General features: G+C 43.3%; 4 protein-coding genes across 6 annotated transcripts; 2 read left to right on the top strand and 2 right to left on the bottom strand.

The window, feature by feature from the left end:
• Positions 1-9,417: 9,417 nt before the first annotated feature.
• Positions 9,418-18,036, top strand: SGK1 (serum/glucocorticoid regulated kinase 1). Of its 3 annotated transcripts, XR_010605896.1 has the most exons (13): positions 9,418-9,864; positions 12,562-12,637; positions 13,075-13,150; positions 13,601-13,705; positions 14,127-14,210; positions 14,314-14,445; positions 14,730-14,842; positions 15,047-15,170; positions 15,506-15,601; positions 15,715-15,870; positions 15,977-16,066; positions 16,604-16,685; positions 16,789-16,877. XR_010605896.1 is itself a non-coding variant. In XM_065630509.1 (12 exons), exons 1-12 carry the CDS (start codon positions 9,633-9,635, stop codon positions 16,954-16,956), a joined length of 1,452 nt encoding a protein of 483 aa, XP_065486581.1. In that variant the 5' UTR covers positions 9,429-9,632; the 3' UTR covers positions 16,957-18,036. The 3 variants fall into 3 exon arrangements, 2 of the variants coding, with proteins under 2 accessions (XP_065486581.1, XP_065486582.1); XM_065630509.1 differs by lacking the exon at positions 16,604-16,685 and having other exon boundaries at positions 9,429-9,864; positions 16,789-18,036; XM_065630510.1 differs by lacking the exons at positions 9,418-9,864; positions 16,604-16,685 and adding an exon at positions 10,594-12,455 and having other exon boundaries at positions 16,789-18,036.
• A 27,040-nt stretch (positions 18,037-45,076) lies between these two features.
• On the top strand, positions 45,077-77,501 carry SLC2A12 (solute carrier family 2 member 12). The gene is made up of 5 exons (XM_065632773.1): positions 45,077-45,382; positions 52,998-54,320; positions 72,455-72,577; positions 74,726-74,858; positions 76,895-77,501. Exons 1-5 carry the CDS (start codon positions 45,250-45,252, stop codon positions 76,989-76,991), a joined length of 1,809 nt encoding a protein of 602 aa, XP_065488845.1. The 5' UTR covers positions 45,077-45,249; the 3' UTR covers positions 76,992-77,501.
• Positions 77,502-83,204: 5,703 nt separating this feature from the next.
• Positions 83,205-98,050, bottom strand: TBPL1 (TATA-box binding protein like 1). Its single transcript, XM_065631785.1, has 7 exons — positions 97,861-98,050; positions 90,735-90,921; positions 90,152-90,234; positions 89,190-89,253; positions 87,482-87,585; positions 87,285-87,379; positions 83,205-84,408 (listed from the first exon to the last, which is right to left on the bottom strand). The coding sequence occupies exons 2-7, from the start codon at positions 90,867-90,869 to the stop codon at positions 84,338-84,340; spliced, it is 552 nt and encodes a 183-aa protein (XP_065487857.1). The 5' UTR covers positions 90,870-90,921; positions 97,861-98,050; the 3' UTR covers positions 83,205-84,337.
• Positions 98,051-108,712: 10,662 nt separating this feature from the next.
• Positions 108,713-110,871, bottom strand: TCF21 (transcription factor 21). Its single transcript, XM_065632522.1, has 2 exons — positions 110,422-110,871; positions 108,713-108,802 (listed from the first exon to the last, which is right to left on the bottom strand). The coding sequence occupies exons 1-2, from the start codon at positions 110,869-110,871 to the stop codon at positions 108,713-108,715; spliced, it is 540 nt and encodes a 179-aa protein (XP_065488594.1).
• Positions 110,872-143,646: the final 32,775 nt, after the last annotated feature.

Raw genomic sequence — 143,646 nt, 5'->3', positions numbered from 1 at the left:
TTGCAAGTCACAAGCCCTACCAAATGTTTATTCTATTTCAGGCTCATCATATGACAATGACCCAAGTCATCCAACTTCCCCATCTCTTCATTCTTTAAAATGTCACTGTTAATATTTGCCTGTGTGAGGGCTTAAAGATCTATGGATAAAAACACGCATAAGTGAAAATCATTGCTAAGTGAAAATCATGACTAATACCCTAGTAACACAATTCCCTACAACTGTAGAGAAGTCCTCAGTGTTATGCTGTGTGAGTGACTAAAGCCCTCATTGGTAGCTATATTGTGCATACTGTTTCTGTATTTAAACTCTATATTTGCCCTCAGTGATTCATCTGTCTGCACAAGTGGTACAACACTAAAGACCAAAAGTCTCGTTTTCAATCCTCTCACTCACTGGACAGTACTTTGCTTAACCTGTCTATGTTCCACTTGGAACTTTATTTGTATTTCTAAAGAGCTCCACTGTCAACAAAATACGAACTGCTTACTAATGTTTCCTATATTGCAGCAGACTGAGACATGTTTGCAACATGCCAGAGTTCCAGGAGTTAATTTTTCTGATACTTTATAAAAAATATATAGAGATGATTGATTCTCCTCTATTCCCTCCTCCCCCCACCCCAAAAAAAGACTATTCTACAGCATTATTACCGAGCAGAATTGCAACCCTGGACTTCAGCAGGGCCGACTTTGGCCTTTTCAAACAGTTGCTGGAGGAAATCCCGTGGGCAAGGCTGCTTGAAGGTAAAGGGGCCCAAGATAGTTGGTTAACATTCAGGGACTGCTTCTACCAAGCTCAAGATCAGTGCATCCCGACGCGCAGGAAGTCAAGGAAGGGAGCCAGGAGACCTGCGTGGTTAAACAGGGAACTGCTGGGTAAACTCAAGTGGAAGAGGAGGGTTTACAAATCATGGAAGGAGGGGCTGGCCACTTGGGAAGAATATAAGGCTGTTGTCAGAGGATGTAGGGAGGCAACTAGGAAAGCTAAGGCCTCCTTAGAGTTAAACCTGGCGAGAGGGGTCAAGGACAACAGGAAGAGGTTCTTCAAATACATGGCAGATAAAACTAACACCAGAGGCAATGTAGGCCCACTGATGAACGGGGTGGGTGCCCTGGTGACAGAAGATACAGAGAAGGCAGAATTACTGAATGCCTTCTTTGTCTCTGTCTACTCTGCCGGAGGCTGTCCTGAGGAGCCCCGTACCCCTGAGGCCCCAGAGGAAGGCAGGGCAATGGAGGAGTCTGCCTCAGTTGATGAGGACTGGGTTAGGGAGCAATTAAGCAATCTGGACATCCATAAATCCATGGGTCCAGATGGGATGCACCCGCGGGTGCTGAGGGAGCTGGCTGAAGTCATTGCTGGACCGCTCTCCATCATCTTTGCCAAGTCTTGGGAAACGGGAGAGGTGCCTGAGGACTGGAGGAAAGCAAATGTCACTCCGGTCTTCAAAAAGGGCAAGAAGGAGGACCCGGGCAACTATAGACCGGTCAGCCTCACCTCCATCCCTGGGAAAGTGATGGAACACCTTATCCTTGGTGCCATCTTAAGACATATCAAGGATAAGAGGGTCATCAGGGACAGTCAACATGGCTTCACCAAGGGGAAGTCGTGTTTGACCAACCTCATAGCCTTTTATGAAGACGTAACAAGGTGGATTGACGATGGCAGAGCAGTGGATGTGGTCTACCTTGACTTCAGCAAAGCATTTGACACCGTCTCCCACAGCATCCTCACGGCAAAACTGAGGAAGTGTGGACTGGATGGTCGGGTAGTGACGTGGACTGCAAACTGGCTGAAGGAGAGAAGCCAGAGAGTTGTGATCAATGGGGCGGAGTCTGGTTGGAGGCCTGTATCTAGTGGAGTGCCTCAAGGGTCAGTTCTGGGACCAATACTGTTCAATATATTCATCAATGACTTGGATGAGGGAATTGAGTGTACTATCAGCAAGTTTGCTGATGACACCAAGCTGGGAGGAGTGGCTGACACGCCAGAAGGCTGTGCTGCCATCCAGCGAGATCTGGACAGGCTAGAGAGTTGGGCGGGGAAAAACTTAATGAAATATAACAAGGGGAAATGTAGAGTCTTGCATCTGGGCAGGAACAACCCCAGGTTCCAGTACAGGTTGGGGAATGACCTATTAGAGAGCAGTATAGGGGAAAGGGACCTGGGGGTCCTGGTGGACAGCAGGATGACCATGAGCCAGCACTGTGCCCTTGTGGCCAAGAAGGCCAATGGCATCCTGGGGTGTATTAGAAGGGGGGTGGTTAGTAGGTCCAGAGAGGTTCTCCTTCCCCTCTACTCTGCCCTGGTGAGACCTCATCTGGAATATTGTGTCCAGTTCTGGGCCCCTCAGTTCAAGAAGGACAGGGAACTGCTGGAGAGAGTCCAGCGCAGGGCCACAAAGATGATTAAGGGAGTGGAGCATCTCCCTTATGAGGAAAGGCTGAGGGAGCTGGGTCTCTTTAGCTTGGAGAAGAGGAGACTGAGGGGTGACCTCATTAATGTTTATAAATATATAAAGGGTGGGTGTCACGAGGATGGAGCTAGGCTCTTCTCAGTGACAACCAACAGTAAGACAAGGGGTAATGGGTTCAAGCTGGAACACAAGAGGTTCCACTTAAATGTGAGAAGAAACTTCTTCTCAGTGAGGGTGACAGAACACTGGAACAGGCTGCCCAGGGGGGTTGTGGATTCTCCTTCTCTGGAGACATTCAAAACCCGCCTGGATGCCTTCCTGTGTAACCTCACCTAAGTTTTCCTGCTCTGGCAGGGGGATTGGACTAGATGATCTTTTGAGGTCCCTTCCAATCCCTAACATTCTGTGATTCTGTGATTCTGTGATTATTAAGCCTGTCTTGTATGAAAGGTCAATGCATGACATTCAGCTAGACAGAGAGGTGTTGCGTTCATCTCACTGCAGGTATAGCGTCACACTTAGAATTATGTACCAGTCACACTTCATTTGCCAGTAATACAATATGCTAGACCTGCTCTTCCCCATTCCTGTATGCAAATATTTTCTGGGGAAAAAAAAAAAAAAGCACAGTGTTACAGGGTTCTGGTGGGAAGCATTACAGAAGTATCAGCAACTACCTGGAGTATGGTGCACTTCCAAATCTCTATCCTTTTTTTGTGAGGTTAAGATGACAGTGCAGCCAATGTGTGTAAGATCAGTGGTACTACACCGACTGACGAAGTGGGCTGGGACACACATCTGCCTCCAGGTTCAGCTGTGCCAGCTGGAGAGCCTGTGCCCAGGTGCTCCTCACCTGGCTGACTAATGCCAGCCAGTGGGAGCTCCCACCTGGAGATCTGCCAGCTGATCCAAGGGTTGGTAACACCCACCATGTGGGTGCTGATGAGCAGCTGCAGATGCACGGGGGTGAGGAAGCCCTTGCTGAAGGCTGGAAAGGTCATGTGCTCACAGCCTGTGGTCTATTGCATGATTATGTGTGGGTGGGTGCCTGTGCTTGTCAAAACCTCCTGATTCTTATCCTTGAATTGGATGAATATTTTGAGACAGTCAGCCTTGAGTTAAGAGGAAGAGACAAGAAACCTCAGAGGTAAAGTTGTTGGACTTGATATATATAGCAGCAAATGCAAGTCTATGTTATGCAGAGAGCCAGGCTAGGTGCTCTAGCAGCTCCTTTTAGTCCTGAAGTCTAGTAAACCTATGGTCAAAACATTTGAGCTTGGTTGCCTGAAGTTAAGGTCTTCTTTGTGGAATCATGTAAAGCACTTACAAAAAAGTAAAGGCGGTTTCTATCAAAGTAAATGAAACCCATATCAAAGGCTGCCAATTCACTTCAGGGCTTAAGGTGCTAAAAAAATTTGGACTAATTGGAATACTAGAAAGAGATTCACAGTGCAGTGAATGACCGAACAGGTTTGATAATAGCATCTGGAACTGAAAAAAAGAAATTCATGCTGCAGATGTTTGTGGCTTTTTCTTTGTCTGCCTGCGAAACAGCTGTGGGACTTTTTTTGTCTTACAGTAATATTCTTTGTGGTGATCATGTGCTGTGGGAAGAGCACTTTCCTGGCATTTCCAATATATTGGACAGCGGCAGGTGACACTACCAGTTGCTAGTTCAGTGTGGATGCAGTTATACTTCCTTCCCTTCCCCACAAATCCGGATTTAGGTTCTTTCTGGAATCACAAGAGAAACTTTTAGGTGTCAGTGTTTCCAACTCTCACATTTTTCACTGTGATTGGTGGCTCCTGCTGTGATGGGAACCAGGGCTGTAGCAATATCAGATAGTGAGGCAGGGTTCCACCAAGGTGCAGCAGATGCCTGCAGTGCCTGTTCTGGCCCTTGCCACTCTAAGTGATCTGTTTACAATGCATGTAATTACACGAATGAGTTTGGCAGATATGGCATATATATTACCATACAGTAAGCATAATCCAGTTATTAGAACTGGAGAAAGTTAACTTTGCATTTAATTTTTGGTTCTACCATAGATTTCTTTTAGATGAGACACATTTTCTACTCTGTGGTTTAATTCCCACTTTTTAAAAATAGACCTAAGACTTCCACATCTCTCTGAGATTATATCAGGCACGGCACTAGGCAAGATAATGTCAACTAATTTCAATAAAGCTGGTATGTCTTGTCTGTTCAGCACAATATAGAACTATGCAGGGCTACTAGCTTGAAGCCAAGATTCATTCTTGAAGAGCACTATGGAGCATTATACTAATGTTACAAGTCTTCTCCCAGGTCCATAGCTAGACTGGACTGAGCCAGCTCAGGAATCTCTACCTATCATGTATAGTATTTTAACTTGCCCTAAGATTTTATCTTTTTCTATAAATATACATATAAATCAGGAAAAAAATGACCAGCTCTCTCAGAGTATGTTGACAACATGATCCTTTAAAGTAATTCCACATCGTTTACACGTGAAGCTTCAGAAATAAAAAAAACCACCTGTGATCCAAAAAATGCCTCTACCTACCTGTGGGTTTCAGGCCCAGATTCCTTCAACTCAACGTTAGACACTGCCTGATTCAGGCCATAGGTGCACTGAGATGTCTCCGGGGTGCTTATTTGTCTCTTATGACCAAGGAGGGTACCTTTGGTGACTATATGCCTACCTCAAATGCCAAAACGTCAGAAGGGTAGATATGTTATGACTGAATATATAAACGCATATTTTTACTCCATTTTGGACCAGATACCTAGGGCAAAATTAGCACTTCTTCCCTCATCCTCTATCTTAAACTAATTAGTCTGCCCTTATAAATAGTGTAATAACCCCACTGAAAGCAATGGACCCAGATAAATAAGTGGCAAACATGTCCTAAATTAATAGATTACTAGAGACGAAACCCTACAGATAAAGTGTGGTTTAGTGTGTGTATTGTGCATCCTTCTGTCCAGGAAGCCACTTACACTTCCCAAAAGAAAATCTGCTAGAAATAATAATGAATATTAAAGCAGTCAACATAATGGCAAGAGACATGGTGGTATCACCAAGAGGAAAAGCATCAAGACCTGATAGTGTGAGGCTCCCTTTAGCGGGCCTCTGTTTTCATATCCAATTCATCTCCTAGGATCCAAGTTTCTGGTTTGAGTTAGCAGCCAGCTGAACCTCTCTCAAGCAAAAATTCTTCTCTTTGACTAATTTGCTCACTATTTACAGTATTTGGTGCCTTAACTCCAAGGTTGCTGGAGGGCTTACAGGCTTAAAGATATCTTTAAGATAATGAACTACAATGGTGATGGATAAGGGTTTTGTACACACATAAAAGGCACTGAGATATAATGTAGCAAACACTTCCTTGTGGAACACTAGATTAAGAGATAAGGGAATGACAGATGACCTGATAGTTAGGTTTGATCAGCTGTCATTTGTATTTTAGCAAATATGTTCAAGCGAGAAGTACAGGGAAACTTGTTCAGATTGTGTGCTTGATAGAAAATTCCTAAATCCATCTCTGTTATCATCCTTCAAAAGCTAAAGTTTTGGAAGGAAAATCTGAGTGCCAGACTTAGTAGACAGTGCATGCCTATGCTGTTCATTCTGGAGCATATACCAGCTCCTCACATTAGGCTGCCTTGTGATCAAAGGAGACCAGCAGACTGAATTCACAGCATCACTAAGAATCTTCATTTTTCTCACTAGCATTTTTTTAATCACTCTTCTATCTCTTTCTTATGTTTACACGTTCCTTTACCATACTAGCATTATTCATTTCTGATAAGACCAAACTCTATGCAATCACAGCACATTATTTTAAGTTCATAAGAACAACAGTGAATTCAAGTATCTGTCATCCAACCTGGTTTTATGAGGACTCTAAGCTAGAGAGTTGACACAACACAAGGACTTAACACTAATCGGGGGGGGGGGGCAGGAGCAGCACACTCAGAGAAGGGCATAGAAATGTGCTGCTCCTGCTGTCACCCCTTTCTGACTGCTATGGGCTGAAATACCTACGATATTTGCTTATAAAGTGACAACAACTCCATTAGACTCAAATCAGTGTGCTGGAATTAAAATGCGAGTTAGGGCCATTGTTTATCAGCTGTTTCAACTAGAGGTCAGTGCATTGAAAGGATGCTGTAATTTTCCACTGCTTTCTACAAGGACGGGAATTACTTTTTTCTCAGTGCAGCCCTGCATCACTCTGTGATCCTGTGAGCGTAATCCCTTGGCACTAAAGCCTCTTATTGACAATGCAGTAAACCGGCTCTGTAAGCATCAGAAAAGGGAAATAAAGATGTTCCAAATTTGCGTTTGGCAAAATATGACACTGAAATCAATTAGATGTTTCCAGATCAATAGGCTTCAGTCAATAAACCTCCTGTCGGAACAATGTCTAGCAGACCTGTTGACAGTATTCGAAAGCTCCTGATTTAAAATCTCTGTTGGGTTTGTTGTTAAAGCTGTTATTCTGTTCCTTATCTATTTGCTGCTACTTGTAGACATCATTTGTGGAGGCAGCCTGAAGGTCTTGACTGAAAGTTTCAGCTGTTGCACATAAAACTTAACTATAAGGTCAGAGACAAGAACTTGTTTGTTGGGGATTTACAGGAGGAAAATCAAAGCTTTTGAGATTTTGCTTCAGAAGACAGATGCTATTAGGAGTGCTACCTCCTTTTGCATTAGGAGGCTATGTCACTCCTGCAGTCCATCTTTGTTTAATTAACCCAAAGCCAAATACTGCTGAAAATATTTGCTGAATTTTGGGAAGCTTCCTTCCAGCCAAGTAATTCTAGAAACAGTTCAACCTGCTGCATCCTAGGGTTTTGATTCAGCAAGATAAGCAAGCGGGAATTCATTCATTCAGCATTGAATTCATTGCCAAATTGAAGTTCAGAAGCTATCCGAGAATCTAATTCCTGAAGGATGGAGGCACTGAATTATGTTCATAAATCTTCCTCTGCAGTGGAGAGTGAGGACCAGAACAGAACCTGAGGAAGAGAACTCACAAATTCCAGTTACCGTGTAGCCTGCTGAAGCCACTGACCTTCCTGTAGGGGAAGAGGGAGACATTTCTGTGTGCCTTGTAGACACTGTCAGGCAGGACTAACATCTGTCTGTCCATCACAGATGAAGAAACCCTCCAAACATGGAGATTTCTCTAACGAGCCAAATTTCCACAGTTCAGCTACTGTTGAAGGTGCTTTGAACTGCACTGGCCAACACACACCCACACTAGTGATGTGTGGGCCTGTCCAGTCTTTAAGATAAATTGAAACAGATCCCTCCTGGCTTTATGTTGGGCATGTCCCAATCTCTGCATCGGCAGGACCCTAGGGTTACTCATACCTACCTCGTATTGGCAAGTCATGCCTGCTCTATCCTTATGCCTACGTCACCCACGGTTCCAGCAGAGTCTGTGTCTTTCCACATCTCTCACAGCCCAGCAGCAGGGCCCTGTTTTGGATGTTGGTATGGTGAAGAGCTTGATGAACATCTGTTTACCTAGCAATACTTTTATGTGGAATACTGTATTTGGCAAAGTCAAATGCATAACTTTAGGCTACGAATCAAATGAGTTCTCTTTCATTTTGCCAGAAATCAGAAGTTCTTGGGGGGTTGTGAGTTAGTTAAACTCTGTGACTATAAAAAACAGCATCATGCCACTCAGAAGTGCAATATAAGACTATCGGAATGAAGGTATGAGCCCAAGGTCCACGTAGGTCAGTCTGGGTTACCAGTACCAGCTAACAATGCACTGTGGAGGAAGATAGCAAGAGCAGCAACTATTCAGTGATTTGCCCCCAAAACTGCCCTGGCTTCCAGGAATTTGTTGTCCAGGAACATTCCAGGTCAGACATGCCGCCACCTTTGTAGTCAATTTTTTTTCTCCATTTATCCAGTCATTTTTGAACCCATTTACACTTTTGGTATGCACACATCCTGGAGCACGGAGTTCTTCAACTTTTAAGAGTCCTTGTATGGAGTCTCCCTTTCCTTTTTATTTTCAATGACCACCTTCTACTTCATTTTTATTCATTTTGCTTTGAAAAAATATTAATTTAGAAGTTCAGGACAATATGTCAAAATTTTCGCCTGAGGGAAAAAAGTAATGAGTGTGAAATAGCACTGTAACTTTTTGATTCTTCTGCTGTATTTAGTTGTTAACTGTACACTCCTAACACACTGGTTGTACAAATTCTTGGTGCAAGCTCTTGCAATTTATCGAGATTTTGACAATGTCTGACACTCTTCTAGAAGACTTGGCTTTTGAATAAGGGGACCTTTGGGTACCTTTTCCTCACTCGTGTTCTCTCACCCGTTTCAACTGTTAAGGTGTTTGCTGCTGTTGCTGTAGAGAAAAGTTTTAAAACGCAGCCTTAGGACACTCAGCCTTTTAAGCCAAACCCCAGGCTTACGACAACCCAGTTCATGACTTTAAAACGCCGCGTGAATTATAAATAAAAACAATAATTCATTCCTTGGTTTGGGAGGAATTCCTCCCTTCCACACTAAAATCCTCCGTGCTGCGAACCTCCCGCCGCCGGGCCGCAGGAGGAACGGCACCGCCAGCACGGGGTGGGAGGGTGCGGGCCCTGCCGGCTGCGGGAGCCGGCAGGTGGGTACCGGACACAGGGACGGACGTAGGGACGGAGGGACAGCGGCTTCCCGCGGCCGGGCGCGGCCAGGAGTGCGCGGCGCCGCGCCGGGCCGGGCCGTGGCGGGTGGGGGGCGCCGCCGGGGCGCTGCCGGCGGAAGGCGCTGGGTGCCAGGTCGGAGCGGGGCGCCGGTCCCGCCCCGGCGCTATCCGGCCTGCGGGGAAGCCCGGCCGGCAGCCGCAGCCCTGCGCCCCCCGCGGGCAGCAGCAGCCCCCCGCCCCGCCTCTGCCTGTCCTGGCGCGGAGCCTCTTTTGGGGGAGGGGGAGTCGCAGGACCCGCGCCGTGGGTGCGCGGCCGCTCGCACCGCGCCGGGGCGGGGGGAGCGTGGGCAGAGCCTCCTTCCACGGGGTCAGCCGCTGCCGGCAGGTCAATTTCGGCCGGGGTGCCCCCCCCGCCCCGCTTCCCCCGCCGCTGCCCTTGCGTGTTTGTGTGTGTGTGTGTGCGCGTGTGCGCGCTGATTACAGTAATTTTGAGGGTGATGTTGCAACGGGGCAGAGTGTGCGGGGCGGCCCGTGCTGAACTTTATAACGCTCCTGCATGTCAACCGCCCTCGGTATTGCGTCCGTAAACGGGTCAGCGGGAGCGGCGGCCGGCCTCGCCGCCCTCGCCGCCTCCCTCCTGCCTCCGGGCCGTCCGGCCAGGAAGGGGAGTTATTTGGGATTACGGCGGCCGCCGGTAGTCCCGTCACAGCCTCCGCGCTGCCGCGCCGCGCCCGGGGTCTCGGCAGAGAGCGAGATGAGGGGCAAAGAGGAGAAGTCGTCGCTGAAAGGTGGGTTTACCGCTCTGCCGGCGAGGCACCCTGCCCTGGCAGGAAAACTACTCCCCACGGGGGAAATTATCCCTCCAGCAGCGGGGCCACCGCGAAGCGGGGCACCGGAGGACATAGGAGGGTGCGTGCGAGGTACAACAGAGGCAGCGTTTGGCACAGAAAGGGTCCAGGTGACTTGGCAATAGCAGCGGAGCCCTTCCAAAGAGACCGGTGCAAAGCGGCGGCGAGCGCGGTGGTGTAACCGGCCGGAGCGGGGGCAGCGGCGGGCGACTGTGGGGCCGCGCTCGGGCTGCGCCGTGGGCTCCTGCGGGCAGCGTGGGGGGCCGCGGCCGAGCGGGGAGGCGGGAAGTGGGTTGCAGCCCATGGGACGTTGTGCAGAAGAGGGGGGGAGGCTGTGCCGGAGCTCGCCCGGGGGCTGAGAGACGCTTGCCTCTGTGCACAGCTGGCGTGAGTGTGCCGGGGAGGCAGCGCCGGCGGCCCGGCTGCGGGGCGCCACGTCGTAAAGCCCGGAGGGAGATGCCAGGGGAGCAGAGAGCGAGGGACGGGAGCTCCAGTTACCCTCAAAACTTCGAGTCTCGAGTAGTTTTTAACAGTAACGCTCTAAAAGCAGTCCTGAGGGAGCAGAGGAAACTGGCTGCTTCTTTTTCAGTCTGTCAAGCTTGGGGTTGGTTTGTTTGGGGGGGGAGGGTGTCTTTTGATTTTTTTGGTTTGTTTTTTTTTGCGGGGCCTCTGCTTCAATTAATGACAGTGGCAGTTTTTGCAAGAGAGACAAGCAACAAGTCGGAAAAACTAGAACCCCGCCAGCTGCAGACAGCTTTTCCTTGCTTCTCCCGTCGCCCCTTCCTTCCCCGGCGCCGGCTCCCTTGCACTCCCCCGCACCGTGGCGGCGGGGCCGGGCAGGGCCCCCCTCCGCTCCGGGAAGGACACCGGCGGCTCGGTGTAGAGACCAGCGGAAGCAGCAAACGTCCCTCTTTACTCTCTCGCTCTAAGGCCTTTGCAGCACATGTTAAGACCTGTTGCCCACCTCGGAGGGGTTGTCTTTCTACTTCAGGTCATCCGTCTTGCTGCTCAGGGTGAGCTGCAGCCTTTGATGGCTGCTGTGCAGGGATGCTTGCCGTCACTCCCCCGGGGGCAGAAGATACAGGCAGCTGCCAAGGGATGCCGCCCAGCGGTCGGCTGTGCTGGCGGGGGAAGCAACAGCAGCGGGTGCAGCGAGGGAAAAAAAGGGCTCTGGGCGGGGGGAGGACGGGGGCACGTTGCAGCTGGAGCCGCTGGCCGCATCCCAGCGCCCTTCGCTCAGACAGCAAGGCGAAATACGCGCATGAATAACGCCCCGTCGGGTGGAAAGTTCCACCCGCCTGTAGCGCGCAGAAGCCCGACACCCCCTGGCCGCGCCTGCCCCCTGCGAGGGCTGCAAGCGGGGATGCGCCCCAGGGGGACAATTAGGGGGAGGCCGTAATACCCTGATAACCTTCGCCGGCCTTGCCCGCGCCCCCCCGGGCGAGGGTCCCCGGCAGCATCGTTTCACCTTGTGTGTCGTGTATGCATCAGCGCTCCTGATGTGCCCCTGGTGCTCCCGCAAGGAAGCGACTGAGCAATTAAGTCCCAGGTACACGATGTTCCCAAATGACCGTGTACAGTGGAAACAAAAACTGCGGAGCCTGGGCTGTTTTAATCTGGGTTGGGTTTTTTTCTTGTTTTTTTCTTTTTTTTTTTTCACTTGTCTAGCCTTCGGTCATCTTCCCACCTGTTCTAGAAGCAGATCTCTGCCGTCTCCTCCAAATTCAGAGGACTGAGAGATTTTTTCCCCTTGTTTCCCTTTTTGGAATTAAGAAAAGACGTTGTATATTTTTTTTTCCTTTCAGTAATGTCCCGGCCGGGATCAGGGCAGTGCACAGAAGGGACGTTTGTTTGTTTTATTGAAAACCGGGCAGGAAATCTTGTTCTCCTGAGTCACTGTGGCTCCTTCAAGGAAACGTCAGCGTCCCTTATCGCCGCTCAGCCGGGGCGGCGAGCCGGCGGCAGGACCCGAGAGCGGACGCGGGCTGCGGCGGCCGGGGACACACACACACACTTTAGGAAGTTGCTCGTCCAGGACAGAGCCAGATTGCAACTTTATATAACCAAAAAAAAAACCAACAAAAAAAAAGAAGGGTCGGGAAAAGAAGTGGGGGCAGAGATATGGGGTTAAGGGAGTTTGCTGTGGGAAAAAAAAAAAAGATTTGATGTATTTGCTCGTGGATGCTCTGCACAGTGGGGATGCGGTGAGGGTCTCTCCAGGGGGGTGCGCCTAGAGTGGGGCGGTGGCAAAGTCGGCGACCATCTCCCCCCCTGCTCCTCCCCCGACGTCGGGGGAGGGGGAAGGGGGGACGGCGACGATCGTCGCCGCCCCGCCCCGTTCCCGCCCATCACCGCTGCCACTTAAATGTCGTCGGGTACCTCGCCGAGCCAGTGCGGTGCTGAGAGCCGGTGGTAGTTGTACGCTCGTTATTTATCCTCCACTCGCTCGAAAATGACCGTGAAAGCAGCCGAGGCGTCTGGTCCTACCTTGACTTACTCGAAGATGAGGGGGATGGTGGCCATCCTCATCGGTGAGCGGCGGGGGGCTTCTCAAAGGATGGTCGGGGAGCTGTGATTTTTTTCCGCAGGATGGCTTAACGATTTTATTTCTCCTTTCCCTGCCCTTTTACTTCATAGCTTTCATGAAGCAGAGAAGAATGGGGCTAAACGACTTCATTCAGAAGATAGCCACCAACTCCTATGCATGCAAGCAGTAAGTATCAGAAATTTCGGCTGGATTTCAGTTACAAATGTGTAGCTATCGATTGCAAAATCTACTTTAAAAAATGTTTGTTTATTGTAATGCCTCTGGCATGACTGTTACGGAAGAGTTAATTGATCTTGAGGTATTACTCACTTGACAACAAATCTTAGTGGGCTGGGTTTGGGGAGAAATCAGTTGGATGGGGTTTCTAGAGCCCTGTCCCTGTTTTGAACTGTACTTACAGTATAATTACATTTCTTTGTATGATGGAATTTACTTTCTGTAGATTAATTTTACTCCTTAAGTCGAACAGATTGTTTCAGTTGCCTTCTGTAATAGCCCAAACCAAAACTTCTCTTTCACAATACATGCATGCCCTCTGGCGGAAAGATCTTATTGATGCTTTTGGTGAACTCTTCTAATTATGCATACTCTTACTCTTGCAGCCCTGAAGTTCAGTCTATCTTGAAAATCTCCCAGCCTCAAGAGCCTGAACTTATGAATGCTAATCCTTCTCCTCCGGTAAGTAGATTTTACTTAGTGAAGTATTTTTAGAACATCAAATCAGCTGGTAATAGAAATGTAACAAAATTAGCATCATGAGTGTTACTTTAATTCAGCTGATAGCACACTGGTGTGACTGGGAAAAAAGCTACCAAGTTAAACTGAAAATTTTTGCCAACATGGAAAAAAAAATTAAAATAAACTTTATTCATTGTTACTTCGTTATGGAATGTGGCTAAGACCTCAATGAGACCTTTTAAGTGAACTATGGCTGTTATACTCTTCTTAGGCAGTGCCTAGTAGTTGAAGATATCTGGCAGAGGTCAAGATTAAATTTTTAGTGATAAGAAGAGTGCTAATCTTCACTTTCAGTGTAATTTTATCTATATTTTTGAAAAAGAGGCATTGTTAATACTCTCCCTACCAAGCTATTTTTAATAAACGTGGCCTGTCTGTTTATTTTTCTAGCCCAGTCCTTCACAGCAAATCAATCTTGGTCCATCATCCAACCCACATGCCAAACCATCAGACTTCCATTTCTTAAAAGTGATTGGAAAAGGCAGTTTTGGGAAGGTAAGTCTAACTTCTTTTTGCTGTAATTTATTTACTCTTCTGCTCTTCTATGTAATGCCTGAGGGTCGGGTTTGTACTGGTTTTGGTAAATGGTGGTCACTTAAACCAAATATGAGCATGTTTTGCAGCCTGGTTCTCTGCGTATCTGCAGGGAGAGAGGGAGCAGGGTGAGGAGGCAGTGGTGTTGGGAAGAATTATACTTTGCTTTTGGAGAGGGAGGGAACTACACATAAAAACTTTGGGCTGGATTTAGCTGCCAGAGGGGTAATAATGTTAAGGCATTTCCAGCAAAGGGTTTGCGTGTTGAACCAGAGGGATGTAGCTGTGCTCAGCAGTTAACATAAAGGCTTGTTTCCAGTTGTGTTTACAAGCTGTTCTGTATTTCAGTATTGCTCAGTTCTGGAATTTTATCCTCTTTCAGGTTCTCCTTGCACGACATAAGGCAGAAGAGCAGTTCTATGCTGTTAAAGTCCTGCAGAAAAAAGCAATTCTGAAGAAGAAGGAGGTAAGCTGCTTCTTCATGATGCCATTGTGATGTACATCAAATATATTTTTACTGCTATTACTAAGCAAGTGTACTAAACATTGATAATTTCTTATGTTTTCAGGAGAAGCACATTATGTCAGAACGTAATGTCCTGCTGAAAAATGTGAAACACCCCTTCCTGGTTGGGCTGCACTTTTCCTTCCAAACTGCAGACAAATTGTATTTTGTCCTAGACTATATCAATGGTGGAGAGGTAAGCAGTAAGAAAATGAAATAGTATTTCCTATCATGTGCACAGTGGTAGGGTAGACTTTTTCACCCTTCCTTTTAGATAAAAAAGAGTTGCAAGGGGAAAAGTCGTGGGGGAAAAGTTGCTAGACTGAATGTTTCCAGCCTGCCAGGTTTTGAACTACCAAAGGATCATTAGGCCATTTCCTGCTATTGTTCTCCCTGGCTATATATGTTGAGGCTAATTAAGTGCATTGTTAACAGGCTTTGGCGCCGTTTAAACAACTTTGTTCTCTCTGTCTCCTGTAGTTGTTCTACCATCTCCAGAGGGAGCGTTGCTTCCTGGAGCCAAGAGCTCGATTTTACACTGCTGAAATCGCCAGTGCACTGGGCTACCTGCACTCCCTGAACATTGTTTATCGGTAAGCAACCTTGCTCAGCTTGTCAGACTGAAAAAAAAACATGTGCTTTGTTGAATAAACATTGACAAGTTGTTCTCAATATGAGTTCAGAATTGCTTTTAATATTTTTCGTGGCTTAATGAAGTTCTGTAAACAATTGCACTTGAAATAGTCTCACTGTAGGTCCTCTAACGAGCCCTTGTCTTCTTTCATCTCTTCCTACAGAGACTTGAAGCCAGAGAATATTCTGCTTGATTCACAGGGGCACATTGTCTTGACTGACTTTGGACTCTGCAAAGAAAACATAGAGCACAATGGCACGACCTCCACCTTCTGCGGCACACCGGAGGTACGGCCAGCCCTCAGCCCGCGGCATGCAGAGCGGCAGCAAGTGCTGTCCTTGTCAGTGAAAGCTGACATGTCCCATGTATATTTCTGGCTGGTTAGACAAGCAGGGGCTATTACGGGTCTTGTAATATCAGGCTGCCAGTGAAGACATGTAGAGCTTGTTGAGCAGGAGAGGACAGTTTTCAAGCTGTCTCCCTGTTTATAAAGAGCTTGTAGCCTTCCAGTAGTTTAGATATTGCTGGGATTCAGTAAGCTGCTTTCATTCAAAAATGAGGAGGCTCTCCTAATTATAAAGATCTCTTTGGTTAACGTGGCTCTCTTCCTTCTCTTACACAGTATCTTGCTCCTGAAGTTCTCCATAAGCAGCCCTATGACCGGACTGTGGACTGGTGGTGCCTTGGAGCAGTCCTGTATGAGATGCTTTATGGCCTGGTAAGCAATGAATCCTTCATGGCAGATCAAACTAGCTTACTTGTCCTTCTCCTTCAAGAAACCCCGTGCCCACCTATCAGCCTCGTTAACGTGGATCTCTCCCATTCCCACAGCCGCCCTTCTACAGCAGGAACACGGCAGAAATGTACGACAACATCTTGAACAAACCCTTGCAGCTGAAGCCAAATATTACCAACTCTGCTAGACATCTCCTGGAAGGCCTCTTGCAGAAGGACAGGACAAAGAGGCTTGGTGCCAAGGAGGACTTTGTAAGTTGAAACCAGCTGGTGCCTGTGGGCAGCACAGGAGGGTGACTAGGCCATACTGCTTGCATTAGCTTGGGTCTGAATTAATCTATTTTTCTCTCTGTAACAGATGGAGATTAAGAATCACATCTTCTTCTCCCCAATTAACTGGGATGATCTCATTAATAAGAAGATTACGCCCCCTTTTAACCCAAATGTGGTACGTATCACTTCTGATTATAGAATGTATGGAGAGTGTCTTTTTGCCCCTTGTCTTTGTGTTGTGCCCAGGAGCTGGGGGGAACTGACTGGATGGCTGTGTATGGGGAACACAGCTTTTTCCTTCCCCTGTGGCTGACCAAAGAAGATTAAAAATAAGCAGTAGCTGATGTAGCATATAAATTTAGCTGGGTTTTTTGGCCTATCACATGCTTCATTTGCATGGCTATTTTAAAGTAATCCCCAACATCCCCATTTTACCCAAGGGAAAGGTAAGGTGTAGAAAGCAAGTAGCTTCCTAAGGGCAGAGTGGCATTTGGCTTGTCAGATACTAATATCTAAAGAGGGAGATCTGGTTGTGGAGGTTGTTCTCTTTCACTTTCTGAGCATTTTATAAACTAAATTTAGTAACTAGCCCAGAGATCAAAGTCCTCCCCTACAAACTGCTGCATGGAAGAGTGACGTGTTTGCGTTTGACTTTTGTTGCATGAGCTTAGTTGGAGGATAGTGCATTAAAACTGAATCATCTTGTTTTTAGTGAGACAATATGCAGCAGGATACAAAAAAAAGACTAAAACTGTCAAAGGCTGTTAAAACAGTGGGCCCAAGGTGATAACACTGTGAGTCTCTGCACAAGGGTGTTTGTCTCCATTTTGACTTGAACTGTGCACTCACAAAACATTTGGGTCTAAATGTATCTTTCGTTTTCTGCCCTTTCCACAGAGTGGCCCCAGTGACCTGCGACACTTTGATCCGGAGTTTACAGATGAGCCAGTCCCCAACTCCATCGGCCAGTCCCCAGACAGCATCCTCATCACTGCCAGTGTCAAAGAAGCCGCTGAGGCTTTTTTGGGCTTCTCATATGCCCCACCTGTGGACTCTTTCTTGTGAACATTTTTCTTTCTTCCTTTTTTAATAATAATAACTATTATTTTTATTTTTGTTTGGCCTTCTGGTGGAACTGCCAGTTGACCAGTCATCTTGAAAGAGAATTTGCACATTTCCACCATGGCAGCTTTGCAGCCTTAATTTCAACTACACTGTTTGCTGGAAGCTTTTTTGAAGAGCACATCACTCTCTAAATGAGCTTTACAGGCTTTTCATTTCCATTCGTTCTTCCCCAAAAGTGGTGCTGTCTCCTTGGGAAAGAAAAACAAGAGTGACTGCTGCCATAGACTGCTACGGCAGATCGTAGGAGTGAGAACAAGCTGTTTTGAAATCGTGCTCCGAAAAGCCTTGCCTGAAGATCTATCTGAACGTGATAAGGATTTTATGAAATGTGCCTTTTTCTGATGAGATCTTGTGAGCTCCAAAGCTTTCCCTGTTGCAGAGTGTGTTTCTCAGTTCATTTATGTGGGTTTACTATGTGAACAAATGGTATGTGTGTGGTCTGCGTACTACAGATGGACTTAGTTTAAAGCATCAGTGTGACACTTGCAGGATACCACAATGTGGGGCATTGTTTCTTTCTTCCATATTTGGAAGATAAATTAAGTGTAATTTTGAAATTTCTTTTGTAAATCTATACAGTCAACTAAAATTATTGAAATGGGCTCACAATTACTTGTATCCAAATGCTTGAAGAAAGCATTGCTGCTATGAAAAAAGATTTCTATTTTTAGAAAGGGTTTTTATGGACCAAAATGCCCCAGCTGCAGTCGGTCAAAGCTGTTGGATTATTTTTTTTTCCTTTTTTTTTTCTTTTCTTTTTTTTTTTTTGTTTAAAAGATGTCATCTGTAAAATGGGCATTATTTATGGTTTTGGGGTTTAGGGGTTTTTCATTCCTGATTGTATGTATTGTAAATCTGTACATTCAATTATAACTCTAGATGTATATTTAAACTTACAGACTTACGTGTAATGTATACCATCATTGTAATGTAATATAATTAACATGGTTATATGTATCATATTTTTTTGTGACCAAACCCATTGGTTTGCAGTAAAATCCTGAAAAATACTTCCATAAACTCTTGTCATTTTTTATTTTAAAACAAAAGTTTTCTCTCTGTAAAATTTTAGCCAGCTTTTAAAAAAAATTAAGAACAAATCTGAGCTACCAGTCAGCTTAAGATATCCATGTGATTCTGCTAAGGTGTGTGATGGTTATTCCATCAAACTGCACTCGTTCAAGTATTTTCATGGATACACCTTGGCAAAATACTTGGTCTTCCAGTTGTGGGTATTTAGTGGGTGTGTATCAATGTGGATGCTCTTTTGTGGTATAAATGTTCACACTTCTCAAAACAGGTTTCTTCACCTGTATCAAAGTCAAGGTACTACTCTGGTGTGAACAAAGCATAACTACACTTGAAGAATTAAGTCCTTAGGTCTGTTGTATAACAAAGCCTTGAGCTGTTTTAGCACTATGCTGCAAATGTATGCTAAAAGCAGGTTGTTCTAAGGCTGATGAAAACTCCGTACCCAGGAGTCCAACCTGGAGCATTGAACATCACTGCTCTGACATGAGGCAGTGTAACACACCCTGAGTTTACCAGTGTGCCAAAATCTGTATTGGTGAGGATTTCAACAATTGTTCATATGCTTACCTGGATGGGCTAACACTGGCTATTCATCTAAAACTGAGCTGTTCAATACAGGTTTTTATTGCTGAGTACTACTGGGTGGCCTGCAAGAGGGACTTTCAGCCAAGAACTAAGATAACCACTTTTGGGGTGATCACATTCAATTTCTTCTGCACAGTGATGGATGGCTTCCTTCCTTCAACGAGGGACTGAGCATCTGCACCTCATTTACAGCTCCCATTATCCACTGGTTACTGCAGTTGGTGGTCTTAGCAATTTGGAGAATCAAAAGTAGCAGTTGCTGAGAAAAACCTGGACAGAGTCAAGTGTTGCTTGGGCCACTGCGGTAACAGCAGTGTAAGCAAAGTTCTCATAGAGGTGATATTTCTGTTCCATTATATTTCTGAGATAAAAGCCTGCAGTAATTTTCCATCCTTTATTATCCACTAGATGTAGGAACAAAAAAAAATATATGGCTTCAGCTGTGTCTGGGAGACCACACTCAGAGCTGAAAATGCTAATTTATAGCAGTAAAGAAACCTCTCTCAGATCATGTTAGTATGTGAAAGAGATGCAGCTGCCCCACCCCCTCAAACTCCAACAATCCCAAATCCATGTGTTTAATAAGTGCCTGCAACATCTTTTATGTTGATGACTTGTAGGCTAGAGATGTTAAAATATATAGTGCTAATTTGCTCCTGTACAAAATGAAACTGTGCATGCTAAGTGACGAGGTTTTGCGATATGCATTATCTTTGCCTCGCATTTCCCAAGCATTTAGCAAGGTGCTATGTGCAGATACGCGAGCAGAGAACTGCAGCCCTAGGGTAACAAAACATTAAATACTATCTATCATTTTAAAGAAAAAAACCACTGGAGTCATTAATAATGAAGTAGTATGGAGCTTCAGCAACTCAGAGGTGAACCTTGGGTGCCTTTCATCTTTGCCAAGATGAAGGGTATTATTTTAATGGGCTACTTTTAAAAAACAATGTTGGGTTGTAATTTTAACTGTTCTACTGTGCGTAGGCTCATTATGCAGCTGCTGCTTTGTGCAAAAGACTGCAACTGCTAGCAATGAATATTCAACACATGCTGCCTCAATTATTTAGTGTATAAAAGGTGAAAAATTTGTCCAGGTTTTTAATCTCCCTGAATTTGCTGTATTACAGTCATGCCTGAAAGGAAGGAGTCTATGGCAGTCAGCTGTTTTGGGGGTTGTTTTATTTGTTGTGTTGTTTGTTTTACAGAATACCCTGTCTGCAAGGTCTATATTCCCTTTAGACAAAAGTCTCTGGACTGAGAAGCAAAGGGCTGCGACTCCTAAAATCCTAGTTGACAGGTGTTATATGTTATTTTGACCAAGAGCTGAATCTATGGTTTAATTTCACCCATTTGTAAAATGGAAATAATCATCCAGATTTTCTGCTGGTGGCAGTGTTGTAACTGCCACCAGCTTGGGTAGCTGTAGTTAACAGAACAGTCAACCCAACGAACCTCACAACACCCCTTATGTTGTATTTTGTATGGTGAGCATGCCTGGGCTCACATACGGTCCTTGGGTGGAGTGTATTGGTGATACACACACAAACACTTAAATACGTTAAGTTCAGACATTCTACGTGGTTTAGTTTACTTATCTCTGTGTACCATAAGCCATGAAGTGTTTCATGAGCCTTACAAAGATAAGTGAAGCTTAGTGACAGTATTTTTCCTGTCCTTCGTCTATACTCAACAGGCAGTCACTTCTAGAGGGCAGTATGGATTTTAAACAAGTTAAGCAGGAGATGCTCATTTCTCTCCTGAAGCATTCTAAAAAAAGTAGTCTATGCCCATCTTCTGTACACTTCTTATAAAGAGCCTGTAGAAATTAATGAAGAAAACCAGGACTACTGTACAGTCGCGCACCTCCAGTGAAACATTTCTACAGAGAGCCTAAAAAAATGAGAGACACTGCTCAGAAAAGAGCTTTGCATAGCGGTCCTAACTGGGCATCTTACCTGGGGTACCTAAAGGTAGGCGAGATGAATCTTGGCCCATCTGTACTCTTCTAAGCAGTGAAATAAAATATTCCACAGCATTACTCTCCTATTTAACTGCAGTACCAGCTCTATAGGTGTTTATGTGGTACTACGTGGCTATAGTTACTCCAGTAGAGCTAGCAAGATGGGTTATAGCAAAGCTGGTTTCTGATGCTCCCCACATTTACAGTTTCAGCTATCAAGACCAACATGTAAAGATCAGGATAAAATTTTCCGTGCTGGCTGGAACTGTCTATGGAAAGTTTCTGCAAAAAAGCTTCCAAAACTGCTTTCCAAAAAGAGAGGGTTGGGGAAAAAAAAAAAAAAAAAGAAAAAAAAGAAGAAAAAAAGTCTTCTATATGAAAAAGAAAACTTTAAACAGTTAATACAGACACATACTGAATTTATGTTTTGAATCAGAGACATTTTGGCCAACAGATTAGTTTAGTGTCACGTAGGGCTCTGAATGAAAATTCTGTTCTTTGAGAGACTGAAATTCAGTAGTTTGTGTCTTTCCTGTACAGATACGGGCACTACAGTAACAGTATATAATCACGACACTTTTCTGTTGGGTCACCTGCAGTTGTGTGAAGTGAGTTTTATAACTTTGGATGTTTGCAAGCCCTGGAGAGAAGCAGAGGTCTTGTTTACTCAGGAGTTTTCTCCTGCTGCATCGGTTAGAGTAAAAGAAAAGAGGGGTAAAAAAAAAAAAAAAAATGCGGAGACCTCTGTGCGTGGCGACGGGGCAGGTAAAGCACGGAGCGCCTCGGCAGTGAGGTGCCTTCTGCTCCGCTGCCAAAGGGCCTTTGCCCCGATGTCAAAGTGCTGGGAGAAGGGGGTCAACAACACCCCGGCGCGCTCGGTCTCTGCTCCCTGTGCGTGGTACCGCTGACCCAGCGCAGCAGCGGCAGCAGCGGCCGTGCCAGGGCCCGCCCGCACCCGCGCAGGACCCGCCTGGAGCTGCTCCACTCGCCGTGCCTCTGCTTGCCCGCGGGCGATCCCCGAAGGACAGGTGCCCGCAGCCGAAGCTCTGCCTCCCGGAGCTCTGCCTCCCTCCGGCCGCCCAGCTCCCAGCTCGACGGCCGCCCGGACCGGGAGCTCTGCCGGCCTGGAGCGCGGGCGACACCCGGCGGCCACCTCGGCCGCTGCCGGGGCGAGGGGCACAGCGGAGCGGCCGTGGGTGCTCAGAAGTAGCGGGGCGTGGGAGCTCACGCATCTGGAAAATGATGTCCTTCTGCATCTGGATCAGCAACGGGTTTAAGCTGCTGTTAAGTGAGCGGTAGGAATGATCTGATAGCTCCAGTTCATCTTCCATAGAGGCGACTCCTCCCAGGGATGGACGTGTTTTCTTGCCTGAAGCTGTTGGAGCCCTGAATCGGCCTAGACAAACCCTTCCTTCCATCGGTCTCCTCTGTTAACATCCCTCTCTGGATGCACTTGCCTTTGAGATGCATCCTGCTAATATGAGAGTTTCCTCAGACTATTGTTTTGGTGCATAGACTGTCAGATGCTGCAATCTACACTGCCTCCCTCTGTCTCCTCCAGCAGGCAGGGACAGGCAGCACCAGGCAAGAACATTGCACCATGTCCGTGGGCTCCCTCAGTAGTTCCTTACTGGGGAAGATTGAACTCCTTAGGAAATGGACAACAGCCTTGTCTTGTTTATTCAGTAAAGTTCTGTTCACTGAATCATCTCTCTCCACCATGCAGGAAGATGTGAGGAACTTGGTACTGTGTGAGTGGTCTCTCATACCTCGATGAGGTAGAAGATATCCCACAGTTCAGTCCATCTTTTATGAATGTAATATATGGAGCATACAAATAAGTGGTTTATAGGATAAGGCCTAAGCCATCTTAGACTTTATCCTTCTTTCTCAGTACTTGTAAACATCCTTCCTTCTGCACTTTAGAGTCTATACTTATGGCTGTTCTCTAGTGGTTTGTTATCGACATCTTTACTTTTGAAAACTATTGAAATCTATCTTTACTTTCGTAAAGATATAATCTTCATTACAGTGTGCTGGAGAGTAGAGTACAGGTCTAGTACAGAATCCTGTATGGCTTCATAAACATATTGTAAGTCAGTCAGTTACCATTTTTGTTTTTCCCAGGGAAATCAACTTGTTAGTTCAGGTACACGCTACTCTGAAGATATCTGTGCAGCTAATGTCTCACCAAGTACAATGTATATGTCATATCTCTATATGGCAGGCAGTTTCCTGCTGAGAACTGTGCTGTATCAGTTCATTTATATATACTAAAAATAGCCTTTGTGTGAATCTGAACAGAAATAATATATACCATACAACTGCAGTTAATGACTGACTGTGATGAGGTACACTGAAATAAGAAATAGAGATGGTATGTGGCTGTAAAGGGACCTAGCTTTTTTGAAGGAACAAAACAACCCATATACTTGTTTTAAGTGGTGACCATGCAACAAGCTATGGGACATGCTTTACTGACTAATGGTAAAGAGGGTCTCAGATACGACACGTTTCCAGATTTGGGTCTGAAGTGTCTCCGTGCTCCAGGATCATCTGGCTTCTGGTTCGGGATCACATGCATAGCCCAGAAACAGAGGTTGACAGTGTGGGTACGTGCAATTCCAGACATCAGGTTGGTTATAAGTTTATAATTTACCAATGTGTTTTAAATGATGAATTTGCAGACTTGGACTAAACCTTGTAAGAACCATTACTGCTTAATAAGAGATTATCCAAGTACTATTTTATTCAACCCTGAATATGGAATATCATCTCACTGAGATACGTTCAGCCACAGTTCAGGTCTATGGCTAAGTCAATTAAATCATATCTCTTTATCAGTATGGGTCAGGCCTGAACCAGCCACCTAGTCTCCCTTTACGGTGACGTTACAATTTACAGAGAAAAACAGGTACCGAGGGAGAGCAATTGATCTCACTTGTCTTAAACAGAGATGGTGGGCCCTCTGGAGGGGATGGCTTCTTTCCATTGCCTATAAAAGGAGTTTTCACGGACTGGTAAACGCACTCAGTTAAAACAGATTCACATGCACACCCCTGCCTCCAGGCTGTCACTCAGCATGTGCATATTTTGCTCAATGCCAATGTGTATTTAGCAGATCACATCATAGGCACATGGGATTGATATCAAAAGATGTAGAACTAACTGGAAATCATGCAGCTCACGGGGGAGTTGAAGTATTTTACCTTTGCAAATGCTGATAAGCCCTGCAAGCAATTAAAAAAAAATGGAGAGAAAAACCATATTTGTTTAACACATGACCGCAAGCCAGGAGAAGGCTTATCAGATGTGATGATTAACATACTTCCAAAGCATGGATTTTTAAATTATGGTTTACAGATGACTAGTAATATACTGCTCCTTGTTTTGTGGTGACAAAAAAAGAAATATTTCAGCAACTGAGAACAAGGAGGGGAGAAGAGCAAGCAGTGTATGAAATGAAAAGTGCTGGAGAACAAGAAATATGAAAAGAAAAAAAAAGGTTTTTTAGATTTATTTCTAAAGCACCTATCACTTTGGCTATCTGCCCTGAAATACACACGATATATTAACAGTTATTAACATGACATGGCATCTCTTGGCATGTTGCCGCCATGCAAAATATTGTGACAGGTAATGGCAGAGAGTTGGAAATAGATAACATCCTGTGACACTCCATTAGAAAATAATTTGCAGAAGAGTAGTTTTTGTGTGAAATGGTGCCAAAATCTACAGAGAGTTACACTAAATCATGTAAACCTGTAAACCATTTCTTCATGCAACATGAGAGCATCATTAGCAGAGTCACTCAGCTAGCATGAATCAAACCAGACATTTGATGAGGGCCTATTACCATCCGGGCCAAAAATAATTCACCAACTGTGCATGCTAAAATACCATGGTTAGTCATTCTGAGCCAGATTATAGTGTCTTCCAACAACATATTCACTTCGTTTCTCCCTGTGAGTACCTGCTTTACCACAGCATGTGCTATAGCTCTTGCTGATGCATTCAAATGAACATTTTTTCATGTGATCTACTGTTTTCCTTCACTCCACTCCAACTATGTAACTTCTCTTGCAACGGACAGGCCAGACATACAATGTCTGTTGGTTTCCATGTCACCTTGATTGGAGCAGCCTGGCAAGAAAGAGTGGTGGCAGGGCTTGCAGGCTCCCTTGCCTTAACAAGCCATTGCCCACCAGCTGAGGTACCCTGTGTCCTTGCTGGAAGCTGCAAAATAAAATTTACAGGATTAAGCTACCTAAGGCCTGTTCTACTCTGCAGATGGATCCAGCCAATAATGACGATGCGTATTCCCAGGCTGCTGAGTCAAAATAGCAGTTCATTTCACCAAAAGAGAGGGTCCCATAACCCACCCTCCCTTCTGTCCTGCCTGGAGTTGCCACAGAATAAGGGTCCAGCACAGAGGTGGGGAAGGGAAGTTGTCGAGGTGGGGCAGGACTGACCATTTTGGCAAAAGTGAGACTTTATTTTGTCTCAGCACTCTCACGGACATGTCAGAGCTACTGAGGGTCACTCAGCTGGGCTGTGGAAAATCAATCCCTTTCAGCTGTGTAATTGCAGCTGGAGCTTAGGTGGTGACTCGAGGCTGCAGATGGGTTGTTAGCTGTGGGCACCTTCATCGTTGTTTTGCCTGTGTATAACCCCACATACCAGGGCCCAGGGCTATGGAGTACAAAAGCAATGTTCCAGCACACACTTCCAATGTGCATGAACTGTGCAGAATTTTTAAAGAGTTCCTGTGTTTGGCCTGTAGTGTTCACCTGAAGGCTCTGAGAGAAGCAGTGTTGTCTTCCAGATAAGCATAAATTTATTCCAGGTAATCTTCTCTTCAATATGTTCACGCATCTGTGTTTTTCTTCTTCCTGTATGTAGTCAGATCCTCAGTCACTTCAGAAATCCAGGAATGCTCAGCTTATTTGTCTGAATGCAGTTCATGCATTTTAACTTGATAAATTTCACAAATATAATTTACTAAAATTATTTTGGAATGATCATTGATTGTGAAGTACAAAGAAACAGATTGAGCTTGATTCTCACCTCACTTCCAGTTTGAATCTGGCACAGCAAGGTTGATTCTACTGAAATTAGTCTGAGATTCTGCTGTGCAATTAAAAAAATAATCCTAGAATTGTTTTAAAATTACAAGCAGATTTTTATAGAAAGAATAATTTTTGACAATATATCCTTACATTTTTCTGCTAGGGTCAGTTTTATACGACAGGTGATAGTTCTAAATGAGACGAACACCAAATAGCTACAAACTATGAGGAATTGCAAACAGGTTATTTGCATCTATGCCCTGGCATTTTATGTGTGCATATGAACCAAGCAGTGGATATTTTTCCCACATGTGGCTGAGTATATGGTCTCTATTCAGTGCTTCCATTTCAGCTATGCTCATCTGTTGCAGCAAATGCACCTTTGTATTATCATGTCACCTTGTAAATCCTCTTCAAGTAAAAAAATAAAAGCACTGCATGGGTCCTGGAATTTCCTGTTTTAAAGAGACCATTTAAAAATATAGATCAATATCCTTCCCTGGATGAGAATTCAAGAACACAGTTTTCGGTGCTCTTATACTCCTGGCATGGTGCTTATTGCTGATGGATGACACTTAGGTATGCTGTATTAGTCATACAGGCACATGCAGTACCCAAACCCATTACACACGGATATAAAATACAGATTTTTTTCTGTTTAAAATCCAGCAGCTGTGTAACCTTATATTAAAAATAGGATCTATTGTACCTCTTATCCATCACTGAGTAGCAAATTGTAATTGCAATTTGGTTTCACAAAGATGACAGCTGAAATCCCATCACCCCCATTGGCCTGTGACCATCTCTATTTGTCTGCCCATCTTCACACCCCTGTCTGTGTGTTCCCGTCAGATCCAAACACGAGTATTTTTTCTGTGACTGGGAAATCTTGCATCTTCTCTTTTCCAGCCATAAATGATGCTTTAGTTTCCTATATAAGGCACTGAAGTGCACCTTTGACAGCTTTCTTTCAGAGTCTTTTGATTCAGGTACAAATCTGATCATGGCATAGCAAGTCCAAAAAAGTTTGACCCAAATTTTTTAAAAATTGTTGACAGCAACTCTAGTAATACACTATCTGTTCTAAAAAGTAGGGACTTGCACATCTCCACAGTCATATCAACTTTCCCTGCATCAATCGTCCACTTCTTATTTACAGGAAAGCTTTCATCCAATGTGAGATGTTTGAATTCATAGGCTCACAAGATACTCAATGCAGGACCATTAGGTTCCACATTAGTTTTGGAGGCTCTAAGTCCAAGCAGAAATTTATTCTTATTTGAAAGGCTGCAAATGTTGTCTCAGTTCTTTTTAAACTGGCTAGTTTTCAAAAAGAGTAAAATTTAAAATAGTTTTTTTTTAAAACTGGGGGAAAATCTTCTGTTATTTATGTGAACATCAATTACAGTAAGGCCAAAGAGTCATATGGGTCTCCACGGTTACAACCAAAAGCAAAATTTGGCCGCCATGGCTATTACTACTAAAGAGGTGAGTCCTGCTAAAGAACTGAATAGCCTGACAGTAATCTGTTTCCACACTGCTATGCATATTCTTTTTAGCTCTAAGTACAATGCTTTCCATTACCCTTCCTAAATTTAGATTGTCTGTCTTTACAAGTTTAGATTGTCCTCTTACGTCCAGCATAAATCGGGAGTCTTTTACAGCAGCCCTAAATAAGGTGAGGCACTAATGCCAAATTACTTGCTGGCTAAGGATGAAAATACACTGATTACACCATCAGGATATAAAGAGAATGATAAGAAGCTTGTAAGTTCAAATGTGGTATTTCCAGGAAGCTTAGTTCTCTATAAATGTGCCTTTTTTTTAATTTATTATTGAAAACCGCACTCTGAAAATGCAGCAGGAAAAGTGCCATCACTAAATGAAGAGTCAATTCAGAAGCCAGCTAATTACATCCAATGCAAAACCTGCTCTCTTTCCTTCCTTTGAATATAGTGTCAGCTTGCCAATATATTCCAGAGCTAGGATTATAGATCTTTCATGCTACAAATTCTTCACAAAAAAACCATTTTAATTCCATTTTTTTTAAATATTCTGTACTGGTTTTCCCAAAATCAGCTGATTAATGATGTCTCCTTAATGACTTGAACGAGTTAGTTCACACTCCAAAAATAACAAAAGAGAATTTGTAAATGCACAAACCCAAACACTAATAGCAGGTGTATCTTGAAATTAGCAAAGGTATACCCTGATATTTTCTCACTATGTATACTATGTCTGTCTTCAGCCTTTTTACCTCAACAGCATCAAGAGCACAGTAGGATAGATTTTTCTACCCTCCAGGTAAGTGATAAGAATCTCTTCCCATTTGGGCTAATCCAAAACCACATGACAACAGTACCAGTTTGTCATGCTTACCAGTTTAGAAGGAAGCATGGTATTGCATCTCAGAAATAAGAAATACTGTTTCCTATACCATAGCTGGAACCTACCACTGGGACGGTGCACACCCTGCAACCAGAGTGCACCTGCGTGGATGCAAAGGCATCCCTGAACTTGATTTAAGGTACCTGTAGGCTGCTCTCCTGAAGGAGCCGCTGTGATCATCCCCAGCCATGTGCAGGGTGCTGCTAGCAGGGAGGTTGGCTGGTCAAATACATGTTGTGCTTCTTAGCTGGGTTTGACGATTTGCACTCAATTCTGCTGCAGGAACATAGTTTGCTTGATCGATCTTTATCCTGGTTAATTCTGACAACAACAGCAAACAAGACATGACAGCTGGGCTTTCAGTCTAGGCTCAGCAGACCCACAGGGGACATACAGTGCTCACTTCAGCAGTGAGCCAGTGCAGAAACCACACATCCGATGTTCTTCACTACAACTTGTATTCAAGCTCATCAGATTAAGTTTCAACAAAGCGCATTTCCTTGTCCTGTCATCCTATCTTCTGGTGGCAACAGGCTTTCCACCTTTCCCGATATGCAAGAGAAAAGTGTCAGGTCAGATGCGACAGATCATGTCTTGACTGTCAGATCCTGATGTGGGAGGACAGCAGTGATGCTTGGCTATGGCCACGGACTCTCTCTTATCCAAGATCTCTTCTATCTCTCTCCTCCTTGGTGACCCAGAATTACTGTATCAAGAGGATGGTGAATGATCAATCCCTGTTCACCCTTTCCATGCAACATGTGATTTATAAGACAGTGAGCTAGAGGAGAGCAAAACCAATTACCAAGCAGGTGAACATCCATGGTTTGGTGAAAGGCCAATTTTATTCCATCCCAGAGTCTTACTTAAGCTATGCACATTGTTTTTGATCCCGAACAAGACAGGGAAAGGGTGATATTGTAAGGATCAAGAACAGGAGGAGCACTGTGCTCTTACTACACTACACAGACTTCATTGCAGTGATAGTGCTGCTGAGAGGCACTAGCTGCCATGGATTAAAGGCAACTGATGCTTGTCAAGTGCAGCGATGAATAAAATTGCTCACATATACAGCAGCTTAGCTGTTCCTTCCAAAATCGTGGTGCATCAGCCATCCCAAACGTGAGTGGCCCAGCTAAGCAGGTGGGGGTTTTGCTGTCTCTGATACCTCTAAACCACTACTTGCTGCCAGAAACATCTAGAAGTTTTGCAGCCACCTTCTCTAGCTCTCTGCCATGCTCCCCTCACAGCTGGGCATTGCAAGGAGTGACATTTGTTGCACTTTGGCAAACACTCATATTTCCCAGTGGCAATATAGCTAACACAACAGTGCCCTATCATGAACTGCTCACTGCCTGACACCTCCTGTTCTCTCCCAGGCAGAAGCTGAATTGCTCTGTAGCAGACGGGGACTGTGGTGGCTCTGAGTTTCACGTAGGTGGATGGCCTCTTGTCTCCTGACCTTCAGTGGAGCACAGCCAAGGTGGTGCCCATAGAGGGGGTGAGGTTAGGAAGGTGGGTAGACTCAGAAGTGGACAGAAGAACAAGGAGATAACTGGAGTAAAGCTTTGCAAATACTTCAGGACAGAACATGGAAGAGGAAAATATCTGCAAAGGTGCATATGAACTCATTAAATGGTTTACATAAGCCATCGCTCGTGTAGTTGCACAAAGTTTGGCAGCTGCATTTGCCATTGATATCAGGTGATTCATGAGCAACGCATGACTTTCTGGGAAGAGACATTTTTCGTTTCCCATTCCCTGACCCTGACCTGGTCCATCAGCAAAGGTGAAGTTCCCGGTGATGTGCTAGGGGTTGTGCACCGCAGCTCCAGGCTGTTGTGTGCCCTTATCTCCTGGAGCAGCAGGATGTGTGATGGCCCTGCTCCCCTCTGGAAAAGCACACTGAGGCCTGCAATTGCATTATTCATGGAAAAATACAACCTTCCAGCAACTGAACCAAAATACATAGCTTGTGGCTCTGCTGTGTGACCTGATCCTTTCATAGGCTGAGGTGCCAATGCAAAGCCATGTTAAGGCCTCAGGATAATGGGTTAAGTAAGGTTTCAACCTGACACTGCTGCAAGGACATGGAGAGAGATAACTGCAGGGTGCAGCTCTGGGGGAAGAAAAGTGGGCTGCAACACTGCCGTGGGGAAATGACAGGGGAGCTGTGAGAAACTCCAGATCGCTGCAGCAGAAAGGCAGTTTTGGTGCTCCTTTAGGCATATTAGATGTGTCAGAGACATTGGGATGATCTAATAACTGCTGCTGCCACCCTGACTCTGATTATCTATCTGTTGCCTAGCATATCACAACAAATTGGATATTGGCCAGCTGAGATGCCACTCGCAATTGAGATGTGACAACCACTTGCTGAGCACAGCCTCCAAGCCCCACGGAAGGGGCAGGGTAACCAAGGACATGGTACCATAGCAAAAGCTGTGCCTGACCCCGTGTGTCCCTAATCAGCTGAGCTGTTGCTGTGACCACACACTAGATCCCCACATGGCTGCAATGAGGAGGCAGCAGAAGTGGCACAAGCAGCGTACTGCCAGCTGTTACAGACTTTGGAGCAGCCATAGGGCTAGTCCCAAGTCTAGGTTAATGTCTCTTGCCACAAAACATCCTCTCTGGTCCTCATTTACTGAGCTCATTTACAGGAAAGAAGGAGCACAGAATCTAATTTCAAATCCTTATTTTAATTTGCTCTCATATTTGTGAGTGAATACTTCACTTTTTAATTGTGGCCTAACCACTTCAAAATAATTGCTCAGTGTACTTATTTTGGCATGATCTAACTTTTCTAAGCTGTCCTTTATGGTGTGAAAACTCTAGCCCAGAATTAAAGTGATTTTTTTCAGAAAAATGCTCAGTTTCCAAAGCAGAAATCTATGTGAGAAGTTTCTCCAAAGTAGCTTGCTACAAAGAGTTATTCCAGAATGATTAGCGGGCCAGATTCATCACATAGTTAAGTCCCAAGTGAACTTCTTCGACTGAAATTATCCTGCTCTTTCCTGCAGTCTTCTTTGTAAAAATATCGTGCTGGTGACCTCTAGTGGCATAAAACCAGGCATATTTTATTCTTCTAAAATCGCTCAAAAAAATCCCCATTAAACCAGTGGATTTCTCTTCCCCAAACTGTATTAGTCTGAACTCCATAAAACAGGAGCTTATTTTGCTGGTCTGTGCTCAAGAAACCTGCTTCTGTGAGCTCATAGTTCCCATGTTGTTGGGAAGATTATAATATCATTATTAACATAAAAGGGCATGCGACATCAGTGCAGTGCATTTAATCGTGAAGTCCAAGCAATAGGGAAGAGCCTGTAATGGATAATTCCCTCCATGCCTCTTCTGAATCCCACCCTGGGTCTGCTGCTGTTCTTTCTGATCATCAGAGGGTGGAGAACATGAGGGCAGCTGATCTTTCAAAGGTAGATCCTCAATGGACACCCAGCAAGGGGCACTAGGTATTCATAAAGTTGCCCACTGCTCTGTGTTAAGTACCTTGTTTTGGAGTGCTTGTTGTCTTACTAAACTTCAACAGCTTTGGTGGCAATTAAGGCGAAACAGAAAAGCTGTCCTGAGGTGAATGTCAATAGCTCCGGCAAGTACCCACGCTGTAGCTGGTCACAGGCAGGGTTCCTGGTGACTAAATACATACAGACACAGTTAATATACTTAACTGAAAAGTTATGGACTGCTTTTTTCCTTCCATTCATAAACGTACGAGGCAATCTCAGTAGTTGCCCATGGCTAGAAAAAATGCTACTTGGCTGTAAATGTAAAACTGTGCCTTGCTTTTTTGAGGCACTTTCAGCACTAATTCCTGTCATATTTCCTTCTACCTGAGCATCCTGTCCCTGGGCTCTCTGGTTGCCTGCCCAGGCCATTTTCATGTTTTCTGGGCAAAGCAGCAGCCTGGTACAACACTCAACTTGTCCAGTTCCTGACCTCCCTTTGCTGTGGCTATGAAAACCTTGCTCCAGACACAGACACTGTGATCAGCAGGTGCACTGCATTTAAGATCTGCTTGCAGCAAAGCTCAGTGCAAAGTATTCTTTCCACATGCAATGCTAGGAGAAAAATCTGCTTTTGCCAGTGCTCAAAAATACATTTACTTTCAAAAACATTACTGTCATAATTACTCCCCCATTCTACCTCATACCAATCACTTGAAATTTAGGAAGGGTAACTTTTGTGCCAAGGATATATGCTTTCCTCTTCCTGCAAAAACCTGTTCAGGTTTGGTTAAATTAGGAGTCAGGACATATACAGGCATGCTAGAGCTCAAAAGCTGAAGTCCTTTAAGGTGCCATCCTTAGTGAGCAGGTCCTTTCTTCCACGTTCCTGGTGCCCAAGAGTCTGCACATTGACCTTCTCTCTCCTCAGGAGGAGTCACCCCCACCCAGTCACCCTAGGCAGCTCTGAATGGAATGGGGACCAAAAATGTGCCTTATTCTGGAGGCAGATGAAAGTCAAGCTCCAACCGCAGCCTGTGACATGGAGTCAGTATCTGGTGCTGGGGAAGTCACACCAGAATTGCCATGGTAGTTTCTTCATTTGTAGATGCCTTGTTTCTTAAATGCATGGAAAATAATTACAGTAGGAATGCTACTTTTATTAATTAAGAATTATTAACAAATAATGGTCAAGTTGGAAGAAAATCTGCTGTTGCTTTCGCAGTGGTCTGTCCTGGATCTGCTTCTTTTTTGTGCTTTCTGCTCCATCGCTAATGTCATTAGCAGATGTGTGTTTTAAATTTGTGTGGGAGACCACAAACAACACCCAGCTGGGAGGGGAGCTGCAGGCACACAGGAGGGCAGAAAACTAACAAATCACAGTAATGAGTTGAAAAAAATGTGGGAAACAATTCAGTTAGAAAGACCACAAATGTCTGCACTTAAGTAAGAGTAGTTGATTACAAAATTATGAAATGGGACCTGGTGGGATGGATAATAGCTCTGCAGAAAAGGAGCTGGGATCGTAGTGTACCCCAAGTTATTAATGAACAGGGACCAGCAGCAGATATTCGACATCTTCAAAGAGCAGAGGAATATGCACTTTTTCACATCACCTGTGGACAAAGTGAGAAAGCAAAGAAAGATAGACTAGCAGTGGCACAGACAGTTTAGTCTAAACACTGGTCTAACAATGAGCATAATTAGGCACTGGAGGAGAGTTGCCTCCAAAGACAGGGAAATCAAAGCTTTTAGGGATTTTTAAGAACAGGTTAGACAGGAACAAATTAGCAATAGGGATACCCAGGGAAGAGTGAGATGGCTGCCCATTTCTTAGGGGAGGAAAATGGACCAGATGGCCTACAAAGGATGCTGTCAGACTTGTTTTTTCTCCTTGCATGATCTGAGATCCTGAAGCTTTATTTTCAGCTGTGTTCAAGACTCACAAGTGTGAACAAATTAAATGGTATCTGCCTTTATATTATTAAGACTTGTTTAATGCTAGATGAGAAGAACAAATCCTAGGTTTCTCAGACTAGACATCCAAATTTAAGAGATGTTTTTTGACTTAAAATGGTACGTCCCAGTTCCCCAACCCCAAGAGATATCTACTCATCTTATTGGCATGTTGTGAAGACAGATTAATTCAGGCTTATGAAATTTTTAGGTATATTACAGTACCATCTAGCATTTTATAAGGATACTGTTAACCATATCTCTGTGACGGATTATCTCCATTTCCAAGGTTAGCACCATAGGCTGGAACAAACCAAACAAAATCAAAATACTGACTAGCGCTGTAGTTTATAAGGGCAGCAGAAATGGCTGTGGTTTTGCGGCCTGAGCTCTGACGTAACACAGACCGCCAAATTATTATTAACTAAACATTATCTGTTCCGTGTACTGAACAAGGCAAGGGCGTGTGAAAGAAGCTGTGTGCAATACAGACATTAAACAACGTATTGTGCATATAGAACTGAGTTACAGAGGCATGAATACTCTCTATTTCTGGGATTTCCAAGCTTCAAGGTAACTGCCTTTTGTAAGCGTTTCTAGGTGCCCTTGTGCATGAAATAAACCTGTGCAGTACTCAAACATGAAGAACACATAGGTAAAATTCATCAAGACAAACCTGTCTTATCATCAGGAGACTCAGCCTAAATAGGAGAAGATGTTTGCTTCCTTTCTCTGCTCAGTTAGGGAGACCAAAAGTAGGGGCACAACACAAGCTGCAGCTGAGACACATGTGAGCTTGCTCCCCACCCTCCTCTTTCCCAGAACAGTGCAGCCCAGGCAAGAGCCATGTCGACGGGGACTCAGGGTGGTCCCTGGCCCGTTGGGTGGCCCAGAGGTCTCTCATCTCTGAACTCATGGCAGCCGATAATGATCAAACCTCAGTTTGATCCTCCGGTCACTTGGAAACTAAGCCGGAGGGATAGAATGATGTGGGAATTCTCCAAAAGCAGCCATGCCAAATCTGAGAGTAAATCACTGCTGTACTGCTGCAATTGCAGCCTGTGGAGCTCCAGCAGACTGCAGAGCCCATGCGTTGGGTGCAAGACCATGCGTTGCACCTGGCCAGCTGCAGTTACCACGCAGAGCAATGCAGTGCTGTGTAGCTCCTCTACTTTGTCTCCAAGAAGCTCCCTCCGAATTCCACTGGCTCCATGCCACCTGTTATCTGGGAGGAAGCAGGATCTGACAAAGAAGAGGCTGAGACTGATAAAGAAGGTGGGTTTGCTCTTGCCTCAAGCTTCCAGTGCCTCCAGATCAGCAGGCAGATCAGCTCAGGGCAACCCCATTTCAGCTATGTCCCCCAGCCCTCACTGCTACACTGGCCACCAGCACAGGTGTCACTTGGCAGGGAGGATCTCAGATGAATGACGTGGTTTCAAGCTGTGCTCAGGCCCTCCCTTCTCACTGTCAAATCGAAAACTTTCATGGATGTGTTGCAAATACACTGCACGTCTGACCACTGTCCATGGGGTATTTGCCCCGTCTGTGTCAATGGTGCAAGGACTGGGCTGTTCCAACTATCCTGCAGTCATAATCCGGAAGGACTAAATCTCTTCTATCCAAAAAATTGCTTCTCTTCCTCATTTTAATGTCATGTGTGTTCAAGCTGAAAATGAATTGTTAAATACTTCATATGCCTTTTGGAAAATCAAAAGACTGGCTTAAAAAACATGGCTTTTAAAAACAAAAAATGCTGAGTTATTTACCTTCATATTCTCATTCTTGAGTTTTTATGCATGCAGCTCAACTAACTCATGCTTTCAAGTTTTTACAACTGAGAGGGTGAGTTGTGTAGACATGATAATCATAAGATTCAAGAATTAGGTGTTTTAACGTGTTGCCTCTGATTTCAATGGCATGTATCCAAGAGTCTGAGAGCTGGCCCAAGTGTATTCACTTTTAGAATTGGCAAGGGAGCCAAACCCTACAACAACAAACGTGGATATATATGTCTAAACATTTTGTTAGTCACAAAAATCTCTAAACTACAGAGAGAACTGTTACAAAGTCGGATGTCTTGCAGCGAACTGAGACTTTCTTCAGAAGGGAACAGAAGGTCTGAGTTTCCCACCTCACTGCTGTAGCTGCAGTGCCCCCCTGGGTGGGCTGAGGGAGGAGAGAAGACACAGTCCAGAGTAAGAATGCATGAGCGTGTATGTGGTGGGGAGTGTGAAGGCATGTTCATAGAGTACAGCTGAAATTTCAGAGCTGTCCATCAGCAGAGGGCAGACACCCACTGCAAAAAGCCAAGGTGCAAATCAGGAGAGTCACAGACAGGGAAGAAGAGACTTTTCTTCTAGTGGTGGAGTGCATATTGGTCACTACCTAGGAAAGGATAAGATTTGGAGAATGTTAGAGCATGAGGGAAATGTTCCAAGTTCCCTGTCCGGAGGGGGAAAAGTTGAAGGCAGTGCCAAAACTCCTCACCAGCTTCCCTGAAACTCAGTGAGAATGGTGTGTTCTCTCTGTGATGAGGCTGGAGAAGGAAAATGGGTCTTGCACTTTCCCATGTTTCTCATTACTTTTTGTGGTATGAAAAGAAACTTCAGCAGTCAGTAACTCCTGCCTATTGACTCCACACGTGCAAAAAGTTTTCTCGTGCGCTACGTCCATGGTAGGAAAGTCCTTACCAAGAGCTAAACTCCATGACAGCTAACTACAAAACTGTGCTTCATCCACACTTCTTTGACAAGACTAAAGCCACTACGTAGCAGCTAAAGTCACTTGGTTCGTTCCACCTGGAGAAGAGGAGACTGAGGGGAGACCTCATCACGGTCTGCAGCTTCCTCACAAGGGGAGGAGGAGGGGAAGGCGCTGATCTCTTCTCTCTGGTGACCAATGATATTACCTGAGGGAATGGCAGGAAGGTGTGCCAGAGGAGGTTTAGGTTGGACATTAGGAAAAGTTTCTTCACCCAGAGGGAGGTGGAGCACTGGAACAGGCTCCCCAGGGAGGTGTCACGGCCCCAAGCCTGACAGTGTTCAAGAAGAGACTGGACAACACCCTCAGACACAGGGTGTAAATTTTGGGGTTGTCCTGTGCAGGGACAGGAGCTGGACTCGATCATCCTTGTGGCTCCTCTCCAACTCAGGACATTTTATGATTCTACAATTTGCTGAAGTTCAAAGCTGTATTGGAAGGCTAAAGCGTTGTGTGCACCCTGCTTGCTGTGGACCCAAACTCATACCTCCCTTCCTCGAGGTCATTCCTGCTCAGAGGCAGTACGGTGGCTCTTCAGGATACTGTGCATCTTCCGCAGAGCCCATGCTGCACCACTGGTAGCCCCCTGGCTTTTGCCAATGCCTGTTTCACCCGTGTGAATTTAAATAACTAATGCTTTAGTGATTAGTCTGAAACAGAGAGGTTTAAGCCAAACTGAGCAGCATGGGGTCTGAATCTGAATGAGAAGGGAGGAGGGAGGGTGTCTGCTAGATGGAGTTGCTCATAGGCTGGCAGCCCATGCCATGGAGAAGCCAAATGAGCGCACCAGGACTTCTGTAATCTTCGGAGAGGTCCAAGGCCTGATGCTAACATCTCTTTTTCACAGGAGCAACTCAGCCAAGAGCTGTGCTGGGATGGCAGAGATCTCGATGATGGGCAGCGGCTGCCGTCTCGCAAGGCTGTGTCTGCCTGTGCCAGCAGTGGGGAGGAAGGCAGCATCAGCCCCCTGGCTGCAGTCCCCAGCAGCTGGGGGAAGTCCTTCCTAAAAATTACGCTAGTAAACCACACAGAAAGTTAAAGGAGAAGGTTTGCTTCCACCCTGGAGATCACTAAATCAGCTTTGCCAGAAGTAATACTTACCCTGAGCTTTTAAGCAAGCAAATGAAAATGCAAATGACTGAAGAGCAAATACCAGCCCCTGAACTTCTGCAGGCTGCAGCCAGCACCAAGCGCTTTCAGAGGGTGCGTGTCAAGGACCCACTCTGAGGCCACTGCCCCACCAAAGGTTTCCTCTCTGAGGAGGTCCCAGGGGCACACACCCAAAATGTCCATGTCAGATAACAAAGCAGCCACTACCCACACAGGCATCGCCTGCCTTCGGGAGCTACAACACATGGTGCAAGGGGCCAGAGAGCTCGTAGCCAAATGGCCTTCACTCCTCCCTGATAGGGACCAGGAGAAAACTTTCAGCGGGAAGTAAACAAACAGTTTGATCCCCAGCCTCTGCCAGCAAAGTGCCTTCCTGCCCTGTGGGGCTGGCACGGTGGGGAAAGGAAACCTCACTGGCACCTGCCTGACAAAAAAAGTCAGTGTATTATTTCCCCTGCCTGTATTCCAAAATATGGGATTTTGCTGAGTACAGAGGCAGGGAAGGATTCTGGGCCAGAATACCCCTGCTTCTTCCAAACAGCCTCTCCTGTGTTGTCCTGGGCGATATCAGACTTGTCACTTCACCTGCTGAGCTTTCAGTGCCTCCTGCTGTGAAGGCGAATGATGGTCTCAAACCAAATTTCCCCTGGACACCTCCAGACGTATACTTGTCTATTGAAGACCATCTTCACTACCTGTTAACAAACGCAGGTGAGGAGCATTCTGGGAAACAGATGACTTAAAGCTTTCATCACATCGCAGGATTGTACGCTACTTATTTCTTCACGCCCACTGGGTGAACATGAAACGACCTGCGCAAGGGAGGCTGGTTTCATTTCCTGCTTGCCTGCCACAATTTGAAAATTTTGATGGACTTTGGAAAGCTTTATCCAGACATTTGGTATTAATGAATGTCTGTGAAACTCCTTTCAGTGCCAGCTGTGGTCAAAAACCAGCAGGAAGTCAAAACACAGCACTATTGACATTTAGTGGTTTACTTTTGCAAGAACAAGATTTTCAGGAGAATACAAAACGCTTTCTCGGTGGAAATAATTAAAATCATGAAAATGACTGCATTTCCTGTGTGACTGACATGTTCCATACAGGAGAAAATGTTTCCCAGCAACCCAAAAAAATACATTTCAGTGGCTCACATTTTTCTTAGCAACCTACGTCCCTTTTCTTAACGGGAACATGCAAAGGGAATTTCAGCTTACACATTTTTAACAATTCATCACATGAGGAAAGAGCAAAACCCTTCTTCCACTGCACAGTGATCTAAAAGGCTTCCATTTTTGGCACTTTGTTTGGAGATTCCTAAAAACTACCTGAATTCAGGCAGTAGGTGACATTAGTAACCGGCTGCTCCAGGCCCAGCCCTTGCCCTGGGACTGGGCACCACCAGGTCCTGCCCCACATAGGTGGCAGCACACTTATTATGGTGGAAACAAAGCAAGTAATCAGGGCCACACACTCACTGCTCCCCTGCACTGTGTTTCTGAGATGCTTCCTCTGAGTTCGGGCTTGAGTTCAGCCCCTGCCAGTGAAGTAGCTGGTTGAAATGCCTCTGGTCACACAAAGCAGTGTCCTGAATACTAACGGAGACATTTGAAATGTAGCCCTGGTACACCTCTTCTTGTTTCATGCTGGGTTTTCTCCACTGATTCCAGAAAGTTATATGAAAAGCAGGTAAGAATGAGATCAAGCCCATAAAAATTTCAGCCCCAATAGAGAAATTGTTTTGCCACTTCCCACGAGATAGTTAAATGGACAAAATTTGTACAGCTTTTTTACTAAACTTTCTGACATCCATTTATCACCACCTCCCAATTTTATTTCAGATGTACAACTTTCTTTCAAATGCATGGGGCTGCTGTTTCTATGATTTGTTAAAAAAAAAAAAGGTACGTGTGAGATATCTGAAGCAAAGAGGAAAGAACAGTGTGTGATGGCAAACCAAAGATACGTTATTCAGTAACTACTACAAGTGGCCCTTCAGATCACCCAGAAGCTAGAAAATTTTCATTTTTATTTGATGGAATGGCTACACAAAAGCAAAATCTGAAGTAAAATTCAGTTTTTATTGCATTTTCTGAATAAATTATTTTTGTGTTGTACTTTCCAACCTCCCATTCTTCATTTCAGATTGATTTTAAGTTTTTGCTAAAACATAACTCTTAAAGTTGCTGATCCTGTCCACCTTGTGCTTTTAAAAAGTACTTTTAAAGAAGATGCAAACAGAAGAGCAGCAGGAATAAATAGTTGTGCAGTGTGTCAGTAGGTGTTTCTCAGGCCCTAGAGGGAGTGGTGAACTGCAATGAGCTCTGGACTGTATCTATTATTCATTCTATCAAAAGAGGTGAAGAATTTTTCCAAAAGACTTTTAAAAAGTCAGATAAAAATGCATTAGTGTAAATCAGTGCCTCTCAAAGCAATAAGAATAAAACACAAAGAGAATGACTTAGTAAGTAAACCAGGGGACTCAGAATGAAGAAACTTGTGTTCTCATTTTTTCCTACATAACAGGAGGCTACATTATTTATTTATTTACTCAGTGTTATCCATTTATTGCTGTATTTAGAGTTTATTTCTTTTCAAAATGACACAAATGGCATAGCTTAAATATTGAATTTATGAGATTTATCTTACATCTATAGAAAGCAACTTTACAAAGCTGAGTCCTGAATGGCAATTCACTTGCTGCACAACAGTAATAACAATTATCTTCTCATTATTTGCAGTTCCCCATGGATGGATCATTTCACTTTCTTGAGATAGTTCTGTCTTTTTCATCTAGTTTTCATTGCTCTTTGACTGGAATTTTGGCACATTTCCCCCGCCTTGTGTGTGGGTGTCAATGTGTCAACACTAATGGGAAAGGCTACTCATGCTTTTTTAGATTAGTACTTTTTTTTTTTTTTCTGGAATAAACAGTACATTTCCATTGTGGTTTTTGCTCCGTTTCTTTTGTCTCCACGTCTCTTTCCTTCTCCCTTCCTCCCAGCCTCCCTCACGTTGTCCCATGCTAGCTATTTTATGAACTTCTGCAAATGGTGAACTGTTAGTTCTGAGAGCAAACCTCAGCGATCACAGACGCAGGAAACAGAACTTCAGCTGCTATGTCAATAAAATAATCTCTGTAGTTTTTATGCAAAGCTTTATTTCCATATTTTAGAATAAATTCATTGGGAGAGTTCTGCTATCTTTTTTTTTTTTCTGAGAGTCATAAAATCTACAAGGAAATAAGACAACTTTCTTTACTCCAACACTGATAAATATGGCCTAAGAAAACTGATTCAGAAAGCCCTTCAGCTCTTGATTTGTTCCTATTGAGTTAATGCTGACTTCCCTGTCTCTTCACAGTCCCAAATTTGAGTTATTAGATTGCTGGAAAAGCAGACAAATACAAATCATTACCAGAGAATTTAGAAGAAATGCCCACCCCAGCCTCACAGATTTTTCAGGCAGATTATTCAGCAGTTTAATGTAAATATCTCATCTTCTTTTTCCAGCCTAATCATGCATCTAATTATAAAATGTTTGGTCAGTTTTTGAAAGCAAGGAACTGAGAAAACATCAGAAAAGATGATTTCTTGCCAATTGGACTTGGACAAAACAGACAGGAGAATCTCATGACTATTACACTCTCCTGCTTTTGGCTTTTTTGTCTTTTCCGCCCTTCTTTCTGCAGCCCATGGTCGTCTGTCCAGCCTCAAAGGGCGCAGTTGTGGAGCTGGGGCTTGTGCTCTTCAGAACATCAGTGGGTTGTTTGCCTGGTGTTTGGGATATTTTGCTTTCTGGACCATGTCTCCCCACTCCCTGGTTTCAGCAGTACTCCCTTCCCAGGCAGCAGCCAGAAGGGCAGAGCGGGTACAATCCCTTCCCACCTTGCAAACCCTCCGGCAGTCACCCTGCCCCTGCTCTGACTGACACCTCTCGCTCTCGGGCACACAGCACGAGCCAAGCGGTTGTCCTAGCAGCGAACATGGGCAAGGCAGGGACAGGAAAAGAATAGAGAACTGAAAAGCACCAAAGCACACACCCTTTTTTTCCCTCCTTATCCCGTTTGTGTCCGTGGTGCTGGAGTTTTGTTTGTTTGCTTGCCTGTTTATTTCTGCTGGGAAATGGAGGGGGCACAGGGCTGTGGGACCAGGACTCTGTGGCCGCCAGCAAGTGTTTCACACCACTGTGTTTCACGAAATCACTTGATGACCGCCTTGGCTGCAGAACCAGCACAGGCTGCTTTCCCTCCCTCTGTTTGTTTTCATTGGCTGGAACCGGCCTTTTTTTCCAGTCTCTTCCTTTTCTGGGATGCCAGTTAACGCCAGTTAACACCAATAACATCAATGCCGCAGCTTTTCGGCCACAATTGTGAAAAGAGATTCTTGCACCCGCGGAGCTGTGGCTTTTCACTATCAGCTGGCTACTGACGATGACGGTAAAACTTCCCTCAAATTAATACCATGCCAAGCAGCATATCTCAGGATAAAATATTTCACATGCCTACTTATGGGGAAATTTTTCCCGCAGAACTTATGTAGAGAAATATTTATCACCCTGATATGTTGCTTTTGGCATGGGGTATAACTTAGGGAGCAGGTTGAAGGCCGAGGATCTCCCTAGTACCTTTGCAGCACCCACAGCTCAACATGGCAAGGGTGCACTGTCCTGTGGGCAGCCCAGATGTAAATCCCCAGAATAACAGTGTCTTCCTTCACTTTTATCTGGCCATTGTGGCTTGTGCTGTGTACTGGTTGCTTTACCATCAGTGAAAGCTAGGTACCTCCTGAGGTTACCACAGGGGGCAAAGTTAACCCACTGCTGCGTTGCAGCTGGCATAGATACTGTGAAATGAAGGCACAACTAGGGAGGAAAAAATGGGTTATTTTGCCTTTATTTTCAGGAGAGGATTAGTCTGCTGGATTTCTGAGTAAACAAGCAGGTAAACATTTAAAAATCAATCTAGGCTCTGGCTTCTTGGGGGAATGCAGGTAGCACTGAACTCCAGGTTTAAACACAGTTAAAAGAAATCCCACTGTCTAAAATATGCTTTGTTCCCCTATGAAAAAAAATGAAATTAACAGTTGTGTTTTCTTAATATTCATTACTTAAGATCTGTTTGTCACAAGATTTGGGAACTCAACAAAAGCAGCCTTTTGTTTTTATTAGTTACTCAACAGCCTTTTATTTTTATTAGTTACTCCTGTGGGTAGTATGCTTCTTGTTCAGGCGAAACTGCAGTTCCTGACGAGCTTTTAAATTCTCGCAAGGTATGTAGGTGCCACCAGCTATACATAATCAGTATATTTAGTTGGAGAACTATATGGCGGGGCGGGGGGGGGGTGGGGAGGGGCAGTTGAACAGAAAGGACTTCAGTTGCGTTAAATCTCTTCCATCAAAATTAGTATTACCCTCTAGGTGATAAGTCTGATTCAGTTCACAGCTGAAGAAGGACACTCTACAAGTGTGACTGGAGTGGAGACACCTGCCCAGGCTGTCTTTATAGAGAATTGGAGAATCAGTTTTGGGTGGAACTGGGGTAATGAGGGGACAAAGAATGCCTGTAAAAGTGCTTCACAAATGCAAGGAGGAGTGATAGATACTACCACTCCCACCAATGCTCTGCTGCAAGCTTGTCTTGATAATTTCACACAGCAGTCCCTATTCCAGCAAAGCAGCCACCTGTCAGTTGGATGGCAAAAGCTAATAGTAAAATTCAGCACTCAATTCTTGCATATCCGATTACCTAAGGATGGGACAGATTTTCTAAGTGAAATCTTCTGTAACTCCACGTGTACAAACTTAACAGCTGAGAATATCTGAAGAATCCTGGTGCAAAGAGTGCATGGGATGGGGAAGTCCATCATCAGCTCAGGCTGTTCAGGACGCCTCACTTCCCACTGGGCATTCCCCCTTAAAAACATCCCCCCCGTTCTGCCAGACCTCGCCAAGATCCTGAAGAGCCTCTCAGCAGTTCTCTGTGAAGCTGAACCTGCCATTCAAGTGAAGACTGAACTGAACTCTCTTTTTTTTTCTCAGCTCCTCAGCAGGCAGTGGGGTCACTGCCTGGGGGTCAGCCCTCACCAGGCAGCAGCTCTGGGCAGGAGGAGTGAACTCCAGAGCATCCTGGGCCTCTTGGCAGTTCTCTGGCTTCTCCAGGACCATCACATATGAAGGCATTTGAGAGGTGGGATCCAGTGTGTAGCTGTGGAGTTAGCTGGGTTTCCAGAGGATGAGCGCTTGAGCAGAGCTGTGGTTACACGAGGTGTGGGTTGTTAGACAAGGTTGGTTACAAACCACATTATAACAGAGGAATCTTGTCACATTGAGTTTAATCTTTGAAAAGATTTCCTCTCATTCCCCAACCTAAACAGCCTCTGATTTTTCCTGAAAACTTCAGAATAATATCTTTAAAAGTTGACAGGAATTTGCATGTAGCCCAAGAGGAAACAACACCCCTCTGGTTGTGGCAAGAAATTGTTAACAGCGCTGATAGCATCCTGTACTGCCTGACAGGTGGACATTTTACACAGAAAATATGTTACACATGAGAGCTGAGCTAGGCCGACTCATTCAAGTGTACACCAAAGGCACTACCAAAACCAAACTCCCCACTGGAACTGGTGCCCTCCTGGCATCCCTGGCACTCCAGCTTCTGAAGATGACAGTGACACAGCTGTCAGACAGGGCAGTCATGCTGTCTTTTGTCAGATTTTCTTGTTAAGTAAAGACCAAAAAAGGCTGCATCATGCCTACATGACTTAAGGAAAAAATGTTTAGGAATTCTCCTTCCTGGAAACATTGCAAAAGCTACCAACTTCCCACCTCTGCCTTCCCTCCCATGCTATCTGCAGGCATTAGTGCGTTAAAACAAAGACAACCAAGACAAAACAGCAAGCAATGAAAGAGAGAAAGAGCACAAACAAGAAGCCTGCAGCACTGCCAAATTATACAACAGCAATTCCCACTGGGGATAGCTTGGACAACTTGCCTCACTGAGGCCAGTGGGTACGCTGGGAGAACCCGGAGGCTCCCACACCAGGACCAGGATCAGGACCAGGACGAGGACCAGGACCAGGATGGGGCAGGCGGGCCCCGTAGGCAACTCGCCTGCACCTGCTGTAGCCTTCCCTGCTGCTGCAGTCCAGCCCCTGGCTACTACTTCCACCAAAGCTAGTAGGGATGGAGTGACTCCTAGCTCTCAAAATCAAGCCTTTGACTGCATATAACTGACACAGTCTCAGTTTCCCCACAAATAATTCCCACAGGAGAGACGGTGGCTTCCCTTTCATCTGCTTGTAAAATAGTATGTGCATCTATACTGTGAAAAATCCGGACTCCTACTGTCGCAGACTGCAAAGGGGGCATAGCTTTTTTCCTCTCTGCTCTTTCTCACCACAGCTTTTTAATAATTTACAAGAATGAAGTGATGCCATGTGTGTGTAATCAGTGCCTAACTTTAGCTGGCACAACAAACGCTTCAAATTCTCCTCTTCTGAGTGCCTTCTCTGTCAAAAAACCTGTGCGTATGAACACCAGAGAGAAGAGAGAATGCGGGCGAGAGAGAGACCTTTTAAGCTATTGAGTAAGGAATGTGCATCGGGCTGTGCGTGGAGGTCTGATGTCTGCAACTATTTGTTAAAAGGCAAAAGCAATACTTCCGACAGACGGCCCTCCCCTCGCCTGCAATAGGCTCCCAAGAATAGCAACAGCCTGTGTCACTGCAAAGGGCAAAGCCTTCTGAAATAGCAACAAAGTTCTTCACAAACCACTTTGTGGTTTGCATTTGATTTCAGCCAGCTTCAGCAACTTGTTGCCATGAGAAAAATAACCCGCGCTTTCCTCGCTGGCTGGGGAAGGACCGCTGCCCGGTGAAGGGCTCCTGCCCCAAGGTGCAAAGAGAGTGGCAATGGCACCTGGGCAGAGCGCAGAGGACCTCGGCCAGCAGAGCCGGACGATGAGAGCAGGGGAGGATGAGGAGAGCAGCCGGGGCAGCCACCGCAGCAGCCGCCGCCACCTCCACCAGCTCCCGGCTGCAGCAGGTAAAGCGGCAGGAGCTGAATGCTGCTGTTGGGGAGCAGCAGTGTGTCCCCGCAGCTCGCGCTTGGGGCTGGGGGAGAACAGCCCCGCAAAGCCCTGGGTCTTTGGCAGTGTGCTGTCTCGATTTCGAAAAGTACAAGAGGGGAAAATGTGAGTAGGGAAGGGGAATGCCGGCTTGAATTTTGAATGAAGGTTTATGCAGTACTTTTCCCAAAAGGCCTCGGTCCTACCATTTGTGCGTGTGTTGCCCGCTGTGTAAATCCCTTTCCTTTTTGAAGATCAGTCACCTGAAAAATCAGAGAACCCGCAGCTCTGTAAGATAACAACAGTGCTCGGTCCGTGCGTGTTCAGGAGCAGTTCAGCCCTTTTTACTGAGGTGGAGGAAGGCCAGGCAAGCGTTGCACCCACTCATGCAGGGGGAAAGTATGGGGGGACACAGGGACTCCCTTCTGTCTTTTCTTCCCTGGCACTCCAGGAAGAAGCAGGTTTCCTGTGCTGGCACCCTGAAAAATCAACTGTGTAATTTCTTATGCAAAGATATTTGAATGCTGAAGCTGAATTTTATAGCTTCATCACCTTTGCTGTCCTACCCAGTTTTTCTAAGTTGCGGTATAGTTTTGCATCTTGATTCTCTTCCACTGATGATCAGATCAAGGGGAAAATGACCCATGGCTGTGACATTTCTCACCCACAAGACAGCTTTACCCAAGCAGGAAAGCATGATCAGAAGCCTGAAATGACTATATGTCCTGAGCAGGTTTTGTGCACTTATAAATGAATGAACTGACTAACCCATGTATGTTCAGATACCACAGGCACACATACATGCTTTGTTGGAATGTAATAGCGATCAGTCCAGCAACATCTACTGATACCTGGAAGCAGAGGAAACAGAGGTTAATCACAAACAGAAAGCCAGTTGGTGTGCAGACATATTTAACATTACCTTAGGATATGGGGGAAGCAATGCAGATGGTTATAGGATAGCATTTTTAAAGGGAAGCACAGTAGTTACAATAAACAGCAAAGTTACTGCAGCACAAGGGCTATGGTTAGAAGAGTACATGCAAATTATATACTAGGCCTTACCCTCAGAAATTAAAGCAGTAATCTGAAGAATTTATAATTGCCTAGCCAGGAATTAAAAGAACTTGTTGATTCTTACTGAAAAGTAACAAAACAAAACCAAAATCCCGTTTAAACTAATGAAGGACCAGGCTGCCTGTTGACATAATGAAAATACATGGCAGGACACTTAGAGATGGAGAGATAGCCAGGGTGGGTCTGTCCAGGATCTGCATTCACTGTCTCTCCATCAGTGCCAAGGGGATTTTGTTCATAAAATCTGAATATTATTCACACAATACATTCATCAGGCTTAAGCTGTACAAAGTATCCAGTGCTTCCCATCATCGCAGGAATTTAGATGTGTTAAAATGTGTGATACAATAGCTTCCTTCTGCCTTCCTTTTTAGTTCAATTTTAAAAATATTTATTTTGGTTTTCTCCTTAACATTTGAGTGGGAGGAGTCACATTTGTCAAATAATCATGATCCCACATGGCCCTGGCACTATTTTTGGGTAAATTCAACATTTTATAAGATTTTCCAGCTCTGCTTGCAACACAACTTCGTCCCACAGCCACCATTTGTTTCATCCCTCAGGGTCTTGTTGGGTAGCTGCTTTAGATCCCATGTCAGACTTGTAAATGGACAGATAGATAGATGTGTCCTAGCTTATAGGAGAAATGCACCTATTGAGCAGCTACTGGATCTAAAGATCATGATGGCATGAAAAGGGGATAATAACTTTTTACGAGAAGCAAACCCATGATTTAATTATGCAGCAATTTTCAACAAGTGTAATTAAATATTTATCCTACAAAACTATGTGATCCACACACTATACACTTCAGCAAAATGCTCCTCTGAAGACAATTTGAGGAATTTAAAATGCTATTTCCCTGTAAAGACAAACTTCTTGTATGTCAGGAGCACTTGGAGAAGAAATATTTTGTTAAAGATAGCTTAAAATTTTCAGATACAGATGCTGTAGTTTTAAGATTTATCATGGATAAAAGTAGATGCCTTGTTCTATTGAAAAAGGGAGATTCCATGTTGTAGATTCATATCTACGCAATTCACTCAACTCATTGTGATTTTCTAACCCGCACTTATTAACCAAGGGTTGACAGGGCCTGGTTTCACCTTCCAAATGTCTAAATAGATCGAAGAATCCCCAAGGATTTAAATAATGTATATTTGACTTTCCAGGTAAACCATTTCCTTCCCTTCCAAACTGAGACATTTCTCACCTCAAATTAAATCCAAGTCAACAGAAGAAAGCACCATGGTGGAAGAGACTATTGTGTCCCCTCCTATTAAAATAGATGTAGTCGCACAGGTCACATAAAGGAGTAATCTCCCTCCCCATTCCATCCCACTAGTTTTCTGTATGCACACTGCATGTTCTCTTAGGAGAAAGGAAAGAAAAACTACGTCACAGAAATCTCAGTGTCTGGACTAATGCGGAGCGTGGTTCTGCCAAGGTGAGCTGGAAGGGGATCATGGGCACCTCTCCCACAGCTCTCTTGCACATGAAGTGAGGGAAGAGAGGTGTTTCCCAGCTCTGACTGCTTGCAGATCTTCCCTGGCACAGACTATTTGTCTGTAATGCCAATGAAACACATGCACGGTCCTTTGGAAGGACTGTATTTTCTCAAATGTGTGCTTGAAAATAAGTGAAGGGGCACACCCCTACTAACTTGGCCCCATCCAGTCTCATCAGCAGGACACTGTGCTATACAGCAACTGCACTTGGTCTCCTTTTCAGGACCAAAGCATAAACATTTCCAGCAAATGTTCTTAAAGATAAGTTTGTTTGCCAAGTAGTGCTGCTTTTGACTTGACTAACAGTTGTGAGAAACCATTTTGTTTACATTGGAAAACTAGAGAATAGAGTTTCCAATCACTTGTTGCATACCAGCCACATATTCGTTAACCATGGTGTTTGTCGCAGGCAGAAGGAGAAATTTCTCTGGAAGCCATCATGAAGTTATTTTATTGCCCTAGGCTGGACACTGCCATGTATTTTGCAGGCATGTCATAAAAATAAGAGGAATATACACTTTGAGAAGCCTTTTTTTTTTTAATTAAAAAAAAAAGAGGAATGCCTAAGAACTGCCAGCAACATCATTAAAAGTGACACTTAAAAGGTCTGCGAGCAGAACTACTGCAACATGGTCTATCTGGAAATGTTAAAGCAAAACATATGCTGAAGTCAGAAGGAATTTTGTCTGGAGAAAGACCATGAAGGAAAACCAAGTAGAGATTTCAGGGTTTAACTCAGCAGGCAGTTCTGAGCAGACAAGTCTTAGGTACCCCAGTTACAACAAAACCTCATAGTGATATAGGGATGTTGCTCAGAAGAATAGTGCCTGTTAGGGACAAGAAATACCGAGTTAACTGCTGAGTTTGCTGTCGCTAATGCAGAAAGATGATGTATCTCCCTCTGCCTCACATCAGAATCTGCTTTTTGGTCAGGGATCTCCTTTAGTTACAGCCCACTGCTATTTCTGTAAGACTGTGGGCACCTATCACTTGACACACGAACAAGGATACCAGTTGACCCAGTAAAAACAAACCAAAGAAACACTGAGACATCAGTCAAGCCACTGTACTTGGAGGTGCAAGAAATATATGGTCTTGAGTGCTTCCTTAGCAACTTTGCAGGTGTTCAAACTCCACGCTCAGCTTGTACAGCCTCTTGGATTAAAACTAAATAATCACCCCCATTGCTCTGATCTATGGACCACAGGCTGAGGAGAGCAAGAAGAGTGCTGATGACAGGCTGCTACAAGGTATTTGACTTGGCACTGTCATTTTAAATCAGAAACCGGGACAAAACTGACAGTCACACGTTTAGAGAACGAAAAGCTGTGTAGGACACAGATCTTAAATTATCAGTTGGACATACTGCCCACACCACTGTGTTTCTGCTGGAGAGTCTTAAACTCAAGTTTTTGTCCCTCTGTCACTTAACATTTTTTCTCAACTGCCTGGAAGAAGACAATAATGGATTATTTGCAAGTGGTAAAGGTGACAGGTGATTAATAAATGGGATATGTCACTGGCTGAATGCAATTCGGATGGCTTGGCCTGCTGACTGGGAGTGAATGTGCTGTCTGATGTTCCCCTCAGCTAACTTTAGACATCTGCATCTGAGCAAGCCACACAGATTCCTTTTATAGGCAATGGAGAGAAACAGGCATCTGACCTACTTCAGACATCCAAAAGTGCCTATTTTTTTGCAAGTGGTTAAAGAAGAAATTTAGAGATGCTATAGATCTGTCACAGTTAGGTAAGTTGATCTCATCCTATGTGTTTTAATAAATCCCGACACAAATTGATTTGAATTCCTGGCTAGGATGCAAGAAGGCAGGCCATATTTAAAGGAAAGGCAGTGCCTTGGAAAAAACCCAGTCAGAAAAGAAGTTGGCTGTCCTGGAGAAAAAACAGTAGAAGATGAGCTCTTGTACACTGCAGTGACAATTCCTCGATGAGTAGAGAGGCAAATGTTCACCAGAAGCAGGACAATTATGTCAGGTTCCTATCGGCACTGTGCAACCACTGCAGAAGTGCTGGGTCTAGCTCACAATTTATTGAAGAAATTGATAATCTGGAAAGAGTTCAGAGAACAGGGCTTTGAATACTTAAAGGACTGGTAAACTTGTAAAGCCTCACAGGCTAAGTAGTTTATCAAGGAGCGGTCTGTGGGATGACTCGATGACAGGTTATAATTTTGTACTTAGTGAACACAGCTGAGTGCAGGCAAATGGAGAATGGGATCTGGCAGCTGGAAGCCAAAGTTGCAGAAATTAAGTCTAGAAATAATTTACAAATAATTTACAGTGAAAGCAATTAATCATTGGGACAATTTATGATTAAAGTCATTAGCTTTCAACAACTAGCAATTTTAAAATCAAAGCTGAATGTTTTAAACGGCCTAGTTAAAGTAAAATGTCATTTAAACATGTCTGAAGGGTTACGTTGTGCTGCTCATGACAGTCAGACTGGATGCCCACAATGGTCTCTTTTGGCTTCATAATGTATAAATTAAAGAAAAAGATTAGGTTAAATCTACATAGCCCAATGACATAAAATACTGAGATATCCAAGAAAGCATGAATATCAGCACTAAGCAGTAGTTTGGGAAGAGCACTGTGATCAAATTAGCAGTATAGCTTCTAATACCCAAGCCCATTCATTCAGCACAACACTGTTGTTATCAGCCCTGATTTCCAGCCAGGTTTCATTGGCAGGGTATATTTTCCAGATCTAGTAATAATGAGGAAGCAGGCAAGTTGAAAGTATAAAGGAGAGGGAGAAATCAAGTTTTGCAATGATAAACTTAAGTTGCATGCATGCATTGGAGGATGGAGTATGTAGCACAAAGCAGCTTCACTGGAGGGAGTAGTACCTCCAACAAAGTGCTGTTCAGTGTGGGAAGGAAGTACAGCAGGACCTTGCTCTAACCCATGCACTAACCTCTGTCTAAAATAAGTGCAATGATCTTGGATACTGAAGCCATAAAGGAAGAAAAAGCTTTATGCGCGATACAGACATGGATAATAACAATATATAAAAAAAAAATTGTTCCATCACCGGAGCATTTTGGAAATTTTTTTCTGACATTTTCTTCAAGCTGTCCCACCTCCATCACAATAAACCTACCATCCACCCCCACCTTCTGAAAGACTTCTCACTATACTCCCATATCCCCCATGCCCTTATGGCCCATCATAACCAAATCATGTGTTTTTCGCCCGTCTCTGGTTTGCCAGCCCCCTGAGCCCAGCGGCAGAGGGGGCTGAGGCACATGTGGTGCACTCAGTCGCTTGGGGCTGTTTCCACTTGCCTTCTGCTTGGCTCAAAGGGAGCGAACCCAGAGCCAGATAGGGGAGCTAACAGATGATACTTACCTTAAGAGACTTAATGGGCTTATACATCTCCCCTGACCCTGGAGGCACAGCTTATATTCACACAGCTATACTGTGCTTGCTACCCTCCAAAATAATCCGTCCTGCTGCGTAGTGGCTGCAGGCTGTGATGTTGGGTTCGCACCGTGAGCCGAGCTGCCTCCAGGAACTGTTAGGACAGCGTGAGGTGGCGTGGGGCACAACCATGCCAGGGACATGCCAGCCATTTCGCAGGATACATGGTCTCATGCCAAGGTCCGGGCCTGGGCTCTGGCGCTGTTTATTTTCAGCCACTGCTAAGGTGGCTCTCTTCGTCTCTTTTCACCATTTGCTCTAGAAATGTAATACTCTCTGTCAAATGGGACTGGTCCTCACCAATGTGCTCAAAAATTATTGGCAAGGAACTCCAGGCAGTCAGCATGATCAAAGAGCCTTAACACCCTAGAAAAATAAACTGAAAATGAACAAAGTCTATGTATCATTTTCAATTAGACCATATACCACTTCCCAGCCAAGCTGGATAGTGCTTGTTCCAGGAGAATTAACTGAAATATGGACTCTGTTATGCTGCAAAAGCTACTTCTCCTCAGACACGTCCTATCTCTCCAACTAACCGGAAAATCAGAAGTCAATTTACTCTTTTCCTAGTTGTGTGGCAGCCAACATCATGATGAGAGGAAAATCATGCTGGGAGAAAGAACAAGACCAACAATAACAAACTGATATATTCCTTAAGGTTTAGGGTGCAAAAGGCTTCACAGTTAGTAAAATACGATCAGTTAAATCTATCTTGTAACAATAAACAATGAGTCGCAGTTGTATAAAATGAGTTTGTTTTAAAGTGGATGTTCAAAGGCCTATAATCTCCATTTAGTTTATGTTTTCACCATCTGGTTTTTATTCCTGACATTGTGGCTGTCATAAACTATGCAAAATATTTGATCCTGATATTCTGAAGTATCTGAGATTAGTGATGAGCAAAGCTCAGAAAGTTCATGAATTGTATCTCAAAGATTGGTTTATTTGAATATCCCAGCTATCTGGATCAGCCTGGTGCTCAGTGGATAAGTTTCCATTCAGCAAAATAAAAACACTGGTACCAGCAGCCTTCATGGCATCCCCAGATGAAGCAAAGGAATCAGTAAGTGGCGAGGGAAAACTTAACTTGTTACTTATTCAAGTCAAGGTTGAAGCAATTTGGCTGGGAAATTACTGCTTTTCTTGCCCATGTTGGGTGGACAATAATTCCTCAATTATATACAGGAAAAACACTGAGAACCTCTCAAGGCAAAAATTGCTTTCTTACTAGAAGGTCGTATTGTCAGTGTTGCCTTTTGCAATGATATTATGAAACCGAATGTTTAATTCTTTAGAGCCTGATCAAAACCTCATTGAATTCTGATTGGGAAGATAAGGAACTGAAAAGCATTAAAATTAAGGAAGCTTTTATATAATTTTTTTTCTTTTCAAAAATGACCTTTTATGTCACTACTGCTGCTGGGTTTGTATGCACCTAACTGCTTTCCCTGAAAGTTACAAAAATATTTGGGCGGCTGGTATATCAAATAAAGTTGTTATCAGTATTGAGAATGTTGCAGAAGTCACACTTTCAAGTTTTTGTGTTTTTTCTATTTTTTCAGGCTGTGGAACATTTACTTTTCTATCTTCTGCTGTTGCTGCTGTAAGTGGACTTCTGATGGGTTACGAGTTGGGCCTTATCTCTGGAGCTCTTCTTCAGATGAGCAGCATATTAGCACTCTCTTGCAAAGAGCAGGAAATCATTGTAAGTTCCCTGCTCTTTGGGGCTTTATTTGCATCCCTTACTGGTGGATTCCTGATAGACCGATTTGGAAGGAGACTTGCTATTATTATTGCATCTTCTTTACTTGTGTTGGGGAGTCTGATTTTACTGCCCTATGAATCATATGGGCTACTTATTGTGGGACGGATTGCCATAGGTATTTCCATATCGTTATCATCAATTGCAACGTGTGTGTATATTGCTGAGATCGCCCCACAGCACAGAAGAGGCCTCCTCGTATCATTAAATGAACTCATGATTGTGATAGGCATTCTCTTTGCCTATATTTCAAATTATGCATTTGCCAGCGTATCTCATGGCTGGAAGTACATGTTTGGCCTCGTGATTCCATTGGGTGCCTTGCAAGCTATTGCCATGTATTTCCTTCCACCAAGTCCTCGGTTTCTTGTCATGAAAAATAATGATGAAGCTGCAAGAAAAGTACTGGAGAGGCTACGGGAAACATCAGATGCTACTAAAGAACTTACTGTGATCAAGTCTTCCCTGAAAGATGAACATCAGTATAGTTTCTTGGACCTGTTTAGTTCAAAAAACAACATGAGGGCCCGAATGTTGGTAGGACTCACTCTAGTCTTTTTTGTGCAAACAACTGGGCAACCCAACATTTTATTTTACGCATCAACTGTTTTGAAGTCAGTTGGGTTCCAGAGCAATGAAGCTGCCAGCTTGGCTTCTACTGGAGTTGGAGTGGTTAAAGTGGTCAGCACAGTCCCAGCCACAGTTTTTGTGGATCAAGTTGGAAGTAAAACTTTTCTGTGCATTGGCTCTTCTGTTATGGCAGTATCGTTGGTCACTATGGGCTTAGTGAACCGTAACATACATGTGAATTTCACCAATGTCTGTAGAAGCCAATCACCAGAGGATTTAATTCTCCAAAGACCAGGAAACCTCACTGGTGTCACCAATGGGAGTCTCAAGGACCTCTTTGCTAGCATGGCTTTGCCTGAAAGACTGTCATTTGACATGCAGAGAAGCCCAGATGTTGCCAGGACAGGAGAACTGAACAGGACTGCCTTGGCAGGACGCAAAAGCACAACAGGGTCTCACATGGAAAGTGGGGAGGTTCCCGTTGTCCTGAAATGGCTCTCGCTGGCCAGCCTGCTTGTTTATGTTGCTGCATTTTCCATAGGCCTTGGACCGAGTAAGTATTTAATTTTTCTAACTCTTTGCAATGATTTACTTATGGGTGGATTAAGTGCTGGGATGACATGCCCAGCTTGGCAGCAGGCAGTTCCCAAGCTGGGCAAAGCAGTGTTTTCTGATAATACGTGCTGGTATTGTCACAGACTGTTCTGGTAGGCCTGGGGCGTACTTCCTAGCAGTAGGTCCTTCCCTTTGAGGTCAATGGCCTAATCTCGCTTCAGTTCAGTGAAATCATCTGGTGTGAGCTTTGTACAGCAAAAATATGTGCCCCCTGGCTATCTTTCCTCTTCCTTGTCTATTGTGTCCTTACATTGGGAATGTTAAGATGAGGCATTTGCTGCTGCTAACTCATAAACCCAAGATAATGATGAGCTCTAGACCTCTGTACAGCATGGCTCAGTCAAATCCATGAAAAGCCAACATGCCTGAGACCAGCTGAGAATCTGGCCCCTTGACTATACAACAGTCTTCAGATATAGGAAAGTAATTCAATACACAAAAGAAATTCAAGGCATTGTGGTTCATTAGCAAACCGTAGTATCGTCACCACTACCTGTGCTGAACAGCACAAGGGGAAGAACACAAAGGTGCGTCCCTGTACAACTGACGTGCTGCTGCAGCTGCTGCCACACCTGTAGGGTTCCCACTCTCTCCAGAGAACGGCTGCCATTCCCAGGAACTAGCAATTAAATGTCTTCATTGTTTTTTGTTTTGTTTCAATAGCACTTGCTTATTATTGTTCTTTGAAGGTGTTGATTTTTTAAGCCATACTGCAAAACCACATGTCTGTTATTTATTAACAGACTTTAAGTGCTTTCGTGCCCTGGCTCAAACTTGCCTTGCAAACACCCTGTACTCTTGCTGCACTATTATGATAAAAAGCTTGCCATGAGAGTACAACCCAACAATTGCACTAACAGCAACTTCCCTGCAGTATTTGTTTATTTTAAATATTACTCACTGGGAGAGCAGCGTGAGATAAGCATTCATTGCCAGGGCAGCAAGCTTGACCATGTTGTTGAAGCATTATTCCCTCCCTTGCAGGAGGGCGTTGGATTCTGCTTTCAGTGACATAGGTTCATAACCAGGAGTGCAGCCTTGGAAAGAAAATGTTACTTGAGCTCTTACTTGTGTGTTTCAAACACACATTTAATAACCCTCAAGGCAGGGGCACATGTTCAGGCTTGGCCTCCTGTTGAAAGCTGCTTTCCTGTTGACGTGGCAATAAGTGGGTTCCTGATCGTTTGAGTTGGCCTGATGTGATGTTAATGATAACGACATCTACTTTGTTGAAGGCTACAGAAACTGAGGTGTGTTTTGCAGGCTAATCTGAGAAGTCTTTGAGGCTCGTGTTTGTTTTCTGACCTCTTTCTTGGCTAAGAGCATAAATGCTCTTCAACAGCAACTGGGAAAGGACACTGTCTCAGCTCCAGCATGTTAAAATCATGTATGATAAAGCCATGGTGAGGCAATTTACACTGAGAGATGCATTTGTGTAGCAAGTGAACGCCAGGTCCAGGAGAGATACAGGTATTTCAAAATGCAGGTGAGTGCTTTCAAGACATTTCCAGGCCTTTAAAAACACAATGTTCAGTTAAAATTGACAATTTATAGAAAATGCAAGGGTCAGAAAATCAGGAGATTGTTGGAATCTGCGAAAGATCTATTGTGGTTAAATAGTCATGTGTTGGGATGCAAAGTTGTGATTTGTGGCTGCAGTGGCCAGGCAATGCCCGGGAGCCTGGGACAGCAGCACTGTAGCCCCCGCACCACCATATTTTCAATGCAAATTCTCATACTCCATGCAATGTCTGCCCATCCTGCTGGTTAAGGTGAAAGCTGTGCTGGTGATGTGTCTGTAACAAATCAAATCAGCCTCTTTTGGACAAAGAGCAGAAAGAATCTTGCTCTTTTCCCATTACATCATGAGGCCATTTCTGGAACAAATTGACTCACTTTATTATGAGTCCATGCTGCATTATGTTCTGTGGGAATAAAGGAGAGTCTATGTAGCACCATTGGGAAATGGCATACTCTTTATAGGGCAGATCATGCAACGAGAGCTCTATTCTCTCTTTTTTTTTTTTTTTAATTACTTTGCCCTTTTTCTTCCCTTCCTTTTTTGGGATTCTGGTCAAAGGGTTAGTTACAGTCCACATTTGCACAACAAACATTTATGAATGTTGTGTTTGTCCATGATTCCTCTTTTGTCTCCAAAATACATGAAGTAGATGGATTTTTTAATGAACTAAATATATGCTAAATATATTTATTGCCATTTTTCAAAGCATCCAGGCAGCACAGTGATGAACACTCAGAAATAGACAGTGAGAGATAAAAGCCATTTTTGCATTATAAAAGAATTCACAGACTAGCAAGAATCTGTTTAGTCACTTTTTGATTCTGGGGTGCTCTGTATTTATATCGTCAACACCCAGGCAAGATAAAAGGGTTATTTCTGCTGCTCAGTTTTCGATTAATTATGTTTGATGAACTGCTATTCAACTGCTTGTTCACACTCAATTTCACACAACTATGAGGACATTTTGTAGGTGCAACAAATCAGTGTTGCATCACATCACAGAACAGCATGTCGTCTCTCCAAGGGTGTTTGTAGAGGCATTTCAAGGCAGTTGTTAGCTAAGGGGACTTACTTGACACCCATCTTTGTCTTGAGTTACCCTTGTCTGTATATCAGAAAGGTCAAATGAGTATGAACCGTTCTCACCAGAGAAAGATGCCTGCAGAGCCCATGAGAAACCTCACCCTGGCTGTGGAGGAGGGGACACAAGAAATCTGAGCCTCGCAGAAATGCTGCTATGCCTTGCCCAGAGAACAGTGAGTGCCAGCTAATGAGATGAGTACAGTGTGGAGGTAGATAACCAATTCATCACCCAAGCTAGAAGTTCCATGCGACCCTGGAAATTAATTTAACACAAAAGACACACTGAGAAATTCTAGTCAGGGCCACGACCAAGCATGACCATTTACTAAATGACACAGAGTTAACTAAAATAGTTGCAGAGCATCTCATTTGCCAGATGCATTGTTCAAACCACTTGAGGTGCAAAAAAAGTGTTGTCCTTTCTTATAAAGAGGTGTCACCTCGTTCACTCATCACTGTTGTGTGGTACAACATGTTGCAATGCATGAACCATAAAATCCAAGCTCCTGGAGTATCAGATGCAATAAGGCTGCAAATGTGGGACTCTTGGGGCTGGATGGAGCACGTGCAAGAGAGTTCTTTTGCTTAACAACTGTAGGGCAGGTCTAGCCTTTCTGAAACAGAGTGAGTGCCCAGAGGCCTGCTGCTTTCCTCATGGACCCGACAAACAAAATTCAGACTCAGATGTCAGATGGCACCCATTACCAAAGATCTGCTTCTCTGCCCCAATCATCTCCTTTTGCATCATTTAGGGTCAAAGACTAAATAGGAACAACTTTCTTCCATATTTTCCTGTATATCCCCTGAGTGAGGAGGTTTCACTGAATGATCTCACTGCTAAGTAAATGAGAGACAGTAGCACCACACATATTAATACAGGGATGCAGTGTGGTCTCCTTATTGAACAAAAATCAGACGGGCTCCAACATGTCCGAGGCTGAGAAGCACGTAGTGTAGACTCAGTCCGGACCCAACAGGGCATCTGTTTTCCAAGTATGAATTTGTTCTGGCAAATAAAAAGTAAGTTTACAGTACCTCTTTACACATAGTGCAGTTTAAGGAGATCAATGCCCACCACAGGGATTTTTTGTTGTGGAGGGGCAACATCTTTATTGAGAGGGGGATGTTGAGTGCATGCATTTGGACTGCATGTATGGCATTGGTGCTGTGCACAAAAGAGCCTTTGTCCTCTGTTGGTCCTTAAAACAGGTTTCTGATCAGCTGCAAAGGTGTTTAGGCAGTTGGCCGATGAACTTTGGGATAATCTGCTGGTGCAAATCACATCAGCCCACTGACATCACGGCAGTTCATGCTGAAGCTATGGATCAAAATTAACAAAAGCACCTGCAAGTGGGACTGAGGGCAGTTTCATGTTGTGAATCATGCTCAAAACCATTTAGATACCTAAAATCCAAAGGTATTTATTTCTCTGCCAATCCACAACTGAAGATATTCTATTACTGCATATCCCAGAGCAGTCACCAGCTTCTGTGGCTCTCCAGAGCCAAGGGCCAAATTACCACAGCTCATCTCTTGGAGGCCATCACAGGCTCCTCTTCCAGGGGATTTCTCAGAGCTGCAGGGATGCCCTGGCCCTGAGTGCTTGGAGCCCACTCAGCACACACACAGCTGTGGCCACAATGCACCTGTGGCAGATCAGTGTTTGGAGAAATGTCTTCTGCATCTCACGTCTCGGCACAAGAATGCCACATATACCCATCCAGATAGATATAAAATCTAAGACATGTTTTTTACATTTTTGTGTTTGACCAATAAATGCATAACAGGTTCATGGAGGAGGAATTTAGAACTTACTGCAAGTGCTGCTTTTCCACATAGCTGTTACAGTCCCATCAAAGCTCCCATTAGTAGGTCCTCATAGGACTGGAAGTACAGTGGTATTGACTAAAACCTGTTAAACAGTGGAATTAAATACCCATGGGAAGCCTTCTTAGGCTGGGATATTATGCTCTCTGTTGCCAGCTGCTAGCCTTAGCCATCAAGTGAATATTTCCGATTGGAAAACTGGGGAAAAAAATTGCATGTTCATCATTCCATTCACACCAGTGTTGTCTTTTAACTTCTGAAGTGGGAGCATTACCCACCAAATGGGGGACCAGCCGGCTGTGAGAGCACCTCGCCAGTGCCTGGGGCACACATGGAGGAGTTGTGAGCTGTAAGGTCCAGACCTGCAGTGAACGCAAGCATGTGTGAGGGTCGGGTCTGAGGGGAGGGCGAGCAATCCTTGCAGGCTACATAGGACTGCCACATTAGTGCCAGAGCCAGCAGGGCACAGGGCCCATGAAATGAGGGGCAGTTTTGGGGTCAGCGGTTCCCCCTAGGGTGTCTCCCTGGTGGACTCTCAGCTGCTGACTCACAGTCACCTCGGGCTGAAGCTCCTCCTGCATTTGGGGAGTCCTGACATCTCCCTGCTCCCTGTGTGCAGGTGCAGAGGCATCTCTGGTTGAATCTGGCAGGCAGATTCCAAGCTGTTAGGGCAGGCACAAGAGATGGACAGACAAATCCCCATCTGTATCCACACAGGTTAACAAACCAGCAGCTTGTGGTCACCACAGTCACCTTCTTTACTGGGAAACCTGCCGTCAAAGATGAGGCTCAGAAGGGAAATGGTTGCTCTCCTCAGTTACCTCATGCTAAAGACTTTTTTTCTTCTTACAAGGTCTCCACCTTCCTGGATGCTTGGGCCTCAGATCTGAGCATCCATAAGATTCTAGGGCAGGGAAGGGTGGCAGGCAATCCAACCCAAACCACCAAGTGGCTAGCTTCACACTGATGAAATTTCTCCCACATGAGGGACCTGGGATTGTGGCTTTGTGTCCCCCAGCCTGGGTCTCCCTGAGAAGGGACTGTGACCATGTGTCACGGTCCATTCGGTGATGGACTCGTGATGGTTCATTTACCTTGATCTCGAGGCGCAAAATTAAGGCAAACAAAATGCCAAGGGGTTATAATTCAATCAAGCAGTGTTGCTTTATTAATTTGCCCGTAAAGCGGCACGCGATAGAGAGTAGAGGAAAAGGGAAAGGTAAAAAGAAAAGGGGGAAATGAGGCTGGGTTTACCACTGAACGAGCTCCAAAGGCGTGTCTCTGGTCTCGGGTCCCGTGACGAGAGTCCTGCCGGTCCTCCGTCGTGGTTCAGGATCCTCCGGTGGGAAGGTCTCCATGATGTCCCGTCAGGAGTTGTCTTTTATGCTTCTTCACCCCGCCTCACTCCCGTAGATCGAGGCCAATCTCCGCCTTTATTGCGCGATCCAGGCTTAACTGCGCAGGCCCAAAAAGTCCCCGCTTCACTTGCCAGGGCCCGTCTGCGCCTGCGTCGCCTCGGTTCAGGGGTCTCTTACCAGTCCCTTGGGTGACCTCAAGACCCTTGGCGAGCCTCTGCGCATGCTCTCCTTCGTTGGCCTTTGTTACAGGGAGGAGGTGGGGGGCAAGTCTAGCTCAAGCAACAGGTGAAAATCCAACTTCTGGACAGCAATTATTGTCCCCGGGTCGGAGAGGCCTTTGTAACACAGTTCCTCTCAGGTGGTGGGGAAAAGTTTGGCTCAGGCAGCAGGTAGAGTCCATACAGCACCTGTAGCCCCCAGGTCGGAGAGACCTGCACACACAATTCCTTGCTTCAGGCCTCTCTCCAAATCATTGTCCAATTCTTTCTCTCAGTCCATCTGTTCTCCAAGTCCCTGATGGCGATGTTCAGGCAGAAACTGTTCTTCGGACCGACTCTCACACCATGTTCTCCAGCAAGCCCTGCTGTGATGCACCATCTCACTGCCGTGGGAGCTCTCTGTGTGGGTCGACGGCCCTGTGAGGAACAAAACCCATGCAGGGAAGTCAGTGAAGGCAAGCCTCTAGTGAGGGCAAACCTTAGGAATATTTTTTTACTGATGAAAGACTACTTGGGGATGAGAGATGCTAGTTTAAACTTGAGATTCTAGTTTAAGCATGGGCAGATTTGCCATATCGAGTATATCAGGGTTAAATTTATATCAGCTTCAATGAACGCTTTAAAACTGAGCTAATTTATACCTAAAATGGAACAGATATTTCAACATGTTTGGAAATGTAACTGGTGTGGGAGCCAGATTCCTCAGATGATCAACGAAGGGAAATATTTTCCCCACTTAAGAGAGGCTTTCAGACCCCTGGTCTCTGATATCTCCTTTGGCACACCTCTCCTTTCCTCACCACCTATTGAGGGAGTTCAGGGTGATCAGGAAGCTGAATTAGACTGTGTGATAGTATTTCACACATAACATGCTTTAACTTCTGGTCAGCCCTGAAGTGGCCATGCAGTTGGACTAGATTATTATTGTAGGTCCCTTCCAACTCAACTATTCTATTATTCTATTCCCGTGTAAAAAACACATTTGTTTTGTCTACATTTTATTGTGAGTTGTTGAAGTCATTTAAATGCAGTTTTAAACCCATGTCAGGGACAGTGGGGAAGATGGAAGAAAGATCAGGCAAGAAGGATCAAGGAGGATGGAAGAAAGCTCAAGGGCTCACAAGAAAAGTGGCGTGAGGGAGAAAGTAAATCCCTCTCTAAGTCCATGACTCTCCTTCTTATGCAACCTTTTGTGGTCTGTTGTGGTCTTTCTTTATGTATTTAATTCAGTTAAGCAAGCCAAAACCCAGACCTGCAACATTGCCCTAAAGCCCAGTGAATTACCCTAGAGACAAATTTAGTCCTCTTGACTCTGCTCCTGTGATTCTTTGATTAACTAACTACCTGAGTTAAAGCATGATTCATTAGCACAGTTATATGCAGAACCTTTTCTGTTCTTTGTTCCTGCATTTTGAAATATTGTAAGCTGTATGGCCTTGCACTAGCTTGGAAAACACTGGTAAAAGATATGAGTGTCTAGAATTCATGTCAATATCTTTTATGTTAGAGCAATATTTCAGGCTTTTACAAAACATGTGGTTATTATATTAATTTATAATGCACATAAATTTGTTTTTAACAGGCATCCATGCTCAGCATTGCCTTGCATGACGTTTGTTTGCAATGTGGTTTTTTGAGCTTCTACGTTTTGCAGAGCTGCTGAGGCCTGGCCTTAAATTTCACAGAAATGAACAGCATCAAATTTATATTGTGGTTTACTCTGGAAAAGGAGATAGTGGTAGGGATTAAATCAAGTGCTCAAAAATAAGCGAGTGCTTAAATGCTTTGTTGGATCTGAACCAGGATAATAAACCTTGGAAATGTGCATGTTTCACTGAGGATCAGTACATAAAGTCCTATTTTTCTTAATTTAAAAGTGATCTTGAATTCTTTATTTTATGACAAGATTCCTAGCACTGTTCATTTGTACTGAATCATCTTTTAATGCATGCATCCATGTGGTTTGAAAATGACACTCCTAGTATTTATCTAGTTCATTATTCCTGTTCTGTTCAAATGGTGCCTCATGAGGCCTTTCTTTTACACTATATCAGCTGTACACTACCAAACTGCAGTAGAAAGACAAGACATACCAAAATGAAAAATAAAGCAAGGATTGTGAATTGCTCGCTTTTCCTATTGCCTCGCCCCAGACAAGGTTTATCTGAAACCCCTTTTTAACATGTCAGCTAACCCAGGAATTGGTTTACCTTTTCACAGAATGTTTGGTGGTAGTGAAGTGCAAACCAATTTAGGATATTTTTGGATAGTTGGATTCTGATTTACAGAATTTCAAATTGCACGATGTGTTCTCAAAAATACCAGCCACACAGGTTAACATTATCTAACTTATCAAACCTAGAAGTTTGGAAGGCTTTTTTAGGTGTGAAAATGGTCACAATAAGGAAAAAATTGCTTTCACAGTAACAAGACATGGCAATGTCACTGGGAGGCTCTTCTTAAATATTTCAGGACTCCATTTTGCAAGAAGCAGAGTAGTCTTTTTCAATGCCAAGGCTGAACTTCAACTGTGTACTGATGTCCATAACTGAAATGTAGGACATCATTTTCACTGACTTCTGTGCTCCTCTTCATAACTTTACTTTCAAGTATATGAACGAGGGAAAGTCTTGACAGATCAGGCCATGGGCTTTGCCTTCTGAAAGATGGAGAGCTTGGTACTGTGAAAAGAGGGAGCCACAGCAGCATGCCCCAGCCAACGCTCCCGTCTCTCTGCAATGACAGTGGTTCAATCTGCTGCTACTGAACACAAAATTTGGCCCTCTGAGAACTACCTAGAAAAGGCAGGGGACTACTTGTGTTTTGGCATACTACGGTCCACTTAAACAGTGATTGGAGCCAATATTCTGATCTCGGTGCTCTGGATTATATAAATATCTCTCTAGTAATAGTTATATGTTAATAAACCTATTGATACAAAGGCACTGTTTAAGAGGAATGGCTCCTGTGCCTAAAATTAGGCATAGTTGTAAAGTTTGACTCAGATTAGTTAGTAGCTGCTGGCCAAAATGAAGCATTTTACCTCCAGACCCACTTTATAAAAAGTTCTAGAGAATGAGTCTTGCTGCAATTCTAACTAGAAATTTGGCCTAACAATCCCCTTTTGTTCTACAGGGACATTATATTCTGTAAAGTGGTGCACTGTCAAGTGAGTCTAGCATACCATCTCCTACAAGCTTTCATATGATAATCAAGGCTGCATATCATTAGCGAAATTTACCTTTCTTACTTTGTAGGTCAAGTGTTGCATTTAATCATTCAGTAAAAGTGGCCTTTGATAATCATATCAAAGACAATGAAAGATTTTGCATTCGTTTTCCTTGACCATGTTCTGGAGAGAAGATCATTGTGACACTGAAATCTGTGAAAAATTTATAGGGCATATGTCAAGCTTCATAAAATGCAGTTTCCCTTGGGAGAGAGACTTGGGAGGAATTTTTTAGGGGGAATCCAATCTTGGGCCAGATTTGTGCAAAAACTAGAACTGTCAGTAGGACTTCAAGTGCAAAGATCATATTTTATTTCATTTATAAAGATCACCAAACTAAAACATGTATTATAACATATGAGAAGATAATAGTGGTAGAAAGGTAAAAATGTCCAGTCACTGCTAAGGAAGGTGGAGACTGGCAGCCTAAATGCAGAGGGGATGGCCCGATGGTAAGTCAGTGCATGGAGTTTGGAGACTGTTCCTCCCCACAGCATCTGAGTTTCAATGTCATATTGAGCTCTGGGAGGAAAGCCAGTGAAACGGGACACAGGAGGGCCCCTAGCTTCTGATGCCTTTGAAAAACCACCCTAAGTCAGAAAACTGTTATGAACAAAGGAGAATTCTAAAAGACACATTGTGGTGGGTCGCCCAGAGCCTTCACACCTTCCTCCTTGCTGCTGCCCTCCAGCAGCAACCAAAGCAAAGCACGAGCAGCAACGGCCGGTGAGGGACTTGATCATTGCAGGCCTCTCACCAAATACATCACTGTTGTAACAGGTTGCTTATCCTTTCCACTGGGCATTTTCTGAAGCATATGCACAAACCTCTATTTTGCAAGAGCAAAGGCTTAAATTGCAAAGGCCCAGTGTCCCAACAGCACTTTTCTGTTGGGCGCCCCCTTAAGGACCAGTATTGGCCTTTAGATACTGGAAAAACAGGGTCATTTACCCCACCCAGCTGGGTAATTTCTCCTCTCTGTAGTTTTAAAAAGTGAAATATGTGATAATCTGAACTAATTCAAGCACAACTTCTTCATGAATTAGACCCTCTGGCTTCTGCAGTCATTCCTCTGCAAATGCCTCGGAGGATTATCCTGGATTCAATATTCTGAACAAATAAACAACTAAAAACAGGAATACACATTTCAGGTTTTAATTAAAAGGCTTTTTTTTTTGATGACAGTATTCTTATAATAAGCTTATTATAACAAGCACATTCTCCCTTGAAAGCTGGTTTTCTTCTTTTTTTTTTTTTCCTCTCTTTTTTTCTTTCTGTTTGCCCTGCAAGTTGTTCTGCCTTTATGGGACAGTATAAGTGTCTATATAGAAAAGGACAAGAGAGAAAGACAGTAGCTGTGAAATCCAGGTGCAAATAGAATTGTCATCTCATACATCATTTCAAATCAGCTTCTATTAGGGGACCTGAAAACAGGTACACACTATTACATACCTGCCTACAGTAAAATTACGATGCATCCGACTGATGTATTTGCAGCTGAGTACTGTTATTGCACAAGATGGGCCACAAATCACATTAACTAAGAAAATTCTACCACTCCCAGAACCTTATACATCTATCATTTCTTGCCCAGCAATTCTTCATATTGGAATCACTGCCTGTAAGAAAGCTCTTCTTGTTTGTGACTACTCTTTCAAGCTGAAAATGGATGGTAATTGAAGATCACTGAAATCAGGTTTAAGAATACATTGAACAACTTGCATGAAACATGAAAATCTATACCAGGCATTACATTTTTTTTTCAAGTTCATGGAAATGAAAATTACAACAGTAAAAAAAAAAAAGTTAAAATGCAGGCTCACAGTGGTGAGAAGGTTAGGGGAGGAAGGATGGCTGGGGAAAATCAGAGGTGAAGTATGTCTCGGAGCCCTACTTCTCAAGTGGCCCAGAAAACAGGGGAAGGAGCTCAAGTGTTGGTCTCAAAGTCTCTTCCCCCAAAATGCTCCTGTTGTTCTAACATAAACTGGAGGAGGTGCAAGTGAAGGGTGATTTCCATGGTACACTGCAAAGTTCCTTAAAAAAAGCACGTGAGTGTTCAGCCTATTACATAGTGATGCAAATAGTACAAACACCAGACAACAATTTTTATGTACTCTGATACAGCCTCAGAGATAAAAGGATTAAATCCCACTTGTCCTAACATATGTTATTTCAAGGAGTCAACCTAAAGAATTAACCATTAGAAACAGAAACACAGTGTAGCACAAGAAAAATAATTTAAGATTTGCCACACCACATCAGCTTTTTTTGGAACACCAATGGTACCAGGTAACTTTCAACCAGTAGTCATAAAGCTGCTCATAGAGAAGTGCCTTGGAAGTCATAGAAAAGTATATATTGCCACCTTCTGCAAAGATCAGGATGCAGCCAGAGACGTGAGATTAGCTGAGGCTTCTCCCGACTCCCCTATTGCTCAGCAATAGAGGAATTCCTCTCCTTTTAATGGGCACACACAGGGTTTGACTTGACCCTTGGCAGGATGGCACTCTGCTGGTAGTTTACACGCTCTCCAAAGCATTATAGCCGCTTGTTTGCTCCATATTTGCCTGTTATTCATTTTGAGCAGCCACTTCAGTCTCATATTATGGGCCAGAGCCAGAGACAAATGGCTTTCATTAAGCAGATTCATTGATTTTTAATGCCAGTCATGGTTTTCTGCTTTGGCCTCTTGCACAAAGGCATGGGCAGAGTTTCAGTCCACTTTTCTTGTATGCTACCTCTTTTTGGAAAAGGACAAACTCCCTCTCACCCTCTCTTCTTTCCAGTCTAAGCATCCCTCACTTTTGGCAGCGCCCCTAAACCCCCTTCACCAGAGGTACTGCAAAAACCTTTGCAGGGGCCGTATTTTTGTGGGTTTGTGGGTGCCAGGACAGTGGTGGTGCCGTACAGCAGCAAGTCCCCCCCGTCCCAAATCCCAGCTCTGCCACGGTGCCGTCTGCCCTCATAGGTACACACCTTATCGCCATGCACACCGCAAAGGTTTATGCCATCCCCTGCAACGTGCCATTTGAAATCAAGGCAAACCAGTGTTGAAGCTGGCCTTTTGCGAGGAGCAGTTAGCCATCTAGCTATTTGTGTTAATACCCAGCAGAGTCAGAAATAGGGTAAATGAAAAACCTGTGGGGTTTCATAAGCCTGGAAAAAAAATCTGGTCTGGGCAAAGCCAGCCATTAGCTGTGTCCTTTGTCTTCCTTCCTCTCATGGCAGCTTTGCAGCGGCTTGCTTGCATCCTTCCCCAGCAGTGACCATTTGTTACATGTTCTTAGATCGTCTGCCTGCATTGCCGGTGGGATAATCCCTTCCTTATCTTCCCTCAGACCTCTTGTTGCTAACAACCCAGTCCTCCATTTCAAAGTTTTACATACTTGTGCCTACTTCCCTCCTAAGCTGTAAGTCCACTTAATCTCTTTCCAGAGTTTATACCTCAGAAACTTGAATTCTTTCAAGTATTGCAACGGCCGCTTTCTAAATCATACCATAAAGAACTTGATCTCACACAATACATGTATAGGAAAGGAAAAAGTGCTAAGCAACAAATGAATACCAAGGGAATCCAATATTTCATTAATGAGAGCTGCTGAGCAGCTTCCAATTTGCTTCTGCCTCCTGGCAGGAATAAGGTCAAAACAAGGACATTTTTCATTCATGCACCTCACTTGAATGTCAAGTACCCTCAAGCTCACAGTATCTCTCAGATGTTCTCAGATGTTTCTGCTCCTCTGATGTAAGTCTGTTAATTTTTTAAAATATTTTTTTGTTTACTGCATAGCTGTAAAGTAAGTAAGTATGGAAGAAATCATGTGAGGGTTTGAGACATCTCTTTGCTTAGCGCCCAAATGTAAAGCTCATTAAGTTGGCTATGTTAGCTCAAACAAAAGGGCCACTCAATCAATCTGTTACCCTGCCTCCAACCGTAGCCAGTAGCAGATGCTGAAGGAAAATATGTAAGAAAAGGCACATGCGGCATGCACAGTGCGTCCTTCTGGCTATCAGTAATTTAGGGACTTCAAGAAAATTGTTGGGGATTTGTTTTCACTATTGTGAACTGTAGTCCTTGAAGGATTTTTCCACACATACAAAGTAATAATGTTTCAACACCCCACATTTAATAATTTTAACCCACTAATATTTTTCACACCCGAAGCATCCTGCGGAAGTGAGTCCATAGTTGAACTGTGTGCATTGTCATCAAAAGCACATCCTCCCACTCCCCCTAACTGCTGCCCCTGGTAACTTCGCTTGGATTCTCTTGGTTTGCCTCTTTAAAATTGTAATGAAAACCTCTCCCCTCTGTTCATCTTTGCTTCAACTTTCTTTCCCTCCACTGTACGTTATCTAAGCTGAAGAGTCCTCGTCTGTTTAATTGCTCTTTGCAGAGCCCATTACACACCTTTCTCCCTGGCTCATCTAGTTCTGAGCTGACCCAATCTGCATGCAACACAGCAAAGCCAGAGACACGACAGACACAGTAGCACATTCAGCATTCCCTTCCTGATAATTGCCAAGCCTCTGTTTGCATCCATGACCTCTGCCTCACAGGAGCTGATGCTGTCGCTGAACTACTGAGGCTTCAGCACTTCTGCCCTGAGCAGTCCTGGCATGCTGGTGTGGGTACTGGTTGCCGGTTTTCTCCCTGCATGTTACTTTGCATGTGTTGATAAAGAATTTCATGGGCCTTTTTTTCGAAGTACTCGATACTTTGAGATCCTTTTGCAATTCTTTATGATCCTTCTTCATTTTTATTACCCCAAATAATTTTGTACCATCAGTAAGTCTTGCACATGCTTTCACCTCCCTTTCTTGAGATATCTGGAAATACACTGAGCAGATCTAGTAATCTCCTTCCACTGTGAAAATTGGCCGTGTCCTTTGTTTCCTATTATAAACAGTGATTGATCCATATGAATACCTTCTTTTCTATCCCATGATACTTCACCAAATCTCTTTGAAACTGAAAAGCACACTGGCTCATTCATTTCAATATCCATGTTCCCTAACTCTTTCAGAGATGCATGGCTTTCCTCAGCAAAAACTAGACAACTCTTCCTCAAAACACTGCACATATCCTCCTTTCCTTCTTCCAGCTGAGATCATTTAGCTTTATCCTAGCTCCAGCCAGGAGCTCGGTACAGAAGTTTACCAGGGTGACCCCTTCCTGCATCTCAATGGAACAATTTCTTCAATGCTGGCATGTATCACCTCCTCTCTCCCTGGCCTCATATCCTCTCAGCCAGCTGCCTGGTGATGGTATTGCAAGTAACTTTTCAGAATTTATACTGTATTTTCTTTTTTGGACACAGCATACACCTTTACAGAAGGCATATTTCTATTTCTGAAAGCTTTTTTCATTCGGTTGTTTAACTATGCTGATCTATTTCTTTTTATCTTATTTGGTTGTGTGTTTCAAGCCTCTAATCAGGTCATTTAAACATTTTCCATAACAGCATTAAAGCATTTACCCTGATCATTTTAATTTCTTTATAGAAAGCAGGGTTATTCTAAAATTGTTCTCCTTTTGAAACAAAATGTGGTAGGGTACTGGATTTCCATTTCTACAAGAACATTGAATTTGAAATATTATAACCAATATGACAGAGCATCTTTGTGAGTTACATCTTGAACTACTCCTGCTCAGCACTTAAGCAAGATTTGCTTTTTTTCTCTCATTAAGTATCAGTTAAAGTGCTTAAAGAAACCACCTTCTATGGTATCTAAAATGTAGTCCCAGCACTGTGCACCATTATGCAACTTATTCAGCCTTAACGGAGCAGCTGAAATCTTGCATTATTATTCTGATTTCTGCCTTTACAGCGCCAGTGGCTTTGTTTAGAGGTGAATGTCACCATCCTGGTCGAGGGGTTGCTTGTGTACCTGAATCCTCTGCTCTTCCTCTTTGGGCAAGGAATGTCAGGGCATCGAGCTTCTGTGAATATTTAATGAAACGGTTAAACTTCCTGATCCAATGCAATATTTTCTTCTGCATTTGCAGTGGGTGTTCTTTTCTCTAGATTATACTATAATAAATGACCATTGAAGTGTACAATTTTTCTTAACTGCTGTCAACATACAACTCACTGCAGGTCAGCAAAGGTGAGTTATTAACTGCAGCCACTGCATGAACACATCCCCTAGTTGGTGAATCTAGTACAGAGACTCATGCTGAGCCCTTAGCCTCATCTCTTACCCACATCTGACCTGGAAAGCGCCAGCTCTTTTCCCATCTGTTCCACAAATATCAGCCAAGGGTGGCTGGAGCAGATGCTGAAACCCATTGAGTGTGTGCAATGTGGTTACTGACACGGCATCTTTTTGAAATAACGTTAGATTATGTAGTGGATGGAGATGTGGTGGGGTTATCTGGATCCTCTTTACAAGGATGGGCTGATTTTCCCTGTAAAATGTTGTTGGTTAGACTTCGCAGTGACTTTGGCAGCGACTTTGGCAGCATGCAGGTTAAATTTCTGCAGAGCTGCATGCACACAGCGCACAAGGTAGCAGCAGTCATTATGAATGGGAGCCTGAACCTAGTTACTGGCTCCCCAAGAGACAGCCATATCCCTGCCATACCTACAGCAGCTGCTGCTTTTTGGCAAAAGTGCAAATAGTAAAAGCAATCCCAGAGAGGTGCTAAAAGCAAAGAATCGATCGTTATCACTGCCTCAGCTTGGGGAAAGGAATAAATAAAATGTAATAAGTCTCAGATTTCTACAACTGCTCATTCTCCATTGGGAATAAGCCTCTCCACTCCTAACCAGCCAAGCAGCGGTCAGAGCCGTGCCAGAGGAAGTAGCTACCATTAGCAGACATGAAGAACAGATCTGGTGTATCGGTGGGATCCATCTGAACTAAATAACTCATTGAAATAGGAGTAGCTAGGCACTACTGCAGCTGATGCAGACGCCCAAGTCTTTTGGTTTTTTAACAGGCAAATAATACATTTCAAACCTCCAGACAACTCGTAGTTAGCCTGACAGGGCCAATCTGTCCTTGGAAAAATGCACGGTATCGCAGCAGCCACAGTGCCATACACTTCAGGTGTGGCACAAGCCGTCCCCTGGTGCCCGTCACACTGCTGAAGCTCATCTGGACTTGCTGCTTTGCGTTTCAGCCTGTCGTGACATGTTGTATTGGCTGTGACTAACAACACGTATTTCAACAGTCCTGGTGGTGAAGGGGGACAAATTACAATAAGGAGATCCCCATGCATTGCCAGGGCCTGGTTTTGCTGTGGTGCAGGGCTAGCTGGCCTGGCAGGGAAAAACACCTGCTTGAGAAGCCAGTTCTCTTCTTCACCACTCTGCCCCCTGCCATGTGTAGAGACCCTCCAGAAAATGCTCAGGGCATTTCTTCACAGCAACGTTTGCCTCATCGGCATAAAGTGTATTAAATGTTGCTGTGATCCAAGTCAGAAAAAGAAAGAAAAGCCTCTCTAGGGCTGCTGTCAGACACGGCGGCTGTATTATGGCCGTGTGTAACAGTGTGAGGCCATTGTGCAGTGTGGTCTTGACTCTCCAGAATAAAACCAGCACTTTGCCAGGTCTCTCCCACTGTGGGAGTGAAGCTTTTTATATTTTTTCCTTAATAAATAAATGAAATCTTGGCAAGCTCCAGAAAACATTATCAAACTCAAATCTGTGGTACAAAGAAATCTAGAGTTTGCTTTAATCTGCCCTGTTGACTCAATGGCCAGGGGTTATTTCTCCCCTTTCAGTTGGTCCTTCATAGTCTCCTTCATGTCTTTTTTTCTTTTCTACCTTTACCAGTACTGTCATGCAGGAATCCTGTAAGCATCCAAAGAGATATTCCAGCACGGTGCACATCCAGATGTACAGGAGACTATTTTTGAAATGCAACTTGAAGATTGTCCAGTGTCAGTATCCTGACGAATCTCCCATCTGTGATTATGCAGAAACAACATTGCACAGGAGCAATCTGTAATGGCCAGGTCTTAGGGTCTGAAGATACAGTTCATCCACATGTTTCTCTCTGTTCTTGTGTTGTGATCGTCTGCTAACCCACAACCTTTCCACGCAGCAACCTCTTGCTAATGCATCTCGCTTATGACCAAAAGGGGGGTGCTGTTTTTTATTATTTTTTCTTTTTTTTTAATAACCAGGAATGGTGCAGAAATGTAGTGTCTCTTTTTCTTGTCTTCCCTTGCTATCAAGGTGGTTACACAGCCAGGTCTTCATGACTGGATTTGTTTTTGTGGGCCAGCAACACCAGCATTTAGATCACCTGTGATGTGGTGTGATATGAAGGAGCCAAAAATCAGGCCCTCTCTCTTCATTTATGCCTCAGCAATCTCATTTATATGGAGCAGACAGCTGGAATAGCAAACTTGCTTCAGTATGGCAGGTTGACTTATGAGGTGGCATAAACACACAGTGCCGCTCCGAGGCTGGAGATTATTTTGGTTTGCTGCCCCACTTCCATTAGCATTACGTCACTGGAGAGTTATTTAGTCAGAGCTCCCTTTCCTACACAGATGTGCAGTCAGAGCTCAGGTTCCCAAGGTTTTCTGAGCTTCCCTGGTTCCGTGTGCGCTGGCACTGCCAGGCAGTGCTGGTGCCACCTGTGGCTCGGTCGCGGGATGCCAGGCACGAATGATGCCCCAGGGCAATGCTGACTGCGGCACGCTGATTGGAGAGCATGGGTGGTCCTCAAGGGCTTGGGCTCACCCTGACCCCGAAAACCACCTTATTCTTCCAGGCGGCCCCACCTGAACTCATGGACTACCTCAATTTTCAGCAAGGAAAGTCATCCTTTCAAAGACAACACGTCTTTTTTTTTTTTTTTCTTCTTCTGTTTCAGTGTCCTGGCTGGTCCTAAGTGAAATTTTCCCTGGTGGGATCAGAGGACGGGCCATGGCTTTGACATCTAGCATGAACTGGGGTATAAATCTCCTCATCTCCTTGACATTTTTGACTGTAACCGGTAAGATTTCTCTGTGTCCTTCCAAGCTGATATTCTCCTAGTGGGCATAACAAATCTTTCCTATACAAGTAACATTGATGAAATTGCAGCCATGATGCCCCAGGAGCCAATTTCAGATCTTTGTTTAGATGCCATTTGTTAGTGTAACTTCATTGTTTCCACCACATCTTTCTAAGTTTGTGCTAGTAATAATAGCCTCATGATGCTGGTTATCAGAGCACCTTGCACTGTGACTCCATAGGCTGTGAACCCCAATTCTTAAAACACCATTTCCTTAGTAGATTGAAAATACATAATACTTAGGATTTAGTCCTGCGTTTTCTGAAGTCAATGGCAGTTCTGCTCTAGATTAGACTGCAGCTTTACTGATCAAATATTTTTAAAGACAATCCTATTGAAATCATTCCTTTTCACAGGAATGTCCCGGCTTTGAGAGCTTTTCCTTACAGAAAGGTCTGTATAGTAACTTAGAATGTGATGATAAGCAAGGGAGTAGGTTAAATGATGATGTTAAAATTCATTGATTGGCAAATATTTTTTTCTATTTTATCGCATAAGAAGTTTTGCAAATTTTAGTTTTCAGTCTTATTCTGAGGAAAATATGTGTAGAAAATCAAAATATATAAGGGAACAGAAATTCCAGGTTTCCTTTACATCACTCTCCACTAGAGGCAGGCAATCAACCCAAAAAAGTTGAGGTGATTTTCATCCTGCTAGATGCTTTTTGAGACAGATTTGAAAATGAGTGTGTTCTGTGACTAAAATGGGGTTCAAAAGAGAGGAAACTCCCTGATTACTATCCTGATTAAAATTAGGAAAAATATGCCAGTTCAAACTCATTGTGTCCACATTAGCACTTTAGTTAAATCAAGGGTCCTCTTCAGAAGCAAATCACCCAGTTTCCCCCACTCCCTGACCTTTGGTTTGCATCACGGGGCAGTCCTGAACTGCACAACCTTTTGGAAAAATCAAATAAAACAAAGCAAAACAAAACAAAGCAAACAAAAACCAAATACAAAACCAAACAAACCACAAAAAACCCAAACAAACTAAACCAGAAAATGCATAGTGAATGCACTCCAGCTGCCAATACTTGCTCAGTCCTTGGTCCAAATGAGAGCTATTCCTAAGGAAATGTCCCCAAAACCAGATCTCGGGCCCTCAGCATCAGCTGTTTCACTCCTATTGTGCAGTTTTACTTGTTAATGCACATCTAGCTGTTATTCTGGTCTCAGTTTCAATGAGCCACAGTAACTCTATTGGCTTAGCTGGGTCTAATCTGGATTTATGGAAATGTAACTACCAGCAAATATGCGTTTCTAGTCTATGGCAGAAATGAAGAATTGGAAATTCTGTTTTCGAGTGAATACATGTGGAGGTCATGGTGGCCAGGAGCACCTGCACTTGGGTATCTGATACAGAAGGCACCGAGTGAATTAACAGCTTCAGCTACAATTTTTAGCTCATAACACAACTGACAAATGTTTCACCTGTCTGACTTAGTTTTAGCAGTGAAAAAGGCCAAGGGGCCTGCAGCAGCCTGTTGGGTTTGTACATGCTTTACCCTCCAATGGCTGCAGAATGCATTCCTCAGCCTGAGGACCTACCTGTCCCTGGACAGCAGGCTAAGAAAGCCACCAGCTCTTGGCTGGCCCCATCAGGAGTTCACTCTTTGATCCCTTTCTGGCCCAGGACTCAGGAGTTGCAGTGGAAATGCTGGGAACTGACAGACGGCGAGGATTAGCTGGAAACAATAGCAACGGTGTGAAATATGCTTGGTTTTGCTCCATGAAAGAATTTGCAATAAAGCCAGACACCAGTGGAGATTCGAGGCACTTGTAAGCCCAGTGACTTCGCACAAATCAGTAATAATGGCTGCTCACTGCTACCATCCCAAGTGACCGCAAACAAATCAATAGGTTTATGCTAAGCAGGTCAATATGGGTTCTTCCACTTTCTTTCATAAGGACTATTACAAAAAGCAAAACCACTCTTCTTTTGCATATTATATCCAGGCACAAGTAAGTGAGCCAAGAATAACTTCTTTCTAACTTCTCCTGTGCGTTTGGGGCTGTATCCTGTAGAAATATGGCAATGGAAAAATTTTTGTGACATTTGAAAATTTAAAAATGTTTTCTTCCTTTGTAGAGCTCATTGGCTTGGCCTGGGTCTGTTTCATTTACACAATAATGAGCCTAGCATCCCTGGCTTTTGTTATTGTGTTTATACCAGAGACGAAAGGATGCTCTTTGGAGCAAATATCCATGGAACTAGCTAAACAGTAAGTACTGAGCCTATGACTGCATCCCCTGCGTGCCAGAGGGACAAAGCCTTTCAATGCTGCATTCTAAAACAAAAAAGGAACCTGATTTTTTTTTTTTTTCTGGAGAAATCAGATTCTCTCAACGCTTGAGCTTGCACATGTTGATCTCGGTGGCCAAGTACACGTTTTGTTGGTGCAGAAGGACTGGCCCAAAAGTAGTGGTGTTTCCAGCATCTCTGTGAGGAATGAGATAGGATGAGAAGAAACATCCTCAAGTTGTGCCAAGGGAGGTTTCAATTGGATATTAGGAAAAAATTCTTCACGGAAAGGGTTGTCAGGCATTGGAACAGGCTGCCCAGGGAAGTAGTTGTGTCACCATCCCTGGGGGTGTTTAAAAGACGTGTAGATGAGGTTCTTAGGGACATTGTTTAGAGGTGGACTTGACAGTACTAGGTTAATGGTTGGACTTGATGATCTTAAAGGTCTTTTCCAATCAAAACAGTTCTATGATTCTATGAATGCATGCAGCCAGGCCTGGCTCCACAGCACGTTTGCTGACTGGCATTCTTGGAGAGGAGGTGGGCTGTGTTCTCACATTTAGGGCTGTTTGTCTTGGCTTGCATGCAAAAAAAGGGAAGGAGAGAGGCCCTATCTCAAATATCTCAAGTCTCCATGTGAGTTTTGATAGCTCTTCTAGATGGGCATTTTTTGTGCATTTACTGAGCCTTGTGGCTCTGTGGACTCCATAAGCTCATATACTCAAAAAAGGTTTTTCCAGCATGAGTTTTGTGTTCCCATCTCACCACATAAAAAGGGTAGAAGAGCAATGAGAGAGTGTTGGTGACATGAATGCCATGTGTCTTCTCCTTTAATATGAACCATTCCAACTGGTTTTGTGTCTTGACTGTCTTTTCTCATCCCTCAGAAGCAGAGTGGCCCTTGGAATGACATATGTTCAACAAAAGTAGCACATCAATTTGGAGAACAGAATTAAACAGTCTGCTGATACACATGCTGTGTACTCACGATCTCCAAATGCAAGTGTCATTGACCATATTAACTGGCAATTTTTATAATACTATCAATTTGCTACTGTCCCCCTTCTTTTCAGGAGTTTTTGGCCATAAAAGAGGTAAAAAACCTAAGCATCCCTGTTTTTTAAAATCCAGCACTCTCCTGATCTGTTCAAAGAGCTGCTCTACAGCAGCTACTTGATTTTTTCGGACTCAGAAGTTATCAGCGTAATCAATAAAAGGATAAAGAAACGATAGTGAAAACGGTATAGTGGACAATTCTTTTTGCAGGGCTGGTGGCTTGGGGTGAGAGTCAGGCATCACCACAGCTGGTGGCGTGTTGCTACAAGGGAGGTAGCATCCCCCAGTTGACCTGCATGCCCAGGCTTGCCAGGACGATGCAGACTCCTTCGCCCTCTCCCAGCTGCCAGCAGGCTGCCGCCTGTCGGTAGGACAAATGACACCCAGAGAAAAAGGCTTGAAGGCACACGTAGAAAGATTAAAACTGAAAATAAGACACATACTTTTTGACACCGGAAGCGACTAACGCCGTGAACAGCCTAGTGCGATGGGTCATCCTGCAGCTGGGTTTTTTAGATTACCAGATAATATTTTTTTTCCTAAAGGGTAACGCTGCGACTCAGCCAGGCTTGAAGGAGGTTGTTTACAGCCTAATTAAGAGCAATTATCCCAGTGCAGAAAGCCCGGCGCTAATGGCGCTGCCGGAGCCGGCGGGCTCTCCATCGCCGCGGTCACTGAGGAACTGGAGTCCCTGCTCCGGCCTGCGCTGCGCCCCCCCGTGCCCCCCTCCTCCCTCCTCTTGAACGAGCGGCACAAACCCCCGGCGCGGGGAGGATCGTGCGGCGGGGAAGCGCCGGGGCCGCCGGAGCATCCCCGGGGGTTCGGGGTTCGGCTACCGGGGGGCGGGGGGGCTGCACAGCCGTGCCCTTAGCGGCAGCCTGTGGAGCACGGGGAGCACTCTGCCAGCGGCATTCAATGGCAAACCTTTGTGGGCTTTTCGGTTTTGTTTTTCTTCTCCAGGAAATATGTGAAGAGCCCCTTGTGCTGGATGAGCCAGCACAGAGAGAAACTGGTGCCGGTGGAACTTGCCAAGAGAGGGAAAGAGCAGCTCTACTAGACCCGGGGCAACCAAAGCAGCCTTCACCAAAACACTGATTTTAAAAAAAAAAAAAAAAAAGAAGGTTCAGCGATGCTCACACTCTGGTGCAGCACATGGTATCTTTATTATACACAAGATATTCTATCTCTCATTTCTTTGTAGAGCTTCTTTCAGTGGCAGTTTGCAGCCAACATTAAAGATTGTTGTAGTTTATAACTTACTGGAAACCTTGGCTCCGTATGTTTCAAACCACCATTCCTCACCTCCCCTGAGGTTGCTCACCTCTTACATACAGGAGGTGAATGGAAATTGGAAGATTGTGCACAATTCTAGTTACCCATATTCAACAAGTTCAGCCTGGAAGAAGTGCAAAGAACAACTGGGGTGCCAAGGAGAAGGAAGAGTCTCACAGCAGGAACCCACCCAAGACAGGTCTGTTTAGCCTAGCAAAAAAGGGGCTGAAAAGTGTTAACGACTCACTGTCAGCATGTTAGGGAAGACAACACTACAGAGCAAAAATGGACAACTGTGGAGTGTAAAGGATGATGTTAGTGCAGAACAACTGGGTATGAACTGTTTACAAATTAATTTATGCTTCAGCTTAACAAGACTTGAAAAAGGATCTTGTTCATCAGAACTTCACTATTTACAACACAGAGCATGCTCAGCTTATAAGAGGAAGTTTACACACAATTTCCTGGCAGGGCTAGTGACCTGCACCTCAGAAAACACAGTAAAATTGTTTAATGGGGGGACATTTGCATAATCAATTACTCTAGACTGAGGATGGCCTTACAGAAGAGGAGACAGGATTTCTTTGGCTTCCCAGTCCCAGGAAATTTGGAAGCTGGAGGTACCAGAGTTGATGCCAAAATCATTTTATTTTGCAACACAGGGCACACTAGACTTTGACTTTTGGGTTCAGAAAGCAAGAATTGTGTGGTACCGGGCAGCGTGAAAGGAGTTCAGAAACTGTAATCACTGCCGATTATAAGTTATGTCAAATTCTTGGTTGTTGCTTAGCAAGTATATCCTGAAGTACTCAACAAGCCTCTACAAAGGGTTATCTATATAGCTCTTGTAAAAGAACGAAGGTCATTTTTTCTTAGAAGGTTAACAGATTTTGTTAGAATGATCAGTAGGTAAATATTTATTAGCAAGTAAATAAATAGTTCTTTGCTTAAAGAAAAATGCATGCTTTAAAAGCATGTTGGCTGTCTCAGCAGCCACACATCGGCATCTCTTCCAGCATTTAATTGAGGAAGCAAGAGTGACACTGTCAGCTGGCGTGGAGATACTACTTTGAACTAAGCACATGATCCCACTTCATTTGCTGTCTCATAGCACTAAAACCACCTGTGTCCTGCACTGAAGGAAGAGTAACTTACTGATCTAGGTAAAGTTTTACTTCCGACCAGCATGGATCAGTTCTGATCAGATTCTCTTATTCTTCTAGATAATGACATTGCAAATTTATAGGAGCATGTCTATTCAGACAGTGACCATGTGTTCAAAACCTGAAGAGAAACTATAAAGGCTAAGGACATGATTTGCTGGAAATTTAGCTACCTCAGAATGTGAACCTACTGACCAAATCTGTACCACAACTTTCCTGCGTTGTAAGCTTTAAGGGAACCAATATCAAAACTCTGTTGGACTTCTGGTACAAAGGTCAGGTAAGCAGTTATCACAATGCAGGATTCTTAACTATGCAGATCCCATGTCATCTAAAACAAGTGAAACTCTGAAGCACTGGGCCACTGGCTAGCTGGTCATCTTCTGGCTGCCTTATTTTTTCTGTCCTGATCCTACAGCCAGCAATCCTCACAATAACCTCATGGGTACTACGAGACCAGGCTGTTTTCAGGGATCCTTATGACAGTAGGCATAAGGGTCTGCGAGATGCAGTTTTTATCATAGACAATGTACCAAAGATTAAGCCAAATCTTCTCATCAGGGTCCACGTGAGCCCTTTTGACATAGTCTATAAGCAACAAGAGACCGAGCACGCCCAGAACACATGTACAGACAGTGGGGCTGTGCACCTGAGATGCAGGTGACTCAGACCAAAGGCCCCATCAGAAGCAGTAAGCTCTAAAGCCTTTTGCTCTTATTCCCTACAGGGAATCAGCAGGTTCCCATCCCAAGCTAGAATTCCACCCTGGATCTCAGGTGCTTTCACCTTTTTCACAGACATGGAAAACTTTTGTTTCTATTACTCTGAATTTTCCAATAAAAATTGAAAACCTGCTTAGAATTTTGTTTGAGATCTACAGTTCCAATATCGACCCCAAGAAGCTAGGAGAAGAGGTCCCTTTGCCCCTGCATGAGAAAGCCCGTAGCAGAGTCTCCTTGCGCTTCCCTGACCTCAGCAGTAACACTTCACTCTGTGCTGCAGCAGCAGGAATTGGCAAAGGTAAGAGTATTCCTGTAACTTCTACAAATAAGCAGAAAAAGGATGCCAAATGCATTAGAGCTCAGCCACATGAAAGTTTCATAGCAAAGTGAAACAGGGAAAGCTGGAGAGCATGTTTGGGTAAGTGGGAGAGAAACCATGGATGAGGAGAGCACTCAAATGCAAGTGGGGATGAAGTCAAGAGATTGACTCTGGGGGCAGGGGAAAGGGGGTGGTTGAAGTTTTTAAGAGTAGATGTTTCATGCATAGAAAGTTGAATATTTTACCTTGAATTTTCACACTTGGATGTGTGAGGAATTCAAGAAGCAGAACATGGCCAAAACCTACAAGATTTGGTGGATTTTTTTTTTTTTTTTTTTAATTTGGAATGCTCGGTTCAGTGTCTGATTTTTGCACTTACAGGATCAGCTTCCATTGCGATACACAGCATAAATTTAGTTAGTTTGTTTGGTTTTTTTACCATAATAGGCTCAAGCAAAGAATAGTTCTGAAAAATATCTGTGCTTTTTTGCTACAGAAAACACCACATTCTATCACTGAAATGGAAAGAATAAAATATAGGATACATGATTGGTGCCATGTGTTGCCTAATGAGCATGTGTCAAGCCTGGAAGTCTGGCAGGCATTTGTTGAAGAAAAGCAAAACATCTAGAAGAACTACTCAGCTGCCAGCAAAGGGCTGCAGGCGGGACCTACTATACTGTAAAGTGGTTTCTTTTGAAAAAAAAAAGTTTTTTCAACAGCGACATTTTCTTTTTATATAACCTACAAATTTCACTGTCAGTTCTGAGCACTTGTAAAATGATCTTGTCAAAAAATAGGGCCCAAACCCACCATTTTCTGGGTTTCGGCGCATTAGCACCTTCCTCAGTTTTTTAGCATTGATGTCTACTGAAACCTCTCCACCTGCTTCATGTTCAGGCTGGAGGACAGTTATCAGCATCATGTGTTCTACTAAATCGACTTCAGAAAAAGAAATATTAAGATGACTCAGGTTTGTCTTCCAAATATGCTGTTAGTTTCTCCACATCATTACACTAACAAGTGTCTCAGATTAAATCAAGTAATATAATGCATTTTTAGTAAGATTACATTGCAGGAAATTAATCCACTTCCTGATCTGTGACTTTACCAGGTAGTGGATTGCCTGCACTTCCAATAGCATCCCCATTTGCTCTGGTTGGTAGTTTTCTGACAGTTATCTCGCTATAGCAGACATTTGCACATGCAATCCAAGGCTATACTTAAAATTTCTATTACATCACGTTTAGTGAAAGGGGCTTCTGCAAAATCTTTCTTAGTGTCGCAGCTTCCTGAACCTCTGCTGTAATAAATTGCATGAGTGTTCTCACAAAAATAAAATCAGAAAAAACCCATAGAAATCGTCTCTCCACCTTACGGATTTTGGGTTCCTTGTGACCTCTTCTAAACTTTCCATGTGCATACCTATTTAGCACAGAAACAAATAAGTAAAAATACCATCTTTCTGAAAAAGGCAGAGCTCAAACACTGAGTTAACTGCAGAGACCGTAATAGCTTCAGGTACCTCAAAAGGTGATGATGCTGTAGTCAAGGGCTTTTAAAATCACTCCAGCTATAGTCTTAATTGTAGTCCTACAGACTTAACCCTGTGTAGCCCTATAAATGTAGCCCTATAAATGTAGCCCTAATTGGACTGGTCTTTTGTGACAAAGCCTGCACATCTGATGAGACAGAACTGGTAGTCACCACGTCATTGACTATGAAAATTCGAGCGAACAAAGGGACACATCTTACAAATCGCATCCCTGGATTTCTGCAGCAGCCCACAAAAAAGTCTGTCCCAGATCTAAAATTATTCAGTATCTTCATTAATTGACTGGATTACAGAACAGCATGTGCTGCTTAAATTTGCAAGCAATACTAAAGTGGGAGAGTCTGGGTTGGAATTCAGAGTTTCAAAAATCCATGAGAAGGGACCGAAAAAAGCAGGATACAATTCTGAAAGCGTAAGTGCAAATTTCTCTGATAACACCAATTACAAGTCAGAGAATGATAAAATGGAGCTAGAAACTGCAGGGAAACATCTAGTGGCTATGACAACTCAGAAGCTAGCAATGAGTCAGTTACCATTCTACTGAAAAAAGAAGCCTTTAGTAGGCTCTATAAATAGAACCAACCCTTCTCTCTCAGGAATATGAAATAAACTTTTTATGGTGCTGCGAGTGCCGCAGCAGAGCGCTGTGCAGTTTTGCATGGGATCCACCTGGAAAATCCAGGGACAGATGAACAGTGCTCTAAAAAACATGGCCATTGAGGAAGAGCTGATTGACTGACAGGTAAGTTTAATTTAAAGCACTACTCCTCACGCTGGAGGCAAAAACCAGCATGCTGGGGCACGCTGTCTGGCCTGGGGTCCACATGGTGACTGTGGGAGTGGATAGCGAGAGCCTGGGTGGACGCAGCACAACACGGCCAAGGAAGCAAAACTTAATTCGTGAAGATGGGGAAGGGTGTGCACAGATGCAGAAATCAACAGCAGCAAGGCTTACTCCAGACTGAGGTGGGGACCTACTGATTTAGAGCAGTGATGGGAAACAAAGTGATAGCCCCGAGTTTAAACACACGCTGCCAACTGCCCTCCATCATCAGAGGTTTTAAAGAGTATTTATCACAAAGTTTGAAGCTCCCTTGGAGCTAGAAGGACAGGTGGGCACTTATTTCAAGGGATCTTTTGTATGCTATTATTCTCTTTGTCAATACTACCCTGCAAGTTTAATAGTGTGCTTTTGGGTTCCCTTATGGATTGTTATGACAGCCTCAAACCTCTACCATGGATCTACATAGCACTTCAAAAGAAATGGTTCCCATTTTAATACATTACAGCTTATTATTACCTTTCATTTTTATTCTAACAAGCAGACTTCATGCTATGTGACAGTGCTACCAAAAAAGCAAAATATTCCTCTTCCTCTATAGATAAATTTAGGAGACACATATACTTGATAAAAGGCTCAGAATTTCACTGGTAGCACCCAAGTGCTATAATTTGATCCAAAAGAAGACAAGGCAAACCTGATCTAAGACAGCTCTTGTAGTTACATTGGCCAAATCCTCGTCCATCAGCTTAGGACCACACTTTGTTCCTGGAAAACCCCTTAAAATTTTGTTCATTGTTCTAATATCTTTTTTTTCATTTTTTTAAATTGTAATGATAATACACTAGTGCTCTCTAATGGTGATTTGACCGTTGCTCTCCATGATCTTTAACAAAATCCTCTAGTGTCAGGAGTGCTAAGATCCACATTATCTTCTATGCAAACTGGAAAGCTTGCATACAGCAAGCAGCCCTTGCCCTGCTCTTCATCATGAGTTCTGCAGCAGTTGAACTCAACTTAGTAATTTAATGGTTGCAAGTCCTCTCCTACCTAAAGGGCTTTTACGAATATGTAACTTGAGGCTTGTGGCAAACTGTTGCTTTCTTTTTGTTCAGAAGGATTTGGATGGGCATTTCACATACTGTTCCTTCCTTTCCATAATTTCTGCATGAAGTCACTACAGACAGCCCCAACTTCTACGCCATCCCGTGAGACAGATTAAATAGATGATGCTAGGCATTTGCTTCTTCAGGGTGTTCTTCCACCGTTCTTCCGTAGCTGTGACTTCTGGTACAGTCACAGCTCATAGTTTACTAGTTTTAGTACCTACCAAGACTGTATATTACCTGCAGTACACAATAGCAATGTTACATTTCTCTTCAGTGAGATAGGGAAAAAAGACATACATATATTTATACATATTTATTGTATCTTTTTAAAAGTAGCATTTGCAGTTACTTTTAAGCATTCACCTCTCTTCTGCTTCAAATGTGCACTTACTGAGAGAAACATCTACTGGCTTCCAAGTCCAAGATTAATACCAATAATAATACATGCCAGAATCAAGCTTCATTGCTTGTTGGCAGCTCCTGTCATGAAAATATTATACAGTGAGAAGAGGGTAGAAAAGGTCTGTGTTAATCATTCATCAATATGCTAGGGCTGGATTAGCATGACCACACTATCTTCTCAAGTTGAAGAGCAACATCACTTTCCTGAAAAACGAAGCACACATAGTAACTTTCTTCCTTCTGCATCCAGTAGGTGGGCAAGGCAGTTGGTTTTTCTACAGTAGTTTCTTTAGTTGATAAGATTTCCTCATCATCTGTAGGAAACACTTGCTGTAGACCTTTACATTTAGAAATGTCTTCTCTTCATGTAACAGCAAGAAAATACTTGAAATCTGGCACGTAGTTAAGAGAACTTGGAACAAACCAAATTTCATCCTCAGATAAACATACGTAACTACTATAGATTTCAGTCTAACCCACACACAAAGTTTTACACATACTACAAACAGAAACAGAAGGTATCAGCAAAAGACTATTCTTACATTGTTTCAAATTAATTTGCAACTATACAATTTTAACTGTATTAGAAAAAGGGAAAGGAATATAACAGAACAGGTATGAAGAGAAATATTTTCCAAATTTTTATTTGTGCACATTCATCAGGTGAAAAAGATAACTTTTACATCTTCTTTGGTGCCCAATATTCAGCATACAAAAATGTAAAAGACTATTCACAAATAAAACACAAGCTCAAACTAAAAAAAAAAAAAAGTTCTAAAGGTAGTGCACATCGTGACAGCTTTGCTTATGAATACACAGAAATTACTGCAAAAATAAATAGAATGTCTTTTTAAAAGCAGCAATTTCATATCTTGTAAACTTCCGTTTTTACAATACAGCACTGTTAAGAGTAAAATCCAAAAGAACTGGAGTTTATACTGTGGCCATGAGCAAGTAAAAGAGTCTGTATTCCTCTGCTATGGTTGGTCCAGTTTTTCTTTTTGCTTTTAGTCCAATGTGCAGCAGTCTTTAAAGGTGCTTGGTTAGGGAACCTAACCATCAAGTGGTGAATTATGAAATTTATTTCCTGCTTTCAAACACGAATGGGTAAATCTGTTCCACGGCACTGGCAACAGCCTTTACATTTGGCCCTGAGACATATTAAAAAAAAAAGCAGCAAGAAAAGAAAAACCACAGAATCAGAAATTAAAACAACAATAGTGTACTTAAAATAACCTTATTATTTTTAGCTACCACAACTTTATACTGTAGACAAAAAATAATTTCTGCCCCGTTTCTCCCAACTTAAGATGATGTTCCTCTGATCACTTTTACCTACAAGAAAAGACTCTAGCATGACATCTGTTCTACACTGGTCAATGGCTACACTACAAATAAATAATACTGCCATTTAATTTCATAACAACTTGTGTGCTTTCCCACTTACTGGCTTAAAAAGTCAGCCCAGAAAAGGCAGTAGAGGGAAAAGAAATATTTTTACTTATGCTAATCTTCTAGGAATCTGTATTACTCAAAGCTCAGCACTTTTATCCTTTCTTTTAAAAACCTACCAACACAAACTACTGCTAAATTTAACACAAGTATGTTTCAAGCAAGATTATTTTATATTTAAAAATTATAGACTTTCTAATCTGGATTTTGCTAATAGCTCCACTATTGACCTCAAGACAAACCCTGCAAACTAGGGAAGGGTTATTGTCTCAGGATGAAACACCTGAAGGTTATCTAACCTGATTTATGAGCACTTGGGAAAAGAAAAGGAAGAATGCACTAGTGATGCTTTCTAATGGTACTAGACCATTTTATGCAATGAACAATTAAAATTGAAAATAAGTGAGCAATAACATTCCAGAAGAGATTAATCCTGGATAGAAGTTTGGTGATGCAGATAAATGAAAACAGCAATTTCTCACAAGCTTTGATGCCAATGAACTCATTTTTTTTTACCTCACTTTAGACTTCTAAAATTTCTTCCGAGCATAGAGAACTGTTCAAAATGCTTTCCAAAAATCATAACTAACTTAAGGTATAAATTGCTTAAGTAGTTCGGGAAATATTGTTTTAATTTACACGCTCAGTTGGAAAAAAAATAGAATGGAATCTGATTCTTCCTGTATTTTCAAACTTGTCGAGTAAAGCACTCACCCAAAACAAGCCGGGTGAAACACACCTGCCTTTCGGGCAGATACTGCACCTTCCCTAAATTTGTCTGCTATTGTAGAAACGCAAGTTCTAGAGAAGGTCTTCAGAAAGCAAGAGTGTGAGTGGGCAAATAATTATTGTAGAAAAAAATGCTACTCCCTCTAGGGTTCAAGAGATGGAAAGACTGGATCATCACTGCAGGGAGTATAAGAGAAGCAAACAAAACACACTCCCAAAACAACCCCCTCATCACTCATTTTGGAGGAAATAAAAATCAATACTTCTTCCTATTATGTATCGGTTCTTTTTATTTTTCTCAGTGTAACTCTTAATCTTTTTATACTTGTCCCATTAAAAAAAAATTAAAAATCCCACCACTTTTTTTCCTAACATTTCTAATTCTGTATCTCAAATAAAATTATCTGAATTATTGGCATGACAAGTACTAGTACTACAGAAACATGAATGGTCTAAAGGAACCTCATCTGAATGCACTTGAGAGGGAGTAGAGTAAGGATGAAAAGTAATTTAAAACATTTTTAGAACAAGAAGCATAAGACTGTGGACCTTTTTTTTTCCCCTAAAAGAAAGACCTAGGCAAAACAGAAGCCTTCAAAACCAGAGGTCTGACATATTTCAAACTCAGTGTAACAAGTAAACCAGAAGGAAGTAAAACATTGATGTTTACCATATTTCCCTTCATATTTGAAAGGACTATTCTGAAAATATGAAAGTGATTTTGTCCCATATATGGAGTAATAAGAATCTTACAGAAAGGCTAAATCGCATTAGGAGGCTGAGGAGATGCACTGAGAACCTTTTATTACTGTAGTGATACTCAAGCTTCTTATTTATTTTAAACTTAGTTTCTAGTTTTGGCTAGACCAGTTGCTCTGCTTAGAACATATACTGCAATCTTGAAATACTTTTTAGCCCTATATTTTCACATTACCAAATCTGACGGAGTTCGTCTTCTTGAAAAAGCACTTCTCCTGATATCTTTTCAGAAATGTACCTCATAAAGCCTAGGTATTTGTTAAGGAATTAAGATGTGAAAATAAGAATCCCTACCCAACTTCTGATACCAGCAGCTTAGCTCTAACAACTGCAAGACAGAATTCCCACTAAAGTGATATTAAAGGGATGTTTTTTGCTTCTGTGCCATTTTAACAGGCATTCTGTAAAGAACCTGACTTCTTTTATCTGGAAACCTGTGGTGGACACCTGGCAAGCAAATATAACAACACATGGAAAATGAAAACTAGGAAGAGAGAGGAAAAAACATGGCATGGCATCTCCAAGACCCAGGACAACCATGTCTCTGATCACATGGGGATTACTGCTGCTTGTGATTCAGGGAGTGGTTTTCCCTTCAGTTGAGCTTTAACAGAAGACAGGACAAGTCTGAAGAACTGCAAATATTGGTCACCTTCAGTTATTACAAAATGCTATGCTATATGTTTCCACAAATCTCCAGTTTGGAAACATGTATTTACGAAAGGGATGTCAATGCTACATGCAGTGTAGTTGACAGCACTATGAAGATGAAGGAAAAAAAAAGGAAGGAAATTCAAATCTTTAAATAACCAATAAATACATGCATTCTCAAGTCCTATCTCACTTTTGTTTTCATAAAAAACAGACTATCTACAGTCAAAGTAATTTTTGAGCAAACCAGTAATAACACTTTCTCTACAACTCTTCTGGCACTTTCACTCAAAAACAAACTAGGTGTTAGCACTGGAAAATAAAATCCCTTCAACATATCTTTTGACTGTTTTAAACATTCTCCTTTCCTAAACCTACTGGTCCTAAAGTTAAATATTCCCAACAAGTTAAATATTTATTTTTGACATCAAAATACCTGTAACTGTGATACTGCCGGTGGAAAAAATCTGTAAGGTAGCTCTGAGAGTTTTTATTCTGTAACACACAGCAGGATGAAGTTCTGGTTCATAACTAGAAAACAAAATAAACGTTAAAAAAAATATAGACCTAGAACTGAAAAATAAAAGCTTAAGAAATATACCAAGACTATAATTCTTTAAAATCCTATCATACCTCGCGTGAGGTCTGTTATTCTTCGTAAATTCCGGCAATCTGATCTCAAAGGGCATGTTGCACACTGCTAAAACATTCACAACTTTAAAATCTGTGAAAATTACCTTTTCAAAAGAGAGGAAAAAAAGACATTAGAAATTCAGTGTACAGCAAGGCAGATGTATGGGTTGCAATACAGTTAGAATACTAATTAGAGTACTTTTATGAGATTACAAAAGTAAAACCTGGTGATTGATGCATTTCTAACAGGAATCTAAACAGTACTTAATGGACTTAAATCAGTTACTTCATCCTTCTATGGCACAGTAACTGTTGAACTACATACTTCACAGTTGTATTTTGTGATTTTAGCACAGTTTGAGACAAAGAAACTACTCATATTGCTGTACTAAACACCTCTAAATTGAAAATAAACTAAGTTAAATAGCTCATAGAACATCAAAATAAGCAGAGAAAAAGCTTAAATTTCATTGTTTCGAGAATCTTACGCAATTTAAAAACTTCTTTAATGCCTTGTTGCTATACACCATTTTTATTAAAGCTAAGAATAAGAAAAAAGGTGCAAATTGTTTTGTTTCAGATCTCCAGTGGCCAGTACAGCAGGCTGTTTTTCTACTGTTACTTTCTGAAACCCAGCTCAAACTACTGGCTTGCAGTTATTCTTTACCACTGCCATTTTAGATGACAATAAAATAGCCAACAGACAATGACCATTCCTCAGTCAAAACTTTTTAGAAGTATACTACCAGGTGAAGCAACTCATAAACTTATAAAAGGTCAACTATCAATTTAATCTTCAATATATTCAGCTTAAACTGCTCACTTCATTATAAAACCTGGTGCACTGTTTACCTCACTGATTTAATGTTCTACTCCAACTTTTAAGAGGCTGGGTCTAATGCATTGATTCCTGACAGTAAGAGTGTCTAACTTCTGCTTGGTCTGATGCAGCATTACCAGGACAGGCTGTCACCGCTACCTTCATATATTACAATCAAAGGGAGCTTCTCCTTGCCAGAGGACGGACAGTCACTGTGTCTATTTAACCGCCTGTCCGTAAACTGAAACTGTGGGTAAACAGCACAACTGACTACCAGGAAGTTTTAGAATACTAAAACATGTCGCTTTAAGTCATTCAAGTTGCCATGTTTTGACCTTTACTATGAAATGCAAGTGGTGTTTTTGACTGGTAATATTAAACCAGACCCAGAAAAAAAGAGGGGTTTCATGTCCTAAGTATTTTAATTGGCCTGGTGTTGCAAACTGACAGTGCAGAAGCACTTTTTTTCCTCACTTAAAGAGGATCAAATTTGCCCTTAACAAGATGCTATTCCATGAGAAATGAGGGAAAATTATGTTCAAATGACAGTTAGGTTTATACTCTTCAGCAGTTCTTCTAAATAAATCTTTCAAGATATTGTAAATTCTATCCAAGAAACATCTGTGGATGGTTCATTTATTAAACAAATTTTGTTGTTCATTAGCCAGTGAAGAAGTGCTACTCTAAGCTGCCAAACGAAACTCAAATCCACAAAATAGAACAGCTTATCTTTAACCAGCATCTGGAAAATGTATGCTGACACAAAAGGGGCATATGAGTGAAAACATGCTTACTGCTAAATTGTTATGCTCCCTCATTTTTGTTTCTTTGTAACAAATGGACTACCAGCATTTCTTGAGTCATACAAGTCCTTTTCATTAGAATTACCTGAAAACCTAGTTTCTGTAGACTACGAGCTAATCGTCTGGCACCAAATTTAGCTTCTTCTTCACTATAAAGAAGAAAGAAAAGAATCTAGCATTAACAGAAATAAAAGTATACATTTGTGTGCACACATAACACAATAGCTACTCAGACTACAAAATGAACTGTTAAATCATGTAACATGAACCACGATCACATGGATAGCCTTCATTTTATCCTACTGCACGTATTACATTTTAACTATCTAGATATTCAAATGAAGCTCTTCATTCCCTGTTTGAAGAATATTTTAACACTCGGCTCCAGCTGAAGTTGGAGACTTATGTTGATCATACATGATCCTAAATACTCTTACGAGACAATTATGATCACGGGTAGTCTGGAGTTAACATCCTGAACAATTATCTTCCATTTTCAGACAGAGATCATGTACAGAAAATATGCAAATTTACTACTGTACCTTATCCTTACTCCACAATGCAGACATATCTTAAAGGAATTCAGCTGTTAAGGGTTTAGTGAGTCTCAAATGTATATGAACTGAGAGTTTGCTTTTGCTTCCTTCCCATCCCTCAACACTGTATAACTTGATTACATTCAGGTGGGTGAAATAGTAAGATATATCCCTCAAAAAAGGCCGTCCCTACCCAAGCTTCAAGTTTTGGCTAAAATGAGAATTCTTAAAGAGTTCTCAAATGAAATCTCTAGGATTTTCTTCATAAAGTAGTTTTCCCTGCTGTTCTCCCAGAAGGCTGAACTGATGTTGCTTAAGATTTCAGCTCAGTCTGACGCAGACACTTCACATAGAAAACTTCCTCCCAAATACACGGCTTGGCAAGGATCTGCGTGTGATCCAGTGTGTGTGAATCTTAACAGTGGCAAGTATTGCCTCTTCCCATCTTCTTCATTTGTCTTTTAAAATATGCAAGAGTTCACAGCTAGAGGAAGAATCTTCAGGAACTCACCTTGTGGCTCCCGTGCAAATAACTTTTCCTGAGGACCAAATTGTGGCCGTAATCCTAGGTTTCCTAAGCTTCATTAATACTTTCTAAAAAGAAAAATAAAAGTGGAAGAACTGGAAATTAATTGTAGCTCAATTTCATACTGAGAAAAAATATCAATTGTTAGACAAATCAACTGTTACACTAACAATTCCTTTAGTTTTGATAGCCTTGAACTGTTCTTTCATCTCTTTAAGTAATTAAGAAAATTCAGCTCCTGAGAAGAGTAAAATAAATGTGGAATCTTAGCCAGTGATGCAGTGTTCACAAAACAGATTAAATGAAGGTATTTTCCTCTGAACAAAAAGCTGAAAGCTGTGAGAATTGTGCTATTTTTTTTTCTTATTACAATGACTTCCACATTGCTGACTCCCTATCAGTAGATATTTTATTGATCAAACCATCACTGTTATTACCTTGAGGTGTAAGAGGCCAAAAATACAACTTTTTTTTCCTCTATCCACTGTACAGAGATATCAGACAGAAGAATGTTTAGCTTAAGGAACGCTAGTTAAAACAGATAACTGAGGTATGTTGAATCTCTTACCCCAACATCACGCTTGTATATCACGTTTGCTCCCTCTAATGCGATCTTCCTCAAGTTTAAATGACATCTTGTTCTAAAAACACACACTACATTTGTGATTAAAATGTCCAATGCAACATCACTGTCCGCATCCATTGGGGTGATTTACAACTCAGTTTTCCCACCAGCTCACCATGAAGATCACATCCTGAGAAAGGAAAATGATAAAGTTAAACATACCAGTAGAAAATTACCTATTAATGCCATCGCATACATCCGTCCTTTAAATGAGACAAGAAGTGACTACACTCTGACTCAGTTAACTCTGTGTGGAGAGAGGGGTGTCTGCATCCAGTACACTAGAAAATAGGAGGTTACTTGTTTGAAGCCATGTTGCCAGACTTAACAGAAATAACGCGTATACACATACATAGTATTTAAACTTGCCAGTTAAATACGTTACAACTCTTACCAACTATATTCGGACACAGTACAGATTACTAAAACTTCTTCCATAGCTCCAGTAGATAATCTTTCTTCAGCTCATTTGAGGATGTCATTAGACACCTCAGGAAAATGCACTTCTCTGACTGCTGAAGTTTATAATTCTGAACAGCTTGACGTTTGTGTTGGAATAATGAGCCTGCTGAATAACTCTGAACTAACAAGGGTTACACAAACTGCAGCCTGTAGACAGCCTGCTACCACAGCTTTCCTGTCTTCATCCAGCACTCTTGGCCTATCCCTCCCAATATAATAGCATAATGTGAACTACACAAAGTGTCCTGGCGGCACCAACAGCCTGGGCTGAGCCACAGTGGCCTCTCACCCCACAGGAACTGCACAGAATGAACATATTATACATGCAGACCAAAATCGAGTGTTTCTGAGGAAAAGCATGAGTAACTGTGAAGGCACAGGACACCTGCCCAGTGCAGGCACAGCAAACCTAGCGCAGCCAGGAATTGCTCAGGCGGCCCGTGCTCGCTGGAGGTGACACTCCCAACACTCCCCTCAACTGGGGAGGAAGATCGCGAGATGGGGAGTTGGGCGCCCAGCCCCAGACTTCCCGACATCTCTAAGCACACCAAAGCCAAGACAGCAGACATCTCTGATAAATGTCAGGTGAAGTATTTGGGGAAGGGAGAGGAGAAAAGAGCAAGAACATTGGTATGCAGTGAAAAGGAATTATATCAAAATACTGTCGTTCATTAAGGCATTTTTCTTTGTGGAAGAACATAAAAACCTTAGTTTTACTCCAAGACAAGTAGCTTAAGTAGAGTATAGCCTAAGAGATAGAGACAATATTGTCTTGATCCATTAATCTAAAATTTTAGTAGTATTTCATCCAAAATGAACACAACAGAAAGCAAATTGCAAAATCGAAGAAAAATAGTCAGATATATTAAATACTCTACATGGTCATTGCCATAGAAGAAGCAGGAGACTATGCACCAAGAACAACATACATAACACACTGTAATGCATTTATATCACTTTAAATGTTTTGGTGTTATGTTCCGTATCAGAAATCTCCAAGATACAAAATTAATGTTATTATCAGTATTTTCATCTGATTATACCTTCCTAAACATCATGCCATAGTCTCTAACTGGGAACTTACTCAAGGTGTATCTTTGTCTAAAACTCACTGACAATACAGAAGTAATAAACTACAAGGCAAATGTGCATAATGTACTCAACTCCTGTGATGGTTGCTACTTTTACTGTGCAGCTTGTTCCCAGCTGAAATAATAATTCTGCAATTGTTGGCTTGTCCAATATAAGAAAATGCAAGATGGGTGATAACACAGAAAGAGAGATGGAGAAACAGCAAGAGAAAACCAGAAAAAACAAAGGCTATGTATGGGGGTGGGGGGGAAAGTAAGCACAGAAGAGAACAAATAGTAACTAATTAGTATTCCCGGATCCTTTTTTTTTTTTCTCCCCCTGAACTAAAAATTATATGAATTCTCAAAGTTAGAAATGACTTATCCCATCTGGTTTTGATGGGCTACTACAGATTGGCTTAGCAATTTATGGCACCAGACCCAAAGACAGCACATGTGCGGATTCTGAATGGCACGCAGGCAGGGCCAGCAGAGAGCAAGGAGCTGGAACCCATGGCATCTTCAGAGAGGCATTTGTTTTCCACCCTGGCTCCAACTCCTGGCTCTCTCCAAGTTCACTTACTGGAACCCAATAATGCCCGATGTATAAGAAAACAAGATATCCCCAATCAGCAGCGCCTCCCAATTATCAGCAAGTTTCTACTGGCAACCTCAGTCCCTACATTCTGAAAGTATAACACTGTCATGCGTAACACCCTTGAAAGGTTGCTAACCTCCAAGCAGACCACAACACTGTACAATAATGTCCCCATAAAACTCTGATGGCTTGTCTTAAACAGATGCAGGGAGAAAAGACACGTGCTCATTCAGGACAAAGGAAAAAGCGTTTGAAAGAGAGCAAAATTACAATTTAAAAGGAAAAGATCTATCATTAAAAGAGGATCTACAGGAAAAAAGAACATTAATATGCTGTGGAGCTGTCAGTAAGGATGTTTTGAGCAATTATGATGTATCATGGTTAGAAGTACAATCTACTTGCATAGATTTTAATGGCAGAAAAATTACACAACATTACAGTAATGTGCCCCCGTTTTCCTTAGCCATGTTCTGCAAGTTCAAGACAACAGATATTTAGGGAGGAGCTTTTTCATTTGAGCTGCAGATAACATTCTATAACATTCTAGACTATGGTTTGGGACATTGTGTTAAAAAGAGACATAATTTGTTATAGAAGCAGGGTCTGAATGCAGCATAAAAATACTGAAAACTGCCTTTGTTCTACTTTAATGTTACTTGATCTAACAGAAGCACTTCATTGTTAAACTTTTCACTCAAATATTGAACATTTCAAATACTAATTACTAAGTTTTTCTCATTTGTACTGATAAAACTCTTTATTGCCTGCTGCTAAATACTACCTGTGTTCTTTGAGAACCTGAATCTACGTGTCAACAATTTTGAATACACCCACTCCCATTTAGTTTACAAATACAATGTTAACCCCTTCCAAGGCATGGTTTAGAAATACTGAGTAAATCAAAATGTTTCTAGGCTTGGACACTTCAGTCCAAGCAGTGAGCGAGCATAACCTATTATGACCTCTGCCTTAAGAGTTCATTTTAATGTCTTACAGTACACTGACAACAAAGAAGAAAATGTAGAGAAAAGAAGTCCTGCTACCTTTCTTTGGGAAGTCTCAAATTGGAAATCACAGGAACCACGTGAACAAAAGGAAGCTAAATGTTTTATTAATAAAAAAACTAATAATACATGCAGTATATATGAAAAAAAAACCTGAAGAACATGTTTATAAAGCAGATGGGGAGGGAAGGTTGTTATTTATACATATCTCCAGTAGCAAGACTAGCTGGAACACAGGAGTCCTAAACAACATCCTGATACTCCTCTTTCACAGCTTTCTCTTGTCTTCCGTGCTACTGATACACCCTGTTGTATCCCTGCTGCATAGCCCTGACCACTTGTTTCCCAAAACCTGAATTTCTGCATTTTTGTCTCTTATCTGCGAAACGGAGAAAATAATACTCCCATGCTTTTCTAAAAGACATTTTAGATCAAGCAACAACCTTGTGTATACGCCTGTTACTATTCCGTATTTATGCAGTTACACTCGCAGAACAGAGGGACTGAGTAGAAACCAAACATCTGGTTCTTTATAGTTTTGGATTTGCAAATACCTAAGTCAATTTTATTAGGTCAAGAGAGGTTCTCCTTCCCCTCTACTCTGCCCTGGGGAGACCTCATCTGGAATATTGTGTCCAGTTCTGAGCCCCTCGGTTCAAGAAGGACAGGGAACTGCTGGAGAGAGTCCAGCGCAGGGCAACAAAGATGATTAAGGGAGCGGAGCATCTCCCTTATGAGGAAAGGCTGAGGGAGCTGGGTCTCTTTAGTTTGGAGTAGACTGAGGAGTGACCTCATTAATGGTTATAAATATGTAAAGGATCAGTGTCATGAGGATGGAGCCAGGCTCTTCTAGGTGACATCCAATGGTAAGACAAGGGGTAATGGGTTCAAGCTGGAACACAAGAGGTTCCACTTAAATTTGAGAAGAAACTTCTTCACAGTGAGGGTGACGGAACACTGGAACAGGCTTCCCAGGGAGGTTGTGGAGTCTCCTTCTCTGGAGACATTCAAAACCCGCCTGGACACATTCCTATGTAACCTCATCTAGGTGTTCCTGCTCCAGTGAGGGGATTGGACTAGATGATCTTTTGAGGTCCCTTCCAATCCCTAACATTCTGTAATTCTGTGATTCTGTGAGTCAGCTTAGGTTTTGTTGACAAATTTTGCCCAAAGATTCTCTCACCTGAACCTGAGAATTTTGGCAGCTCAAATCTCAGTTGTAAAATTACATTTTGCTAGTTAATGTTAATTTAATAGTAGGGTAAAATTGAGAATAAAATCATTTGTCTACATGTGCAGAATTTCTTTTAAATTGTGTACTTCATTCAGCTTTCTCCAGCACAAAAAACTAGCCAACTTTGATTTCAAGTTATCTTCTACCAGCATAACACAATCTACCCTGACAAAAGAAGAAAAGCTTAAATAAATCTCTGTATTAAAATTTCCTTAATAAGAGTTAGTTCTTTCTTTTTTTAACATAGATTTCAGGGATACCTCTGGAATATTAATCTAAGAAGGGGAAAAAAAAGAAAAAAGAAAAAAAAAGTAGGTAAAATATGATAATGAACATAAAAATAAGAACAAAACCAAAACCTAAGTCAAGGATATTTGACACTGTAAAGTAATGTATTCTACACTGCAACTAGAGAAACTTCCCAGAATAAGAAATACTTCAGAGTAAGGAACGAGCACTCACGTTCTTAAAAAAAGCATTACCCATACATCCCCAGTTAGGACCACAGCCATACTATTTTAGATACTACATAAACATATATGAAGACAAACACACAGCACTGAAATCGTACAACCCAAAAAAAGCCAGTGCTCTTTGTCTTCAAAAAGTTCCAAACCAAACCAACCACACCATCATCATCAAAGAGAGAGGAAAAGCACTTGGGATGGGGTATATAAACAAAGTATTATTTTAAGCTTTTGGCTACCTTTGATCTGAGAAACTCACAGCTATAAAGGTAGATGGGGGATATCTAACAATGGTTACGTTAATGTCAGAACAGTTTAATAAACACCTTTTTCACCAGCAGTGTAAGTATAAGCAACTTCTACTGGTTATTTTTAACCTTGCTCCAAAGCAGTCCACCAACTGACTGACTCCAAAGAGTTCCAACAGCCCAGCTGAAGGGAGAGCAGCCATCACTGCACCAGTAGGCATTCATCAGACCATTGTTTGAAAACCATTTCTGAAGAAGTTAACGGGAATTTCCATATGAGGTTTCCATATGAGAACAGAGAGAGTCAGTTGCATCCTTCCACTGAAGATGCATTTTTTAACATTTGTGTTCAGCCCCTCAGGAAACAGCTCCATATGAAACGCTGGAGGTGACAGACATCTGAAGTCTGCTTGAATTCTTAGATACTACACAGTCCCAGTGGTAGGTGGATGACTCCCCATAACTGAGAGCAACATAGCTACTACTGTCTGTCTAAAAAAAAAATCCTCCGACCCAAACAACTTTCTTAGTTATAGTCACAGATATAGAGGTGTGCTTTTATTTTCTGTTGTCTCCAGGGGCAAGTTGAATTGTCCCTAAAGCAAAAGGCCATGCTGAAGCTATTATTTCATCTTTCAAGCTTTGCACAGTCACGAATGACTATTTCCTACAGAACCGAAACAAATATATTTTGGAGAAGGAGAAAATTTCCAAATATGCATAAAAACAGCGTCAAAGTAGGGATTTCTCCAATTAGATCAATGAACAGAATTATGATACCAGCTATACCATAAGCAAGTAGGATACAAATGCCCAATCCTGCTGTGAAATCTCTTGGATAAGCCTACTGCATCCCCATGGACCTGGGGTTTTCCAACACAATTCCAGCTGGAGGAATAAAGTTAAACAGCTTACAGAACAAGACCAAGAGATATATTCTTACATAAGTAATAACAGCCCATTTTCCTCAAATCTTTCTCATCAAAAAGATCTGTTCACATTCAAAGCGAGAATCACTTGCATCCAATTTTGTGCCACCTTTCTGTTATAAGATCCAGCAACAGTTGAACGCCAGGCACTAGGAGCAATCCTTTAGATCTTTATGGTATGTGGAAAATTGTAAGTACGGTAAAAATCTAAACCAACAGGTTAGGTGGTCATTCCAACTTGATAAAACATCGTAAGGAAAATAAAGTGTTTTGCTATTACCAAATATTTTAACACGGGTGAGCCTCTCATCCTTCTCCTAGCCAAACATTTACCATTTGCGTGTCTCGCCTGAGGAAACAGCAGCACACCTCCTACCCACACCGCCGGGAACCTCACTTAAAGCCCTTCATCTACCTGCGTCACAACACTCAGGTTATCAGATCATATTTTTATTTTTTTCTTCCCCCCCGCCCCACTTCTGCCCCAGCCGAAAACTTCTCGGGCCAGCACAGCCTAAACAAAGCGCGGGCAGCAGGCGGCCCGGCCACGCCGGCCTCCGCCGCCCGGCAGCGCGGGGTTGTGCCTGCGCCTCGGTACCGAGCGTGCGGCCGCCGCGCTTACAAAGCCCCCGGCACCGGGCACGCTGTTTCGGGGACGCGGGGGCAGGCGGTGTCTCCTGGGGAAGCCTCGCCGGTTGCCAGGGAACGGACCGTTTCTCCCGGAGGCTGCTCTGCTCTGCCCCCCCGCCCGTCCCCGAAACGGCGGCCCCGGCCCCGCACCAACCGCCCCCCCACAACCCGCCCGGCCCAGGGGGGAACGGCACCGCGGCGGGGGGAGCCGGCAGGGCCGCGGTGAGGAGCGGGGGAGGCCCCGCGCCGCCTCCCCCACCTCAGCGGGAGGGGAAGGGGCAGCAGCGGGGGTGTCAGGCGGGGGCCCAACGGGCAGCAGGGCCGCGTCCCCCCGGGCAGGGGCTGCAGGTCCCGCCGGGCCGCGGCTCCCCGAGGCGGCGGCGAGGAGGAGGAGGAGCGTGGCCCGTCGGCGGGCGGCAGACGTTACCGTGCGGGCGGAGGGTCGGTGAGGCGGCGGTGGGGCCGGGGGGGGCGCGGTGCCGTTGCTAGGCGCCCCGCCGCTGGCGCCCGGCGGCGTTCCGGCTCCTGGGCCCACTCCCCGCGACAATAAACATCCCCCAGCGCCGCGGGCATAGACGCGGCGCTGGCTAGAGCGGCCGACGGAAGTCACGGCGGCGGGAGGGGAGGAAGGGGGGCCGCGCTAGCAGCGCACTTCCGCTTTCGTCTGCCGCCCCCCCGAGGCGCGGCGGCCCAGGGCGGCGGCACCGCCCGGGGCGGGGAAGGGAAGAAGGGAGGGCGGGCGGCTCCGGGCTGCCCCGCAGCGGCCTCAGCGGGCAGTGGCCGCGGCGGCGCTCGCTTCCCGGCGCTGGGGCCCCGCTAGCGGCTTCATCCTCAGCCGCGCCCAGGCGGCTCGTCGTGAAAGGCCGCGAACGGCGGCGTTCATTCCGAGCTCCCCGGGGAGCTGCCGGGGCCGCGCAGCGGGCGGGGAGTTTTTCTGGTGACTTTTTTCTGTGTGCAGCAGGAGGCCCGGCTGTGGGCCGCCCCGAAAGCCCCAGCCCGAGCGCCTATGGGCCGTAGGCCCGCGCTGCTGGGCTTCTAGGTGACTGTAGAGGTCTGGAGCCCAACCGCATGGTGCGGGGCGGCACCTTTGCCAGCAAACCGGCGGGAGCCCTGGTCCAGTTTGCAGATCTGATGGCCTGAACGCTCGCAGCACCTACCTGGGGTTTCTGCCAGGCTACTCGCCCTCAGACTTGCTACACACACCTGGATCGCTGGCTTGGCTGCTCAACATGTGCTGTGTGACCAAACCGAGCTGTCAGCAGTGCTCTTGGCACAACCCAGCCATCATCGTGTCTGGCAGCAACAAATGCTGCCACTATTGCTGTTCCATGCATGCATGCTGCGCTGCAGCAGGATTCTGACCACTGTCTCTTGTTTCACAAATGCTTTAGAGATTTTTTTTCCTTAAATCCACATTGGTACTGAGGGATAGTCCACAGCGGTACAGTCTGGTCCTAACCCTTGGCGTGGGAACAGACTACTGACTCCAAGTGAAACAAAGATCGAAGAAGGTGACTGAGAAGCCTCAAATATTCCAAAATCCCCTGAAGACTGTGTGGCCCTCAGCAATTTTTTTGGTGGTTTTAATGTTAAAAGGACTAAAGTAATACTGCAGCTTTGCACTCTTCCAACATGCAGCTTGTTTCGTCTTTGCAAAGTGGGCACGTGGCACATGCTTTGAGGAGAAATGGAAAGGGACATGAGGACGCAGCAGGGGTAGCTGGCATGGCAGTGGTTCCGTCTGTCCAGGACAGTCCACCAAATTCGGCACTGTTCCACCTATGCTGTCTGTAGGGAGCAGAGACTGATGAACTGCCTTTCAGCTATACTTAAGTTTTCTCTTGGAAGAGCTGTTTGTTGTGCTTCACTTGGAAACACAGGAACAAATGAGTGTGGCAGAACAGCCAATTAAGGACCCAGCGCCCAGACTGAAGAGTGAAATAAAGTTTTAAGATTGACTTGAGGTTTATAAAGACACATCAGTCTTTGTATGAAAAGTATATGTATGTATATTTATATGTGTGTAGTGCAGAGTATTCGCTGTATGGACAATTTCCTGAAACTGAGGCTCTTTAATTATGTACTTTCTGCATTCAAAGTGATAACAGAATAGCTTTAACTAGGATAGAGAGAACAATATGGAATTTAAATAGAGTTCTTCAGAGTTGGGAGGTTTGCTTCTGCTAGATTCAGTTTAACCCTTGAAATGTATATGCTAGGTTCACTTGTCAAGAACAATTGTTTCAGATTCTCTCTTCAAACCAGCTGCGAGTACATTAGTGACAGGATTGCTTGTTAACCCCGGTTTTGCCTCGCCGTTAGCCGGCTGGCTGCACAGCATATGCGGCAGCGCTGCCGCCGTGCGGCTTCTCACTGAAACTGATTCACCGCACCCAGGTGAGGATGCTCAAGCCGGAAAACAGCTTTTGGAAACGAGGACTCGGAGTTTAGAGCAACCATTAACACAGTTCAGTAACTGCGCGGGATCTCCAGAATTTTTATGGAGAGTCTTAAGACTGTTATAATTCTTCATGGACTTCAGCTTAAAGTCTCTGAGTCATTACAATTAACACAGCTAATGTGGAGTAATTTGTTCTAATGGCTTCTCCCTGACGATTCTTTTTAGTTCTGTGTGGCTGTATCACAACAGATGCTGATTTTTTTTCCTTTTTTTCCTTTTTTTTTTTTCTGAATAGCAGATTATGTAGGCAAGTTATGAAGAAAAGCTTTATAAACCCTGATTTTGCTTGAATTATGACCGAGCTTCTGTTTTTGTTTTTGGTGGGGTTTTTTTGTTGTTGTTTTGTTTTTGTTGGGTTTTTTTAGCATAAAGGTCTACATAAATTCAACACAAAATATCTTCTAGCAAATACACATCCATTGTTTATCTCTACATGCTTCCTCTTTTCAGGATACAACTTTTTCTAGCAGATGTTCCACAGAAATGCGCACTCATCCCTGGACATTAAGAAATATTTTTTTACTGATGAAGAGATAAACTCTTACCATGGCAAAGTTTTGGCTGCTCTGTCAGCCTGAGCTTTTCCCATTTAGACTAGGACATGTCCTGAAGATTGCGTCTTTAAACACGTATTTGCAAAATGTGCGAATGTGTGCAAGTAGTTCCAATGGCATGGAATTCAAATAAGGTGATTTGGCATCTACCTAATTTGACATGTAAGTTTATCAGTTGTGCCTGCAATTTTATTCCACACCAACATAGTTACAAAACTGCTTGTTCTGTTCATATGTTCTCCCCGTCCTGATCTCTATCCCTCCATGCAACTCTAACTTGGCTCCATGGCTTTCCCCACTGGGGTATCTGAGATGTGAAGGATTTCCCACCTGTGGGAACTGTGTCCTCATCAGTCCATTGCATGTTCTGACATCTGACAGACAGATGCTGTGCTGACTCAAGCAGGGAAGGCACAGGCACTGTCACTTCCTTACTAAGTGATTTCATTTTCCTTTGCCTTTTTTTTCTCAGTCTCTTGTTTTGGAAGTAAAGAGGAGATGGAGTTGCGGGGAGGCTGTTTTCTATGCTTGGACATTCTGCAGAGTAGAATCATGGGCTGCTTGGGACCATCAGTACTAGCGCAGTAAAAATGATAACCAAACTTTAGGACACTGCACATCTTCCATGAATTACAGCAGTGAGAGTGAACAAAGGTGCAATTTCATGATATTGTTACACAGATCTAACTGCAGGTTTATGTCAAAAAAATAACTCATCAAACTGAAGCAAATGCTTGGTTATCTGGATTTTTGCATCTTTGCAGGATCAGTTTTCAGTCAGATAAAAATCCAGTGCAAGTTAGACTGTGGGGAAGTGTAGAGAGGAGAGAAGAAAGACAGCCCCTTGAGACAGCCCACAGTGATGGCTAGATGAAGAGTTTTATGCAGCTGCCTCTTAAGTACTTTGGGCTCTGTGCAGAAGACTGTAGTGAAGTATCTGTGTTTGAAGAGGAGGTACCTAGGAGGAATTTTCCATAGAAGTGGCATTTTGTGGAATGGTCATCAGCTACATGCATGTGGTACTGCAGGTTAAGTATGAGACATCTCCCAGGCTTGCAGCCAGCAGGGAACAAATTTAACCCTGTGGCAGGAGATCAGTCAGGGAGGGAATCCTTCACTCCAGGGCTTAAGTTTGTCAGATGAAACTCCAATGTGCTTTCTCACACTTCTCTGATGATGCACAGTATGACAACTCATGCCAGCACTATTAAACTGTTGCCCCCCTCCTGTCAGTGGTACTTCAACCAGCTCCATAATATTCAACTATTCTGCTTAATTTTATAATGTGTATTAATTTTTATATTTGTGTTAATAAAAAACACAAACAAAACCAAAAACAAACAAACAAAAAACACAATCAACCAGCCAAAAAAAAACCAACAAAAAAACCCACCCAACTATTAACACGGAGCTGCTTGGCAATGGCAAGAAAGAGTTACTCAGAGGACATATGTAAAATTTTTGCGTCAGAGAACTCACAACTCAGGTAGAAAATGTATGCAGAGCTTAGTAGAGTTGAGCAACAAAGGAACAAGTGTTTTCAATGTTATAATTTAGGCTATAATGTTTAAATCTCATCTTAAGTTTGTTTTTCAACTTGGCCCCTTGCTTCTAGTGACCTCTAGTCTTAATGTATTAGTTATAAGATACAAATAGTAAAGAGGGTCCTCACGAAGAATTTTTGGCCCATAAAAGAAGATAGAAGGTTGATCTAGAAAACAAGTGAGAAAAGCACAGGGCTGGGATGAGACAAAGGTATCAAGTACCATTATCACTCTAGCTTCTAAGGCTGCAGCAAAACTGATAAATAACACAAGGCCAAGGCTTATTTTTTGGAGTGCTTAGTTGTTAGCAGGGTCTTTGTCAATCCTTTGGTCTGTCTGACTAACTTTATCTGACAAAGTGCCCAAGCACAGTTTGGGAATAATGTGTGCCAGGGGCTGTTCTCACCTTTTGATGAGAGTGGAATAAAACACAGGTATGTGTGGATGTGATTCCAGTTACAGCACTGGCTCTCAGAGCCACAGAGTGGTCCATAGCCTGTTTTATCTATACTAGCAAATATAGATATAAATATAGATACAGAAATACAGCCTGAGAGGATCCTTCCCCATGCCCTTCTCCTTCCTATTTTTATGCTGAATTCAAAGAACAAAGACCCCTGGAGATTTCAGTGTCCCTGGGAGAACAGCTTCTCAGTTTGTGCCCCAGAAGAGCTGGCGCCTTGAGCCCCTACCAGGCTGATGTGTAAACCTTCAGCCAGTCAGCTGTCAGCCCTGCTCCACTTTGTCTTCCCATCTGTAAATTGTAGTGACCTCTTATAGAAAAACATTTGTTCATGAGTCGAAGGCAAATGCTCAAAGGTAACTGCTGTCTTCTGTTTAATTTCTGCATTAAGTCTGAGGTGCTAGCCATATAGAAGTCCCTACATATGAACAAAATAATATATGTTATCAGTGGGGAAGAACTGTTCTCATTCTGGTGACCTCGGCCATCAGAAGTCACCACAAGCAGCAGGATACTGAAGCAAGAGGCCGTGCTGACACTCGGATTGCGTGTCGCACACGATGGTCTTTGCCTCGTCCCTGCTGGGGAAGGGAAGTGCTGCTGCAGCAGCCTGGGAAGCCGTCCAGCGAGACGGTTATCTGTGTGAGCGCATCCCTGGGAACCCTCGCTGCCTGTGCCCGCTCCTCCTCCACTGCTGCTGCCGCCCAGGGTTTCACAGATGTTCCTCCCAGAGAAGGCAGCTGCGGCTCCCAGCCTCCCGCTTTCCATCTCCCTGGTGGTCCGGCTCCACCCGGCTGTGATGGAGCTGCTGATAGTTCCTCCCTTCCCCAGTCCGTCCTTTCACAAGGACTGAGCAGTAGTAATCAGCGGAAAAGGGATTATTCTATGCCTTTTCCCCACTTCCACTCATCTGGCTCTGTACCTTTTTTCCCTAGCATTTCTGATCCCCGTTCTTAAACAGCGCGCAAACAACTGAGAGAAAACTTGAGTGTGTAGATAATCTGTATTTACAGTTGGATATGGCCTTACAGTTTACATAGCACACTGGGATGTAAATAAGGGTTGTTTTTTTCCTCCTTGCTTAAGGAAAATGGCCTCGTAGAATTTAAAGTAAAGTAAGAGTTTGCATTGGTTTGTATTCTTCTGCTTTTTTATGATCTTTTATTTTCCTTGCAAGGAGGTTTGGATCTCTCCACTCCCCATGCGAGGACGGTGTAGCTGTGTGCACGCATGCGCATCAGCTTGAAAACGCATTTCATCTGTTTACAAGTTTCAGTTTAAGGGCAAAACCCTAAGGCAAGAAAATGCGTCATCTCAAGACTGTTGTGACCCTAGGGTATGTCCACGCAGCAGTTGGGAAATGCGATGACTGCATGCCTGGGCCTACTCAAAGCTGTTTTTATTCAGCTAGCTCAGATACACCAGTGTCTGAAGTGAGCTGAAGAAAAATCAGTTACTTGTGGAACTTTGCTGGGTTTGGCATCTGCCGGCAGCAGTCCTTGCAAAGGTAACACGTTTTGGGGTTTTTTTCCATCCCTTCCAGAGCATAAGTTTTAGTTTAGACCTATGACATTTTCTCAGGGTTGCAGAAATTCACCAAGCCGTAATACACAAGTAGCTTTGCAGCACTAAGGACAAAAAAGCCATTATTACTGGTTGTGCCGCTTCCCATCCATAAAGCACTCTGGGCTGAAGAGCATGAAGCAGGCCACAGCTGAACAGCGAGCACAAAGTTGTGTTTATCCTGTGGGTCTGTGTTTGGCAGCACAGACTTAGTACAAGAATGGTCAGTGCTACATAGGCCAGCAATGAAAAGGGACAATTTGAATTATTTGCGGTTGGGGGAAATTCTGTACGGAGGTATTTCTGGGTGTGTATATACATGGAAATTACAGAATGCTTGTTTGCTGCCACAAACTTCAATTTCATGGAGACTGAATTTCATTTCAATGTCATCTAAATTTCTTCTGAAAACCTGTCCCTTTTGGCAGACTCTGAGTGATAATCTACATTCAGATATCTAGACAGAAACTAGAAATACCCTGCACTTTTATCAGATTATACTCTCCACTTGTACACCAGATATATGTGAGTTTTGTTCTCTTTTAGATGGCTTACTACCTGCAATTAGCTAATGTCTTTTGCATATATATATATGCACATATATATATATTTTTTTTTTTTTACTACAGAAAACAATGAATGACAGTGACAATGGGGTTTCAGAAAAGACTACCTTTTCAAAAGTATGTGTGATTCATTTACAGGGAAGCATGTGTTTCCAGGCAGACACAGCTGTGTGGTTACTGATATAAATGCTTCAAACAAACCCGTGCTTGTGATCCTGTCATTATATGCGGGATTCAAACCAGCTTCCTTACAGAAGAAACCACACAGATTTTCTACGTCTTTTAGTTGCTGAGGTGAGCTGGGAATTTCAACCTTCTACCTTGCAGACACTTCAAAGAACAAGCTATCCAGCATGTGTTCTCCTTGTGCACCTTGCAACCTGGGGGCTGCTGCCCCAGTCAGAGCCCAGGACACAGCAAGGCTTTGTGGAGGTGTTTGTAAAGTGGATTTCTTGCTATGCTGATGGTTTGGGTTGGCAGATTTCCATCCCAGCAAGAGGATAAGATAAGCCTAAAATGTATTTTCTGTAAGGTACGGAAAAATGCTTGCTCCTAAAGACCTTATGGACTGTGAAAGCTGCTGCTAAGCAGTATAACATGAGTACCAAGCCCAGGAGCCAGAACACTGCGTGCAGCTCTGCAAATAAGGGATTTTTCTAGTCTCCAGCTGAACTGAAAGATGGTTGTGAAGTAGTTGGGTGGAACTGTGTTTCCTTCAAAAAAAAAAGAAAAAGCATAATAGTATTAAAATCAGATGGGACTAAACTATTTTTAGAGACTTCTTATCTTAAAACATATAGGTTCATAAGCAGGTTTTCTGTGAACTTGTATCCTGTGATTGAAACAGCGTTTGAAGCTTCATCTACAGCTGGCACTCTACTCTGTATGCTCTGGTATCTGATAAGGGCTGAGTTAATGTTGAAACCTTTCCTTTAGCTGCAGAACTTAAAGATTTTTTCTTTTCTCTGAAAACAGTCAGCTGACTGTTTTCACCAAAAAAAAAATATAGCAATTCAGTTATCTTTGAGACCTCTGTCAAATTCAGTTGAAATCAGGCAATGAGTTCAAACATTATTAGGAGGGAATGTATACAGACACTCACGCAGCTGCATCTACATCCATGTAGATACAGAAAGATAAATCAAGTCAGCTTTGTTCCCACATGAAGAAGGGATCTAAGTATATTTAGGTAAATCTTAAAATGCATCGCTTTGTACAGAAAAGCAAGAAAGCAAACAAAATATTTTCTTTAAAATCATTGACATCAATATTTAAACTGGTTCCGTGTTTTCCCTTAACACATTAGCAAGTTCCTTTCAAAAGCATCAATTACTTCAGTCAGACTAAACATACATTTTCTGTTTGCAAATATTTTTATGTAAAATTATACGCAGCAGCAGGGAAGAATGTTTTTCACTCATTGTTCTCTCGACATACATGGTAGAATTCTTAATTCATCTAAGAAATTTGGGCCGTTGAAGCCAACTGCCAATGGTATCAGGGCTGTGCCCTTACACAAGAAGACAGTGGACCAAGGGTTCCCAGCCACATAAATACCTCTGGAAAATATGCTCGTTATCTTTAAAATGTAGATAAAGCCACAAATTATGTTACAGTCAGAGTAAAGCAATTATTAACCTTTCTGTATATTGCTGGTTGCATTTGTTTCTTGTTTGCTGCTTTTTGCCTTTTTGTTTGTTCCTGAACTGTTGCTCAGAGGCAAGGACTGAGGAAGGTGGAGGATGCTTGGGGAATATTTCAGTCCCCAAGTCGCTTGCAATCTAGACTGGTAGGTAAAGTGAACAGTAGCACCAGAACTAACAGTGCCTACAGCCTCTTCTTACCGTTCCGTTTACATCGCAGCTTTTGGCACATGGTTACGGCTGTGTTCCTCACATTTCACAGGGGCCTATCGCATTTCTCCCTTCTCTTTTTCCACACTGCATTTCAGGTGGCAAATGAAGAGTGAACATGGCTAGCTCAAAAGGGTTCAAAGGATGCTGATTGCAGTTAGTAAGTATTGCAAAGCAGGGTGGCAAAAAAAGCTGTGTGAAAATATTCAGAATTTAACTCTTAATTTTATGCACATCCCAGATGCCTATCCGTTTCTGCTTTCTAGAAGAAAAACAGCACCTTGCTGTGAGTCTTGAGCAGGCATTAACTAGTATGGATTTAAGTCAAGACTTTTAGTGGTTAAATTAAATGGTTCATTTGAATTCAAAGGGTAACTTGGGTATTTAAAGTGGTATTTGTACATTTGCTGTATCAGTCATTTGCACTTAGTTCAAGATTGGAGGGCTTTTTTCTGTCTCCGTTTAAGAGAACAGCAATTCCCACTGAATTTCCTAGTGTCTGGGGTGAAGAGATCAGCCCTCTCAACTGTATTTACCAGGGTTGCTCATCTCTTCTGTGAGAGCTCTGGCTGTTCAAGGTGATGTGTTTGGTAGTAAAGTCAGTCAAGCCTGAGCGTGCAACTGCATGTCTCGACTGGTGCAGTCACACTCATGACAGTGAAGTCGTGTATGGTTAGGGCAGGCGAGGAGGTCTGCTTTTAATTGTGCAGGATGGAGATAAAGCTGTGAAAAAGTGAAATTAAAGAGCTCTCCCCTTTTAAACCATTAGGACGATACAGCAGGCCCTGGCCCTTTCCATGACGAGCGCTGAGATGTTTGCACAGCCCTCGGCTCACAGCAAGCTGCTGTAATTAAACCTAGCCCACGCATGAACCCGCCTGGTGAATTTGGGTCGCCTGGAGGACGCGCCACCTCACCCAGTTATTTCGGGGGGAAAGGGGGGCATGAGGAGAGACATAATCCAGCCTGCGGGGGTGCCCGGGGGGAGGCAGCTCCTGGGACGGTCCGTGGCCCCCGCGCTGTCATCGCGCCCCGGTCCCCGCCGCCGCCCCCCGCCGCCCGGACGGGACAAGAGGGCTTGGCTGGGGGGTGGTCGCGATGCATCCCCGGCTCCGGGGTGGCCCTGCTGCCCCCGGACAGGGAGCTGCCCCACTCCTGCTTTCCCCCAGAAAATACTCAGGTATCAAACGGAACCGAGGGACGCTATTGAAAGAGCAAGTGAAGCGGAAATTTAAAGCCCCTCTGCTAATAATAACAGTATAAATAACCGAAGACGTCTTGTAAACAGTGCGGTCATAACCCTGAAACATTAAACAGCGCGGTGGGATCTGGTGCATCAGCTGCCGGCGGCCGCTGCCAGGGGAGCGTCCCGCACTCCTGTTTATCTCAGCCTCATCTCCCAACGACTCGCTGATCGATAGAGGGGAGATGTTTAACTTAAAAATTCCCAGCACCAAGTACCGGGGCCAGAGGGGGATCCTCCGTCCGACTGTACTTCATCCATAGATAACCGCTCTCGTCCCCGCCGAGCGGCGCGGAGCGGCGGGGGCGGCTCCCGCAGCGCCCGGGCGCCGGGCAGCGGGGCCGGGCCGGGCTCCCGCGGCGAGGACGAGCTGCGGGCCCTGCCACCCTCTTCCCCGGGGATTTGCTCCACATGGTTAGGTCCGGGGAAGCAGCTCTCCTGCGGCCCGGGGCGGAGAGGCGGGCTCCCCGCAGCGCGCTGGCGGAGCGCGGCCGCTTCGCGGAGCGCCGGAGGCGGGCGGAGGCGCGGTCCTTCCCCCCGCCGAGCCCGGGAGTCGGAAACGAACATTACACCGCTCTGTGATCAGTGGAAAGGAAGGTTTATTCACAGAAATAGAGCAGAACCTGCTTGAAGAAAATATATCTATATATCTTTAAGGTGAATTACTTCATAGAGATGACTGTCAAAGTCAGTTTTTCTAGGCATCTACATATTTCACAGGTCTCAGACAAAAGATACACACGTGGTAGGTTTTGTTTGATCTCTGTCTTTCCTCTAGTAGCTCTTGAACCAGCAAGGCTCTTGTTGCAGGACACTCGACTGTACACGCATTTAATAAAGTTAAATAGAGTCGGGATCTCTCGGGGTGGAGTCTTTGCTAGGGCTCATTTGGTCTCCTCTGCGCCCGGAGAGCGGCTCTGCCTGTCGCTCTGCCCGGGGCCCGGGGCAGCGGCGAGGCCGCGGCGTGTCCCTGCCCGCCTCGCCGCCCGCTCCCCGGCCGCGCCGGGACGCTGCTGGCCCGGCCGCCGGGGCTCAGGATGCCGTCGGGCCGCACAAACGGTTTGTGTTCACCACTTCTTTCAGGTCACTCTCGGGTTTGCCGGCTACCATAAAAGGCCAAGTCTGTAGCCAGGAAAAGACACGGGTGGGAAGGGGGTTACATACGGAAAAATACACATCGCAACGCTTATTCCGCCAGCGGGTCCAGCTCCGGAGCGCCCCGGGGGATCGAGCCCGCTATCTACCGCCTGAGGCCGCTTCTGGCAGCGCTCAGCGGGGCTCGGGCCGGGGCAGTCGCCGCTGGCTGCGGCGAGGACCCTTCTGCCTTTCGCCGGCCGCTGATCCCGCTTCTCCTCCCAGCCGCGGCGGGCTCCCCGCGGGCGTCCCCGGGGCGCCGGAGCCCGGCTGATCCGCCCCGGGAGGGAGGCAGCGGGGGAGGAGAGAGCTGCGGTAGCCCCGGCACATCCGCGTTCCCCCGGCACTAACACCGCGGGCACCCCGCCGCCGCGCCACCCCCGCGTTCGGCCGTGACCACCGTGGGGGCTCTTCCCCACGAGAGCAGCCCCACGTCCCGCCGCGGGCCCACCGCAGCCGCGCTGTCCTGGCGCAGGGGCCGCCCCGCAGCCCCCGGCCGCCCTCCCTGGCCTCCTTCGGCTCAGGGGGCAGGTTTTGGTGTTCCTCTGTGAGAGGGAAGGGAGTATATATCTGGATGGAGTGTTGGGTTTGTTTTACTTTATTTTTTCCCCATGTTGTTGGGCTGAGGATTTTGTTTGTACACAAAAAAACCCACCCAAAACCAAAAAGAAATGTCCCAGGCCCTTATCAGCTGACACAGCGGGTAATGTACTTTCGCGGGGAGTCCGGAGCTCAAAAGACAGCTGGATCCCAGCGAAACATCCCCAGATCCCCACTGCCATCCCTTTATCTGGCAGGGTCTGCACGTGTGGGCAACATAAAGGCTGTATGTCTAAAGAGCCCAGGAAGATCTTGCCCATCGCTGGTTTGCATCAGTTGCACATATTTTTAGAGCTGGAAACTGGATGTTTCTGGCAGCTGGGATTGTTGGGGAGACCCCGGGCTGCTGGGGAAAACTTTCTGTGGGTAGTGGGAGCAGAAGGAGGGACGTCGTGCAGCCCAGAGAGGCTTTGCGGAGTGTACCTGGGCCAGAATCCCCCTGGGCGATGGCAGTGATATTTATTTTTCCTTTGCTGGTTTACATGGATAGAAGAAATATCCTAGACCCAGCAAATCCAAGAGGCTGCGCACAGAGCCCCAAGAGTTCTGTCTTTAAAAAGCTAGGGCTTGAGGATGGCAGGAAATTAGTAGAGAGGAGGGATAAGGATAAATCCTGGGGTCCTTGAGTTGGGTTCTTCCTAAAACATGCCTTTCTCTACCCAAATTCCTATAACCACCCGCTTGCAAGTAGAAAGCTGCCATCAACCTGCTGAGGTTTCTCAGGCATTCCTGTGGCAATAAAGCCCATCCATGCCTATCTGTGGCCAGCGTGGCTCCTGCCTGTCCCCTGGAGGGGATTGCCAGGAGCAGCAGATGGGGCACAGGGCAGGAGAGCAGCTGGGAGTATGTCCCCTTGCATAGTACCCCTTGCCACCCCACTGGCATCAGACTCTCTGTGAGAAGCACAGCGGAGGTTTCTCCCCACACATGCCCCATCCCAGCTCCTCACCCGCCTTTCCCCATGCACACGCACATGAATTGCCTGGCCCTGGCAGGCTGTGACTTACCAGGTTGACTGGGTGGATGTAGCCGTTTTCATACTTGTCATTGGCCAGGATCTGCCTCAGGTGAGCGATGTAGCTGGAGGCCAACCTCAAGGTGTCCAGTTTGGAAAGCTTGGTGTCTGGGGGCACCCAGGGCAGTGTGGTCTTAAGCCTTGAGAAGGCTTTGCTAAGGACCCTCATCCTTGCCCTCTCCCTGGCGTTGGCAGCATTTCTCTGGACCTGCTTTCCCTCCTGGCTCACTCCATTTAAAGGGCTCTTCTTGGGGGGAGCTTTTTTCCTTTTTCCCGAGGCCCCTCTCCCCTTCTGAGGGGAGCCATTCTCGCCATTGGATCCCTCCTCGTTGCTCTCGTTGGATGCCCCAAACTCTTTGTTAGTATCCATTTTCAGGCCATCGCACTCCAGCATCTCCACCTCCTGCAGATCTTCCACATCACTGAGGGACCCAGTGGACATGGTCTGGAAGATGCCAAAGGACCAGTGGGAAGGGGGGAGGGGGGGGGAGGAAGGGCAGTTCTTCAAATCTACTTCAAGGCAGTGGAGGAGAGAAGGGGCGCCAGTATTTTCTTCCCCTTCCCTCCCCCCCCAGCACTAAGGCGATACCAGTCCAGAGAAGATCCCCGCCCTCCCGCCTCTCTACCCTGCTTTGCCTGTGTTTAAGGGAGGGAGTGAGAGTGTGTGAGAGAGGGAGAGAGAGAAAGAAAGCCGAGGAATTTAGTGAGGACACTAGTAATTTATCTGGGGGATAAGAGAGGCGGATCCAGCCCAGGGGAGGGGCCCTGCCCGCTGAGCACACCACATCCCCAATCACAGACCTTTGCACGGGACAGGGAATGAGGTATCCCGGCAAGCCTTTGCCGAGAGCTCGAAACTGGGATTCAGATCTTCACCACTGGAGCAAAGCAACTCACTCTCTCTCTCCCCCCGCTCTGTCTTTCTATCCTCCCCCTTCCTTCTCCTCCTCCTCTTCTCCTTCCCCACTTCCCTTTCCAGCCCAGGGTTGCTCTCCCCCTCCTTGCCTTCTAGATGACCCGGGCAGCTGGTGTCATGATTCTTGAAGAAAGCCAAAATGGGTCATGAGGAGAGCGAGCAGTAGATCCACCGGCCAAGCCTTCCAGGGAGCTTTGTAATGTGTCCCGTGAAAACGCTGTCCTGCAACCCAATCTGAGGGAGATTTGTGAATGATGATACTTGAGAACGCATCCTGTCCAGCTCCTAGTGTATTCCAGGAAGAGAGCGCTCCACCGCCCAGCCGGCAGCGTTGACATCGCCATCACAGCCCAGGGGCTGGAGGCAGGATGATCTGACTTCTTCCAGCCTTCCTGCGTGACCTCCAACAAGTCTCAGTCCCCTCTCGCTCTTTGAGTCCCCTCAGCTGTAAGCGTCCCGGAGCCTGCCCTGTCTGCAGGTGTGCCGGGTGGATGAGATCCCGGTGGTCCACGGAGCCCTGCCGAGCCAAGGGCGAGCCCCGCGCCACTGGGGCGGTTCAGTGTGGCTGTGGATGGGGTGGCAAGGGTGTGGGCTGAAACGAAGGAAAGGGGGGGTGGTTGTTGGGTGGTAGAGATGGCAGAGAAAAACTCCCTTTTCTCAGTGTGTTGTTGCCGAGCAGATGTCAGCGTTTTCATTTTGTTGTAGCCACGGAGTGCTTTGTCTGCCGATTCATGCTTGCTCAAGAGTCAGGGAATTTTGCCTGAATAAAGACGAGAGAGAAGGAGCGGTGGGGGTGAGGGCATTGGGCCGTACTCTGCAACCTCTGCAACCAAACATCCCCAATCGTTTTACCACTAGTGTGAATGAACGGGTTGCTGTGTAGTTTGAATGAGCAGATGTGCACTGCGGTTATGATCTTTATGCACGTATGTATTCTGGCTCTGCAGAGCAGGCTTTTAAAAGCAGTTAACTTTGGCCTAGCTCTTCTTCCTCTCTGTGTAAAATCTTCTCCTAAACCCACATGTAGAGCCCAAAGAGGCCAGTAAAAGCATTAGCTTGCTCCCCTACCTCTTTTCCTCCTCACACACTTCCCAAAACCTCACAGGTGCCCCAGCAGCGCTGGTTTTGAACACAGGGGGCTAAAGAACTGGGCACAATCTGCACATTGGACTTTTCTGGACACAGTATCTGATCTGATTGCAGGAGCAACTCCATTTATGCAGCTACTTACCTGAGTATTCACATAGGTCTGGACAAAAATGTACAGCCTGAGATGTCACCATGGCATGCGGTGGCTTTGGAGTTAATCCAAGGTCACTGGAGCCAAAGGAAAGTCTCTTACTGATATGAGTGAGCATCATATTGGGTTTTCTGCATACACTAAACAAAACCAACACAAACAAACAAGCAAAAATTGTGGAGGGCCAAACTAGTATGTCTGGCAAGCACTATGTACTCTCTGCAGATCAAAGTTTCAGCCAGAGGCAGAGGGTCATTTTTGATAAATAGCAAAGAAATCTTTCCTGTCTCTTGATCCATCTTGGTTCCTTGGCTCACGTAAGCCAGAAGAAAAAGGGCCGATCTCAGCTTTAAACCAGCTTTTTACTGTTCGGCTGGAAGATAACACCTTCCCACTCACAATAGGAGAAGTACATTAACATATCATATCTCCAAGCCTTGGGCCCTTGGGAATTCGCTAACTTCTAACGTCATGTTATGTTAACTGTGCCCTGTTTGTGTTTTCTCTGTGTATAAACTAAACAGATTGTCAGCATATCACTCCCAATTAATGCATTAGCTTTGCTTTTTTTTCTTTTTTTCTTTTCTTTCTAACATCCACATTGCAGATCCAAAATATTGCTAATCACCAGCCTGGAGATTTATGAGCCTGCTTATTTTCTAGGCCTAATTATTGTTTGTGCAGGTGGAGATTTAAATGGTCATATCCATTGCAGAGATTTATAGTCCAAGTGATTGATGTTAGAAACGAGCTAGAAGACTCTTACTGGAGCAAGGATGACAGAAAACCAAGTTGAAGTTGCTTGTGTCTCTAAGCATGAATGATCAGAGAGCACAAAATCCCATCAAAATTTCAGCATCAGAAGCTCCCAGAGTAAAAAACAACAACAAAAAAATATATACTCGCATCTTTTCTATCATGTTTTTTTAACTTTACTTCAGTAATTTCTGAACTTTTTTTGTAAAAAGCAGAAGGAATGATTTGGCTTTTTAAAAATGTCTTTAATATGCTGCTACATGTGCGTTCTGAAAATCAAGGTATGCTTAAATGTGTGTTGTGAGCCTTTAGACCTGCCACACATTTTTAGCTTTTACTGACTTACATACATTTTTGAGTCCTCAGAGCTAGTAAAATTGATCTAATATGGACCACACACTTTTGTGGAGACACAGGACACATTTTTGTATTCATTTTCTGGAGATTTTTGTGTGTGTGTAATATATACTCACACACATGTAGCAATATGTACCTTGAATCCTTTATACCTACAGGCTGTTACACATACTTTTAACAACATAATTGTCCCTTTTTCCTTCTCCAAAGCATGGCCAGCATGGGCAGACCTAAAAAACTGTATCCTCTCATCTCCAGGTAGCTCCCGGTTCCTTATTTGTTTATTACATGAGTTGAACCTCTCCTCTTCCAACCTTCTTGCTCCCTATGTCCCTCCTGGCAAGCCCAGGGTTTGTAGCCCTAATCTGCCTCCTGGTTTCAGTCCCTCTCTCCTCACCTGAATTGTCTTGCCCAGTCCTCCTGTCTCTCATTCAGAATTGCAGCCCTGCTTTGGGGTGGAGACCAACTGGGTGGATGGAGACCACCCCAGTCCTGTGGGAAGGGTAAAGCTGGGATGGTTGCAGCCACCACAGCGATGGTGTGGCCACTTACTTCTCCAGTTAAATGGCTGGGACCACGGAGCAGCCACCGGGTTAATAACTGGCTGGGAAAGACAGATGGAGCTAAAGTCCTTTTGGCCTTTTGAGTGAACTGACTTCTTCATTCATGTTTTAAAACCAAAGTTGAAATACTGGCATAGGGAACATCAGTACAAATCAGTGGATGACTTTCTCCATTGCTCTGGCTACACAAGAAAGTGCATATCTCTTTTACATCTGAGACCCACTACGGCAGAAGTCATTTAGGAGCTGCCAGAGGCACTAGGGGCAGAGATTTGGGATGCTTGGTCTGATGGGAGACATGTCACACATAGGCTTATGCTGGTCTATGGCAGGTTACACATTTCGACCTGGAAAAAAAGCTCCACTTTTTATGCCTCCAACCTTCCCTCCCCTGGGCTGGAATAACACAGTAATTTGAGAAAAGCTTTGGAACTTGAGGCCAAGGTTTCTGCTAGTGTATCATGGTTCTGTGTAGCACGGCTTTTTTTTTTTTTGATGTTTTCTGTCATTTATCAAGGCACCATATTTTCACTGTGTATTGAACGGTCACCCAAGAAAACCCTCACATCACCCACAGCTGAGGAAAATGGAATCAGTAGCTGTACTTAAAACTCCTCACCTAAGTACAATACAGGTATTTTCCTATATTTGGAAAATAACCAAATAAGTCACACACAGGCAGGAAGCTGGTCATGAATATTGTTCAGCCAGGTTTGAGAATAATCAGGAATAAAAGTACAACCAGATCAGTGGTTTTAAGTGGCAATTTAAAAGAAAAAAAAATATTCTAGTTGCCCTGAGATTTCTCCTGCTCACATTTGGTCTCACCTGGAAAATAATTAAAATGGTGGAAGGACTCCAGAAGCATACTTTTACATACCTTAGGTAAAATAATACTAATAATGTATTATTTTATACAAATAATACTACTAATAACTAATACTACTTATAACTAATGCTAATAATATTAATACTACTAATCATATAATAATCCTGTGATGTTTTGTGATTGGATTCTGTCTTGTCCATTGTAGCAGATGGATAGTGCTGGGGAAATGGATCAAAGTTATTTGTGACAGTGGGATAGGAAGGGCCAGGGCACTGAAACCCTACCACAGCTCCTTTCCGGTGCTGTGTGTCTGTTTCTGGTCACAGTTTTGGTTTGAAAGGTAAAAGACATTGTGATAAATAACATAAAGCAATACATAAAGAGAAAAAATAATGTCACTGCCAAGAGAGTAAAAAGGCTGTCCTGGAGAACTGGCCCAAGAGACACATATTTATGTGTGATACCAGCATCATTACCCCTCCCCAAGAAATCCCAATGTCTTGCTTCAAAGCCTCAAGAAGTCAGAGATTTCAAGAAACTGTTGTCTCAAATAGTTTATTGTGGGGAAAAAAGACAACAATATCTCCTTCTATTCTCATTTAGAAATGTCTGAAATATTTTCTGATACCTCGAATCGAAAAATTTCAGTCTTACAGATTACTGATTAGAAAATTTAACAGCAAATAAACTGCATTTTCAAGAAAATGTATGTAGAAAGTTATGCAGCAGCCGTAATTCCATTTCATGTGACTTTTTAAACCCTGAGATCTCACAAACCCACGAACACTGAAACTCCAGGAAACAAGAGTTCCAAGAAAATTGCTGTAGTAGATATTGAAAAAATATTTTATGAAACTCAAAATATTTAATTCCAGATTTTATATTTTAATCCTTTTTGCCACATGGAGGACAAAATCAGTGACACATATAAATAATGCTCTTGTCTACAGCAGGGAGTACCTGTACATGTAATAACTGGATGATTTCCTACCACCCTGACTTATGCCATCTGGTACATTTTCCTTTGAGTCGCTTCACAAAAATCAGCAGGCTGCTCACAGAGCAAAACAGACCATATGAACAAGAACTGCAATAGCTGCCTCTGTAGGAATGAAGTCATGATTAAATATCCTAACACCTAAGAGGGGTACTGTCAACAAGATCAGCATCCTAATCGTGAAGGATGCTTCAAGTCCTGGTGTGACTCACTTTGCCCTCACGTGCCAGGTCTCTGGTGAGGGTTTCTGGTGCTGCTGCTGTGTTGAGCAATGTCCTGCAGAGGACAGATCAGCTGGAAGCTGAGTGCACCAGAAGCAAGAAACACGTAAGCTGTAGAAGTTATCGAAGCAGAAACAAGACAGCTAATTCTCGACATGAGCAGTGAGCCCAAACTTTCAATTAAATTTTAACAGACATGCAAGTGAATCTCCTTTTGCTGCGTGCTTGTAGGAAGCAAACTTAAGTGGCTGAGTCATGTTTGTTTTATAATGCCCATTTATTCCTATACAAAAGGAGACTCACAGATAGTGAGGAGAGGTATCCTCTTCCATCTCTGCTGCAGGGGCTGTTACTGTTCACTGCTTCCAGGTTGCATCTCTGAAATATTACCAGATAGTTGACATTGTAAACTGCAGACTCTTTTATGCAGAGGTCAAAAGACAAATATGCAAAAAAGCCAATATATCTTATGCAAAATTATCACTGAAGGATTAAAGTGCAGACATAACTGTTTTATTTTGAATATCTCTTTCCGTGATGTTTCTTTGTTGGCTAATCCTTTCCATTTTTGTGGTTTTAAGACATGATTAAATTTGTTGATAAGAAATAAGATCTCTTTTGCCTTCCAGTAATTAGCACATTGGATAAAGTTTTGGAAAATAAAAGATTTTTGCTTCAGAGGGAAATTTGGAGAAGAGAACTTTTTGTAGGGGAGTGGCAGGAGGAATGTAAACTATTCTGGTGAGTTTTTATTACTTGTATGGTTTATGGCATAATATGCACACGTGTATTTTCTGAAATTCCTATTCACTTGAAGTGTGCACAGCTTCTGAAAGTTGGGTTCCCATAGCATCCATTATTAAATGTAGTAGGTCGTCCTATATCCTCTGTTTCCATCCAAGTGAAACATCCCATGCTGGGACCCAGACTCATTTTGGGCTGCTTTACACTGTTAGAAATCAAGTTGGCCACAATTTGTGCTGTTGAACTCCATTTGTCATGAGGACTTTGTATTTTACCAGCTCTGATAGCTGGCCACATTAAACCTTTAAATACACATGCCTGATTGTAGTGACATCCAAAGGAGCGACCATACATAGCTGGAAAAATATTTGGGCCAAAAATACTGATATAACAAAACAGCAAACTGGTAATATTCAGCTACTCACATGTACGATTGCACATAGGGATTCACCCAACACAGTAGTTGGCTGAAGACAGTATATGTTGTGGATGAATCTTAAATGGGAACATTAGCTGGCAAGAAAAAGGAGCAAGCAGATTACGCCTCCTACTCAAGTGACACAGAAAGACCACAGTCACCGCACATTTCTTCTGACTGACAGGCCTTATGTATGCCTCACAAACTGTGACTCTCAAAGCTCCTGGAACATCCCCAAAGTGGGGTCGTGGCACCTTGCCACAGTGCAGTCCTCTGGTTTTATGGTGCGTATCATAGTTCGTAATACATATAGAAAATGGTGTTGTTTTAGAAAGTGGTATTGCAAAAGCACATAATAAAAGTCTATTTAAGTAATTTGGAGGAAATAAATTAGCTATAAAAATGAACCAGAGGAAGAGCATATAAAGAAGACCATAAATGTGGGTTGCAGTGGCGTCCCATGAGGTTGAGAAGGGACCAAAGAACTGAAACTACAGAAGTTAGGGGAGAAAAAGCCCTGAGCATGGACTGTGAAGGCAGCCTTGCTCTCTTTCCCCTCCCTGTTCCTCTCTTTTCCTTTGCATATGCGGATCCAGGATGACGCTCAGACTGCCTAGTATTAGGTTTTAACTGGGGTTGTGACTAACTCAGAAGGCAAGCTGGTTAAAGGAGGAAAACAGAGACGAGCCATCAGACTTTCTGCTAGCCAGGACTAGTAGGACCTGCATGCTTGTGCCATATGGTGAGGGAAAATAGAAAACAGTGTCTATTAGCTGCTCTGAGTTCATCCAAAGCAGAAAGGCCAAGTTTTTAAAAACTCCTAGCAAGATAAGGTCTCTGTTCCAAGGGACCAACCATTTAAAGCAGCCTTTTTTTTTTTCAGAAAGAGTGGTATGAGACTCAGATATGTATCTGCTTATGTTTTAAGATCAGATGGGATGGTGGCCGAGGGTGGTGCGAAGCTAGATGTGTTATCCAAAACATCCTGATTTAAAACGGTAACAAACGATTTTGTGGCTAGCTAAAGGATTTTCATTTTCATGCCTTATTTCAATCTCTGTATCATTTCAGCTTGTTCTGCTCTGCACAGTAGATCCCTATTATCCAAATTTTGCACGTTACATGAAAATAAGGTAGGTCTTTCTTTGTCACATGGGCCATTTGGATGACACAACAAATTTCCCAGACACCACGTACCATGCCATTTACCATATATCAAAATGCGGTGTCAGAAATAGCTTGATCTGTACTCTTTAAGGACTGAACAAAGATGTACATGTGATCACTATGAGCTGTGTTGACTGAAATTTCCACTGAGTGGAAAAATTATGTAAATGTGTGACGTAGCCTCCACAAGTTTTCTCTCAACACTGGGGATGAGTTCCTCGCAGAGGCTTTCCACATACACGAAACCCTCACTGAGGAGCTGCTCAGCTAGTCTATTCAAGCACAGGGGCTTTAAGGGGAGTCAGGATGCAAACTTCCATAGGGTGCCAATACACACCAGATGTATGGGGCCAGCTTGGGCTTCGCAAGATGAGAGCCATGTTCTGTCCAGAAGAACAAGCAATTTCGGGTAAAGCCTCTGTGAACTTTCCAGTGCGGAACCCATAGCAATGCACTGCATCATCTCTCTTTTTCTCCTCCCTCCATGTTCTTGCTCACTGGAGTCTTTCACCTCTCCTTGGTGGCGTGTAGCCAGAGCCGTTTTTGGGATGCAAGCCTTGGATTGTTCCTGTTTTCTTAAGTGTTGGTGGAATTAGCCACATAACTAATGGATCAGTGATATGTGTAACATAGCCTTCCTTCTATAATTTATGGTACATATTAATGAAATTCAAATCAGGCTAATTTAAAAGAGTTAGACTCTTCTTCGATTAAGGTTCTAGCCAGAGACTCATGGTTTGTGGGTTCATTTTCTGCTATGTTATGGGCTTCCTAGGTGACCATAAAAGGAGGATCCTTTCTCCTCCAGTTTCTCAGTGGTAAAAAAGGGATGAGAACACTTCCCTGCCCTACAGAAACATTATGAGGGGCTTAGACACTGTGGTAATGGACACCGAGGGTAGCTAAGATAAATAACCTGATAGTTAGTTGCAAGAAAATGATTGATGCTAGAATACTACAAATATGTTGAAAGCCTAAAATATCTTTGTGATGTCTCCCCATTTCTTGAAATGCCAATTAACATTTTTCACTCAGATACCTGATGTTTACATTGGCACATTTTTATGCTCACAGGTCTTACAAAATGGATACTTGCCTGACTTTGATTTTAGATGAAAGCACTCGTCCCTCAACCTTGTAGTAATTCTGAAAGACAGAAAAGTTGCTTTTATAGGAAGAGAAACAATGAGTTTTGATGGTGTTAGTGATGAGCGACAAGCCAAAAGTTTAATAAACAGATCACGAGTACCATCCTTGGAAACACTATAGCACAAGTAGCAAATCACCATTGACTAAATTACTCTGAAGTCCCCAAGCTCTCTGTGAAGAAAAATAAAGTGTTACTTTGGTTTCCTGTAATCCTTCCTCAGTACAAACACAGGATTCCCTTAGGAGAGTTGAAATCCATTACTGGGCTTCTTTACGCCTTTTTGTAACTAATTGTCTGGTCCACGAAGGGTCTTCCTTGAATTCTGAGCAAATGCAGAGTCTCAGAGTGCAATGGGGCTGCAGAGAAGTCAGCCCATCTTCTTTCAGCTACACCTCACTGGTTTCTGAAGACTCCCCTGCTACTTACCTGTGCAGTAGCCTTGTGCAGGTTAATGTGCTCTGAAGCATCTTTTCCTACAAATGTGGGAAGCATCCAGACAGGTTCATCACCTAAAACAGAGTATAATACTCTGTACCACAAGCAGCACAAAGCTGGATTTGTTAGAAGGAGGAGTACAGATTAATTTGCTTCCCTGATAGCACAGCATACATTCAGCTCACCAGAGCAAGCCTAGCTGTTGCTTCTCACCCAAGTTACTGCTTTTTCCTATGGACATATAAATATATCTTGACTACTTTTGTTTCCCATCTTTGTATGCCACCCTTCTCCTTTTCAGTCTGCTTGTCTCACAGCAGATTTGTAATTTTTGCAGTTTGTTCCATCTGGGTTTTTTTCTCAGTGATTTAAATAGCTGATTTAATTCAAGCTGCTAAAGGAACTTCTCAAATAATATTCTCTGCTTTCCAAAGCTGAATGTTAAAGGGACATGTTTTTAAGTCCATAGGCTACATCTGAGCTGAGTTGGAGATCTTCGGTACACAAAAATCAATGCAAGTTTTTATGAACAGGTAAATGTATTTATGAGCACAATCGTAGAGGCAGGGTCAAAAAAGGAAGTACTTTGATACTAATCTTACTTTAACCTAAGTGGCATGTGATGATACAAGAGTTGAATATAGCAACTAGAACAATAGCCAAGTAATTTCCTTATTGATCTGTTCCTTTCAATTATGAAGCATTTTTATTACGGGAAAGTTGTAAAATACATATCTTTCTGCTTGAATTTTTTTGTTTTCTTTTGAAGAAATGGATGAGGAAAGCTAAACAGCCCCAGGATATACAACCCTAAACAAGGTGTTAGAGAGGGGGGAGGGTGGCTCAGTGATGAATGACCAGTCGTTCAATTGTTTTCTTTCTTGCAGAAATCAGAGACAGAGTACAGTTTATCTTACCCTGACTTTTAGCAAGACAGATTGCTAGGCAAAACCCCCGGGTTGAAGTCATCCAACCACCAAGTAGAGTAAAGAGACCATTGCTGTTACCTTTCCAGGACTCATCCCCTCCCCCAGTGCCTTTTAAAAGTCTATGGTGTTTCTTTCTGAGGTTGTAACATGAACTTTAGCTACTTTCACACCATTTTTATGCTGAACACAATCTGGAATGATTCATTCCAGGCCTGAATCCTCTGCTGGTAGGCAGGCTGAGACCAGCTTATCCCTGTGCATCCCTTGCAAAGGACCGTCACTGCTGCAGAATTTGCCCTCACACTGTGTTCAATCTCCCCATACTTTCTTTCAGCTGCCACTGAACTTGGTTTCCTCCAATTTGAATGTTTCAGTCTTGGGCTACCACACTGGCATCAAACAAACCTGTCTTTCACCACAGGGGTGTGAACAGGGAGGAGAACTGTGTGCCAGGAGGATAAAATCACTAAGTAATGGCAAGCTAATTTGAAGGCAAGCTGTCATTCCTCCAGGTTTTCACTGCACTTCTCTTTAGTTGTATTTTTCTTATCTCCTTGATTCCAGTCATTTGGAATGATACTTCTGGACGTGGCATCCTGAATTTATTCCTTCTGCATCTGAGAGGCAACACAGATCTTAATCATGCCCTGAAGATGCTTATTTCCCTGTGACAACTACAAATGGATCAGTAGCTTAAGTGAGCTCCGAAGAAACTGGGCCAAAGTGCACATTATTGAACAGTTTGATAAAATTCAAAGGAGCACAAAAGGCAGGACAGACAGAAAGAGTTAAAGGGAAAGATGGATGCAGTTGCAGTATCTATTACTTGCAAGTGACCATAATGTGTTTATACAGCTCTCAGCCAGGCTAGCAGATAATTAACGGGAAGAGCTGACGCTGGTCACTACACCACCTTATACACTATGGCATGGGGAAAGTCACACAAGTGGGATCGTAAGAAAACAGCAGCAGGTTTCCTCCTCCGCTTTTTGCCATGCTCAGTGTTTCTTTTCCAGTTAGAAGGATGCCTGACTAGTTTGTATTGCTGGGAAGGAGTTAAAAGATACTGCTAAAGTTAGAGTCCAAATTGATCCTTCTGCATTACAGGCAACTATTTTATAAATTCTGTCTGCAGTGGGACAGCTTTGCCAGGCTCCAGTTCAGCAGGACGTACCCACATCAGGACAAATTCATGTCATGAGCCCTTTGTTACCTGCTTATTCCTGTAGCTATAGACTATTGGCTCAGACTTGCCTTTTGGCGAGATCAAGCATAGATCTGAGCCACAGATGACAAAATTCTGGGTGGGTAGAAAAGTCTTGGCAACAATGTGATTTCTGTGCATGTTTATGATCGGGGGAGTGATTACCTGTTCTCCGGCCATGTGAGGGGTCAGAGAAGATCATCCTCCCTCTGGACTGCCCAGACTGCTCAGCCAATTTGTCAAGAATCCCATAGGATAAATAGCTGTCTCCAGAGACCTTTATAGTGACAAATCCAAATAAATCAGAGTCACTTTTACTGAGCAGTTCAGCAGACAGCTCAGATTTAATGAATCAGCCTTCAGACCCCCAAGGAAGATTTTCTTCCCCAAGCCCAAGGGGAAAAAGTAAGTGCCAAAATTTGCTTCCAGGGTAAAACTCTATCAATCCAGCCTGTGATATTTTGAGATTTCCATTACCAGTACCACTAACAGTGTTTTTAAAAGCCCTGGGAATGCACCAAAGAGCTCTCAGGATCAGCCATATGATCAGTGTGCCCAGTGCAGAGAAAAAGAGGCTGCTGTGGATCAGACGATTTTCTTCATCAGTGATTGGGGATGGACTTTGCATTCCTTTGCTAGTGCCCTTCTGCACTTTCGGCTGGAACTCCCCACCAACGCAAAAAAAAAGAAAAAAAAAAAAGACAAAAAAGAAAAAAAAAGTAAAATAAAAAGAAAAAGAAACCAACCCTAGCCGCCCAAGCACCCCATCAACAAAAGCCATCACTCAGATAAAACTTTGCAGGTAGTCATTGTAGGTCATTCAAACAGTTTTAAGGCTTAACATCTTGATCCTCTCTAAAAACTTCCATCTCTATTTCCTTCCCTCCTTTGGGATCTTTGCAGATGCCTACTCAAATACCTGCTGGCGCCAGAGGAAATTCTCCTGTAACAGATACCCTCCGATGCAAACCCAATATTTTGTTGCCGGGGTCATCTCTTTCACACCCCCACAGATCCTCTTGCTTCACCAACCTGCCTCTTGGTCAAGCCAAAACATGAAAAATCGTGAATTCAAAGGGTGGGATTTCGGCCCAGTTTAATAGGCTTGGTGATTGCTAACCCACACATTTCCTCAGCTTCCTCCTGTTGTGGCAGTCTTGTCTGATAATTTATGTCAGGTTAATAGGTTTCTGGGCAGATACCTCTGCTCATGGTTCAGCAAAGTGAGGGACAGTAATTTAACCCAACCCAAAGTGCTCATGACAATCAGACTGGTGACACATTTTCAGATACTCTAGTACCTAACAGAAAGGCCTAATAAAGTAAAGAAGCATCTTTCAGTGAGTCGTAGGGTGTGAGTGCATCAGGATCCAATCCCAGGTAAAATGGTTAATTAAAAAGCGGGTTTTGGTAGCATTCATGTGAGAACAAAAAGGCAGAAACATTTTATTTGTGATGGTTCCTCATCACTTGTCTAGGAAATTTTGTTGGCAATAAGAAGTGGATCAACGTTTGGAATTTGATCAGGAACTTCTTGGTTCTACACTTTATCCTGTTCTACTTTTGTTTTTATTTATGCTCGCCAGCCATTCATACACTGTACATGATAATCAGCAAATTGCTTTATATTAATGTATTGCAATATAGTGAGCTTTGCTAGTCATCATGTGGGATACATGAGAAGTAGTTCTTCAGAAAGGACCAAAAATAAACACTCCTTTAAAGTGAAAATTTAAAGTGATATTGACAGGACAAGGGGTAATGGTTTTAAACTAAAAGAGGCGAGATTCAGGCTAGATGTGAGGATGGATCCTTTTTCAATAAGGATGGTAAAATACTGGCACAGGTTGCCCAGAGAGGTGGTGGATGCCCCATCCCTGGAAACATTCCAGGCCAGGCTGGATGGGGCTCTGAGCAACCTGATGTAGTTGAAGATGTCCCTGCTCATTGCAGGGGGGTTGGACTAAGTGACCTTTGAAGGTCTCTTCCAACCCAAGCCATTATATGATTCTGTGATTCTAGATGCCCTTTTCCTCATTTAGTCTTATAATATGTAATATGGACAATACCTTCAGGATGATAATTGAAGAAAACAGTTAAGATTATTTACTTATATAAAATAGAGAATCCTACCTTTTATGTAAGTTTAATAAGGCTAAGTGCCAGGATAAATAACAAGGACTCATTTCAGGTCCCTATAATTGGATTGCAAGTGAATTTTATTTAAGAAACTTTGTCTTTCTAAATTTTCCTCATGAAGGAAAGGAATAGAGTAGCTGACTTTTTTCTCCTTTCAATCTTTTAAATAAAAAATAATATACTCACAGTGTCAGGAAAAAAACCCATTATTTTGTCCAAGACTGAGAAAAAGAATCCATAAAAGAAATTTTTACAAAATGGCTGCATGTAAGACTTTGCTATATAGTGGGGAATTTATTGCACTAGAAATTTGTCATCCAAAATCTTGAAGAATATGCCAGAATGCTTGTTCACTTCTTAAAAAAGTCTCTTCCATTCCGACATAATATATTGCATAGTGCCGGAGAACAAGAGTAAAAATGTGTTTTTTTAATGATTAAGGACTGATCTTGTTCCAATTGAGTCAATGGCAAAACTCCATGGAATTGAGCTGAATATATGGGTATAGATAAGATGTTGTTTACTGTGCTCTTGCTTTTTCTGAGAGCAAAATGTAAATGAAATATATTCCTTGCACAAATTAGATTATCCCAAGTCATCTGCTGACTCCTACTTAAAACAGAGCACAGAGATCTCTCCATGTTCTCCAGGAGCTGTAAGCCCTTATATTCATGCAGCCTTAAGGACATTCTTGCCACTATGTGAATTGTCTGTTGCACCAAAGAAGGAATTAACACAGTCATGGAACAAGAGTTCATGAGATTTTTTGCCTGTATATATAAATGAGTGTAATATTAGTAAATTCTTCCAGCTGTCTTTCAGCTGCAGTTACAATTTTTTTCAAAGCAACACGTAACTTTGTGCAGAGTCTTGCCTGATGTTAGCACAGCCATGAGTAGGGGGAGAGCAAGGTCTTCCTCCATGTGCCACATTTGAACTGGGAAATGAGCAGAGGGAGCCTGAGCTGCATCATTTGGGCTGCAGCTCACTCTTCAATAACTGGGTGGGCACTGGCAAAAAAAAAAAAAAAGTTAACAGCCTTGAATGGGGTTCTGCCAGCATCAGCCAGGTGGTGCACGTGGTAGAGGTGGACAGAGATTATGCCAGTGGTGGAAATTATTCCTTCCAAGGAAGAAAACAGGAGCAGAGAAAGCACTGTTTATCTACAAGTCTGTGATTTTCCCAAAACGCTTCTTTGGCAGGTAACACTCCCAGTTGGCATGTCTTTTAGTTGAGACTCAACCAGTCCCCCTCATAAGATGAAAAAGAAGAATTTGCCAAGAGACCTCTCATTTTTGTTAACAAAAGCTTTGGAAGACAAACAATCTGGCAAACTTCACCTAATTGCTTCAGCGGCAGAAAACGTTCGTCAGCTTCTGTAATGACTCACCAGCAGAGATGGAACTGCATGAAAAAAATAATTACCTCTGGAACAGGAGGTAGGGAGCATTGCTGCAACTGCTATAGAGCAATGTTATTAGGAAGTGCGAAGGAGTAGAAGGGAGTTGTTTACGATAACCTGACCAAATTATTCCTAAGTTGTTGGCTGTACAATTCATCAGCCCGTCAGGTAAAAAGTGCAAGGCGAAGGGAATCAGTACGGTTTCCCTCTTCCCTCTCTGGCTCATCCTGGTGGGTGATAGAGCATAACAGTGTTGGTTTTGACATTATTAGGTTATCCTGAAAATAAATCACTTTTGAAAAGGTGAATAATTGGACAGAGCTTAGTGCTGACAAGCAAAAGGTTGGTGGCGGGGGGGGAGTGATGGTGAGGAGGAGGGGGCAGGGGGGCTGTGGTGTCAGAGATGCAAACCCATTCCAGGAGGCCACCAGAATGTGAGGAGCTGTAAGTCTCATTTGACTTTATCCCTTGGCAAACGAGTGCAGTTTTTGGTCTGATAAGTATCAAATTCCATTTATGGTTTCTGAAAATATTTTTGATCCAGTAGAGAAATGAGACATACCTTTTCATGTAATCTAAACTGTGAAAGGTATACCCCTGCCCAATAAAATTAAAAGGTAGTAAATTTTATCCCTATAAAAGGAAATCCCCACTTTTCCCAACATTTAGCTAATCTGTGGAGTTCACTGCCATAAGTGGTCATCAAGATAATATATTGTGGACTCTTAAAAGAGCTAGATAATTTTATGACCATCAGCAACATCTGTAACTATGCAAACGAAGATCGTGATAATGGCAATCCAACCTTATATTTTACAGCATAGAATAAACTCCCTTTGAGACATAGGAAATACTAAATAATTGACTAGTTATCTGGTGGGTGGTTTTAATTCTTCTTCTGACACCTAAGAGACAGAGCAACATTACACACAGGGTACCAGACTATTTGCTTGTATCTACTCCCACCAGAGACTGTGACAATAATTCAAGTGTTTGATATGAACTCAAACTTCATGTAGACATGTCTGAAGGTTTGGTGCCAATAGTGGATTGTAATTTGTCATTTTTACTAAGAAAATGTAGTGAGGTCAATGTACAACTCCTGAAAAGTGAGTGCTGTGGTTCCGGTGCTCTGCTGGCATTTAAAAAATATAGGTTCACATCCTAATGCCCAGACATTTGCAATGTGATCATGAGTAAATCCTGTATAGCTGCATTGCACATTAGCTTCCCCTCTCAAAATGAGTTTAAGAGTAGGTTTTCTTTCATTCAGTGTCTTTCTGTCCCATCCATGCCATCTTAGCTTGTCTAGATGAGGGACCTGATAGCAATTTTCTGCAATATCTGACACAAAGACATAGCTTGCATCCTGAATTACTAGTGCAAAACTCTCCATTGCAATCAAAGGATTTAGTTTTTTGTTTTTACAAGGCTTTCAGAGATACACCCATCCTATCTGTGGCACCAATATACTAAAAGTCTTCGCTGATCAAGGAATACACTATGTTTGGGGGTTGAAACAGTGAAAAGGATCTTGAAAATGGAGTTCCAAGTAGTGTAAAATTCCATGTCCCTCTTCTTCTTATCTTCTAGCAGATACTTAAAGGACGTTCAGAAATCTTTCTTCTGAGCGTTCCCCTCCCAAGCACCCCCATTCTGTCACAGTTCCTCACTGTGCGTGCAGGTGGTGTGGGGATGGGAGCACAAGGGCCAGAATAACAGGGGTTGTCAGGGAGCTGGGTGTAACATTCATTTCCTTTCCTGGCCTATTTTAACATTGCTGAGCAAGCCCTTCTCATTCAGAAAATGCGTGACAGGAAATTTATGACAGGAAATCACTAACAAATGAAATGGGCCATTAGCCGTCAGCTTTTAAGGCTCCAGAAAAGTCCAAAATGAGCCCTCCTCCAAGTGAACCTTTATAAAGCAGTGCATTTTGCAATCTTGGGCATGGTTCTTCCACATGAAAAACCCTGTGGTGATGGACCCACTTGAAGAGATCCTCACAACCCCCTTTGCCCTCACAGTTCCTTCCTGTCCTCCTCCCTGCAATGTCAGAGTTCACGAAGTTCACGATCTGCTCTGCTGTGATGAGTCAACTGTTTGGGTGGCTGTGCTCCCAACCAGATTTGTCATAGTGCCTGCTTTCAAAACAACGGAGAAACACGTCTCTTTTCTTGCAATTTTTTTAAAAAATCAGACCGTTCCCCATGTCCAGTTTGGAGTTCAGCCACCCCAGCGATTGAATTGGCATGGCCAAGGGTTGGTAACCCCTGTCAAGCAAGGAAGGAATCCCGTAACACTTCTCTGCTTTTAAAGGATTTGTGCTGTGGAAAAACACCCTCCTGTTACATAAGGGGCAACCCAGAAAAGCCATCATCCATGAAAAGGGGAGGGATATTTCAAGCCACACTGCTATTCTAATAGAGCTATTCAAATTCATTATCACTGCATGATACGATCAGCTCTATATAGTTATTCAGGATCCGGGGCTGTTTTCTTTTTCTGCCACTGACAAATAGGCCAAAGTAAACCAGATCACTGATAAGGCAGACCCCTGGGAAGATCTTCTGCCACAGATGAATGGACAGGGCTTTTTGTTCATCACTCAGATGATTTTGCCTTGCAGCATCTATTTATTTTCCCTCTTCTCTCATTGCCCAAGTTTGAAAGCAGCCTGAAATAGAATAGGATTTATGGTATGATCTGCAAACCCTGAACTTTTTATGTAGGACACTCAAAGACTATAAGATCGAGAGAGGGCTTTGGTATCCTCTTGTCTGACCTCTGCTACAACCCAGCCATTAGCTTTCTCTGACTTAATTCTTGTTTGGTCTATCTACTGGAAAAACATCCAGTCCTGATTTAAGAATTGTGGGTGGTGGAGAGAATTCATCACAACTCTCCACAAACTGTTCTTATGGTCAGTTACCCCATCTGTTAGAAAATTTCCATCGTACTTCAGTTTAGATTTGCTGAGCTTCAATTCCCAGCCGTTGGCTCTCATCCTTGCTGCGCCTTTGCAACCCTAGATTTCCATCAAGAGACAGTGCAGAGAATGGGGTGGTAATTACGCACATATATATCACCTAGAGATAATTTCAGTCAGCTTGCCTCCTGAGCAGAAATGGGGTCTGAACAGAGTCATGTAAAGGTTTTCTGAGAAATAGATTGTAATTTGTTATCATTCCAAATACAACTGCTTACATTTGCTGTCATTTGAATGACAGGCATACGATTTTCCAATACCTGTGAAAAGGTAACTCCCACTAGAGGCTTTTAAGGATCACTGGGTAAATTTTTAGATGAGAAATGGCCTGTTACCCAGAATTGCGGAAGACCCACATTTGCCATTGTTGTCAACTGAATTAAACTAAAATATTTTGTTTGCAAAGAGAATTCAGCAAGTATAAGAAGCCAAAGTGAATTGAGATATCATATTTCTGATGTTGCAAACTTATGAATTACAGTTGATAAAGGGACTTGAGGTCTGTTTCTGAAAGGTGCTTTCGTGATATTTCAAGGTGTTTCTCTGATGTGATGCCCACTTTCCTGAGGATGCTCTGTCAAACACTGTCCAGATCCAGGGAAGCATGAAAAGATGGCAGAGCTAGATTGGAATGATAAATCACAGCCAAGAACCTATAATTTGCCTTTTTAATTGTTCTGACAGTCTTACGTAACATTACCCTTTCTAGCCTTTCTCAGGGAACATTCACGGGCACTGAACCACATTTACTTCAGATGATGCTTTCTGATCTGATTACATATAATATTTTCATTTTTGGTTACATATAATATTTTCTTTGCATAGTTATTGCTATGCTCCCTGGCCTCTGCTGCCCAGCTCTTGATTTGGCTACTGCCAGCATCTTGGACACCAATAACTTCTCTCTCTGTTTTTTTACTGTAATCTGGGGAATCTGGGCTTTATCTAGCCCTCCACTGCCTGGTGACGGGGCTGGCTAATCTCCTCTGTGGGAAGGCTCCTTTGATTCTGTCCTCAGCTGAGGTGAAGGGAAGACCAGAAAGTTTTGAGCCTGCAGTGTGTCATTCTTGTAACAGAAACTGAATTGGCACTGAGAAGAATTTCCTGAGTATTTCTTGAGACTTAATTCTTTAAGAATCTTTGGATGGGAAACCTTGGTGAATGTGAAAAAGAGGGAAACAAAAATCAAAGACCAGGGGAAAGAATAAAGCATGTGTGCTTGATCCCTGAACTGGTTTCTGCTATAGGCACTGGTGCGCCTTCCACTGGGAGAGGTGGGTCTGGAAATTGAAGACAGTTTTCAAAAGACTTTGTGGAAGAGAAGCAGTAGTGAGGCTATTTAAACAGTGAAACATATAACCCCATAACCCTTTATGGCATTACATCTTCTCCTGGTCTATTTTCCTAATTCAAAAAGCCACAGGCTTGTGAGGGTCAGACTGGGGACAAAAGAGCTGTCAGGGATCAGTTGCCTTGCCCTGGTTGCTAAACCTCCTGGGACATAGCGTGCAGGATAGATAGGATGTTTTGTAGCAGACCCAGGAGGAGGCATTCAGACCTCTTTAATCCTGTGCATAGCTTTCCCCGGGCAGGAAGAGCTGCTTTCCCCATTGCTTTCTTGTGTTGCTAGTCCTGCTCACTCATGAGGCCAGAACAGACTGTGAGTTGGATCTGGGAAGTTTTCCCCAGTGGATTATGCCACAAGCCAGTGAAGAATTGGCAAGGCATGAGAAAATGCCCTGTGCCATGTGTCTTCTCCCACACAGAGCAAGGAGAGTAGCTGGCTCAGGAGGGAGCTGTGCTGGGTTGATGCCAAACGAGAGTTTTCCTTTGCATATGATGAATTCTCAGTAGCTATTAAAGATCAGCCCAAATGGGGGGCAGGAAGGGGAGAACCTGGCCCATAGGTTGGTCATACTGACACTTCCATGAATACAAATTGGTCACACCGGAGCCAATCCACCAGCATAACTGAGTAGGCAGCTTGGTGAAAATGACTAAATCCGCATCCAGGTGAAGGCAGCAGTAAAAAGCCTGTTGTCACCTTTGAGACTCAGATACAATCCTACCACTCTAACCACTAGCACAGTTTTTTCTTTCAGTGCCACTTGACAACAGCTTGGTGCTGGGGATGGAGAATATTTAAATTAAAAACAAATCTAAATTTAGATAATTTTCAGTGAAACCCTGTAAATGTTCCAGCTAATGATGCTGGATTATTCATTGAGAAATGCTGTGTTGCCATCCATGTGATGGAGATGCAAGGACAACTTACTTTTTAAAGTTACAATTGGATTGTTTCTGGGGTTTTTTTGTCAGTCAAGTTGATGCATTAGGACTTAATACTACATGGAAATGAACAATAATAATTATTATGCTCTGCAGTTAGAAGTTCCAGTATTTTTGTTTATTTAATAATTTTCTGGAATAGTTCACAAACATTGGCTCCCGTTGTCCAAATATTTCATTTAGATTCAACTTTATAGCTGTCCTGAAATGTAGCTGGTCATCTGGCCGAAACCAGAAGGCAGCCAATTAAATTCACAGGAAAACATTAATCTGAGCTGAAGAATGCAGAGCACATGTGTGCAATCATTCCTCCTTTTACATATCCTTTCTGTTCTTCCCCTGCTCCTGCTCCCCCAGCTCCCAGCCCCTGCTTCTTGTTTCACCAGTCGAAGGAGAACGTGCCAACTCTAACAGCACTGTCCGAGGGAAAGGAAAATTAACATCAGCTTTGCTTTTGTGCATTCAGGACCTGGTCCAAGAAGGCCACTCATGTGAATGTGAGTTTTTCTCCTGCTTTTACCAGGCCTAGGATCTGGCCCAAGCGTTGTGCTGCTAATACATATCGGTGCAGAGAGGATGGAGGAGGCAGGAGCCAGGGCATGGGTGGGCATGAATGAACCATGGGCTGGAAGGGAGGAATGAAAAGGAGAGGGAGGACTTGCAGGAACTGGGGAGGAGAGGGGAAGTTGGGCAAGCTGGGAGCAGGAGCAGAGGTCTAGGACCATGAGGACACACTCTCGCTTGGGCTGGGAGCTGAGGCTGGTCTCCTTACTCCTCTGCTGTTAGTAAACATCTGTGAACGCCCATTGGAAATCCGTATTTCTTGTCTCCTCCCTTCTGTTTAATTCTGCAAAAAGCATCCCAGCTCTGCTGTGGACTTCAGCCAGGGAGAGATGCGCTGTGTCTGCAAGGGGTTCACGCACCTCCAGCAAGCCCAGATGGGGTCACCCTGCTTCCACCTCCTGGCAACTCAGGACAAAAAGCGAAGTGATGTTTTCTCAAGGAGGGTATTGCATCAAAAACCAAACAGAATTATGTCAAAAGATCATTCAGGTGACAAAAGTTAAGCGTTTGCCATCTGGGAAATACCGTAAAGGATGATACTTGCACTCTCATGTTGAATGATAGCTGTGCAGCACAGGACAGGGTAGTCTACAGGACTACTGCCTTAGGTGTAGCAGAAGGTGGTAAATAAAGTGGAAGAATATTAAAGTGCCTAGTTAATGTTCATGCCAAAACCAATTCCACCCATTGCCTGTGCTTCAATATAAAAATAGATAATTGTATATTCCTCCTTTTGCTGGGGTGCCACACGTGGTTCCTAGGCTGGACTTGCACGAGTGCACAGATCTCGTCAAGTGTCTTGGCATGATTTGAGCTTAAGGGGCATTGTAAAAATGCTCCACACATTGGAGAATCAGATTCTTGCTGTTGCGAGGCCTGACACTCTGTGAGCATTGGGTTTATCATCTTAAACTGTGAATAGTTACATTGCCAACTTATGGGTGACAAGTTTCACAGTATGATGTTTCAGTGTCTCTTAGGGTTGGAAGTGATGTCTACATGCATGGAAAACTGTTTGAGTGTAATAAAGTGCACAGATTTATGTACACATACATTTGTGCATATTTATGCATGTGCCATATATAGTATTCATGAACACTGGATGAGAGATCATAGAAAAGCTATACTATCCCATCCATAAGGGTCTATATGAAACAAGGGGCTCTGCCATATTAATACCATGATTACATTTGGCACTTTTAAAACCCCTTCTTGATGGATCTCATCAATATTTATAAATATCTGAAGGGTGGATGTCAAGAGGATGGGACCAGACTCCTTTCAGTGGTGCCCAACAATAGGATGAGGGGCAACGGGCACAGATTGAAGCATAGGAGGTTCCATTTGAATATGAGGAGAAACTTCTTTACTTTGAGGGTGCCAGAGCACTGGAACAGGCTGCCCAGAGAGATTGTGGAGTCTCCTTCTCTGGAGACATTCAAAACCCACCTGGACACGTTCCTGTGCAATCTACTCTAGGTGAACCTGCTTTAGCAGGTCAATTGAACTAGATGATCTCCAGAGGTCCCTTCCAACCTAACCATTCTGTGAATCTGTGACACAAAGAAATAAAGTTGAATGGAGAAATATGTCATCTTCTCAACACCAGAGGGAGCCTATCTGGGATATCATCCACTTGTTGGCAAAGGGAGTGTGTTATTTTCCCTCTGTGCACAGACACACAGATGCACACACACACAAACTCTGAGGTTGTATCAATCACTGCAGATCCACACCACTTACGCGCATGTGTGTAGTTGTGTGTATAGCCAAAGTTGTGCGATGTAGTGTGTTTTATGCTTTTTGTTTTGATTTGGTTATTTAATTCATAATTCAGTTGAGATCCGAGATAAAAATGCTAAGTAGTTTTTTGGCTTGATGTCATAGAAAGTTTTAACACAATGCTTTTGCTTATGGCCTTCGGCCAATGTGTATGCCTTGCACGTCATTTGTGGATGCTCTCAGGAAAGAATGTGCAGAATTGCATTTATTTTTTGGCGTTATGGGTTGTATGAAAGCTACTTTAATGCTTATTCTAGGCCAGCTATTAAAAAAAATGTAATACTACTTGAATTTTATAAACAAGAGTTTAAACAGGGCTGGCTTATGTTATTGTTACTTAAATTTTATAATGAAGAGGCAACATACTGACCATCAGAAATCAAACTCAGCTTTTGCTTCTAGCAAATGTATGTTCCAGGTAAGTCGAAGGCTTTTGTTACTGTTGAGCCCAATTGTTTTTGACAGAAAGCACACAAGTCACAAACAGCATGCAACTCTCATTTAGTTAGAAGTTTTGCCATTGGTTTCAAAGGAAGCAGAATGAAGTACAAATGTGAAGGACTATTCATAGGGCAAAGTCTACCTAGACTGTAAGTAGGCATTTTGGGGGCATAGGCTTCACTTTCACTCTATAGATGTGAAATTTCCATCAGTAAAAGCTTTCTGACTGGTGTTCTCTGCAGTATCACATGAAAAATATGTCATTAGCAACTGCATACAAAATGGAATGTTCAGAAGTTCGAAAGGGAGATGGTAGGAGGGGTAAATGCCTTAGCCGCCCAGAGTGCAAAACAAAGTCAATCCATGTTCCACACCTGACAACTAGTGTTTAGGAGCTGAGATGTGGACCTCAGTCTGAATGCGCCTTCTCCACTTGAAAAGCTTTCCCCAAACTGCATAGCAGATGCTGACCTGTTCTTGCAGTTCTAGTTCCTGTCACAACTGGTGGCATCATGAGTGCAATTGTTTCTGAGAAACATCGCAGCAGATGCTAGAAACAGAGGGAATTTTTGGAGTGAAAGGTGTCTATGTTCAACCATTTAGCCCTCAGACCTTTGTCCTGGCAATCTCTTGTCTAGAAAGGACAAAAAAACTTGCTCAGGATCTTTGGGTTAAAACTTTGTGATGCCCCTCCGTTCACAACCCAAAGCAAGCAGCTCTTTCTCATCTCTGGGTTTTGGCTTGCTCAAAGGAACATTGCTGTAAAATATAACAGACACGGGCTGCTCTAATTTACAGCTGTCTGCAGGCTTCTTAGCAACCAGCAGGCAGGACTGCTAGCTTTCCCATATGTGTTTCTTCCTCCTTCCAATCCAGCCCTTGGCAGAAACTAAGGCCTAAAGGAAAGAAAGGGAATGGCTTGAGGTGATCCAGTTCAGAGTCCGTTTATTCCTCCTCAAGCAGCCTAGAGAGCCCACAGTGGAAAGAGGGGCTAATAACAGTACCAGCTTGGTCTGGTGACATTGATATGAGAAATGCCTGCAAAAGTGCAATAAATATTGACGGCCAAGAAATACAGTAAGTGATGTTGCATGAAATGTACAGTCCTTTGGACATAAGGAGTGATGAAAAGCACTGGAGTAGTGCGGCCCATTTGGTTTGGAGAGGAACAGATCATGTACTAAAATATCTATTAAACATAAGGTCTAGCAACAGCTTTAAAATGCCATCTATTCAATTTATTTTGGAGTGGCTTTCAAGTGTGAATATAATTAGTTCTTTAAGAAAGGAAAATGAGGTCAGCAAACGTTTTGCTTAAGTAGAGTCTTCAATGACTATGGACCTGGATAGCTGTGCTAACTCGAAGTTATTGATTTAGAAACACATACTGACTGCTTTATATTTGCCTGTGAACGGATGAAAAAAATCAGCTAGAATAATGTCACGTATCATTAAGTCAGAGCATAATATTTTTGGTTGTGCCAGTTGAAGAAATGATTGGAATATTTTTGTGTAGTGTGGAAAGGACTAAGAACTCATTTTTGACCTTAAAACATTCCTTAATCCAGGAACTTTAGTTTTGATTACTTCAAGTGAAGTGTTTTTAATGATGGTTGAAATGTGAAGATTGCTAAAAGAAATGTTATGGGAGCACTTGTTATTGTCTGATCATCTAAATACTTTTAATCAAAGAGGTTTAGAGTCAAATGAACAGCAAGGCATTTGGGTGCTTCCTCTGAATCTCCAAGCTGGATGTGCCTGACATTTTGTAGAATATTACTACCTTGATTTTTTCCATGTTTGATGGTTTTGCAGTTTCCTAGCTTCCTGTATTCCAAACTTCTTTTCCAAGTGGCTATTGCTTCTCCCTGTATACCTCCACACTATCTTCTTTGAGGAAAGATCTTAAAGTCTCTCCATTGAATGCAATGCTAAGCATTTGCAATCTATTTCAGTGAAAGAGGAGACTTCCATCAAAAGAAGACTGGAAGATCCTCATCAGTGATGTTTTTTAAGGACCTGTTGAACAAGCGTCTGGAATGAAACAGATGTAATTGAACCTGTACTCAGGCAGGGGAGAGTTGCAGATGGTCTCTGAAGAATCCTTTGATTCTTGAAATGCTTCATATAATTCTAGAATATAAATAAAGAGTTAAATTCCAAAAATATATATAAGTATAATAATTTCTAGAGTTTGGTACCATAGCTAAAAATCTGTTTGGAGATGCATCATTCTGCTACATTTCATGCTTTTTTCCCTTTTTTTTGGAATAGCTGCTGAGGAAAACTTTTCTTTTGATGTATTTGTTTAATGATGCTGTTGCCACCTTCATTAAATCCTCTGGTGTATTGCCAAAGGATTAACCTTTGGTAATCAAACAGAAAACAGCAAAGGTCTTGCTCTCACTCAGGCTTTGCTGCTCCTTGTCAGGTGCTTGCAAGAGGGACAGCATAGCAACACAGCTTGAGAAGGTCTGAAAGCCTCCCAGTTCTACAGAAGCAGTGCTAAACCACAACTTTAGAGATTTTTATGTACCATAGTAGCGATCGAGCGCGTAAACAGCCTTCAAGACTTCTTGCACGAGAGTTCAAGTCATATCAAATCAGAGCAGGCCAGCGAGAGAGGATGCACTGGTGGTTAGCAAAAGGGAGTTAACGAGGGATGAAGTCAGGAATGTGCTGATGTCTTTAAGCTGAATGAGGGGGATAAAGTGTGGGAAGTCACAGATTCATGGAGATGAAGCCACTCGTGGGTTAATTAATGGAGGGCGGGGGGGCATGTCTGCACATGTGGAGGAAAGGAGCTTCATTTGGTACATGTGTAAGTTTTGAGCAGCAGCTACAAAGGATTGTGGAGCTAGGGGAAGGACAGAAGTGTTTGGTACAGCTCAAACTGGCAGGGACCCAAAGAAACTTGTCAGATATTTGTGAAAACAGGCTGCAGCTGCTAGGGGTAGGAGCGCTTCACTGTGTTAAGCAGCACGCTAGGCCTGAGTGAGACTCCACACTGACTCTCCCCACAATTTCTGAGAGGGCTCTATCTGCCACAGGTCGGACTTCACACATGGGAGCTGATTTTGATAACATGAAATGCCATGCAGTGGGCTTATCACAGCCTAGCATCTCCCCTGGCCTAACAATGCCAGGTGAAAGGACTTGGTGAGATTTCGTTCAAGGCCTTACATACCTGTTCCTACATCCTTGCAGAATTAGAATATGTCTCTTCTCCCTGACTTTTGGCTCTGCAGCAACATCCAGGTAACCTGTTGCCTGATAATGGTGAAGCAAAGGCATAAACTATGTGTCCTGATATTAAGGAGATGACTGGTTTGTTTGACCAAGTAGTAGCCATTCACCTTACACTCAAGCACAATTTTAAAAGGTTTGCTTGCTTGTTCTTCGTTCAGTTCCATACTCCTTCTTCCTCTTCCCCTTGAAAACTTCATACTGATAAACTTTATCCCAGATCCTAGTTTTCCAGATAACTTTGGGGGAGGAAAATAGAGTATTTCAAAACAAGTTACTCTGAAAATCTGACTGCCTAAATATATATTTCAAAATTAACATGTCCACAGAATTGCTTGGTTTAACAATCCTAAATGTATTATCCACCTTCAGAAAGTATATTTTAATGTTTGGGGGCAAAGGATAATTTTGGGAGACAAGAAGTCACCAAGATTTGCTTCAAATAGCATAATAATATCTAGAAAACAAAAGACAGATGGCATGACTTTGCACATTAATAATTATAAATATCACAATATAAAATTGTTAAAAGTCAATCTTTTATATTTTTTAGGTTCTTTAAGACAAAAATATTATTCTGAGGAAGTTCTAACATATTGTCCTGGCCTCAGGTAAGCACCACTAAAGCAAAAGTTTTATCCCACCTCTCAAAAATATCTGTTCATTTTCAAGAGGAAGAAGAAAGGAAAGGGGATGGGTTGTTTTTGTGGTTTTACCCCCTAATTTGGTCCAAGATATTAAATTAAAGAAGCATTGAGGATTATAAAAACTTAGGTACCTGTATATAACATTCATTTTGTGCAAGGCTGGAGACAGCAAGTGTTCTGCCCATCCTAAGAGTTTTTATCTCATTTGCCCCTGTGAAGAATTTGACAGCTACTTACCCTGTGGAGAAAGAACAAAGTGTGCTGAAGGTAAAGGATCCTTTTTTTCCTGTTTTAAAATACAAAGCAAGCAGAAAAGAAGTCACAAGGAGGACTGCATGTCACTGTTATTCAGTGGTCACATATTGCAGCTATTTGCAAACATTTTATAATACCCTAAATATAAGTCAGGAACTTTACAGACTGTGGAGATGAGTCCTGGTGCTGGAGCTTCAGCTGGGATGTATCACAGTACCTGATTTACACCAGCTGAAGGTCCCTAGTTTTGGATGAGGATCAGGTGTTTCACCTCAACCCTGTGTCGAGCCCTGAGAGCTACTTTGTACATTTATAAACTCATCTAAATGTGACTAATGACATTTCTACATACCCCTTTTGGAACATGTTCCTTCTCTCTTTCAAACCTGCCCAAGGTGGAAGAAGGGAAAATACAGGAGAAGGGGCTGCTTCTCTGTGTTGTCTAGCCTGCCAAGGGGCACAGTCAGGAGAATGTGACTGAAGCTCCTCTTCCCAACTTCAGAATGGAAAATAAAGGTAGATCTGGATGCAGAAGCATAAGAAGGTGAAATGCTTTCTTTTCTTTTCTTTTCTTTTCTTTTCTTTTCTTTTCTTTTCTTTTCTTTTCTTTTCTTTTCTTTTCTTTTCTCTTCTTTTCTTTTCTTTTCTCTTCTTTTCTTTTCTTTTCTCTTTTCTTTTCTCTTCTTTTCTTTTCTTTTCTCTTCTTTTCTTTTCTCTTCTTTTCTCTTCTTTTCTCTTCTTTTCTTTTCTCTTTTTTCTTTTCTTTTCTCTTTTTTCTTTTCTTTTCTCTTTTTTTCTTTTCTTTTCTCTTTTTTCTTTTCTTTTCTCTTTTTTCTTTTCTTTTCTCTTTTTTTCTTTTCTTTTCTCTTTTTTTCTTTTCTTTTCTCTTTTTTTCTTTTCTTTTCTCTTTTTTTCTTTTCTTTTCTCTTTTTTCTTTTCTTTTCTCTTTTTTTCTTTTCTTTTCTCTTTTTTCCTTTTCTTTTCTTTTCTCTTTTTTTCTTTTCTCTTTCTTTTCTTTTCTTTTCTTTTCTTTTCTCTTTTTTTTCTTTTCTTTTCTCTTTTTTTTCTTTTTTCACTGAAGGACTGATGTTTTTATCTCCATTTTTCCCTCCACTCCATCATGCAAAGAGTTATTCCAAAATCACTTGGCAGCCGCAAGACAAGCTATTTCCTAACCCTCAAAATAACTCTTGTTTTGAATAGTTCCCAACTCCTTAAAAATGCATCCACATTTATGTGTGTTCTGCATGGGAAAGAAAACTTATGGTAGAAATAAATACTCGCAGTTAATGAATGTTAAAATCCTGTTACAATCATTATTAAATTCGGACTGTTTTGGTGTGTAGAGTCCTAGGCATTAATCAATATGGATTTGTGATATAAATTATGCAAGCACTAAGGTAAATTAGCAATCCAGATCCCAAATTTCTGCCACCTAGACAGAAAGGGTGAGCCTGTAGGACCCCCAAGTTCAAGCAGCAAAGGGAATATTTTTCCTTGCCACAGCTTGAAAAGGCCTTTTAAACACTTTTAGCTGGCAGCCACAGGAAGGCTGACCTATACAATACAAAACAATATCATGGGGGCGAAGTCTGCCCAGTTTTGCTTGACAGCCTTGCTTCACTGAGGGTCAGTGCATGTTGTTGAACGCTTCTCTTACAATTCATCTGCTTGTGGACTGCTTGAGCACAGGCTTGCCAAGAGGCTTCTTCCTAGCATTGGTCAAGAGTAAGCTTAGTAACTTCATTTACACTATAGCTGTACCCACTCCCTGCTACTTTCATGAAACTGGAGACAACTTTGGTATTCATCTCTGAAAACTCATGAAAGGCGTTACAGCAGAAGAAATGATACCAGTAAAGGTGACCTGGGAAAAGACATCCATACTTGGTGAAAATCAGGCATAGCAAATAAGACCGGCTTTTTTGAATGTATGTATAGCATTTCTTTTCCAAAGAACAAAAGTTATGGATAACCCTACCAGCACTTCCATAGTAGAAAATGTCTGCTCTCTTCAGGACAATAAGTGGAGATATTAATTGCTAGAGAATGATGACATGATAAAAACATTCTGAAAGTGCACATTTCTCAACCAGTTATTGTCTACTTCTTCTTAACCTATCACCTTCTGCTCGAAGACAGCCTGGGTGAGAGAAAAAAAAAGCTGTTGTTGCCCTTATTCATATGGGTTTGTTACTATCTGAGTCCTATCACCCTCTTCCCCTTTGTGAATCCTGAAGAATTTGAAGAACTCCACACTGCTCAAGAAGAGAGAGGCTTCCACATGTGTTGGGGTCCCATTCACAAGTGCATTTGAAAATTAGCCTTATTGCTGATTTCAGCAGATCTCCAGCATACAAACTGCTTGCTTCTGTTTAGCTGCTAGCAATTCACTGATAAATAAAATGTACTCATGTTATGTGAATGCTAATGACTTTCTAAGGCCAGTTCAAATTAAAAAGTGATAGAAAGTAGAGTTAACTAAGTAACATAAAGAGCCAGGAAAAACAGTAAGTGATAAGCAAGTGTTTGACTGTGATGCATCACTGAACTGGAAAAGTTGAACCATTTGACCTCTGGAGGTCTGTTCCAACCTGAATTATCCCATGATCCTAAAAACATCTGGCTTTCTCACCCTGTAGTATTGTCTCCAAAATAAAATGCCCATTTAATGTGTTCTTTTCCAGCACCTCTGCTTGCTCTTGTCTTGCTTTCCAGCACTGCAAGTAGAGCAGTAAAACCATTCTGCTCTCTGCACATAACTTGGGCAAGGATTGGATACTTAAAGAAGATAACAGATTTGATGAAGAAATTCAGAAACACAAAACTGACAAATGAAATAAACAAGTTTATCTTATTTCCTGCATGGAAGCATAAAAAGCAAAGTTTCAAAGGAAACAACTTTAAAGCAACAGAACATGTAAGAACATGAGATTTAAATCAGTTTACAAAGTAAAATTTAAATATAGAATTTTAAGTTGACTGGACGATATCTGCTCAGTTCTTTAGAGGTTCTGGACCATTTTGTTCAATGACAGAAATTATTTAACTTCATTAATAATCTTATTATGTTAGTTAAACAAACTGAAATATAACAAAATAGATAAAAAGAACAAAAAGAAAAACCCAACAACCTAAATCCATCAACACCCAGCAAAGCAGCCCCAGACTATCACTCAGTCTGGGCCAGTAAAACTAACATCAAAATAAATTAGGAATTAAGCAGTTCAACTGTCAAATCAAGACCAGGCAAATTATCAGTCTCCCTTCTTTGAACTCTGTTCTGGTTATGATGATTTTACCCCCTGGAACCACATCAAGCAGTGGTATTACACAAGAGACACCAAGAGAGTGCTCTTGATGAGCAGAAGTTGGTAAATTTTCTTTCCCAGAAGCCGTCTTTTCAGAACTCCATGGACTATTGAGACAGGCATAAACCAGATCCTATTTCAGTCCTTCTTAACTTGTGAAGTGTGTCTTACAGATACCGGACTAAGGAACTCAAAAGCATCATGATGAGGCATGAGAAGGCAACAGCATGTTGTGAGTGAGGGGCAGGCTGAGCTTTGTCTGGTGAATGCATAGGATGGTTTCAAATGCATTGAGAGATCATTCAGCCATGGACATAGGCCCTTTCCAGTTCCATCTGTGTTAAGGGAGATGGGATCTGCCCTTGTTGTCTTCCATCACCATTCTTCTGCTAGGAGGTATGCTTCTTTCAGGTCTTTTGGTGGTCCATGTTGTGTGGGCACTTCCCATGAAATGGGCTAAGTTAGCAATGACATATATGTGAAACTACCAGTTTTATTTTGGCTATCCTAAGTAGTTTTGGGTGAGAAGAGTTCACTGGACAGCCTGTCACCTCCTGTGTAGGACTGAGCACTGATAGCAGTGGGATGATGGCAAGGACTTAGGACTAGGTTGGAACTGTCATCTCTGTAGGGAACAGCTGAAGCTATTCTGAAGCTGAAGGAGGGGTGTCTGAAATATTATCTGTTGTGATGGGGACTTCAACCCTCATACAGACCTGTAGCAATTCCATAACAAAAATGTAAGTATTTAAAAAGACTGGGAGATTTCCCAGCTAGAGATAAATCAACAGCTAAAAAGAAATCCAGAAGACAAAACAAAAAGGAAGGAAAAATATGCAGTTCATGAACTCCAGCTTTCACAGCAGTTGATGTTCTCTTAGAATATCTCTTGGAGCGTTATTCAAAAAAGAGACAATGCTGACAACTTCCTACTACCAGCGGACCCACCACAAGTGAGGAAAGATTGGGCAGCTGTTGGCACAGTTTCTTTAGTGACATCTTGAAGTTCTTTTCCCCAGGAGGCCCATGGAGGGATTGACGGACAGAAGCGTTCCTCAGGTATGGGGCTTCTTGGCCTTTCCCTGGTCTCTTACAAACAGCTCTCAGTGTGCTTGATCTTCCTCCAGACCTATGGACAAATCAGTTCAAATGAGACAACATGGGAGCTACGCAACTTTATTTAGTTGGGTTTAAGTGTGGTTTCCTTGTTTATTGCCTATTTTGGGTAAATTCCCACCAAACCAAAACTTTTTTCTCTCTGTGTCAGAGCACATATGTCTGTGGTCTTCCCCTCCAAATACCAAAAATGCAGACACTGAACACCCGCATTCCTGAAGGAGCCAAGATGGTTTTATCTGAGTGACAAGGTCCAGGGATGATAGTACATTGCCAGGTTATGTAAGGCCCAGTTCACATATCCAATTAAAAAGTGGGTTTTGTCAACAACTGACCACTTAACATTTACCAGTGAAGATAAAAGTTAGTGAACTAGAGAGCTGACAATCATCTTTCCATGTGGAAGGCAGCATTGCATCAGACAACTGATCTTCTGGAGTCTCAGTACAAAAATGCTACTTTAAAATTTCTGAGATGAAACGCAGTTAACTAAATTTATCTCACCCTGGTGTATTATTGCTCTCATCATGCGTAATGTTCATTTCCTCTCCTGGAATCCTGATGTGCAGCAGCAGGTTACACAGCCCTGGCTTCTGTGAACCCCTTGGCTTCACTTAGGATACACATCTTCATTTTCAACAATGTTGTCATGTTCCTTCCTAATCCAGGCCACTGTGTCTGCTTACTAACTAATACGAGGTATTTCCTCAGGACAGTTCTTGTCTTCATTAGTATGTTTGCTGGTTTATCTCAGACCTGCCAAAATAAAGAATGCATAATAAATTTCAGAATAAAAGCCCTGCACTTTTTTAAACTTCATCCTTATAATGAAGAAGTGATGTCTAGGTTTTTGACCTCTTACGTTCTCTTTTGGAGGCACAGTTTGAACATGCCAAGAACCGGAAACAATGCAGTCATTAACTAATTAAGATTTAGTAACTTCAGACCATGAATAAGCTCAAAATATTACTTGCCCCTTTGCCCCTTTTGTGCCTGTCTTCCCCTCCAGGTGCCATGCTTCTGTTGTGTGCCCAACAAATGAATGGATTAGGCCAAAATTTAGCCCTTAGCAACCTCAATAAAGGGTCCACTGCAAAGACCCATATGGAT

The sequence above is a fragment of the Caloenas nicobarica genome, chromosome 3 (genome assembly GCF_036013445.1).
Source record: "Caloenas nicobarica isolate bCalNic1 chromosome 3, bCalNic1.hap1, whole genome shotgun sequence".
Lineage (NCBI taxonomy): Eukaryota > Metazoa > Chordata > Aves > Columbiformes > Columbidae > Caloenas > Caloenas nicobarica.
Note: the sequence above shows the minus strand (reverse complement) of the source record. Positions and strands in the feature narration are given on the sequence as shown.

Coding starts and splice junctions, on each gene's coding strand:
- SGK1 (XM_065630509.1), top strand. CDS start 9,633: ATGTCAACCGCCCTCGGTATTGCGTCCGTAAACGGGTCAGCGGGAGCG. Junction 13,151..13,600: donor ATGCTAATCCTTCTCCTCCG/GTAAGTAGATTT, acceptor TTATTTTTCTAG/CCCAGTCCTTCACAGCAAAT. Junction 13,706..14,126: donor GAAAAGGCAGTTTTGGGAAG/GTAAGTCTAACT, acceptor ATCCTCTTTCAG/GTTCTCCTTGCACGACATAA.
- SLC2A12 (XM_065632773.1), top strand. CDS start 45,250: ATGGCACCTGGGCAGAGCGCAGAGGACCTCGGCCAGCAGAGCCGGACG. Junction 45,383..52,997: donor CCAGCTCCCGGCTGCAGCAG/GTAAAGCGGCAG, acceptor CTATTTTTTCAG/GCTGTGGAACATTTACTTTT. Junction 72,578..74,725: donor GACATTTTTGACTGTAACCG/GTAAGATTTCTC, acceptor CTTCCTTTGTAG/AGCTCATTGGCTTGGCCTGG.
- TBPL1 (XM_065631785.1), bottom strand. CDS start 90,869: ATGGATGCGGACAGTGATGTTGCATTGGACATTTTAATCACAAATGTA. Junction 89,254..90,151: donor ATTTGCACGGGAGCCACAAG/GTGAGTTCCTGA, acceptor TCTTCTTTATAG/TGAAGAAGAAGCTAAATTTG. Junction 84,409..87,284: donor CGGCAGTATCACAGTTACAG/GTATTTTGATGT, acceptor AATATGTCTCAG/GGCCAAATGTAAAGGCTGTT.
- TCF21 (XM_065632522.1), bottom strand. CDS start 110,871: ATGTCCACTGGGTCCCTCAGTGATGTGGAAGATCTGCAGGAGGTGGAG. Junction 108,803..110,421: donor ACATCCACCCAGTCAACCTG/GTAAGTCACAGC, acceptor TCCTGGCTACAG/ACTTGGCCTTTTATGGTAGC.